The sequence below is a fragment of the Barbus barbus genome (assembly GCF_936440315.1).
Source record: "Barbus barbus genome assembly, chromosome: 4".
Classification (NCBI taxonomy): Eukaryota; Metazoa; Chordata; class Actinopteri; order Cypriniformes; family Cyprinidae; genus Barbus; species Barbus barbus.
The window spans coordinates 30,682,857-30,827,035 of NC_136732.1; the positions used below are offsets into that span (position 1 = coordinate 30,682,857).

The 144,179-nt window shown below is 38.1% G+C and overlaps 3 protein-coding genes across 4 annotated transcripts; 2 read left to right on the forward strand and 1 right to left on the reverse strand.

Moving 5' to 3' along the window:
- The first annotated feature begins 1,726 nt into the window (after window positions 1–1,726).
- LOC306861041 (F-box/LRR-repeat protein 16-like) lies at window positions 1,727–12,810 on the forward strand. The gene is made up of 5 exons (XM_079403105.1): window positions 1,727–2,384; window positions 6,891–7,399; window positions 7,555–7,639; window positions 7,807–7,870; window positions 9,315–12,810. Exons 1-5 carry the CDS (start codon window positions 1,728–1,730, stop codon window positions 9,461–9,463), a joined length of 1,464 nt encoding a protein of 487 aa, XP_079259231.1. The 5' UTR covers window position 1,727; the 3' UTR covers window positions 9,464–12,810.
- Window positions 12,811–15,155: 2,345 nt separating this feature from the next.
- Window positions 15,156–83,943, reverse strand: LOC306867908 (uncharacterized protein). The gene is made up of 11 exons (XM_079413864.1): window positions 83,519–83,943; window positions 74,930–76,228; window positions 38,855–39,097; window positions 33,048–33,176; window positions 23,232–23,313; window positions 22,516–22,653; window positions 21,483–21,600; window positions 20,403–20,498; window positions 18,550–18,646; window positions 18,204–18,255; window positions 15,156–16,567 (listed from the first exon to the last, which is right to left on the reverse strand). The coding sequence occupies exons 1-11, from the start codon at window positions 83,571–83,573 to the stop codon at window positions 16,408–16,410; spliced, it is 2,469 nt and encodes an 822-aa protein (XP_079269990.1). The 5' UTR covers window positions 83,574–83,943; the 3' UTR covers window positions 15,156–16,407.
- Window positions 83,944–85,013: 1,070 nt separating this feature from the next.
- LOC306862479 (uncharacterized protein) lies at window positions 85,014–88,500 on the forward strand. Of its 2 annotated transcripts, XM_079405296.1 has the most exons (7): window positions 85,032–85,143; window positions 85,411–85,508; window positions 86,127–86,215; window positions 86,318–86,434; window positions 86,660–86,815; window positions 87,220–87,312; window positions 87,463–88,500. In XM_079405296.1, the coding sequence occupies exons 4-7, from the start codon at window positions 86,333–86,335 to the stop codon at window positions 87,769–87,771; spliced, it is 660 nt and encodes a 219-aa protein (XP_079261422.1). In that variant the 5' UTR covers window positions 85,032–85,143; window positions 85,411–85,508; window positions 86,127–86,215; window positions 86,318–86,332; the 3' UTR covers window positions 87,772–88,500. The 2 variants fall into 2 exon arrangements, with proteins under 2 accessions (XP_079261421.1, XP_079261422.1); XM_079405295.1 differs by having other exon boundaries at window positions 85,014–85,143; window positions 86,127–86,434.
- The last annotated feature ends 55,679 nt before the right edge of the window (window positions 88,501–144,179 follow it).

Below are 144,179 nucleotides of genomic sequence, written 5' to 3' on the forward strand. Positions count from 1 at the left end.
GCCTAACCCCAACCTTAAACTAATTACAACCTTGTCCCTGAACAGCCCTCAAACAGGAGTGCCAGAAAATGCGGACCAGCCAAAATGTTGCTTAAGTACCCCTAGTTGGGAATCACTATTTTAATAAATTATAGTTTTCATTGTTTTCTGCAGGTTCTAGCACTAGCACTACTGTTCTTCTCTATTCATCAGATGTAATCTTAGAAAGTTCCACCTCTAGAGTGTGGGTGGGGTTTGTGGTCTGCTCTTTAGTGTTTGATTTCCCAGGGAAACAAATTAGATGTGCTTTTCCCCCACCGGTTTTCAAAAGCTGTGAAATGAGTTGTGCATTTGCATATTTTTTACCTAGATTGTGTTTCTCCTGTGAAGGTTTAGTGGTCATTCAGTCAAAACACTCTCATGCAAAATCTAAATTTTTGCTTTACTTCATGTAAATCCATCTCATTTGTTTTTCTGTCACTATAGGGTGTTTATGGTAAGTGTTTGAGCTGCGGAGATAGTCACGACAGGGCTTATTGAGAAAATTGTCTGAAAGCAAGCAACACTCATTGATATTTTACACTTGAAGCATTAGTGCACAGAGCACGCACACCTGCATGGAGGTTTTAAGGTGGACCAGAGTGTTGAAAAGTCGGCTCTGTTTCAGAGTAGATTCTTCAGTTAACTTCCTTTCTCAGAACAATTTTCAGTCCTGTTTAGTTATTTTATTACTGTTTCTATTTCACTGAATGTGCAATCTTTTTCTTTGTTCATTGTTTGCGCTGCAATATCTCTATTCTGCAGTGTAGTTTACTAATTTTCACTCACTCTTAATGCATACAGTAAACTATCTGATTATATTGTGAATAATAAATGAGCCTGAGAGTGCGTGAGCACTGCATTGATGTGTGCAATACAGTAAAGCAGCTGACGCTCATGTTATGTCATGCACCTCTTGAGGTCTCTATCAAGGGGTACATCAAAGATCAGATTTTTAGGTTTTTGTTCATTCTTTCCATCCAGAAATGTATCAGTGACTGCAGACAAAAACAGCTAATGTCATTGTTCTTACTATGGCAATCGATATAGATATATCAGATATTGAACAAACAGATCCAATTACTTGCTAAATAACAGCGAGTAGCCAGTCAGTCTTAAAGATCGGATTTGAAACACAAATCTAATCTGTTCAGTGTTAACCAAGCCTCTGAATCTACATCTATACTGTTACAAATATTAGGCTGCAGTGGGGCTAAAAACCCCTCTTAAGCCTTTACAAAATGTGTGGAAAATGGTAGAAGTTGTTTTCATAAAACATTATGTACATATAAATGCAGCTAAAGTCCTTTTTACCAAAAGTGTAAAAAAGCTGAGGACTGAAACGATTATCAAAATACCAGTGTTTTTGTCTTTTCTTTGTTGTTTTTTTACTTTTAGCCCCCAAAATGAAAAAAAAACCTTAAGAAAATGTAACATCTACTGAAAGAGAGAAACACATAATAATATTGCTAAAATTGCTAACAAATATTTATCTATGAAAGGTTGGCAGAGCAAGTATAAATCTGTCATTGAAAAAAAAAACTGTTATTGTTAAGCCCTGCCATAGAAATGAACACTTTCTTAAAAGCTGTGATCACATTTATGCATAGTGTGATTTTTTTTTTTTTTAATCGTTATAATATATTTTTAAATATCACTGTCAAGATGTTATTACAATGATTCAACTCTGGTCTATTCACAGGGTTCCAATGCTGAATATGTCCACTCCCAGTGACCTCAAGTCTCCCTGCGTGACCCGAAACGGCATGGTCAAGCTGCCCCCCCAGCCCAACGGCCTCGGTTCGGCCAGCATCACTAAAGGCACTCCAGCTGCCAAGAATCGCCTGTGCCAGTCGTCCTCTGTGCCCACCATCTTGCCTCCCCCTAGCCTGCCCTATCACCTGGAGCCCCTGCCCACAGCGGCCTCACTGCTGGGCCCCGACCTGGACACGAGCCCTGTGACTGCCATCAAACCTCCCCTCCGGCAATTTCCCATGCCCCTGCTGGAGAGACAACTGGTGCTGGACGAGAAGGTGCTGAACCGGCTCTTATGGTACTTCACCACGGCAGAAAAGTGCATTCTAGCCCAGGTGTGCAAGACGTGGCGGAAAGTGCTCTACCAGCCCAAGTTCTGGGAAGGTGTGACGCCCATTCTACATGCCAAGGAACTCTACACTATCCTGCCCAATGGGGAGAAAGAGTTTGTTAGCCTGCAGGCTTTTGCTCTCAGAGGCTTCCAGTTCTTCTGTCTGGTGGGGGTCTCGGATTTGGACATTTGTGAGTTCATCGACAACTATCCGCTGTCGAAGAAGGGAGTCAAGTCTGTCAGTCTAAAGAGGTCAACTATAACGGATGCGGGACTTGAGGTAATTATAGATTCCAGGATGTCATGCTGTCTTTTATTTGACTATAAAGAAATTCAGATTTGTATGCAAACAACTACAGTTATGGCCAAAAATATCAGCACCCTTGGTAAATGTGATCAAAGAAGGCTGTGAAAATTAATCTGCATTGTTAATTCTTTTGATCTTTTATTAAAATAATTAACAAAAATCTAACCTTTCATTGGATTATAAGAATTTAAAATGGGGGGGGGGGGGGGTATCATTATGAAATTAATGTTTTTCTCTAATACACATTGGCCACAATTAATGGCACCCTCTTATTCAATACTTTTTGAAACCTCCATTTGCCAGTTTAACAGCTCTAAATTTTCTCCTATAATACCTGATGAAGTTAGAGAACACCTCACAAGAGATCAGAGACCATTCCTTCATCCAGAATCACTCCAGACCCTTTAGATTCACAGCTCCATGACGGTGCTTCTTCTCTTCAGTTCACACCACTAATTTTCTACAGGGTTCAGGTCAGAGGACTGGAATGGCCATAGCAGAAGCTTGGTTTTGTGCTCAGTGACCCATTTTTGAGGTTTGTGTTTGGATTATTGTACGATTGGAAGATCCAAACATGGCCCATTATATGATTTCTAATAGAGTCAGTCACTTATTGATTTTTTATCTGTTGGTATTTGACCTCCAGCAGAAATATAGGCCCATAACATCAAAAATAATACAGCAGTTTATTTCGTTGTACACATGGTGTACTTTTTATCCCTGTGTTCACCAAACCCATCTTGAGTGTTTGTTGCTAAAAAGCTATTTTTTTTTGTTTCATCTGACCTTAGAAGCCAGTCCCATTTGAAGTTCCAGTTGTGTCTGACAACTGAATATGCTGGAGTTTGTTTTTGTGCTAGGATAATTTTTCTTGAAACCCTCCCAAACAACTTGTGGTGATGTAGGTGCTGTTTGAAATTTTTTTTAAAGGTTTTCTGACACCGAGACTCAACTATTTTCTACAGTTCTCCTGCTGTGGTCCTTGGAGAGTCTTTAGCCACGCAAAGTCTCCTTCTCACCGTGCATTAGGACGATATAGACACACATACTCTTCCAAGCAGTTTTGTAACATTTTATGTTGATTGGAAATTCTTAATTATTGCCCTGATGGTGGAAATGGGAATTTTCTTAAAGCCACTTCACTAATTTGTGAAGCTCAATTATCTTTTGCTGCACATCAGAAATATATTCTTTGGTTTTTCTCATTGTGATGGATGATTAAGGGAATTTGGGCTTTGTTTTCCCTCCTATTTATATTTCTGTGAAACAGGAAGCCATGCCTGGATAATTTCATGTTCATAATCACCCTGGAGTGCTCAAAATTATGAATATGAATGGGAATATACTTCAGAAATATTTTACTCATAAGAATGGTGCCAAAAATTGTGCCCAACGTGTATTTGAGAAAAACATTTATTTCATAATGATATTTCCCCCCATTTTAAATTCTTATTATCCAATGAAAGGTTAGATTTTTGTGAATTTTTTTAATAAAAGATCAAAAGGATTAACAATGCAGATTAATTTTCACAGCCTTAGATCATATTTACCAAAGGTGCCGATATTTTTGGCCATGACTTTATATGTATAATGTGTAATGGTAAAAATATATCAACTGGTAGAGATTTATACCAAAAGTATAAGAAAAAAAAAAATTTTTGCTTTGCTTTTTTAAGCTATAAAATAAATTACATTTAATGTACTCTTTTTACATTTCTGGGGTTCAGAAGTCCTCATAGTTGGGAAAATACTATAGACCAATCTGGAGTAGACGTCACAGTTTTCTGCCACCAGATAGGCTCCGCCCACAAAAAAATGTCATCACTGTTTGAATACTGAATTGGTCTATGGGCCCTAGTGGTTTATGGAAACTACAGCAATTTGTTTTTGTGTATGTGTGTGTGTGTGTGTGTATTTGTGTGTGTTTTCCGATTTACTCCAATAGCAAAAAGAAAAAAAAATCAACAGTATTTTTACAAAATTTTATAAAAGAGGAAAAAAAAAAAAACAGATTGATTATGCTGGTCACGTCAACACAGTCTGTGCAAGGGGTCAATTTGTAAAATATTTACTTCTAAAATATTGAGTAATTATGAAAAGTTCATGCAGTATTTTAAACATGAGTTGAACTGTGATTACTCCTAAAAATAAATCTTTCAAAATTTAAGATCTCCATCATTTACCACCCACCCCTATTAAGTATGATTAAACAATTAGCTGGATGGGAATGCTGTCGAAACATCCAACATACATGGTTAGAAACAACTGTGTTTTTCAAGAACATGCAGCAATGATCACACTCATCACACTTGTCTCTATGCTGTTGCTATTCTAGGACTGGGCTTTTGTTGCCATGGTGAACTCTCAAATTGTTCGTGACGGCATCCAAGCTTTTTTCCCCTCAGATATGCAAACCAGCATGTGCAATGATATAGGCTGTGGAGCTTCTTCTGTCTGAGAGAGGACTGTGCACCTCAGGCTTGTTTTTGAATTATATAGGGCAGGGCAGATATCACAGCACAAGGCTTGGGTCGTGGCCAAGTACTCAATAAGAGAGCAGAGTCCTCCCTTCAAGAGTTGTTTTTCTTGCCTGAAATTAGCTCTTTCATTTGCATTTTTTCTTAGCCATTGGTCCCTTCATTATAAATAAGATGTCCCTGAAACATTTAAGTGATTAAAAACAGAAAATGTGCACATTGTTTCCTTTCTTCTTTGGCTCAGTAACTAGGTCAGTGGGGTCACACATTAGTTGTGGACCACCTAAACGCAGACATTTGCTGTTAATCCCAAGAATTAGTTTAAATACTCAGGTGTTCGTTATTTGGGCCATACACTGGATATATATTTTGGACCATCTCATTTCCCAAAAGCATCATTAGCCAACTATGGTCGCAAGTTCAGTTAAACTCTACTGGTAACAACAGAATTTGCGACCATAGTTGCTTTTGGGAAACGCACCCCAGGTTAGGAATTAGCCCAGTATTAGAATAGGTAAAGTAATCCTTCGTTTCTATAAGACAAATGATTGGAAGTGACCATTGTTATTTTTATTAGTATTATTTAGTCTTGTTTTATAAATTAAAGAATGTGGCACTGAAGGAATGTTAAAGGCTCTAGTCTATTGACAGCATTTGCAGCATAATGTAGATTACCACAAGAAATAAATTTGACATTTTATTTTGTAGACTACCTTATTCATTTAAAAAGAAGCAATGCAAAATATAGTAACTACACATCTGGCCAAACATATGGGGTCTCTTGAATTAAATTCGTTCCGTGACATAACATAAGGATTTGGCTCAACTAACAGTAACACATGTGCTGTCTATCACTGACTGATGATATTGTACAGTCGGCCTAATGTTGGTAGTCCATACATCAGGTTATTTCCATCCTTTCCCACGACGCCATTGGGGTGCACATCTAGCGAATTGAAACCCATGGTGGCCATAATGTTTCTTGTTTATTCCAAACTTTGTGAAAGTTTGTTTATTTGCTTTTTTGTCTGCAACTGGCAACTAGCAGGTGTCATGCATCTGCAATGCACAGCCGCAATTTCAAAATTACATTCGGAATCGATTCTGAACTTTGGTTTGACTCGTTGAATCGTTAAAGAAAGAATCGTGATGCAGAAGAACAGTTCCGTTCTGCTACAGTATGTTCTGAGCATTAAGCAGAAATGATTGCTGAAATCACAAATATAAATATTTAATCTCATATGTATATAAGTAACTATTTAATAAAGACATTGATAAATGAGTGTGTCGGTGAGCAGGAAAAGTGAAATGACTGTTCATTTTTAATGTATGCGAGCGCACGGCTTTCTGTGCAGAATAGTAGAACGTAAAAGCATGACTTCAGATTTATGATTTCTATGCTTCTCCTTTACGCTTAACCACGGTTTATTATTTTCAGTGATAAATTTGGATTTATAACATACATCTGATAAATATAACACGTTGACATTTTCTAGATTTAAATGAAGACAGTAACAGTATACTCATTTGATGTTCTATGAACAAATTTTACCAATGAGAAATGTTTTGTATTTGTTTTATTAGGTTGTCAGAGGATTAGAGAATGCTTAGAGTAGAAAATGTTTAGCCATTAGTGAATAAGTTCAAAGGAATCCCTGCAACATTCCGGCAATGTTAAGAATTGGTTTATAAAATAATAACTAAGTGGTAACCATAAGCTAACATTATGGGAACGTTCTGGGTTTTCAAACTGAAGCCTCTCAAGCACTGCACATTTTAGATGTCCCTTATTTAACACAGTTGAATTAACTCAGCTGTTTAGTAGAGTACTCCATTACCTGAGCTAGGTCTGTTTAATAAGGGAGACTGTTTGAAAACCCCTGCTCCAGGATAATGCTCTGAATGTTTATTAAGCTTTGGACAACTTGCACTGCACTAGAAGCACATTTCCAGTTGTGTGCATGCTTGACATAACATTGCTTCTCCATCCTGAACTCTTCAGGTGATGCTGGAACAGATGCAGGGTCTGATGCACCTTGAACTCTCCGGCTGCAATGATTTCACAGAAGCCGGCTTGTGGTCCAGCCTGAATGCACGGCTTACCTCTCTCAGCGTCAGCGACTGCATCAACGTGGCAGACGACGCCATCGCCGCCATTTCTCAGCTCCTTCCCAACCTATCGGAGCTCAGCCTGCAGGCCTATCACGTGACCGACACAGCCATGGCCTACTTCACCGCCAAGCAAGGCTACACCACCCACACGCTGCGCCTGAACTCCTGCTGGGAGATCACCAACCATGGCGTAGTTAACATGGTGCACAGCCTGCCAAACCTCACCTCCCTCAGCTTGTCAGGCTGCTCGAAGATCACAGACGATGGTGTGGAATTGGTTGCAGAGAATCTGAGGAAGCTCCGGAGTCTGGATCTGTCCTGGTGCCCCCGTATTACTGACATGGCCCTTGAGTATATCGCCTGTGACCTACACAAGCTGGAGGAGCTGGTTCTGGACCGGTGAGTGTGCTGAGTTTGCAGTATGGAGTGTAAAATAAATCTTGCTTATATTTCCTCTTACAGAGCCTCACTGGGAGTAAATTTGGTACATGGAAAGTATGATTACTATAATCATGTTGTGTGCTTATGACTCTCCTTTATATGGCTGTATTCAGGTGTGTGCGGATCACAGATACAGGCCTGGGTTACCTATCTACCATGTCAACATTGAGAAGTCTCTACCTGCGCTGGTGCTGTCAGGTAAGTGTTTGTGCAACTGGTTGAGTCAGCTTAATGGGAATAAAGTTATTGGTAGTTGACATATACATTATCCATTAACCTTTTTATTAATCACAATTAGGATAAAATGTATATATTTGATAATTTATAGTATGTCACATGACCAACATATTTCCCTGTACTTTTAGGTGCAAGACTTTGGGTTGCAGCATCTATATGGCATGAGGAGTCTTCGTCTTCTCTCTCTAGCAGGTAAAAACACTCTGGAAGTGCTGATAATGCAGGATGCAATGATAAATCCCTGATAAAGTTCTATAATGGAATGACACTGTATGTTTGGAAGTAGATTGTTTCTGTGAATATTTGAGCTTAATCATGTTATGGAAGAAAGCTCAGCTAATCCCTCAAAAACAGATAATGCTGTCAGAGTAAAAATATATTGCTTTGGAACAGAAAGATAAACTTTCCTTTTAGTTAATGAACACATAATCATGGTGTGATATACAAGTCTAATTCTAAATTACATTTGCAGATTAGAAATATCTGCCTGTTCTAAAAGTAGCTGTGCATAAGGATTTTCTATTCCACAGTTTTTTCCCCCACATAGCTTCATACAAAGGGCTCAAGTACCCCTTCATCCAGACCAAGCAAGTTCCTTTTACATAATTATAGTCAATGTCAATAACATGATATACTTCACTTTTAAACAACAAACTTTAAATTTCTGTGGTTGAAAACACTTCCTCTCAAACTGAAACATATCTGTTAGTTGAACTGCATTTAGCTTGATTAGAGACATTTGATGGAATGAAAACAGGAAAGAGCGGTTTGTCGTCATTGAGACGTGTTTGTAAGTGTGTGCAAGTAAAGTGCTTTCTTGTATGTGTATATATATATATATAGTACACTAAACATGTCATTAATTCCCTACAAATTAACTAAATGTTTTAAGCCATTAATTAAAAAACAATTATAAATTACTCTTAATTACTTCATATAAAATTTATATAATAAGAAAAATGTATCCTTATAATTTCTTATAATATATAATCCATTGCGCTTTGGTGAAGGATTTGGTTCAGAACTACAAACACTAATAAAAAGTGTTAAAAATGTGTGCGACAGACAATTAAGTAGAGAGGTTTAGATAAAGGGTTTGAACTATTAACATTTAACCTGGTAAAAAAATAAATAATAATATTTACAGTTACCTGTGTAATATTTCATCTGCAACAACAATGTGAACTTTTATAAACATCCGTTTGGATATTAATATTTAAAGGCATTATTATGCCAAAAAATATGAGCAGAGTTCTCCGACTAAAGACCCACAGCTGGCAGATCAACGTGCTACTTCTTTTCTCTCCAATACGGTAGAAAGTTAAATTAAATAAAATATTGAGGACGTTAACCTTGACAAAATGATTGACAGGCCAGACGGGTGTGTGTAACTATGCGTCAGATCGGTCCGTTAAAGACGCAATGACGTGATAGTATATCCCAAAGCTTGCCAACTCTTCTACTACACACTCAAAAGTGTGTACCTTTTCTTCACCAAAAGAGTACGTACTTTAAGGCCGTAGTATACGTAGGCACATTGGGATGCAGCATTGTTGTCACACACAGCATTATAAACAGGAAGTGGAGGTGGCTGTTTGCGTTTGTATTTGACCAGCTCTCATTTACTCTGTCTCAGGGTGCCCTCTGCTGACCACTACTGGCCTATCAGGCCTGATCCAACTGCAGGAGCTAGAGGAGCTGGAACTGACCAACTGCCCGGGCGCCACAGCCGAACTCTTCAAATACTACTCCCAGCATCTGCCACGCTGCATGGTCATCGAGTAGAGCAAAGAGTTTCATGGGCACCAGCACCCACCACATCACCAAAACCTCCTCCTACAGACTGATGATAAACCCAACTTCATCCTGGACCCACAGGAAGAATCAACGAGAGAAATTGAATGGAAGTTTTTTTCTGGAGGGGTGAAAATGGATCATTGGCATGGAAGATAAAAAGGGAAATCTGAAAGAAAAGGTCGGAACGGGCCTGGACTGACGAGCGAGAGGGAAAATGTATAAAACGCAGTGGGTCAGAGGCTAGATCTTTCATTAAATAACATGACACATAGGAATCAGCCCCCACACATACATGAAACATGTTCCTCCACTGAACTGTGAGACTAGCTTCCATGTCTCATCCAAAACTGTTTATCTTGAAGTGACAAAGGTGTGCGCTGCCTGTTTGAGCTGTTTCTCATATCCTGGGAAAGGTAGAGAGGACCCGAAACGTTTAAGGGAAAGAACGAGGTTAAGGAGCCACTGCAACAGGGTCTCTTCGCTTTTGTCCAGCGCCATCCAGGTCTCTCGCTCCCCTCAGTGGTGCTGCCGCTCCATCTCTGTGTCTTATCAAGGGAAAAAAATCGAGAACTTTAGAGATGAACAGCTACGTAGATTTTCACATCAATGCTACTTGCTTTTTGTCATGCAGTTCTCTTTTTGTCTTTTTTTTTTTAAATATTATTTTTTTAAGTATTATTTTTGATGATAAGGATTACTGTGAAACATTTATGGTATGAGTTCGAGGTTTCGGACACTTTGAATAAGATGGAAATCCAGGTATGGTGAAGGTACAGTATTGAGAGGTACTGTCCTTTGAAAGGAACCAGCATAATCAGAAGTCAGGAGGTTATTTTTCCTAGCAGATTGCTCTTTTAAAGACATTTCCAGATATTTTGAGTCGGGGAGAGCGGGGCGGATCGGAACTGCTCATACATTTTAATATAGTTCAAAGGGACTGTGGTTTGTACAAAAGATAGCTTGGCTTTTTCCATCTGCCTGTTTTATTTTAATTCCATTTTGATGTTTATTGATATTAGTGGCTTGTGTGCAGGTTTCCATATTAATCCTGATTCAATTGAAGATGAGATTTCTGAGTGATCCCATAATGCACCTGGGCCACGTGACAGCCTTTCATAGACTGAAACTGCACGTCATTGCTTACTTGTCACCAGGCCAAACCATTACCACAGCGGACAGCATGGCAGTTCTACCATAGTTTCTTACAGTACGGGCGCAGTGTCTCTTTCAGCCCGAGTGCTTTTAATACATCTGATGAATACGGTTTACAGTGATTTGCATCAAATGCAGAGGCAGGCCAGTGTAATTAAAGTGATCACAAACATCCCACACAATCTTATTACAGTAGTCTCTCTTCATCTAGCAGTTTTGCTTTCCCATTAAGCAATACCCACATGTCTGCTTTTAGATTAGCAGTGCCTCTTTTGATTTGCAGAGGTGCCGGGTTCTTCGCCCTCACAATTGTGCTCATCTGTGGTGCCTACCTCATTTTATCATGAGGAATACAGGTCCGCAGGGGAATTTGCAAAATTCTGGAATTTGAAACCAGTCATTTTTTTGTTTTCCAACCCACTCCATACCCCATACCGATCCCTGCATTTGTCCTCTCAGGAGATTAACGTGCTGCTCAGATCATCTCAGATGGGTTTGCTGGGATGTTGATGACCTTAATGTTCACCTACTCAAACTTAAAACATGCAAAGTGGCAGAAAAAATGGCGTGGTGAACAATCTTAGACTGGCAAATAATTTATTTAAAAGCGACCCCTAACTAGTGAAATATGTTTACCTCTGAAGATTCTAATCATCTGTGGACAGATATGGTAGTGGTGCATGCAATTTGGCACTTTTTTCTTTAGGAAAGTGTACAGGAATGTACTAGTCATCTTTGAGATTTTAGGCATGCTGTCCCACTCAAACCACGGCTGGTTAGCGTCCCTGCTGGTTCATGCCCGAACTACATCATCTGGATGCAAGAAGCAGCAATCCAAAATTAGCAACATATTTTGACTTAACTATCTTTTAAAAAGAAAGGTTCCTAGAGTGATGGCATTGAAGAACCATATTCAGTTTTCCAAAGAATCTTGCAGTGAACAGTACATTTAGCCAGTAAGGAACCTTTATTTTGTGTACAGTTGAGAATTTGAGATTAATGGCAATTCTAAAGCTTTCTCCAGCTATTATAAACCTCTTAGATTCAAACATTAAATTAATCTTACTCCAAAAAGTGTAGAACAAAACAGATGGAAACTATGTCAGGATAATTCCAACATCACAAGTGGACACTACACTATCCCACTCTAAATTGACTAGGCTTGAAAGATAACAGATTACATCTTCTAAAAGACACATTAGCATAAACATTAGCACTCACCTCAGACAGTCGATCTCTCTTCTTGTATATAGTGACCTGTTTAATGGGGGGTCACAGCTAATCAGGGTCAGCAGCTGCTGTTTATCCAGGCGAGATACCCTGACACTTTTAATCTCACTACCTTGTGTGACTTTATCTTTTGAATTATTGAAGTTGTTACATATTTATTTGCTTTTACTTATCATTGGTAGTGGGTTAATTTATTGACACGATGCACATATTTATTTATTTATTACATTTCCGAGGATTGTACAAGGTTTATTTAGAAGTTTTTTGATGGGGTCTAGTATGGAAATTGGAGTTGAGCTTTATTCAGATGAATTGACCCTTTTTTTTTAAACCACGGTTAGAATAACTGCGGTCTCCGAGGCACATGTTTTTTTTTGGTGGGCAGACTGTTGACACACAGCTGACAGAAGAATGAAAGGGCAATAACTTGTTGACAGAGGCCTGGTTGACCTACCTTTTCTAAGGAGGCCTACCCTACCACTGCCCATTTTCTCGTGTTTAATGACTAATCTAGTTCACCTCTTTTGTTTTTGGTTGTAAAATGGATGTAAGTTGAGAGACGCTGTAGCCTAATAGTGAATCGGCATTGTGTCCAGGATTGGATGTTAAATATTCTGCACCAGTTCATATGCCTGCGCTCAAATTGTAGCTCCGTTTGGTTGCTTTGAGGTATCCTGACAACTATTAGAAGACATGTTGCAGTATTTACACTCATTTGATAGTCTTACAAATAATGCAACAGGTTTTATTCACTAGCAAAGATCTGAAGGAAATCCCATCAAAGTGCTTTTCATTTTGTATGTCTCCATAATAGAAACAACCATTTGAGATGAATGAAATAAAGAGAGATTATTAATATATCGCTAATGCATTGCATAGTATTTGAGGACAACTGTATGAAACTGTCGGAGATATTGTATTAATCTTGTATAAATCGTTTTCACTTCCAAACCGAGCCTGTTCCCTCTTTGTATAGAATGAGAGTTTATGTGTGTGGGAACTTTTTCACCTAATAGAACCCTAAATATAAATATAATAACTCATGCACTAACCCCACTGTAATCTGTAAATATCGATCAATATTTCAAGGCCATCTGTCAGAAGGTTTTAGCTGTTTTTGAGGTCGCCTGGCTCAAAGCGCACACGTCCATACCGCTTTAAATGAGCCTACGGAGAAACCTGGTCAAGAAAGAGGCAATATATTGCAAAAAGGTTGATGACTTTTAGCGATGAGTAACATCAGCAATGGATAGTATAAAAGACTTAAGCTTGTTTCACATTGTACATTGAGCTAATATCAAAGACATGTTAATACGGGCTAAATGCAAGAACATTAACAGATGTTTATTGTGTGTCTACAATGACGTTACGCCTGCTGCCTTCCTCATACGATCCAGGCAGGGTTACTTTTCCGAGTCAATGAAATAACGGTACTACTGTGTGAATTTCGCTTTCTTACCAGACAAATCTGGCTGGCAGATATAGAGTGGTTCTGTCTGATTTACACTGTAAATTTAAACCATTTTCAAGGCCAGTTTCCATGAATAGTGCTCCTCTGTTCTTGCTCTCTGAAGGGGTTTTACTAGCTTACCACATCCAGAGTGTTTTGGCAGTTTCTGTTCACCCTCCAGCTTGCTTTTAACTCTAAATGTCCGGCGCTTCTAATTGTTAAGCGAATAGAATAAATCATCTGTTCCTCTAACTCTTCCCAACTAACATATGTCAGGATTGTTTCTTTTATAAAATTTGAGAACGACATGATTCAACAACAGAAAACAGCTCTTTTGTTGGCTCTTTGTATGTAATTGTACATGTAATACTAAACCAATATTAGTAATGCTTTTGACATTCATACAGGGTCCGTAACAATGACTTTTATTCTGGTGCAAACACTTGGTTTGGGTGACTGTGGTTCAACAGCCTAATGAGCAATGTTAAATATCTGCCTCACACTGATTATCTAAAATGTTTCTCTCATTTATTTGGTATTTTATTTCTCTGGTGTGACATGGGCATGTCACAGTTCTCAGTTCTTTAGGATACATTTATTTCTGTAAATACTGTTGTAGTGGTTAATTTCAAATGAAAGAGAAAAAAAGACTAAATTTTATGAACTCCATCTCATGGCTGCAGTGCCTTGTCAGACAAGCGTTGTTGTTTTCAGTTGGTTGGTTCCAGTCTGCACCGTTTTAGTAAAAGTTGTACGAAATAAGCACCATATTTGCGTCATTAATTTTCTCTGACATTAAATTATTAGAGGTGTAGTTCACCCCAAAATGTATTTAATGATCAAACTGTACAGCTTGCTTCTGTGGAACAACATGTAAGGGTGATAAGGTGAATAAATGACTGATTTTTCATTTTTGGGTGAACTATTCTTTTAAGACATGTTGTTAGCTGATACTGTATGTTTGAATGTTGCTTCCTGAATGTGCATGCACACACACAAACACAAAGACAAACACATCTACCTATTCTGAGACACACCGTTTATATTAAGTGTTTTGACCCCAGAGACCTTTTTACTTTTTTTTTTTTTTAAAGAAGAAGGCTCTAAAAAGGAAGAAAAGCTTAGTTGTGCTTTGCAGGTCAACAAAAACCTATCCCCCAGAGCTTGATAAAAGATGTTTCAATCAGGCAGTGAGGCTCTGCTTTATAAGCATGTGTTATATAAGTAAGCTTAAGTAAGCTATTTTGGCAAATTTAGCCTGATGATAAAAATCCTGAAGCAAGTCACAAAGAAAACGTCTTCACTTGGCACCCAGTAGCTTTCACAAATAATAAGAACACAAACAAGGACATCAGAAGAAGAAAACGGATCAAAGGTGAAGCGACTGTTGAGGTATGATTAAGGTTTTGAACACAGAAAGACACCAGTCTAACTGTCAGTCTTCAGTAAAGAGTTTAGGCCATTCTAAAATAAAATGAGATTCCATTTTTAAGTCATTGTACATACAACTATCACATAAACATATGAACAACAGTTCAGAACTTTGGAGTCGGTAAGTTATTGTTTTTTAAGAAATTAATTTTAGTCAGTAAGGATTCATTAAAGTGACCCAATGTGACAGTAAAGATATTTACAATGTCAAAAGATGTATTTTCTTGCCTTTTTTTAGATTAAAGAGTAAAAAAAAACAAAAAACTTCCGGACTTCATGAAGCAGCACAGCCATTTCCAACTAATAATAAAACAAATAAAATAATAATAATGATAATAATAATATAAAAATGTATCATAAGTACCAAATCAGCATATTGGAAAGATTTCTGAATGATAATATGACACATGACAAATTATATTTGAAATTTTAATTCGTTTTTGGCTGTTTTTGTACAAATTAATGCATCTAAGACACTTATCATTCATCAAAAAAAAAAAAAAAAAAAATTACTGACCCCAAAATTTAGAACAGCGGTGTATAATATTACAGCAATTTCCAATAAAACTAATAGCATTGATCAGTGGCTCCACATAAATTTTGAACGGTGGCAATTTTTTAATCATAAATCAATGGTGTTTACATGTATAGTAATATTAGTAACAAGGAAATGATGATGATGCCGCTAATACATCGAGTAAAAAATGTGATGCTGTGATAGAAAATAAGAACACATTATGGATATGTACATTAGCTTTGATAAGCAACAGGGTAAGATAGACTCCTGACGTCCAGTGGAGAGAAGTAAACAGCACAACGTGTACCTTTAAACAGCAACTTAACTAGGTTAGTGAAAGAAAAACATCCCTACATACAACTGTAAGCTTGACCTGTTACTGAATGGCAAACATCAGTAAGGATTCACTTTCTCTTGTTCCTTTATCCATCTCTGCATTAGAAATGATCAATAGTATTAAATTTCACACCAGACCTTTAAGGTCAAAGGTTATATTTGAAATATTTCCCGTTATATCAACACACTGGCTATCATCACAGCAGTCATTTATAGATAGCAGAAAGAGACTCTTTAAGGATCGGTTAAGAAAATACCTTCAGCTTCAAAGCAGCTATGGTAACAAAAATATTTGTCTAAAGTTTTTTTTTTAATCTCTTCTTTTACAAAAGTACAGGGAAAGATCATATTTTTTGGTAAAAAAAAAACTAAAATAATTACTTATGAAAATAAAAGATCAAAAGGAGCATGTCAGATTGCTGGTTCAGTGTAAATGTATAGGTGCAGTAACACAGATAGGGATTATGGGAGTTTCTCATCCGGTGAGGTGTCAGGTGTGCAGGAACACACACACATTTTCCAACATGCCAAACCTCCATGCCATTCATTTGGCAAAAAATGGATCAAAGACATCAAGAGAGAGAAAAAAATAAAGGGAAACTTTCTCTTAACCAAAACCTGGTTCAATTCTACCCATAATTCATCCCAGATCCCTACCGACAATATAGATTCATTTCAAAAATAGACTCATATATGAAGTTTACATGCCTAAGCGGAAATGTCTTTAGTCAAATGTGTTGATTTTCCATCAATGGCAGTCTAGAAGTGAAATGTTCATCTCTCCCATTCTGACTGGGGGCACACGCTCCATCCCTTTCAAAGGTGACTCTCTGCATCGCTCTTCTCTAGGGTACCGTTCTCCAGGGTCAAAGGTGAAAGCGCCAGTCCATTGGCATTGCTCTCGTTAAGTCTTTTCACCCTGTAGGTCTCATAGTGGATGTTGTGAGTGACGTCCTTCAAATCTTGCAGGTGGGACCTTGAAAGTAGAGAACAGTAGAGCATAATATCAATTTTGATCCCACAATAACATTCCCTAAGGGAAATATGCACAGTGTAAAATAAAAGTCATTCTCTTATGTGGAATTGAATTGTTTTCTGACTACATCAGCTTTTTATGATCCCTTTGTGTGATTCGGTTGGTGTTTTCCTGGTGTAATTTGTTCTCGGCTTCAGCAGAAGGCCGATCAAAAAGTGTGAAAGGCGATTCAAAAGTGTGGAGAGTTATAACGGTCATCCTTTGTTTCCCATTTCAGCATGGAATCACTCTCATACCATCTGTCAACGGGCCACCATCCAAGAGTTACGGCGAGAGGGCTTTGTGACCTGGCCTCACCCGATCAGACTCTGTAATTAACCTGTCCTTTGCTGAGCTCAAGGAAAGGATGTATTCTTGCCTTTCTCAGCTCTCGCTTTCCTGAGCTGTTCAGCACCATCACTCATATATACACTTTAGAAAGCTTATAACCATTTCAGCTGGTTAAATCTCTAAAAGTAAAGGTTTGAAAAAAAGTAACATAATCTGGTCTCAAATTATAACTACTATGTACTTACATTTAAATGAATCATTTGGTACAATGCACTTATTGTTTACATACATGTATTTACAGTGTACTTATATTTTAAAATACCTGCATGTAATTACATCTGTAATTATATATAAATTACACTGTTGACCCAACCCTTACACCTTAACCCACCATTAAACCTACCCATACCACCAAACCTGTCCCTAACCTTCTCCGTATCCCACCTCAATAGCAGCAAAAGTGTTTTGCAATACAATATGACAACAAGTACATTGCACTTATTTTTTATGTAAGCACATAGTAGTTGAGGCCATTAATAGTGGGACCGTTAGTTTTGACTGCATGAAACTCTGATGAATCCGTTGTTTAAAAATTCTAAAGGAATGCTAATGGAATTTCTTTCATAACTTGGACCATAAAAATAATCAAATAAAAATCAACTAAAATTGTACAGGATACAATCAAATGAAATAAATGAAAAATAAATGAATAAAAAGGATATTTTAGAATTTAATGAAAAAATAAATAAATAAAAAAATAACAGAAAAAGAAAGACAATAAAACAAAATTGAAATAAAATTTCAGTTTTTCCAGTATGCTCTTAATATAACTATACCAGGTAGGATTGGTTCTAAATTATGATTTGAAATCCTTATATTATTATTATGATATTATATAAATTCAGTTAGCATTCCTTTGGGATTTGTTGTTTATTAATTTATAATAATTTTTTTATGGGATGAGATGAGAATGTCTAAAAACATTAGTAGAGCCAGAAATTGACATGTTGGGCAATACCACCAGTTTTGTACTCTAGAGGAAGTCAGCCCTCTTTACCTCTGGTTGTCCACCTATAGTTGAATATTTGATTCTAAACTAGTATGGGATGCCATTAATCTTGTGGTTTGGACCATATTTTAAAAACAGAAAGTTTGAGAGGGGTATGTTCTACATGATCCAATCCTGTCAACCACAATGTAAGGTTTATTAATGGCAGCTCCCATTTATCACAATAGCAAGATTACGTATACTAATGCCATTCTGTCATGATATTTGAAGACTTGCAAGTGAATAAATATGACTTACCTGATAAGAAGATCTCTCAAGTGTGCAAACTCGCAATGCGCAACATTTTCAACTGAAATAAACAAAATACAAAGGCATGTTCAAGAATTCATCCAGGGATTTTGCTTCAACTGAACTTTCGACACAAACCACTTGATGGCAGTGTTGAACAACCTAAATCACAGACAATCTTGCTCATTTAGATTTGACAATTGTTACAGTTACCCTGCAGAAAAGACCTGCTTGGGTTTCCATGTAGGTCAACCAACAATCTTTCTGGTGAAACTAGTTAAGAAGCCTGGCGGAGACACCAGCATCCAAAACACCAAAATATTCATAGCAGACTCTTCTTTCTTCAGACTCTTACCTTCGATGATCCCCCACTTTGTTTTTCTTCCCAAGACTTTGTTCCCATTCACCTGGTGTTCCTTATCTGTTCCCACCACAGCAAAGGGGATGTTTTCCTGAAAGAAACATTCGTACCTCAAAATTTCATACATCCACTTAAAGCAACTAAAGAAATTGTTCACATAAAAATTAAAATTTGCTAACAATGTATTCACCCTCAGGCCATCCAAGACGTGAATAACTTTGTGTCTTCATCAAAACATATTTTGAGATATTGAGCATTACAATATTTGCTCACCAATGGATCCTCTGCAAGTGAATGGGTGCCGTCAGAATGAGAGTCCAAACAACTGATAAATACATCACAATAATCCACAAGCAATCCACACATCTCCAGTACATTAGTTTTTGTAAGAAACAAATCCATCAAGACTAGGGATGTTCATTTTAACCGGTTAACCGACCGATAAGAATTTTGACCGATTAATACAATCAGTTAAATGCTTTGTCACTTTTTTTTCTGTAATTTTTCAAAATATTTTAAAAGGTTTGCTGCATGGTTAAAATAAGCTACGCGTATTAAAAAAAAACATATTTTTTATAGAGAGAAAAAAAACCCATATAAGTAGCATTTTAATGTTTCGTTAAGAAATAGGCCGACACGAATTACAAACATTATAATAAACACTGTAAACATAGTTAGGCTATTTTAGTTCCCCTCAATCCACAGCAAATCCTTTCAACAAACAGTAGGCTATTTAGAAAAGAACAAGAATTAAAAATGTAAGAAGCTATAGGATATAAACGACAAACCAAAAATAATTCATTTAGGCTAAAACAAAACTGAAACCAATGCTGGGTCTCTGGTTCGGCACAAAATCAAATGTTTCCGATTCGCGATGTATTTGAATGCCAAAATGTACTTCACTCGCGCTCCAATATCATGTAAAACAAAATGTTTTGCATAACTTCACGCCGGTACGGTGATATAGCGCCTAGCTTTATTATGTTTTTCTCTGCTCGCAGAAGCGCTGCAGGTGCGTGATGTGATAGCTATGATGACCATGTGAATCCTCATGTTCTGTTGTTTGCTGCTTTTTGCGCATGTAAAATTAATGCCCGGAAAACAAATGTTAGTATTTTTACTCATAGACACTTATTCTTTCTAATTTAAAATAATCTTGTCGGTTAACGGTTAATAATCGGTTAACGAGCGTCGGTTGTCGGTTACGAAAAATAACCGAAATTAATTACATCCCTAATCGAGACATGTTTTACTTAAAACCACTGCTTCCAGCTAGAGTCCTCTATCAATAATATTTCTTTCTCCAGTGACAACATCATCTTGTCTGAATCAGGAGCGAAACATGCATAGATCAATCTCTGTTTACAAGCAAAAACTGATAAAAAAAAAAAACAGTTTTAAACAAATAAGTAAGTTTTGATGAGAGACGACAACAGGGGATGGACTTTTTCAAGGCTTAGTGATGGATTTGTTACTTCTGAACAGCTTTTCGCTTCAGAAGACATTAATTGATGGACTGGAGGTGTGTGGATTATTGTGATTATTATTGTGATTTTATTAGCAGTTTGGACTCTCATTCTGTTGGCACCCATTCGCTGCAGAGGATCCATTGGTGAGCAAATTATGTAATGCTAATTTTCTCCAAATCTGTTCAGATGAGGAGATAAACTTATCTACATCTTGGATGGCCTGAAGATGAGCACATAAAAAAAAAAAAAAAAAAAAACTAAAAACGATACCTCTGTCATAATTTATAAACCCATCAACAGGAATGATCATTTTAGGGTGAACTAACCATTTAGATCAGCATAGCACAGCAATAAATTCTTTAAGCAGTGTCATCATACCCTAATCTTATCGTTGAGTATCCGGTCTTCAATGTCCTCATCAAATTCTTTCTGTGGATACACTCTGATCCCGTTGGCCTGGAGGTCCTGTCTTATCTGCAGAGAGAAGCTTCCAGTAAGATGGATTTACACTGATTTTTACAACCTACCGCACACACACATATACACAAAAACCACACGATCGCCCTGGGGGTGAAATATGACAGCAGCTTCTCTCCCTCCAGCTCTTCCAACTGTATTTTACTAGTCTCTATCTCAACACTCATGCATTCTTGCACTCAGAGGCCACAGTAAAGTTCACCAGGAAATTCTGTTTTTTTCCCTCCCTCACAGCCAGAATTTCGGGCCCGAGGTGCAAAGCATTAGACATTAATGCCTTTGCTGTCATGTGTTCATGTGGGGGAGGATTTTGGAGTGTGGCTGTTGTACATGGATATGATATCAGCAATTGATATCTTGAGCACAGTGTGACGTCCGCCCCCGCACGGCGCTCTGCTCGGGCTATTGAGCAGTGAGAGACAGCTCTGGATAATGGGCTGAAATGACAGAGTACATCATTAGGAGTGTTGTTTGGTGTATATTGATAGGAGACACACTGCGTGCGGGGGCTGTTCTGGCCCTGTGGTCCATGCCGTCAGAGCTGTCCAAAAGCGCTCCGTGGGGAGAACTGATGGCAAGTGGCCCGGGCCCAAGTAGTAGCTATACATCAGTCAGAGGAGAGACCGTCTCCGCAGACACTGCTCAAAACCTTAGCGTGGCCTATTCATTTTTCCAACCCAGAGCGAGCGGCCACATGCCAAGAGACCGTTGGTTATTCGAATGCGATAATTCTCTCTCGCTCCATTCAGCCCAGGTTTTTCAATCCATCTCACTTTTTTTTTAATCCACACAGCTGAAGTGTGAATTTAGAAAATTCCAGCATTTACAGCAGCAGGTCATCCATATTCATGACCTCAATTATGCAAAGGGATGAATATTTACGTGTGGGTGGGAAATATATTGGGGTGAATCCGATTGTGCCTGCATATCATAAAATGTGAGTGAAGTTCTGTGCGCAGGTGTTGATGACGGACAGCTCACCCTCTGTTTGAACTCTAGCCGCTCCTCTAGAGTAAGCGTGTCTGCTTTGGCGATCACAGGGACGATGCTCACTATCTTCCCCAGTCTCCTCATGAACTCCACATCTATAGGGCGTAACCTGTAGAAGAGCAGGATGGATCATTACTAAGGGCCATTTTACACCGTTTACACATTTAACACCTTTTTTGACTTCTGTATTCTCTAAATACATAATTTGCTTTTGATAAATTAATTTCATTAATAAATGAAAATAAATAAATCTAGATCATGTGAAGCTAAAATATTAGATGAAGTAACAAAATAATGTTACATACACCTTCATTCAAAAGTTTTTTTTTTTAATAATAATTTTATTTAGCAAGGATACATTAAATTGATCAAAATGTTACTGTAAAGAGATTTATAATGTTACTAAAAATTTCTTTTGAACTTTCTATCCATCAAATAATCCTGATAAAATGTATCATGCTTTCTCCAAAAATATTAAGCAGCACAACTATTTTTGACATTGATGATAATAATAATAATAATAATAATAATAATAAGAAACATTAAAATATAAAATAGTATACAATTTTAAATTGTAATAATATTACTGTTTAAAATAAATGCAACCTTGATGAGCATAAGAGACTTCTTCAAATACATGATTACTTGACAAAAAATCTTACCGACCCAAATTTTTGAACAATAGTGCATATTTTCCAAGATAAGATGCATTGCAAGCATTACATATCAAAATTTTAAGATGATTTACAAATTATGTCTGTATGTTAAGGTCCAATGCATTCAAAAGACAGCAATTTCCTCACAGCTGTCAGACTGTTTTGCAGTTTTGCTGTTTTGCAGTTTTGCTGCCAAAAGAATAATTTTTCACAAACTCTTACTAGGTTAGTGGGATAAAATCTCCAAACTAAGACCCCTGAGATTGTGTAGTGAAGCCATGTCATATTAAATGTGACAGACACAACAGTATTTTAACACATGTGGCTAGTTGTGAACCACATGATGCGTGCAGGAAGTTGACACACACCAGTGTCCAGTGGCTGGCAGGAAGTAGACACAGCAATGAACGCGGGTGTCAGGGATTTTTCTCTTCCTGTTGACATTCAGCTCCTCCTTCAGGTATTTTTCATACTGTTCATTGACATACTTTACAATGGGCTCCCAGCTGAGAAAAAAGACACAGGGAAAGATTATCATCACAATTAACAGCATATGCTTATACTTAATGTAGCAGTCAGGCAAAGTCAAAGCATGATTTTAGTGTAAAGCCTATGCCAAAATACTCTCTAATTACTAAAGAATTTATCTCACACAGTTGTAGAGCTATCTGAACAGCTACAGTGGAGTCCAAAAGCCTGAGCATGATCTAGTGAAAATGATATTATCAACATAAATTAAATAAACAGTTGAATCAACATGAATAACAGGATGTCTTTTGAATTTGGTTCTGTGTAAAACCTGATAATCATGTTCTCCAGCATGATTTTATAATGACCCAAAGAGCATTTCGTGCTTCAGCAGAACATCTAACCTTCTGTACAAAGGTCACAAATGTCAGCCACAAATATCCTTTATACTTTATATAATTTTGAAAGTTTATTTTAAAATGATTCATAATTCTAAAACTGTTTATCTTCCAGATTAAATTAGATTTTGAATACCATATTTTAAATCTACTCTTAAACTTTCAGACTCTACTGCATTTTTAAATAGTATGAATTAATCTGATAATGTTGTTCCCACCAGTTCTCATTGTTGATTTGGTCTCCAAATCCAGGGGTGTCAATTACCGTAAGCTTCATCTTCACCCCTTTCTCCTCGATGACTAGAAAATAACAAGACAAAAGAGTTAGAGAGTAAAAGAGTGGATGGAAAAATCAAGACGGATCAAGACAAGACAAGGATTTAATTTTCATTTTCCAGAAACATCAATTCTTAAGTACTATCAGTTAAAATTGCACACTGAAGACCATACGCTTTTCATTTATTCTCCATATCTGATATAATGCTGCAAGAATGCATTGTACAATATGAAAATCAGCCTGTAAGAAGGGTCTAATAAGCTGTCTGTGCAAACCCTACAGTATCCCTGGCATTGGTTGATTGACATTTGCTGTTAACTCATCACGTTAATCCTTCTGGATGAGGCAATCAAGGAAAATATGACGAGACTGTAACAAGGAAAAATTAAACTGTCAGTCAACACTCCAGTTTCAAAGTGCTATAACCCTATCTGACGATGATCAATTTTCCATTCACAGTGGGCCATTAGCAAAAGAGAGTGCCAGTTTTTGGATTGGTGGGCCAATGATTGAAAACCCCCTCATGATCAGCTAATGGAAACACATATGCTTCTCTTGGCATGACTCAGCAACAAAGCAGGGCTTAGTTCTTCCCGTATTCACCCACATGGAGGAAGCAGAGCTGAATGGTGGCATTGAATGGCGGCCCGCCACTTCATTTTCTGCACTGAGTAGTCTTTGAGAGAAGGGGGGGATTGTGTAACACTCATCTCCCCTGGCGGGCAGTCTACAGGCCAGCTTTTTTTTCACGGGCTGTGAAGGCCAGTGGGCAGCTTTGTAGTGTGTGGAGGTGTCAGGCACCCTGAGACTTTGGTACTCTTTGTTTTCCACAGGCCTGTACTTTAGAAAGACAAAACTGCTGGGGAAACAAGGGGCGGCAAGACATCTGCTAGACAGAATGTCTCAAAATGGAGACTGCAGAGGCAATTTAGTAGTTTAGCAGTAACACAAGGAGTAGTTTTGTCATTGGATAGAGAATACCAGAACAGGTCTATTGTTCCAGACTTTTTAGAGTATTTTCAGAAGGTTAAATTTACACTGATGAATACTGGAATGATCTCTAATGAAGAAGAAAAATGTTGCTAGGAAACAAAAAGGCACCATTAATTAGAATCTAGACAGAAGGTTCTACAAATTATCTTGTCTAAAAAAGAAAATGTATTGCTGGGAGGACTGGAGTTATCACTTATGTTTCAGCTCAAAATTTTGTGAGATGAGACAATCGTTACATATGCATACACAGTCAGCCATTCATTCAGTTTGGGTGCTGTCTTCTTTTCAAAGAAATAATAGTTTTAATCAACAAGGATGCATTAAATTGATCAAAAATGATTGATCAAAAAAATTGCATTGTTTCAAACAAATGCTGCTCTAAAAGAATCCTTAAAATGCATCACAGTTTCCATGTAAACAAACAAGCAAACAAACATTGAATAATTATAATAATTTCTGAATGATCATGTGACACTGAAAACTGGAGTAATCGTTGCTGAAAATTCAGCTTTGAATTCAAATTATAATTCAAAATATATTAAAATAGAAAACAGTTATTTTAAATTTTAATCCCAAAACTTTGAATGGCAATGTATATAATTAATGTAAATTAAAAGATTTTAATGGAAGGAGTTCAATGGTATTGAACATTTTTCCCATCAGTAATTGTATAGATAGTAATAAATTCTCACATGAGGACTTATGCAATCGAAACAGTAAAACAAAGTAAATATTTACATCGTGTGTCAAGCTCTACAGACTCGCTTTTCTGAAGGCTAACATAAAAAAACGAAGAGGAACAGGACCCTCTCATTCACTGTAATGTTTACGTTGTGCTACGCTGAGAAGTCAGTGAGGGCTGTCTCCTGAACCACAGGGATATCTCAAGAAGTCACAAGCTGAACCGACTTATCATCAATCTTCTTTTGTTAAGAAACAGCACACCAAGCTTCTCCCATTCTTTTCTTCTCATCCACCCTCTCTCCCATTCTGCACGTCAAACATTTATAAACTATTGGGCCATAAGTTTTGAGAGGTCTGTGAGAAATGAGGTTTGGATATGGCAGGACAGAGATGCAACAGATGCTGCTACAACTGGATAGAAACCTCTTTCCAGTTGCAATGACACAGATATTCTAAAAACACGTTCTTGATCTTACACAGAAAACATCCAAAAGGTTCTAAGATTTTCCACAAAAAGAAATACACTGAAACTGCAACTGTGAAAATTTTGATGCACAGAATTACAAGAAATTACAGTTTCGAATCTAAAAACAGATTTCTACAATTTGACCTCTAGCTAACTGAAGTGAAAGCTGCAAAGACGCAAAGCTGTTGCAAGAGTGCGACTCAGGCTAACATTTACATATCTAAAACCTGTCAAGGGGAAGTCAGAAACGGAAGAGAGATCAACAAGCAGATCTAGGTCTAAAACTTTATCTGAAAGCAAAATCGAATTACTCATTTTAAAACCAGTAGGCAGCAAACTAAAGGAATAAGGAGATAGCTTTAGCATAGCAGCTACGAAACCTGCACATGGCTGTAGTAACAATTAACACCATAGCTTTGGTGCTAATTCTCCGTAGGGTTTTGTAATTGGATATTTCTACACCCATATCCAGACTAGGGTTAAAGTTCACTGGTCTTCTTACATTTCTGCTGTCAAGTAGGAACCATGGCAATTAACATAGCAGGCTACGCTAATGACCCAGCCCAGCAAAGGCCTTTGCACAGCAATTGACTGACACTTAAAACTACAAGCGGAGGCATGCTTATGCGGCGTCTCGTAACATCCTGTGACAGACTCATTAGATTATTTTCTCTCTACATCTGAGATGTTAACTTGTCGGTGATTCTATTTAAGGGCAGATTTGTGGTTAAACTAGACAAACATGGGTAACTCCAAAAACTTCTGACCCAGATAAAAATAGCAGGGGTAATTAGATAACAGTGCAATAGCATATACATTTTATTAGATAGTCTACAGTTTGCAGTCCTACTGGCCTTTGCAACCCAGTGAAAGGAAGCACAATTTCTTTACTTGTCCTACCGAGCTATTTCTGAAAACAAGAGACAGAGGACCACTATCAAATTTTGTGTTTGTTAGACCCTTGTCAGACAGTCTTAAATGAGAAATGAAGATGGATAGCTGGGTACGACTACACTAACTACTGAGGGCAAGCAAACACACACACACACACACACTCTAACAATACATTCATTTAAAGGACTAGTGAAGTTGGATACGGCATCTGCTTCTCACGCCTCTATCCAACGAAGCATGGTGGCGCCGCCAAAAGCAAAATGGAGATTCATTGCTTTCTCATTGCCATATGCGGGATGTTTGAAAGTATGTGCATCTCTCTGCATGATATAGAGTTCAGCTTCCTCTGCTCAGTACAAAATGGAGTAGCAGGACCCTTGCTTAACTGCTAACATGGTCTTGGAGATGGTCTATACTGAACTGTTTGTATTGTACATGATCATTTCCCATATTTTTACATTGTTCGCACATACAATCAAATGGAGTATATTTCAAAAGGCTATGCTGTATGCTTATCATTCATGTCAAAACAACTTTGGGCTTAATGCTCACTCATAGTTCATCTTTAAAAACACACACAAAAAAAAATAAAGTTGCAATGAAACTGATGGAACGTCTGATCTTTTCTTCTTTATTGTGATGTATTTTCTAGTGTGTATTGCACTCAAAAGGCAGATGAACATGAGCTTGCAGGGCTGGAGAGAGATGTCTGTTATTTCCACCGGATCATCCAATTATGACGTTTCCATGTTTACTTAAATAACAGTGTTAATGTAGCTAAATCATTAGCGAATCTCAAAATTAAAATCCAGTTCATCCAAATCCAAATCATACTGTACATAACAACGTTATGATACCTAAAAGCGCTATTTAAATTTCAAATGTAAATAATTAATTTAAATTTGAGAGTTTTATTTTTTATGTTGACCAAATAGTATTGAGAAGAAACCACAAAATGAAAACAATTACCAGATTATCAATGCCAGTGCCAAAATGTATTGCCAATTTTATCATGACATTTTTCTCTGAAGAAAATCAAGTATCGTATCCTCAAGTAGAGTCAAGAAAATCAGTAAAACAATTGATAGTTTACATCAAAAGCAAAGTAACAGAAGTTATCCCTCAGAAACCTTTGAAACAAGCTTTGCTTCATTGCCAAAACGAGCCTAAATGACACTTAATTCTACACATCTACACAAAAACACACCTTCCGGTTTGGGTAGAAGAACCCAAGCCTCTATCGATTGTTACTCTGGAGGAAGTATGTGAGACAGAGACAGCACATTGCTCAATCAGCCAATCCATTCACTCAGCTGAGCCAGACGCCGTGTATAAGTGGTGGCTTCCATTAAAGCAGCAGTCATCTCCTGACCAGTGGGATAAAATTCATCCCCTGCGCATTCTTCCTCTTTGAAAGAGTGCTCATAATGACAGCTGTGGCCCGATCTCAACAGTTCAAGTTGTGTGATTGATCTCTCTTAATCCGTCCCCTTTGTAGGCTTTTAATTTATTTTTCCTTTCAGAGCACTTGCTCCGATCACTCTGGCCCTTTTCCAAGTCAAACCCAACAAAACACTGAGCTGCCTCCAGTTTGTCCTGTCTAAATGTCATTCTTTTTTAATCCTTCCTTTCAGAAATCACTCAGGCCAACACTGTAACACGTCATCTTATTGAGATGAAACACCATGTGTGTTGTACCAATACCATAAATAGTGAGAGAAGTGTGTCCAAAAACAACAACAACAAGAATAGTGAGGAATAGTGCACTAAGAGTATACTTCCTCAACTACACAATAAGTGTGGGCATTTTATGCACTCATCAGCTGCATATTTCCCTATGTAGCAGAAGAGGAAGGTCTAAACGGTAACACATCAGATTGGTTTGAAGCATCATATCCTTCAAATTGATAAAAAAAAGGTAGCAGCTATTTGCACTAAGTGTAAATAGCAATTAGATGCTATTTACACTAAGTGCAAATAGCATATTTTTTTAGCAATAGATACTATTTACACTAAGTGCAAATAGCAATGGATTGTATTTACACCAAGTGAAAATAGCAGCATTTTTTTACGATATGCTATTTACACTAAGTGCAAATAGCTATAGATTCTATTTGCACTATGTTAAAATAGCAAGATTTTCTGCTATTTATACTACTTATTGCAAATAGTGGCAATTATCTGCACCTCAGTATTGTAGTACATTATAAAACTATGCAATAATAACATATTAAGTGTAAATTATAGTTTTAATTCCAATTATTAAATGGATGCCACATTACTGGGACAATAAATCCATCCCTACACCTACCCTAACCCTACCCGATATTTTTATTTTCAACTTTTTTATTATTTCCTTCATTTTTATTGAAAATAAATGCCTTTCTGATGCGATATGAGATTTTAAAAGGGAGGGAGAAAAAAAGTTTGGCTAAAACGCGGGCTCAAACTCTGTTAGCATTTAGATTCTCTTCACATGGTGCATATACAGTGCCCTCCATAAGTATTGGAATAGTAAAGACAAAATTGCTCTGTTGGCTGTGGAGTCAAAACATTTGCAAATATGATTAAAAGACAAATATGAGACAAAACTACAGACTGTCACATTTTATTATTAGCATATCAACAGATGAGGCTGTATGCTCGGGATCATTGCAGTTCCCTTTTTTTCTCCACATTTTTGCTTTCCCATCACTTAGATAAAGGTTCATCTTTGTCTCATCGGTCAATAAACACAGTTCCAGAACTCTTCTGGCTCACCTTTGTGCTTTTTTGCAAACTCTAATCTTGCCTTTCTATTTTTGGTGCTGGTCAGAGCTTTGCATCTTGCTGTGTAGTATCTGTAATTCTATGTCAAAGTCTCCTGAGGACAGTAAATTGTCAGAGCATCACCCCAGCTTTCTGGAAGTTGTTGGTGATTTTACAGACACGTCTTTTAGGATTCATTTTCACAGCTTTTATGAATTGTCTGTCATCAACTACTGTTGTTTTCTCAGCCGATCAGGTCGTTGTTGGTTGCTTGTGGTTTCCAAATGTTACGAGGCGTGAACTAGGGAAGGCAGGCAACGGGGAGTTCGTGAAAATAGGTTTTAATAATCCAAAAGTTTTCCACAACAACATAACGTTAAAGGTGCCATAGAATGCATTGATACAGTATTTTTAAATTGTTCTCTGATATCTACACAGAAGGTATGTGGCTTAGGTAAGGGCAAAAAATCTCCAGAAACGATTTTACATGTCCATTTACAACCCTAGGATTTCTCCCTAGAATGAAACGGTCTGTTATTGGCTTATTTGGCAGGGTCATGAATAATAATCAGCTCTGCTCTGATTGGCTGTTTCACAGTATGGCTCATCAGCAAGAAGGAAGCACAGGGAGGAAAATATATATTTAAATACTTTCTCTCGCAGTTATATCGTCGGGTAATTATACTGTATATAAAACGCGGGCATCAGGGAGCCGTTATTAATATGCGAGGCATTGAAACTGCTTTTGAACGATCCATCGATTGTGTTATAGTTTCACTTCCAAGAGACCCGATCACACAAACTATGTTTACATTATGGAGCAACAGTACTTACCACACATTTCACAAGATCAGATGCTTGTCAGTGGTGCTCAGGATCTGTAAGTCATTCGCCATCACCCTCATCTCTCCTTACTGCGAGTGAAATCGTATGTACTGTAACAGGCTACCGCTAGCCAGGAGCTAATCATGTCCCTTTAGTGGCTCGCGTTATTTGCTTTCTGTGCCTTTCTGAATACAGACACCAACCCATCCCTGCACTTCACACCCCCTGCACGGCCTGGAACATAAAATTTATTTAGTTATTTTCGCTGTTGTCCGCGCTTGTTTATTTACAATACCTGCAGAGCTTCTGATGGTTCGGCCGGATTAGAACAAGGGCGGGTTTATGCAAATGTTGGGGGCGTAGTGATCCCGACTGTTGCGTCACAGTCGGTGTTATGTTCTGATTCGCCTGTTTTTCAGTGGTCTTTTTTAATCACGAGATTTACATATGAAGGAGAAAACTATGGTGTTTGAGGCTCACTGTATGTCATTTCCATGTACAGAACTGTTATTATTTAAATATGCCAGGGTAAAGACAGTTTTTCATTCTATGGCACCTTTAAGACTCGACAACACAAGACATCAAACTGAATGCTTATAAAGCAAACGGAAACAAAGGAGTGAACGAGATGATGACAAGACACAGGTGAACGGACTTAGGCTACGTCCACACGAAGACGGATTTCTCCCTATCCGATCTTTTTTTTTTGCCTCAAATTCCGTAAACACGGAGTCGTCTCAGGAAATATCTGCGTCCACACGGAATCACTAAAACCGACTGAAAACGATGTAGTACACATGCCAGACCAATATGTGGCGCTGTAATTCTGCCACAGAGATACACAAAAAAACAGAGAAGAAGACTTGGACCATGTGCGTAAACCTTGCGCGCTGAATATAAACTAACACACAAAGCAGAAGATTTTGCTTTAATAAAACTAATGAGCTCAGTAGGTTCTGCAGCACGAACACAGGCACGTAGTCTGACATTGTTGTTGTTGTTGTTGCTGCTGTTATGTGACGTAGCGGTGTCTGATTAGGGGCGAGACGTGGTCTGATGACGTCATCGTTTCAGAAAATATACGGATTCGCCGTCCACACGAAATCAAGAAAACGGCGTTTTCAAATTTATCCACCCTGTGACCCGGTTTCAAAAATGATCGGTTTCACTCTTCGAAAACGCCGGTTTCGTGTGGACGAAACGCCTATACGGTAAAAAATGTATGCGTATACAGAGAAACCCGTCTTCGTGTGGACGGGGCCTTAGCCTTAATCAACTAATAAGGAACTAATGAGGAAAACCAGAACAAAACCAAATAAGGTAAAACAGGAACCGATAGATAAACCAGAAAGAGACGAAACTGAGAAAGACCTGTGAGGCAACTGTTCCAATAATTATGCTCACATCACATAGAGGGATGAAACTCTAAAAGTGCTGAACTTCTTAGCTGGTAAAACATCTGTGTTGAATCACCCAATAATAAAATGTGACATTCTGTAGTTTTGTCTCATATTCATTTTTTAATCATATATGTAAATGTCTTGACTCCACAGCCAACAGAGCAATTTTGTCTGTTCCAATATTGTCTGTGAGTTTATTGAGGCAAAAGTCATAGTTAACACAGTTAATAGTCATTTATTAGTGATAATTGGACCTTAAAGGTGCCATATAATGGAAAACTGTATTTACCTTGGCATAGTTGAATAATAACAATTCTTTACATGGAAATGACATACAGTGAGCCTCAAACACCTCCTCTTCCTTATGTAAATCTTGTGAATAAAAAAAGACCACTGAAAAATAGGCGAATCAGAACATAACACCTACTGTGATGTAACAGTCGGGATCACTAATAGTTACACCCCCAACATTTGCATATACCCGCCCATGTTCTAGGCCAGCCGAATCATCAGAAGTTCTGCAGGTATTGTGAAGAAACAAGTGAGGACAACAGCGAAAATTGGTAGATCATGGAAATAAATGTTATGTTCCAGGCTGTGCAGGGGATGTGAAGTGCAGGGATGGCTTGGTGTCTGTATTCAGAAAGGCACGGAAAGCAAATAACGCGTTCTAATAAAATAACACAAGCCACTAAAGGGACATGGTTAGCTCCTTGCTAGCGGTAGCCTGTTACACTGCAGTACATAAGATTTCCCTTACCACATAAACAGAGTAAGGAGAGATGACTGAGAATGATGGCGAATGATTTACAGATCCTGACCACCACTGACCAGCATTTGATCTTGTAAAATGTGTGGTAAGTAGCTACTGCCGCTCCATAGTATAAACAGAGTACATGCGATCGCGAATCTCGAAAGTGAAAGTAAAATGTGATTGTGCATTTGAAAACAGTTTCAATGCCCAGCATATTAATAGCAGCTCCCTGATGTCCGCATTTTATTTACATTTTAATTACCCAACGATATAACTGTGAGAGAAAGTATTGAAATATATATTTTCCCTGTGTTTCCTTCCTGTGAGCTACTGAAATGAGCTGCACTGTGAAACAGCCAATCAGAGCAGAGCTCGACATTATTATTCATGACCCTTCCACATAAGCCAATAACAGACCATTTAATTCTGGGGAGAAATCCTAAGGTTGTAAATGGACATATAAAACTGTTTCTGGAGAATTTTTACACGTACCTAAGCCACATACCTTCTATGTAGATATCAGAGAACAATTTAAAATATTGTATCAATGCATTCTATGGCACCTTTAAAATAAAGTGTGACCAAAAACATACAGCAAAAAAAGAGTGTTTTTCTGTATCTTTTACTTGCGATCTTGCTTCGAGCAAAGTAATCCGAATGCAAATGATGTAATAATTACGACTTCCCAACTCATAAACAGGAACTTCACAGGAGGACTTGAACATACCATGAAATGAATACACTAGATAGCACTGTAGTGGACATACATAATTTGGGACACATCTATTGACAAAATTCCCTTTCATAGCTGTTCAGGACAAAAGCACAATTTTGAAAGACATCAATGTTCAAAGACGTTTAATGGGTCCAAATGCTGCAGTTATGATTTTACCAGCGGGGGCAAACAGGGCTGTGTAAACGAGCAAAACCTTGACCTCTTAGGTGTGACGGGTGTGTGATGTGGCTGTGAAGAAAGTAGCGTTCAATACTCACTGTGGCTGACTGATTGCAGGTGGACAGTTTTCGAGATCTTCTCCTCATAATTAGGAGTACAGGACTTCCTGCTGACCTTGGACTTGAAGAGTGTGTTTACGAGAGTTGACTTCCCCAGACCGCTCTGACCTGTGAGAACGAGAACAGACTTAATGACTTTTGTTTGTAAACTGCAGTAAAGTACAATTAACTGCATATGTAGCAGACCCCGGGCACGTTTATTTGCAGGACGACCTTTGCTTAGCATTAGCAGTGGGGATAAAACTTTTATTACTGCACACAGATAAGATGGCACACATAAAATTGAGGTCATAAAGTATCACATGACCAGGCAGTGCAGGCCTCCAGGGTTTACATAAGCCCTTGATACTGCAAATCATCGGTGATGTAATAGGACCAGGTCAAGCCAAGGCAAAGTGCTTTAGCGTCTTATCTGGTGGGTGGCCAAACACACTGACAACACCACGCCGCCGGGAGCTTCGGGGAGCTTTTCCACTTAATGACTCTTTCACACTAGTCCTCACGGAGATCAGATCAGAGGGAGGAAGCTATTACCAGAGAGGGAGCCTTATCAAGGCCATCTCAATTCACACAAATAAGGGTAAATCTATGGGGCCACCTTCATTGCCTCAAAGGACATGTGCTCTGTTAATGTGAGCTGCTTAGTATTGAGTGCTGATGATGGGCTGTGTGTTCGGCCTTGCTTAGAGGGCCCCTCGGGCCCACCGGTCAGCTTCCCGTTCACAGGCCAGGGGTGGGGAATGTGCTAAACGCTCTCGCCGCTCCGTTTCTACCTGTTGAGAGGCCTGGCCACCTCGGGAAGCTGTCAGTGGATGAAACAATTTGACAGAGATAGATGACGGAGCCGGGGAGATCTGGTCCCTTCATCATTGCCCACCTCAACAGAGGCTTTGATGGATTTACGCCATGGCCTCTTACCATGGGAGGCAGTTGACATCAAATTTATGAGGAACAGCCCACGTTGTGTGTCCTCCTGGGCCTATTTGATTTACCAGTTCAGACGATGCCTGAGCAAAGCGGGGCTTCCTGAAGATTTCAGTGTAGTCATACATACCGTACCTGTTCTATTGGGATGGGAACAAGAGGTTTTGATTTCCATAAACGATTCTTATTCTATACCATTTGGGAAGAAATATTTGGAAAAGGAAATGCAAATCAATTGCCAATTTTTTATTACATTTTTGCACCATATTTTCACTGAATTGTCTTTGTTGAACAACTAGTCTGCAACTACACTGATTTAGGCTGCAAGTGTTTGAAACCAAACAAAACCAGTTCATATGAGTCATATGCGTTTGGGAATCAGACTACGCTGATTGCGCTGCATATTTTTGATTCACTAACAAGAACCGACTCATTCATTCATGATTCAGACTTCACCTGGCATGCTGTATATTTTTGTTTTGCTAAAAAGATCCAGCTTATAAGACTATTTTATTTTGCAAAAGGACCGCTTTGGTTGTTCTTTGTTGCAAGCTGAATATTCAGTAGTGACACTATTTAGAGTATTTTAGTACAGTGTTACATCTGCATCAGTGGAAGTATAATGTACGGGCGAGAGCCATTAACGCAACCGAACATCAACTGATGATCTCATAAAGAACCCCGTGCTGAGATAATGTGAAAAGAATAAAGGCTAGACCCAGCCAATGCTTGTCTGAGTCATGCATTGACACACTCGCCTAGAAACGCTGCGTTGTAACAGCTTGTCATTTTCCACAACCACATGAAACTCCAACAAATGCAGGTTGTAATTTCACCAATGTCATATCTGTTTAACTCTAGTTGATTTCTCAAAAGCATTTCAAATGGTGAAAACACATCTCCTCTGAGACACTTTGAAGAACAGTTTGCAAAACACTATATCTACAAAGCCCCCTTGACTTGAGGGCGACAGCAAAGCTGAATGTATTGACTGCATTAAAAATGTCACAATATGCTAAACTCGTATTTGGGAGCAGACTGCTACTTGACTTATGGGAAACTGGGAGACTCGCAGTAGTTTAAGTCCTCAGGCTTCAAAAAGGTCCTGACCTTTACAACCGAGGACAAACTACACAGACTGACAGACTCCAAGTGCTACAATATGTGTGTGCGACTCTCGGATAAGAGCACCCTAGGGCAGGAAAATGTGGACAAGCGAGCATAGCACACCAAACTCATCCTGTAGAGTTTCCTCCATTCCTGCAGTTTCATCCTGTTGTGTATATCTTGCTTTCACACAATTCCTCCTCTTCCTGTATCTTGTCAAGTTTGCATTCACATGTCATGCTAGCTAATACATGCTAACGTTCCCAAACACACCCTAGTCAGAACCCATGCCCTTGTGCTCTACAACGTGCAACCAAGGAAACAGCAAAATGCATAAACAGAAGATACACAATTTTTTTTTTAAATTCAAACATTTCATGTTCAAAATAAAAGTCCTTTGAGAGGGAGAAAACAAATGATCTGTCAATAGCTATACGGTGTATCAAGAGTGAGTCAAACAAATCTTTCTTGCTCCCTTTTTTCTACCAGCAATTCCATACCTGTCTCTACCAGGAAAGGGAGAGAGCAGTTCACCTTTGATGCATGTCCAGAGTAGCAGGCATGGAGTGCACCACCATACCTACTACAATAGAAACGCTGTAACCTCCACAGTTCACTGAGGCAAGGAAGAACCTTGCACAGGCCAAATGTTACAGAGCCAGCTTTTGGGGGAGTGAGTACTGGAGCAGAGCCGTTTTCGCTCTGCAAAATTCATCACAATACTGATCTGCTTTAACATGCCTTTGATCTGCTCCCTATCAAACAGGTTTCAAGCTGCTCAGGATAGAGAGAAAGAATCCAAACGGCCAAAATGAGAACAGGTGAAGACTGTTATTGTCATATCTTCTCCTAATATCATTCCCATACACTTTTAGTGGATCATATTTAAAGCTGAATTGCTTTTATTGAGTGTTTCAGTCAGTGTTTCTTCAACCGTGGCTATTTTTATCAGGGGGTTTATTTGGAAAAAAAAAAGAGAAAGATTTTTATCCTTTTCTTTTTGTTAAATAAACATCACATTAAAACTGTTGTTTCGCTAGACTTTCAGTCTTTACATATGAAAATTCATTACATTTGTTTTCATGTTTAAGACATGATTTAAGTCATAATTCATAAAGCTGTTTTCACCGCGCTCTTTTGTCACTTAATATTTTATTTTGGTGTTTCAATCTATTACTTATGAAACCATGATCCGCACTCACAAAAAAACAAAAACATTTACATTAATCACCAATAGGACAGAAGAAAAAGGCCTTGAACCGAAACGTTTGTGTTTTGTCCTACTGGTGATTAATGTAAAATAAAATAGAATCTGCGGATCATGGTTTCATATACTACGCCATGATTCATAAGTCATAAGTGTAAAGAAACAATCAAACAAACAAATGCATTATTTATGGTGTGAACATGATATTGCTTTTAAAATATTTTTTAAGTATTTTTATTGTGCATCATTTCTAATCAAGCTGTTATTTTGGCAAATGTGTGAAAATACTGTTTAATCTTGTAGGACATCTAAAATGAGAAATTTGCCTTAGAAAAGAAAAGAATCAGCAATTTTATTAAAAAGTTAAAAATGGCTTCAATCAAATTCAATAAAAACAGGCTTTTAATAAAACTCTGTCTATGTCTAAAAAGCTGTCTATGCAGAAGGAAGGCAAAAAAAAAAAAAAAGTGCTACATGAATACAAAAAAAAGGGATGTGGTGTTCCCTTTTGCCAAAAAAGATATAGGGAAACTTCAACAACTATAATGCTCTGGGCTCGATCCAACTGTCTGTGTGTGGGAATACAGAAATGCAGAAGTACGATCGAGAGATTTAACACTATCAGATACTGTGTTTTGCTGAAAAAACAGGTGGCACAGGGAAAGAGTACACATATTTACATGAACTCCTGACATTGTAACAGTACAGAGCTGGTTAAAAATCACCCAACTTGTCCTTTCAGATGGAAATGAGACTGTTGTGGGAATTTTCATTACTTAAAGAAGGCCAAATGCTCCTGGGCTGGGTCTACCTGAGTGTCCAAACAATAACAGATGGGAACGGGGTTGCAAGACTGTTTTGGAAGAACAGTTTGGAAAGCTAGTGGTGAAGTCAGTGGTGCAGAAACTACACACTTCAGCTTTAATTTGTTTTGCTGACATCGCCGTGGAACAGCGGCTGATACTGTGTTTCTCTGTAAGACTCGCAGCCTTTGAAGGATTTGGCAAAATCTCCTTTCTATTACCACTATGGAGGAGCCACCAAGGGGAAAGAAAGCACAAGCAAGGGAGTGAGGAAAACCTGGCAGCTCTGTTTAAAAAACAGAGGAATGAAAAAGAAGAATGGCTCTCACTGGAGAGCTGGATGGCCTTGAATTTGTGATGCTGCGACCATCATAAATCCCCTTGGCTGGCCCAGTTGGGGAACACTCTGAGCCACATTCGGCTCCAGCCTGGCCCTGCCTCCCAGCCCACAAACAAAACAATAGCCCTTGCCATTTAATTAGGTAAGGCCCACACTCAGCCAACACAACCCTCCTGTTCCTCCTCCTCCCTGCATGCTTACTCTCTCTCTTGCTAGATGCACAGGGGGGTTTGGGAGGTTCCAGCGCTCTGATTGGTCAGGGTTGAATAAGGTGGCCAGTTTGAATCAGGCAGATGTCCAGTAACTGCCCAGGACAGTTAATACGAGCAAGCTCTACTGAGCTGGCAGAGAACAGCCCTAGCAGGTAACCTGGCATAAAATCTGTGACTTTTAAGATGTATTATAAAATACAGCCTTCTCATGAAATGCATTCAAATAAACCTCTTTTCTATTTTAATAGATTTTAAAATGTAATTTATTGACAGAGCTGAATTTTCAGCTTTCATTACTCCTGTCTTCAGTGTCACATGATCCTTCAGAAATCAATGTGCTGATTTAAGAAACAATACATATATCATTATCTTATTCAACATTTCATGACATTTTAAGATTTCTATATATCAGTATTATTTTTGTGGAAATCGTGATTTTTTTTCATGAATAAAAAAACAGCTTTTGTTAGAAATAGAAATCTTTGTAACAATATAAGCATTTACTGTCAGTTTAATCAATTTAATGCATACATATCATGTATTGTGATTTTGTTGCTTAGAAAAAAAACTATTTGGTTAAATGATGGTCTCATGTCAGAGCCAACACATAAATATTGAAAAATATTGCAATATAATTTGACTATATCACCCATCCTATTTATTACCTATGTAATGTTTGTTTATAACAAGCTCTTTCTTGACAGACAGAAGACACCTTCAACAAATAAACTATTTTACCTACTGTATAACAGTCTCTGAAAAGAGCTGAATTTTAAACATTTGCCTTACCAGGAAATGGCACCATTTCCTCTTCACCTGTCTGTGTTTCCTGTTAGAGGCTGAACAGTCTTCCTGCCCCCTTCACAGACAACCATACTCAACTACTGATGTTTGTGACTTTTTACCTGATTTGACACCTCAAGTCTGTCCTATTTTCATCTCTGCAGTCTTGGCTAAATCGTCCCCATCTCATGAGACAAAACGAGTTAAAGTTCACACTTTGAGCATACAGAAAACCAGAGGTGTGAAGTCATTTAGACCGAGCCGTTAGGCATGTCGTTTGAAATTCAAAGTTTCAATGTACTATTCTGAACCAGATTTGAGGGCTTTGTATTTTGTATTGGACATATCCTGCTTAAAAAAAAAAAAAACTGTTCACAATCCAATTTAAGTCAGAGCAATGTTCCACTTACCAACCACCATGATGTTAAATTCAAAACCAGCCTTCATGGTTTTGCGTCTCATCTGGTCCAACACTGCCTCAATGCCGACATATCCGAATAGATCTCTGCCCTTGATAATGCCTTGTGTGTCAGATTCACTGAGGCATGGCAGAGGATGTTCTATCTCCACCACTCTCTCCTCCACCTCCCTCTCCTCCATCACCTCCATCCGGACAGGTGGCTCCAGATCCAGGCCCTGTTCCTGTGCTGTGTCTGCCGAGAGAGAGAAAGAGAGACCCATAAGTTAACATGCAGAATCCTCTCAGGAAGCGCTTAAACAAATATTATACTACATATAGAGGTTTTTCTTTAGAAAAATCTCTGTCCCAAATGAGTCCTTGCAGTTTGTATCTGAAAGGCTTTGGCAATATAATTCCGCATATCAAGAGGACCCTTCTGAAACCTAAAAATTACAAACAAAACACTATGGAACTTTGGCAATGTGTAAGGCATTAAATTTAAAAAATGTGTGTAATTTTTTTTTATAATAATAATAATAATAATAATAACAACAACAATAAATTATTATTATTAATCATAATAACAACAACAGCAGCAACAATAAATCATTATTATTATTAAATCATAATTTAAATTAAATAGTATTATTATGAGCTATTTCATATTATTTATATACTATTCGATTATTTATTCAATTTATTTCAGATAATTAATTTTAGTTACAATTTTAGTACTTTTATTATTGCTTTTGCCATTTTTGTTGTGTTTTATATTTTTATTTTAGATTTGAGTTTCAGTTTTCATCCAACATTTACATTTTATTTTAACAAAATAAATGTAATAGTTTTAATGATAACAAAACTGTTTAAATTATTATTGTTATTATTATTATTATTATTATTATTGGATGGGGAAGCAGAAAAAAAGCCCTGGACCTGGTAAGGTTAGTTTCCTTCAAGCATTTTTACATTGTGTGACGAGTCGGCTGCCTACCCCCTTTATTATCATCACCACCCCGTCCCGTATTTGCCGCCCTTCACCAGGCTCCCGACGGGAGTGGGTGTGTGAGAGGAGGGGCGCTGAAACAGCCAGGGCTGGCGGCGTGTGATGAGGCGCACCTGATGTGAATAGAGCCTCATCACCGCCGCTGTTTAAATGCCGAGCGCGCCTCTCCTCGGGAGACCGGTCTCTTCCCCGTGCATGCACGCTGGTGTCCTCGTGGGTCCAGGAAGGGTGCGTCGAGAAGGGAGACTGCCGCACCCGTTACGGCTGACAGGCCAGGATGCCGGGCCGTTTAATCCCCCAGAAGCTCCGGGGGCCAAGGAGTAGGACGAAGCCGCTCGAGAGAAGCCACCGCCACTCGCTCCCGGACCCGAGAGGGGAGCACGTGCGGCCACCAGACTCCGCCCCTTCCCTGGACCCTTCCTTTCTGAACACTGCCCTCCTTCACGTACCCCGCAGCACGACGAGGACACCAGATCCCCGGTTTATTTTGGACACTATTTCCCCCTTTTTGGACACTATTTTGATTATTATTGTTTAATAAAAACTTCTCCGAGGCCTGACGCCACGCCCACTGTGTCTGTCATATGCTCCTCCCGCCACAATTGACATTGTATTTCGCAGACATTTATCTAGTGCCCACATTTCCTGACATGTTATGTGCGAGCATAATGCACAATTCACCGCTGCAATTAATTTGAGGAAAAGATGTTCATTTTTTTCAGGCTTGTTTATGAGCCAGAGAGCTGTGCACTGTGAGCATGCTCAGAGCATGCAGGAGGAGATTAATACACATTATGATGACTGACAGGAGGCAAATGTAGGTGAGGCACAGATCGATTCAGATGGGGAATTGAAATAATGAGGACGAAGAATTGAGAATTGTCCATAATTACGCTTCCATCCTAGGCAGAAATGAGGCATTAGATTCATTTGTTAACACTTGATATGCGGGTCAGGAAGAGGTTGATTTTATCTTAAGGTTTACTCTGCATTCATAAAATGGAAATGGATATGTAAAGTACCCGCAATGTGCATTGAACTTCATGCAGTATAGTGTCAGAAGCGAAAAAAACAGCAACCCAGAGCAGAAATGGGTTTGCTGCCAGAGCGTCAGTTTGTTCAGCTCAATTGAGTTCACTCGCGAGAGCGGCCAACACAGAGACAGCAGTTCACACAGCACTGGTTAACTACTGAGGCACGGACACCTGTCAGCTGGCTCGGCTGGAGGATGCCCCATCTGACTTAGTGAGCAAAGCAGCAGCAGGGGGTGGATAGTGCTACTGGGCTAATGTTTTTTTCTTATCCCTGTACTGTAGTTTGTACCATTACCATCTTGAGACAGCTCTGTTTTATAAGAGGATTGGTAACAACCCCCCCGATAACCCCTGAAGTTGTCCTGGTGGAGACAATACTCCAGTCCCATTGTTTAAAACAAAGTCAAAGTCACATTATGTCCACAAATACACAAGATAGCTACTTAGCGTTGGGCAAAATTCTGAATTTAAGAAACAACTTGCTCTTAAATTATTAATGTGAATATGAACAGAATTAGCCACACCCAAAGGATGCTGAATTAACACACACACACACACAATTTTACTGTATCTACCATGCTTTGCAATGTCAATTTCCTACATAAAAGATAGATTTAAATAAAAAATTTAAATTCTTAAATTCTGGAAATAATACATAAAATGCACTAAAGCTTGTGAGAATGAAGAGTATCACATGTTATCACATGAGATAGGGCTGCACAATTAATTGAATTTCTAATCGTGATTACAATTACGGATGCCACAATTATGTAATCGTTCAAAGGTACAATTACAAAAAAAGTCCACTTGCATTATTCTGCATGCTTAAAAGGATAGTTCACCCAAAAATGAAAATTTGATGTTTATCTCCTCATCCCCAGGGCATCCAAGATGTAGGTGACTTTGTTTCTTCAGTAGAACACAAACAAAGATTTTTAACTCAAACTTTTGCAGTCTGTCTGTCATGTCCTGTGTGCATTCACAACAGCCGGTGCATGCGTCTGCTATGCCAGAGCACGTTGATGCTTCACGCGCCGGTTATTGTGAACGCGTTCAGGACAGTTAGACATTGTGGTGGTAAAAAAATGATATAAATACTGTTCACGCTTCAGTTTCAGACCGATTGTTTCGTGTCTTAAGACCTCAATGTGTCGACACGAGCCGCAGGGTTTAATTTGGTTTTGTCTGTGTATGTTTTTTTTTTACTCTCAAAGCCATGGGTCCCATTGACTGACATTATATGACTGACAGACTGCAACGGTTTGAGTTAAAAATCTTCGTTTGTGTTCTACTGAAGAAACAAAGTCACCTACATCTTGGATGCCCAGGGGTTAAGCAGATAAACATAACATTTTCATTTTTGGGTGAACTATGCCTTTAAAATGTGTTTTTTTTTTTTTTCTACAGGTTATCTTAAGGGATTTTCCCATTGTTTTAATTTTAGTTTTATTATAACATTATAATACCATGCATATTTTTACTTTTTTATTTAAAGAAGAAACCAAACCAATACATTTGAGGCTTAATGCTATAGAAAAGCTATAGAATGCTATAGAAAGTGAAAGTGTGTTTTTAGCTTGTTTATTTTCATATAAAATATGACATTCAGTTGCTTCAAACAATTGTATAAAACTATGTAAAACATCATTCAATGTAAATCGCAATTAATAATTTAAAGGAAATAATCGACAATCATGATTTTTGTCATATTTGTGCAGCCCTAATATGAGAAGATCTAGAATATAACTCTGCTGACACCACAGCTGCTTTCACACCCACATTCAAAGTGTGCATGTGTGTGTTAAAATCAGCTCATTTGTATATGAAAACATGGGACATTAAAATGATCCTCAGGAAATGCCAAGTCTACTATCCTTTATTATGCATTGTTAATGGCAGTGCCTGTGAGCCTCACCCAACATGACACTCTGATGGCTTCATATACATGAGTGTGTCCCATTAACAGGTCAACTAAATGTCATTAACGCAAGTATGCAAAGTACACCATAACAATAGAATTTATCTTCAAGGGACAGTTCACCCCCAAATGTTGTCAAATCACCTTCATGTTGCTTCAAATTTGTATAACTTTTTTTTTTTTTTGAGGAACACAATAATAGGTCATTTCCAGAATGTTTCAACTGTTTTTGGCCAAAATGACTTGGTTTCACAGTATATACAAAAAAATAATGACAGAATTTCCATTTTTGGGTTGAACTATCCTTTCAAGACAAGCTACACCATGAGTTGTTTACAATTAATATGATTTTATGATCGTCCACCTCAGGCACAAATTTATGCCTTCTTAAGTTTCTTGGTTTTAGGATTTCTTAGAAGAAGAACATTGTGAAAGTGATGATGTGGTTTTGATAGAAGCTGCAAAGATGTTATTCACCTCAATATGGTTTTCTCACAACTTCTAAAGACTTTCTCATGCTGTGACTTCGACCTGGCCACAACCCTGAGTCTTGCTGAGTCACACTGTCCAATTATATCAGCTTTAGAATTGAAACATTGCATGACACATGCAGAAGCTGATTAATGTTCATTTTAGTGAGTAAAGAACTATGTGTAGGAAATCAGCATGCAGCCTGTGCTGCGTTTTATCAGCTGAGACAACCTTCGTGAACTGAGGATCCAGTCTGCTGGTCCAGATGACTTAATCAGCTATAAATATACCCTACGTCCGCCATCCACCAAAATGGAACTAATCCTGGGCTTCTTATTCCCTAACTGGCATTACATTCAAGCAATCCATCCAGCACCTGAGGATCTACACAAGACTGCATTGACTTGAGGTGATTGGAAAAGTATGTGTTGTCACTGTTGAATGCACAAAGTTTGAAGTAAGAAAGAAAAACTTATGCAAAAGGGAGAGAAGACAGCCAGACTGTGGATTGGCAGATTTATTTATTTGATGCTGTCTGAAAACTGCCTGCACTCTAATAGAAGCTGACAAATAAAGCCATGCTTGGAGATAGAGAGGGGAGACACAATGTTGTCCAAAGGCTTGAGAAAAGCAAACAGAGTGAGAGAAAAGGGCTCGAAAGTAGGAAAGAAGTTGGAACTTTTTAATAAAAAACCTTGCATATTGTGTTTAAATAAAAGCAGATCTGTCCCCAGGTTTGCTCAGTGTCTGTTCTTGCTCTTTAATAAAAATGTTCACAGATGTGGCCCATCTTCCTTTGACACGGCCAAGAAACACAGCAGCACACAGTGAGAAAACACAAATCACTCTTACTTAGTACAACTTACTTACTTAACACCTCAGAGAGATATATATATATATATATTTTCTCATAACCCCACCAGTAATGCTCAAGTATTAATTTATATGCACCAAACCATAAATGTGTTTATTTAAACTCATACTTCACTGAAATAATAAAAATCTGTTCGATATTGGTTTGATCGAGTCAGAGACCTGGACAAGTACAGCTAGATTTGTCAAACTAAACTTAAAAATGTTACAAACTGCACTAAAAGCAATTTTGACCTATATATAAAGCAAGAACAAAATGGTAAATGTCAAGATCTACAACTATATCTGTGGTGTAATCACACCAATGCCCAATGTGGCCGTGAACAGACCTATCACAGGAATCTGGGAAATAGACACACAAAAACACATCTACTTTTATAATGCCACATACATTTCCCCTGAGAATCACAAAGACCCACAGAGCCATAGAAGTAAGAATGTAGCTAAATGATCACCTATTTTACACTTAAAGATGTTCAGATCTGTTGTGCTAACTACTAAATTCCAACATCTGATCTACAGCTCAAAATAATGAATGTTACATGCCATTGTTTTGTCTCATAACCTCTTCCCATATGGGAAATATCATCATAATATAAATTTGAATGGCTTTTAACTACAGCAATATTTCTGAAAATATACTGCATTTGGCAGATAATGAAAGAGAGAGAAAAAGAGAACTATCAATAGTGCATGTTAATATAAAGCATTCATAATTGCTGTAAAAGTTTCCAAGGCCTGTGTTGTGTTTTATGAGGCCCTGCACAGATTTTGCTCAAGTTAGCCACAACTTTCTGTAGCTAGCAATGAAGAACACCATTTACTGCCATATACTAGCTGATAGCTAATTTCACGCTAATTACAAAGTTACTCAGCAGTAATCTTGTTAAAATGTTTCAACACAAAATGCTAAAACTAATCAGTCCCAGGACCATGTACAACACATTTTATCCATGCTAGTCAACAATACCACAAAAAATACCTTCCATCTGAACCTCATCATGCCACCATTTTGCACTCTTAGGCTCTCTTTGTCAACTTCCTGTTAATTTTCATCACAAATTTGTAAAACTTCAAAAGTATACTTCTAAGATGTTGCAGCACACAAGAGGAAATGACTCAAACGGTTTCATATGAGAGAGTGAGCATTTCATTATACTTGCTGCAAATGGCAAACATGCCTGTTGCATCTTGAAAAGGGGTAACCAATAACCATAACCGAGCTTTAAACATCAGAGCGTGGCAACCCTCAATTCCTTCCTGTCTGAATATGTCTCAAATGACAAAAATAGAGCAAAACAAGCCAACTTTTTGAAGACATTCATCGATTTTTAGAAAAAAAGTGTCTTCTCGGGCAGCCATGAGACTCTCCCTTCCCCCTTTTGGCACTGTTGAAGTGCTCCATTGCTCTTGGTTCCATTGTTATCAGAGGGGCAGTGAAGCTGAGACACACGTAAAGCCCATGGGATAAAAAAAGAGATTCTTACCTTCTCTCATTCACAAAGCTCTGTCCACACCGCTCTCCCCACTGAAGACCCGGCGGCCCACACCAGACAGTCCGCAACTGTGATGTACCTCAAGACTCGTCCCTAAACTTCTGCTTTGTGCTCTGTGTAACTGCCCATGCACGTCTCCCCCTCTCCCAGTGTCTCTCTCCCTCACTATGGAGAAAGAGCGCAGGGGTAACGGCTAAAGCTGCTCATGCTCATTCACATGCAGATCGCAAAGAAGCTTCCACTAATCCAAAAGAGGACTTCTCCCATCCACCCCTCCTCCTCCTCCCCTGCATCTCTCTACTGCCTCTCTCAAACTCATTTGCACACGAGTGGGGCTGCTGTCAGTCGGCCGGCCCAGGCTCCCCTGCTGACCACACAATGAGGAAAAAACGTAATTGACCCATAAAATCAATTAGGAGAAATTTTAGTGCTTCTTTGAATAGTCGGCATCCACAGACTCGCTCATCTGAGAGAAAAAGAGAAGCAAATCGCAGTTACTCGTTCAGTGCCCATTTCTGTGCTGGTAATAATAAGTGCCGTCTGTGCTGTCATGCTGGGCTGTTTGGGCTGTGGATTGCCGTTAAAAGACATGGTAATGGTCAATCAGACGTGAGTGGTTTTTATACAAAGAGCTAGTAGTTAACCATTTACAGAAAAGCAGCACTGGAGTTTAAGTGCATGGATACATATTATTATTGCACAGCAAGCCTGATATCACTGGATAAAAACATTGGTATGTTTTCATTTGAACAGTCATTCAAATGTCAAGTTTCATTGAACTGCTCATCAAATCTAGACAGGTTTTAATAAAATGGATGTAATGGAAAAACCTGTGTGAATTTAAAGGGAAAGTTCACTCAAAACAATGAAAATTCTGTCATTTACTAACCCTTAGTTTATTTCAAAACGATACGATTTTTTCATCAATCATAAAAGTAGTCTATATGATCCTTGCAGTATATTCAAGTCCTCTAAAGCCATATTTAATGACCAGATTGAAATTTAAGCAGTCATTTATTTATAATCAAGTTGGTTGTTAAACACTGCGACCTGATCGTTGAGTCAGTGGGATGGATTTGAGAAGAAAATTATGCAGTAAATGAATCATTTAGGACAAATGGGATCTGAAGCAAATGATTCACTGAAAAGATGACTCAAAATAATGATTTGTTTATCCCTACTTCTCAAATCTAGGGCATATGGCAAGATTTTCAGTGAATGACTAAAATTCTGGTCTTTTCCCTCACATTTCATAAACAATGTAGTGTTTAGAAAACTTTTAAGATACTTTTATGGTGCTTTTTGTCTTTTTTCAGCTTGGCAGCCTAAATCTCCATTCACTATTATTGTACTGAAAAAAGCAGCCAAAAAATAAAAAATAATCTTCACGTTTTAAAGAAGAAAGAGTCACACAGGTTTGAAACGACATGAGCAAATAATGACAGAATTGACAATTTGGGGTGAACTATCTCTTTAAGGACTCCCCTCCAGATCTGTTTAAACATGAGGAGGTGAAGTATCTCTGCACAGTTTCACTGAAGAAGTGTGGTTTTCTCACTCTCGAACTGAGTCTGACTTCTCACACAATCTAAGTGTTTAGTCTTTATGCTCTCCATAAAATGAAGTCCACCTCATATAAATTAAAGTCGAGGAGATCGCTGAATACATCCATGTAAGGATGGGCCTTTTTCAAAACAGCCAGCCATGAGAGAGTGTGAAAATGCCTGTTGAGAGAGAGAGCGAGTGTGTGTGTGTGTGTGTGCAGGTCAAGCCCATGCTGAGACGCTGTAAGGATGGTTTTATGTTTGAATCACAATAATGTTCCTTTGTTTGACATTCAATAGATGGCTGATGTATCATAGTGAGGCCCCAAAACAACACATTCATACTTCCACTCCAAACAAACCAGCCAACGATTAAGCCACAACATGTTTCTACAGCTCAATAAAACAGATCAATATTGCAAACCACAACCCATTGCATTCATATGACAGCTAGTTAGCAGATTACACGAACCAGAAACATACCAGCAGAGACATTGGTATAGTAAAATATTAACAGAAATCAGTCTTTTACCTTAGCAGATAAATGGGATCCTGGAGCAGTTGCCAGGCCCCATGTGCCGTCAGAGAGTGAATTGTGAACTGTTCAGGATGTCAGGTACGAGAATGTGTGAGTCTAATGGGCGTGTGTGTGTGTGTGTATGTGAGGGTGTGTCGTAGCCTAACCACAGACAGCACTCCGAGGGTGATGCATTTCCTTGCCTTTGGGCCTCTCTCTACCTGGTTGTATGTTAACTAGTTTTATGCCACACAAAAGAAAAGCAGTTCTTCCAGCTCTGTTATTGCCATGGTTACCTAAATAAGAGTGTTTCTCAAGAGTGGGATGGATGTTTATCCATTTTCCTTATGTCATCAGCGCAAGGCTCTGTTAAAATCCCACCCTTGAGATAAGAGGAAATGCCTTTCCCAATCCCAGACAGGTAAAGTAGAAAAATGGAAATGCAATCTTTGTGAATAGAATACAATCTGCTGGGATGCGTGAATGGAAATCCAATACGAAATGAACTAAGAGAAGCCGTGGAAGCTTCCAGAAAGAGCAAATTCCCGTCCTACAGTGTCTAACCTCACACACACATATACACTTGTGCCTGCAGCATATCACCACACAGCGCATCTCTGCTGTTTTGGGAATTCTCTCTTCTCTGCTGACAGGAAAAAGCATTTTGATTAATGTGGCAATCGGAAAATGACCTTTGCATGCGGCGAGAGCTGTCTATTTTACATTCAATATTTAATCATTTGATAAAGTATAGAACAAGCCCAATGACAGCAATTCATCACTTTCATCTAAAAGCCTTTCGCAAAGCTCCGAGCCACATGCAGGGTCTGTATGCTCCGCTGCGTCTACAGCTAATTAACTGACTGAGGTTTGTTAATGGAGTTTCCTACAAAGTGCTCTCCACTGCCACATCTCTCTGGTCATTCCGGGTCATTATCTGATGACTAATGCATCTTCTCCTCTTCGAATCCACACACTCTGGAAATCTATGCATGATAAGATACACTTACAATAATTCTGGGTCACTGCATGACAAGGATTGATATGAACATACAACATTTTTAGCAATCCAAAATTATTTACTCAGCCTTGTGTCGTTCCAAACCTGTATGACTTTCATTCTTCTGAGCTTTTTTGAAGATATTTTGAAAACTGTTTTTGACCATATAATGTCAATGGGGTCCAAAACAACACTGTGTGGACAAGGTACAGGTTTTATAACAACATGAGGATGAGTATTTAATAACAAATTTCATTGTCGGGTGAACTATTCCTTTCATTTCATAAACCATTTGGTGGTACAAACATAGAGGTTATCTAAACAGAGGCGCTGATTTCTACGGATGTTGATATGGTTGAGTAAAAAGGCGAGAGAGGAAGAGGAAGAGGGGGGGGGGGGTGCGTTTGCTGTGCCACAAGGGACAGTGAATTGCCACTAAATGTCTCTATTATCGCTCCTCTTTAATTAAAAGCACATTTATGCACAGACGCTGTCAGTTCATTCATACTGTTGCCAGGGTAACCTCCCCAAAGAGACTGGTAGTATTGGGTTACTACGAAGATCTGCCGCCACACACCGTGAGAAAGCTGATGGTTCTTTACTCCAGCTTTGCTTGTGTGGGATTCGAGGGGTTAATTCAATTAAAGCATCTTAACCTCATCCTAATCCAAGCATATTTAAAAGGACGTGGCAGACAGAAGAGAAGGATTCCTGAAGTCTGACCCCATCCTCTGGTGCGCTCTCAGTGTCTTCCACACATGGTGGGAGGGACAGGTGAGGACAGAACGGGAGAACAGTGGCAAAATGCCGGACATCTGTTAGAGCGTCTTCTAAACTGAGCTGATGCACAGCTGGAGTTTCTGCTGAGAATTACCAGAACAGAAGAGTATTACAGAACAACAAGATTCTACCGAATGTGAACTAGGCCCTTAAAACGTTTCTATAATTTGCATCTATATAATGCAATTAAATTTAATTTCTGCATTAGATGCTTTCCTTGATACTACAAATATATAGTGCATATTCACTGTAATGTTACATCTTATATATAGATACTGCATATGTTAGCTGAGTCAGGTTAACTACTTTCCTAAATCTAAACGACAAACCAACCTTGGGTTACAAGTTGGACTTGTAACCCAAAGGTCGTAGGTTCGAGTCTGAGGTGAGACCCTTGAGCAAGGCACCGAACCCCCAACTGCTCCCCGGGCGCCGCTGCAATGGCTGCCCAGTGCTCCGGGTGTATGTTCACTACTGTTTGTACACTTGGATGGGTTAAATGCAGAGCACAAATTCTGAGTATGGGTCACCATACTTGGCCACAAACCACTTCCCCCTTTCCCTTAATAATCTGCAATGTATTACTTGTTAACCACAAATCAACTGACGAGGACTAACAAAACATTAAACTGACTTACAAAACTGACTTACCACTAAAAACTAAACTGCTCAGTACAAACCAACTGACTAATTATACATCAAACTGACAAACTAAACTAACTAGCGCACAAACCCAACAACTAAATATAAACGAACTAACTAAACATCAAACTGATTAACCAACTAAACTAAGCTACACTAAGCAACAAATCAACCAAATAAAACAACTCACTAACCAACTAATTTAAACTAAACAATAAACAAAGCAACTACCTAACTAAATACTACCTACCAGCCTGCTTACATACCAATCATCTATCAGTCTACAGTAAGTAATTTTCAATGAAATAAAGTAAGTAAAAAAGTTCAACATCAGTTGTTACCGTGGTCCGAATAGAGGCTGTCATGGCTTGACAGTCACCTGTTAATCTGAAGCGGTCAATATACAGTCTACACCTCCACATCATACCGGTTTGAGGTAAAAAAAATGCTTCCATGTAACAGCCGGTGATTAAGCTTAATAAGGATGACAAAGTCAACTTACCATCAACAGTGCCCAAAGAGCCGAGTCGTGTCCTGATAGCTGCTGCTCCTGATAGGACACAATTTCCAAAAGTAGCAAAAACGACTGCATACAGAACAAGCACACCGACACACACAACCACCCTCACATACTTCTCTTTTTTTACTTTCTATTTTGCTTTCTCTGCATTAACCAATCACTCATGGATTCTTGCCAAGAGGATGTATTTAGGAGAAAAACACACACATGATCAGCAATCACTTCCATGTTCTCTCCCTCTGTATTTGTGTTTGTATCATTGCCTATAATAGTATTAGTTGTGCTATCATCCTTCAGTCATTATAACATACCCAATAACATTCAGAAGACCATCAATAAACACAAGGTATCTTTATAATTATTACTGCCTGCTCCCTTGAGTAACTTAATCACTATGATAGTATAATACCTGCGTCTTTAGCACTTGTTCAAATGGCACACCATGTTGGTATCACAAGGCCTGAGCGTGTTTTCACAACATATGTGACTCTACAGAGCCTCGTTTCAATTTCAGGGCAGGATGCAGTTGTTCTTAGGGAGGGACGACTCTTCCAGGAAGCCCTGTCATGCTGTCCAAGAGGAAATTACCTTTCCCCTCTCCCCCTCATCCGGGCTGGGGAAAATGTGGGTCCAAAAGGCTTCGAACTTTGACCTTCTACACTAGATCTCCAACACAATGTTTTAGGCTTCATGGATGAAACATTTGTGGTGTAATTTTGGGCTTTTGAATTATTTAAGGTGATTTTTTTGTAACACATCAAGCAATTTAATAGGAAAAATATGAGCCAATCACTAGCCTAATAAAGGTAGCTTTATTTTACACAGAGCAGGTTGCATCATAGGGGTGGACATGTTGAAATCACACAACCAAAACCTACTCCTTGTGTCAGATTATTCGCTGAGCTATTGGACACTTAACGCTTGTTGAATTAATGACTACCAAATGCAAAAAGAAAAAAAAAACACATTTAATAATTCTACCTACAAATAAGTGTTATTTTATATAAATATCTAGAAAATCTACAAATGTGGAAGTGGTCTGAAAAGGGGAAATGTCACAGACGTCCTATTTTTACTAAAGTCTTCATAAGAGATCTGAAATGGAGTGTATTTATCAGTGCTGTTATTGTCAACTTAACTATTGTTAAAATTCAGTAATTGAAATAACGCTGATAAAAATATTAATATAAAAGTAATATATATATAGCTATATAATATTATCACCACAGTATCACTTCTGTCACTTTGGTCTAGTGTTATTCATGGTTTTGTGACAGAGCCCTGACACTCCCGTCATGTCCTGTTTTCATCTCGTCTGCATGCCTTGTTTTGTGTTGGAGCGTGGTGTTCGAATCCCAGCACTCATGTCTTGAGTTTCTGTTTGTGTCAGGGTTCGGACACTCGCGCTCCATGTTCTGTCTTGCTGTGAGCGTGTGGTCTCGAGTTCGCTCGGCCATTCACTCTTCTGTCCACGTGTTTTGTGTTGTTGCACGCAGTTTGTGTTTTTATCGGCTGCGTGCATTCATGTTATGTCTTGTGCTGTGTGGCACGCAGCCTGTGTTTTTCATTGGCTGCGTGCTTTCATGTTGTCATGTCTTGTGTGAACACGCGGCTTATGACTTTTCGTGTCCTGTTTTGCACATGGCTGGTGATTTGTTTTGCTGGCCATGTGCTTGTGTTTTAGTTTTTTGTGAGCACATGGCTTTTGTCTTAGTTTTCTGTGTGCCATGTGCTCTCATGTCAATTGTCTTGACCCTACCCATCTTGTTACCTGATTATTGGTTCATTTGCCCCACCTGTGTTTCCTTCATTACCCTCCTCATTTGCTCCCTATTTATTCTCCTTGTGTTTGCACTCCTGTGCCAGTATGTATCTTGCCCTGCCTTGTTCTGTCCTGTCCTGCCAAGCCTTGCTGCCGGCTGTCCTGTTTTTCCCCCAAGCAGTGGTGGTGGTTTTTTTTATTAATAAAAAGCCCATTATCCTGCACTATTGAGTCCTCGCTCCATCCCTTCACTCCACAACTCTGACACTTGCCAATGCAATTTTTTAAAGCAATAAAATAAAAAATACATAAAATAAAAATAAATAAATTCACACATGCACACACATCCTGCCATCTGAAATCTTTTCAAAACCTAGGCTTTTCTTTACTTTTTTTCTGAAGAACAGCTAAAACTCTCCATTGGAATCTATGCCAATATAGACCTCAGAGTATTCCAGTTGTGTGTTGAATTGTCTCACAAGCTAACTTGATGTCAAATAGTGTTTTCCTAACATGCCAACTCCAAGAAGGCCTCTGCCAGGAATGTGGAGTCCCATCGTAGCGAGTGTCAACACGTAAACACCCAACAGGTCGGGGCGAGAAACTCAGCATGTCGTTTAGAGCTGAAGGAAAACACTCAGATTGAGATTGCAGCACCACCCCTGCCCAGAGCAAAGGATGGTTATATAGAAATCACAGTAACAACTAGTAATGTTTTTCCCAATTGGGCCATACTTCCAGTTGCTTCTGAAAGATACTGGAAGATATAACCTCATGGAATATACTTATACAATTGTGAGATGTCTAACTGCAACTTGAATATGACCTGGAATCCTGACACAATTTTTTTTCCAGTTTATATATATATATATATATAAATATATATATATATATGTATTTAATCAACCGATAATATAATAAACAACAATAATAATAAACAAATTCATTATTAATTATTATATATAATTATTATAAAAAAGAAAAAATGCAAATACACATGTTCTAAATATACCTTAATTCATGATTTAAATATATATTTAAATATAAAATATAATATAACAATATAATATAATATACATTTAGTGTATAGTATTATTACACAAACCCATGTACACATTCTAGCCCATCACATCAGAGATAGTAAGTGAAATAAGCATATGCAAGAAGCAAAATGTGCCCAGATAATCTGCAAACAAAAGAACTACAGTTCCCTAGTCCCCTAAAGTGTTCACCCTTTCCTTTCCACCCTTATCCCCTCTTTTGACCCCCATTAGTGACACAAGGTCTCATTTGTACCCTTAATCTGTGCTAATGTGTAAATTAACCCACTCATTTGCAGGGGGACAAAGATGAAGGGAACAGCATTCCAGATGAGCTGCCTTGCCAGATCAGCATTTCACAAACCCACCCTTATCCCATGATGTGGAGTGGGGTTTGCTTAGGGGTCACTAGAGATCGGGCATCCATTAGGGATCAAAGGAAATTTGGCCAACATGGTGCTCAACACCAATGAGAATGAGAACTCCTGTTCGTTTCAACCCAGACTCAGTGAGTATGTAGAGTATACGCTCATGGCCTGATAAAAATCACGCTCTCTCTCTTTTTTGCTCCAGGCACTCTGGAATAATTGACTCTTAATTATTGTTTTTATGTGATAAGAGGCTTGTTTAAAGTGAAATAAGAACAAATCAGCATCTTTCAGTATGCCGTATAAATTCCTGCAAAAAAAGAGCGCGCTCTCAAAGCAGTGTGCGTGAAGAGCTGATTACAGCTTTTTGAAAACGTATTAGCATCACTCTAAAAGAATGTGAGAAAGCATGTTTTCACTCCAGTGAGTAAATGAATCTTTTAGAATAAAGGATTTCAATCAGTTGGGCTAATCTGACATGAGAACATTGCTACCCCCTCGTGGTTGATCTGATAACTGCTAGATCAAACAAAGGCAGGCGCTGAAGTTTCGTGGATGGAAGACCCGTATGCCAGAATGAAAAAAATGGAGTGGATGAAAAGGAAAAATTTGAATCCATCCATCAAACTACCAATCTTCTCTTTAAAGCTGCAGTTATTATCCAAAGTGATGTAGGTCAATCTCAATGAGTCTATCATAAGAGAATGTGATTGTTGCTGTTGTAAAGGACAGGAAGAGCATGACTGGAATGAGAAAGAGAGAGTGTTTCACAGACTTTTCAGCTGTATGTCATATGCATACATTAACTTTGTTCTATCATTTCTCTCTCCTGTGGCACTCCTTCACATTAAAACAAACACTTGCAAGCTGTCAATTTTGCTCATTTTTAGAGATATTTAAAACTACTGCTAAAATGCAACTCTTGCAGAAAAATTACTTTTGAGGAGCTTAAAGATAAATAGCCAATGCAACTTCAGATTATATAAAAAAATAAACCGTTTCAATGAAAATCTAAAGTATGTGACCCTTGACCACAAAACCAGTTATAAGTGTCACAATTTTTCGAAATTGAGAATTCTACATCTTCTGAAAGCTGAATAAATAAACTTTCCATTGATGTATGGTTTGTTAGGATCGGACAATATTTGGCCGAGATACAACTATTTTAAAATCTGGAAAAATCAAAATATTGACAAAATCGCCTTTAAAGTTGTCCAAATGAAGTTCTTAGCAATGCATATTACTAATCAAAAATGAAGTTTTGATATATTTACGGTAGGAAATTTACAAAATATCTTCATGGAACATGATCTTTACTTAATATCCTAATGATTTTTGGCATAAAAGAAAAAACAATAATTTTGACCCATACAATGTATTTTTGGCTATTGTTACAAATATACCCCAGCGACTGAAGACTGGTTTTGTGGTCCAGGGTCACATATAATCACAGTATGATTTTTATTTTGGGGGCCATACATGAAAACAGTTATTCAGCAAGGACACATTAAATTGATCAAAAGAAGCATTTATGTTATTGCATTTTATAATGATACTAAATGCAACTAATTTTCTATTATTTGTATTGTTTTTTTGTGCTGCTGTTTTGAACTTTCTATTCATCAAAGAATGCAGAAAAATGTCACAGTTGCCACAAAAATATTAAGCAGCACAACCACTTTCAAAATTGACAATTATAAGAAATATTTCTTGAGCAAATCGGAATATTACAATGATTTCTGAAGCATTATGTGACACTGAAGACTGAAGTAATGGCTGCTGAAAATCCAGCTTTGCCATCACAGGAATAAATTACATTTTAAAATGTATAAAAATAGAAATAAGAATCGACGATTATAAGAAAATACGATTTAAAAAATCGTACCGTCCCCAAACTTTTGAATGGCCGTGTATAAGAAAGACTATTATTTCATGCTGTGCATGACTGAAAAATATTTTTTTACTTTTCAAATCCATTTTTGACAGTAATAATTATGTTTTAAGATACAAAGAAAAGATTTCTTTCATTTTTACATAATGAGTGCTCAACTTGACCCTTCTAGCATTTGTAGAAAATTGCATAAATTAACACAAAGATACATTTTTTTATAAAGATTTCTCCCAGACATATTTATTCGTCACTGAGTATATATATATATATATATATATATATATATATATATATATATACTTGTATATATACACAAATCCCCAAACATTTACATGCAAGCTCACTCACGTACATTTCTACAAACACGTACACGCCGGACCCCACAAATGCACCAGCATGGAGAACAGCGGTATCTGTTTCCCACTTTTCCTCTCCTCTAGTAAGGTTAGAGACATTTAGAAAGCAGAATTTTGGCACCCCCGGCTACACTGTTTGATCCTGACACGTTGAAAGGAGGGTGTGATTTGTCCTGTAGTCGAGAGCACATCTGCTGTCTGACCTATATTTCCTGTGCTTTACGCAACTGATTGGAAAGACCACAGGGAAACGTGATGAGCAGGCAGCATCATGTTCTCACAGCCAACATATCAGCGAGTCTGTGTGTGTGTGTGTGTGTGTGTGGTGGAACGGGGTGTTCATGTATGTTAATGCGTGTTTGAGCACAAACGCCTGACTTTCCTTCCAGGTCAGTCAGAAAAGTCATTACATAAAGCCGCTGTCTTTCCACAAGCCATAACTCTGGGTCTTTTGTATCTGCCTTGCCACTATTACAAGTCCAGCCTTGCACTGTTTCCCCTGGGTTTGTTTGTTGGTGGAGCTGAGACAAATTGCCATGCCTACAGGCGCTAAACTGTACTGTGGGAATACTGATGGTCCTGGCCTTTACACAGAGTACTGCTTCCAGATCAGACACCGTATCAGGTATCCTGCAGGAAAATCTTATCCAAACTCTGCTTCTAATAACCTGTCTGCTGCACACGGTTAATTACTCCATCACAGTTGAACGCTACAGCACTGAGTCAACATGACAGGCAGAAAAATGGCTGAAATTCTCCCAGGATCACAGTCCAGCTATTGAAGCTAGGTGCTAGGTGTGGCAAGGACCTGGATGGGGGGAAAGCTCTTTCTAGCTTTTCCAGGAGGTCTGGGTCTGAACGGATGTCTTCCAAAATTCATGTCGCCCCAGGAACTGGGAAATTGTTTTCACCATTGATGTGCAAATATAAGCCTGCTTTCTCAGGATCTCAGCAATGGAACGGTGACGTTTCATTAGCATGTAATCAGGTATATGTCTCACATGCCCACCGTGTTTGCCTAAGGCGGCGATCTGTTGTATAAGGTCAGACTGGTGGAAAGGGTTGGTGTGAAGCAGTGGTGTGCATACATACATACTGTCAAGATCAATATAGCCTTTAAAAGTTGTAAAAACATTTTTTTAAAAACTGCAAAGTTGGAAAGTTTATACGCTGCCGTTCAAAAGTGTGGGGTTGCTAAGATAATTTATAATGTTTTGAAAGTAGTATCTTCTCTTATGCATTTATTTGAACAAAAATACAGTAATATTGTGAATAATTCTTACAATTTAAAATAACTTTTATATTTGATTATGTTTTCAAATGTAATTTATTCCTGTGATGGCAAAGCTGAATTTCCAGCATCATTATTTCAGTCTTCAGTGTCACATGATCCTTCAGAAATCATTCTAATATGCTGAAAAATTGGTAGAAGAACACTTAATTTACTTAATTTCCCATAACGCATTCTGAATTCCTCTTCCTGACTTTCCAAGGAATATTCCAAACTCACTTACTGTGGTGTTTGAGCTCATTTTTTGCAATGTTTGTTGTAATTTATTTTTGCACTGTCAATTATTTTCCCATCAGATAATATTTTATAGGCACTGGTTCATTTAAAAAAAGAAAACACTGAAATTTTAATAAACAATTTGAGGTTGTGTGATTATGCTAATAATGACTGACATTTATAATACATCGGAGGATATCAACCCCATTGTAACAGTTTCCTGCTTGGAGTCGATTTGTCCCCCCAAAGAGCTCAAAACAGCCTCATCCTTATTCCGTTTCCATTCTGCTGGTTATGGAGAGTAACTGGTCAAGGACCTCTGAAGCTGGGGCTTTCCTTTGCACTAACAATAACAGGATCTCACCACCAGATGCTCTGTGTCTATCTCTCTCTTTCTCAGTAAAGATATCCACTACACTCTCCCAACTTTTCCCCGGTCTCATCACTTTCTGTCCACAGAACAGAAGAGAACAACACCTGAGTCCCGACCATCAACAAGGGCTCCATTCATATCTTATCAAACAAGCCTGGACTCAAAAGACTCAAGGAACCTCTTTCTTTGTGGTGCCCATCCCCCATTTTCCATGTCCTCCTGGTTTCAGCAGGGTGTCTGTGGTCCTTATCTCCAGACAGAAGGGTGAAGACTCTGTGCAGCCTCAATTAATCTCCCTGTGAAATGAGCATTAGCCTCATCCATTTGCTTAACTTACTTTGAGAGAGCAATCGCTGTAATTGAGTGCTCATCTAATTAGAAATCATTTACACCCACAAAACACGTTTAACATGTCGGGTTCAGTCCCTTTCAATAAAGCCGTCTTAGATGATTGGAACTCGTCTGGTCCAGGGTCAGGGATGATCACACGGGTGTGAATGATTTTTACTGGAGGTGGCAAACACAGCTTGTAACATTTACTGTTCAAATTGATTTTAAAGTTGGACTAATCGTAAGATGAGAGACTAGCTCCCAAAAAAAAAAAAAGATTTTTATGACGTTTGGTTCCATTAGCATACTTTAAAGGGCTACTCCACCCCAAAATGAAAATTTTGTCATTAATCACTACCCCCATGTCGTTCCAAACTTGTAAAAGCTTCGTTCATCTTCGGAACACAATTTAAGATATTTTGGATGAAAACCAGGAGGCTTGTGACTATCCCATTGACTGCCAAGTAAACAACACTGTCAAAGCCCAAAAGTATGAAAAACATTGCCAAAATATTCCATCTCCCATCAGTGGTTCAATCTGACTGTTATGAAGTGACGAGAATAGTTTTTGTACGCAAAGAAAACAAAAATAACGACAATATTCGATATTCGACAATTCGTTCCCTCCGTGTCAACGTAGCGCCATTTTGGGGAGTATCCGCTGGACGCCAACTGCGACACTTTCTTTGCATGGGGATGGGGATTATTAGGAGGCCATGCTGATCAGAGGCCAGTGGCGGCAATTTGGCCAGGACACCAGGGTTACACCCCTACACTTTGACGAGAAGTGCCATGGGATTTTTAATGACCACAGAATTTCAAGACCTCGGTTTATCGTCTCATCCGAAAGACGGTGCTGTTTTGACAGTATAGAGTTTCCGTCACTACACTGGGGCGTTAGGACCCACACATATCACAGGGTGAGCACCCCCTGCTGGTCTCACTAACACCTCTTCCAACAGCATCCAAGTTTTCCCGGGAAGTCTCCCATCCTGACCAGGATCAACCCTGTTTTGCTTCAGTGGGCAACCAGTCTTGGGCTGTAGGGTGATATGGCTGTGGCTATTGTGATTCACAAACATACAACTTAATCAGTTATGTCCATTCTTTTGAGCTAGTTCTTTTTTTTAAGTGAATCACAAAAATAGAGCACGGCCAGTGAAGTGTGATTCTCAAGCAAATGATTCTTGAGACAGTTCCTTTTAGTGAATCACAATCATACAGTGCAACCAGTCTCATTCTTAAGTAAACAATTCTTATAAGCTGATTCTTTTTAGTGAATCACAAACAGCACGACCAGCGAAATCCAGTTTTCAGGCAAATGGTTTCTTTGAGTCGGTTCTTGATTGGTTTACAATATTGATTATCACAAAATTAAGAAATCTGCATTTTTAGTACTCAGAACAAATTCAAATATAATTTTATATCAGTAAGTCTTGAGCGATATGTCAGTAAATATTTGATTTTACAATGAACTGCACTTAAATAAACAAATAAATGTGATACTTTACCACATTTTTTAATTTTGGTTGTTTGATTTTTAAAAAAGCGTATTCCTGTTTTCAAAATTATTCTTCTTCAGCATCAACCAGAATCAGATTTGGAACGATTCCTGATTGATTCCCATTCCTAGGGACAGCACACAGTCACACATTTAAAGTATGGCTGATTTCTCATCATCAAAGACAAGAAAAAACACATTATGAGGCATGGTTTTAAAGATTAATGATTGAACTTTACTTAGGAGCTTATCGGTTTGCTCAGCGGACAGGCCCGAGGAATGTGAATGCCAGCAGTGGGTCAGTGGGTTGTTCTGTCAATTGTAGACTACAGGCTGTTTGTAAGCCTCACTGTCGCAGGCGGAGGAACGCAGGCTAAAGTTGGCTCACAACTAACTTTTTATGGTAACTGGCTGGATTTCAAAAGCAAGCATAAGTATATCTTGCAAGGGCTTATCTTTCATGTTTACACACTTGGGTGAGTTTATTATGGCTTTCAAACGAGGGAAATGCACAAGTTTAGTTCAGCGCACAGATCTGGCATTTCCTTCCTCGTGAGTAGTTCCCCGTCCTGTCGAAAAGTATAAACACAAAAACAAGCAGCCTCCCATTATGCACAGCTGATGCTGCTCTCCTCCCCAAAACACTATCATCCTTTCAAAGAGAGGAAAACAGATGCTTGGAATTAATAAGATTAGTTCTGCAGCTTTCCTGCCCATCTACACCACAGCTAAGATAAGAAACTCTCTATGTTTATCTATGAACTAAGTTTGCTGGTTATGAATGACAGTACTGTCCATCTACAGATTCCAAATATAAGCATTATCATCTGGCACTTACAGGCATATCAGGTGCTGGGGAAGTATCGGCTTCAAACAAACTGAGGGTCATTTGGACAAAGAGACAGTTGTTTACCACAAAAGGCATATAAAACCTCCTCTGTGATGTGGCTTCAGATTCCTGTTGCCCCCAGGAAATCTTTTTCAATTCAGCACAATAAGATTGTATGTATTGAGACAGCTGGAGCTATGTGGGAATTGGTGAAATATGTCTTAAAGCTTTCCTGTAATGTGATATAACGGCTTGAAATGATGGAAAGCTCCCGCTCCCTCACTGAAAAAGGGGAATTTGCTAAGAATGCAGATAGTGATGTTTATCTGTGTTTCAGATTCAAGATTCACTACAGAAATCATGTTAGTCGGTTAACAGCATCGAAGGTTTGTGGATGAGGCACAATATAATGAGCCTAATTAATATGCAAATTTCACACATTTCAATGCTTGCATTTTTATGCTAACTTGGAGCTTTCAAAACATTGATGGATGCACAGTGTTATAAAGACATAATATTTTTATTCAGCAAGAATGCATTAAATTGATCCAAAGTGACATTAATAATATGACGCGACAGTGACATTTATAATATTTCTGTAACACTTTAGAATAGGGAACACTTATTCATTATTAACTACAACTTTTCCCTCAATAAATTCCTAATTTGCTGCTTATTAATAGTTAGGGTATTGGGTAGGATTAGGGATGTAGAATAAGGCATTAATTTGTGCTTAATTACTACTAATAAATGGTTAATATTCTAGTAATATGCATGCAAATAAGCAACTAGTTAAGAGACCCTAAAAACAAGTATCTAAATTAAGCAGTGCAACTGCTTCAATATTGATAATCAAAAACGTTTCTTGAGCACCAAATCAGCATAATTATTTCTGAAGGATCATGTGACACTGAAGACCGGAATCACAGGAATAGATTACATTCTGATATTCAGATAGAAATGTTATTTTAAATTGTAATAATATTTCACATTATTACTGTTCACCGTTATTAAAAAATATGAATGGTACACCAAGATGGAAATGACCAAAAAGTCATGTGACCACATAATTTGCTCATCTGATTGGCTAAAATATTACCGGAACCGAACATATCTAATGATGTGTCATCTCACGTCTGGTCAGATAGTGTTGCTGGTGGTTGTTGAATAATATGTAAAAGTGGCACAACCGTTTAATGAATTTGTCCCCAAGGCTTTTATAACTGAGTGTCTATTTCCCACATTTTTAAAGAGCTATTATTATCAGTTCATTCTTCAGGCAAAGTGATATATAATGTTTAGAGCTGTTTTTGCACATCGGGGCATATATTTAGGGGAGAGACTCGCTGCTGCAACTGTCAGAAAGAGCTCATAACACCCCTCATTACCCATGAGTCACTGTAAAGAATTAGTGAGAAAGAGCACTTCAGAGTTTACTGTTTCCTGTTTATTAAGATATGGTGCCCTGAAGGCTGATACAAACCCTGAGAGAATGTCAAACATCTTAAAAGATAACAGCTAAAAAAAAAAAATAATAATAATCAAGCCTTTCATTTCAGATCAGGAGAATAAACAGTCTCTACAGACTCTAGCCCTCGGTCTGTGACTGCCATTTGTTTAGACTTTTACACTAACAGAAATAATTGGCTCTAGGCTTCATCTATCAACTCAAAACCTGACTTTCTTTTCGCAATTGTCAAGATAACCTTCTTCACAAAGGGTATGGAAATGATGAAAAACACCAGACTGTTGAATGCACCAATCTGAAGTCCTTTAGTATAAAAAGGGGGCTTGGGAATCAACGTGAATAAAGAGCGGGATTTTTCTCTCTTTTGAAACCAGAGTACCTGCAGGTCTGTTGTTTGACCCATCTATTTCCCACAGCTCTGTAAGAGAAATGGAAACTCAGGCCCAAGAGAAAGATCAATCAATAGCACATGTGAATGGCCTTTTCAGATCAAAGTCGGCCAAATGTGGGCAGAGAAGCTGTCAAAACAATGGACTCCCTGAATAACAAAGTCAGATCAGTCCCTCCAAAAGCACATATTTCACAGATTAAATATAGAAGGATAACAAACTGTTATCGAAGGCACGAGCGAGGACCGGTGAGTCACATCTGTAGAATGAAGGTGCAACATGTTATGGCGCGGTGGAGCAGTTACCGTAACAGTAAAGACACTCCAGCCACACTCTGATTACAGTCCCGGGTCTGTGATTATATCCTTGACACCCCACATGTCCGACAGTGAAGCCCTAAACCTCTATTTCCGCTCGTGCCAGCGTGACTGATGCAAACGGCCCCCTTTCGTACCTCTGGAGGTACTGTATCAGTCACCCCCGCGGAGCAAGGGCTCTGATGTTCAGACTTGGATAATCAACAAAGAAATGTTTGGAATGGAGCAACATCTTGGTCTAACAAACACGGGGATTAAGTTGCACTTTCGGTTGACACACTGATTCAATGAACCTTTAATCCCATGGCTTGATTAAAGAATTCCATATTTCTAAAAAAATAAATGTGTTGAGAATTTTTCATTACAGTAAGATGATATCGTTCTGGCTAAAGTTTTTCAAAAGCATCCATTGTTAAGATTCTGCTGGATAACATGCTGTGACTGGCCCATAATTGGGCCTTAAATGTACAATGTTACATTTATTTACATAAAGCTGGTGTGGCTTAAAGGGACAGTTCAGCCAGAAATAAAGCCATCACTTACTCATGCTCATAATTGTGCATGAAAAAAAGAGAAAGGGCATTTTATTATATTTGACCCAAAAATAATTTTTCACCCTCATGTTGTTCTACACCTGTAATGACTTACTAATTAAAATATTTTGAAGAATGGTGGTATCCAAACAGTTTTGGATACCATTGACTTCTATTGCATAAAAAAAATAAATACATATAAAAAATAATACCACCTTCTGCCAGAAACATTTTGAATGACAAGACGAATTAATGCAGTGCACATAGTTTCAAAATGTTTTATGTTCAAAATACTTTTTTTTTAAAAACAATATATATATATATATTTAAGTTTCCAAGGGTTTAAGTAGATCAGCATATAAGTAGTGAAATATAAAGGATTTTGCAATCGAGAAACTGGCTGAAAAATGCATCATTATCTCTCCAGTGAGTTTTTAAACTCTGACTGGTGTTAGAATCACACAGAGAATTATCTATTTAGGGTGAACTTTTACTCTAAGTCTGGCCCAATTATACAGTCTTATGCAGCAACACTATTAAGTTGTGCAGCCTCTCATAAATGAAATCCTTTTAATACAATTACAATTTATGTACATATCCCAGGAAAATATATTGGACACGGGCCGTCAGATTGTTGATATTGCTTGACTAATTATATCTTTGTCTGTAGAAAGACCTAGGAAGTCTCCAAAGTAAATTCTCAGCAGAAACAGGTTTTTCCCTCGTGTTAAATCATAAACTCCAAGCTGATCCCCCCTCCTCGCACTCCACCACCGTGCCTGTTCGCCAGAAGAAAAATACAGATAGATCGAAAACGCCCCAAACCAGCTGCCATGCATTACTGCTGGCACTTTCTAAATCAGCAATTCTGTCCAAGAACCTGAATGATGTGCTCATGTTTGGAATGAGCTGTGAGCACAACTCATTAGCAGATTAGCTGTTTGAGACAATATACCACTCGTTATTAATGGACAACATATATCATATCATATGCAAACAGATATCAAGTTATCAGCTGCTTTAAATGTTGCCTCAAACTGTCAAAAAGAAAGTAAAAAAGCAAACTTTAGTACAAAAGCTGGATTATCCACATAAACTACATGAAACATGTTTGTTTCTGCTCCACTGAGACCTCATTCAATTTTGTCATGAATACTGCAACCGCAATTCTATACAGCTGAACAACAATGTCAGTATAACTGATGTTACACTTAAGCGCTTGTGGCATTATTTGTTTAGGAAGCGGGCCAGATTTAACAAAGATTTCCTTGTCCAAAGTGTATAAAACCCTCCCAGAGAACCTTTGCATCCACAATATCAGGTTAATAAAACCTGTCCTGTGCTGTTATCGGCGTATTGTGTTAAACTCAATAAGGCTAGCTCCCCGCACAGACTGTCAACACAACTGGACATCTGAACTCATGATGTGTGCATACTTCCCTCAGGCTGGAAATATTTTTCCACTAAGAATTAATTAATCCCATCCAATTATCAATTTTTTTCCCAAACCTCCTCTTTTCTCTGATCAGCTAAGCCCCTAAATAGCTGTTCTGAACTCATTCACATTAAGACTGTCAAGCCTCGATAATCAACACTGAACTTACAAAAATTTATGCCAACATATTGTTTACAAGCTGTTGTTTTAGGTCTTTCCTTGGTTGAAACACTGACTGAGCGATTACATGAGACATGAGATGTTCATTCATGTTTATTTTGCATTAAAACTAGTAGTAAAGAGTAAGCTCCACGCTGCCATTGAATAAAGTGGACATAATTTGAAAGATGAAATGGGAAGGGGAAAGGGAAGTGGTGTGTGGCCAAGTATAGTGACCCATACTCGGAATTTACGCTTTGCATTTAACCCATCCAAGTGTACACACAGTAGTGAGCATACACCCGGAGCAGTGGGCAGCCAATTATGCTGCGGCGCCCAGGGAGCAGTTGGGGGTTCGGTGCCTTGCTCAAGGGTCTCACCTCAGTCGTGGTATTGAAGGTGGAGAGAGTGTTGGTTATTCTCTCTATTAGGCCACAACTGCCCCTAAATGTTGTTTCTTGTCAAAATAACAACATATAAAACTGGAAGATATACATATACAGTATATATATATATATATATATATATATATATATAAAGAGAGAGAGAGCCTATGTGTGTATATTAGGGGTGACACGGTACACAGATGTCACAGTTCGGTATGTACCTCAGTTCGGGGGTCACGGTACGATATGAATTTGGTACAACAGAAAAAAAAAAAAAAAAAGAAATCTACTATGCTTAGTTTCTTTTCATTTATTTTGAACAGACAGTAGTGCAAATTTTTCCATCTAGATGTGAAAATACTAAATATTATTACATGTTACATATATATATATATATATATATATATATATATATATATATATAAAATCTGTTTTGTTTTCATTGTGAGTGTACACAAATAAAAGCAGACCTTTATACAGTGATTATTAATAAGACAATAAGTGTTTAAAGTTGATTCTGCTGGTATAAGGAAACAGTTGAAGTGATCACGCCGGAGCGCGGGTCAAGCACACACACACAAACAAAAAACACACACATCCGTTCCAGCATTGCTAACTTGACAGCGCAGTTGGTACTTTATCAAAATAAAATACAGTGAACCAAACATCAGCGCACCCGCCTCTGTGTCACCTTTGGAACGCGACTGAAGTACAAAGCCTATAATAAATAATAGTTTAGCATTCAGATATGTTGCATCACAAATATGTAAATGGACGAATGAGAGAGGTAGGATACATGAGCACAAAGCCCCATTTCACAAACAGTTGAGTGCACAAGGCTTTAAACTATACTACTTTGTCAGTCTATGTGAGAGACGCGTTCAGAATCAGCAAATGGTCACTGTCTGGGGGCTTTGTTTTCAAGTGCGAAACTCTAAGGCTAGAAGTGATATGTATGGAGCTACATGGCATTCGCTGTTCTTCTGCTGGCGGTTATCAAACAGCGTTGCATTGCTGCGGGCGCCCCCTTCTGGACTGGGGCTAAATTGCCTGTATCAGTTGTAAGGCCTCATGCACCGATCCGAGATGTCCGTACTATGACAGTTCGGTACGAATACATGTACCGTGTCACCCCTAGTGTATATGTATATATGTACGTGTGTGTGTGTGTGTGTGTTTGTTTTTGTGAATTGTGGGGACATTCCATAGGCGTAATGGGTTTTATACTGTACAAACCATATTTCACCCTACTACACCAACCCTACACCTAAACCTACCCCTTACAGGAATCTTTGTGAATTTTTACTTTCTCAACAAAAAACTAAAAAACTCATTCTGTATAATTTATAAGCCTTTTGAAATATGGGGAAATGTCCTCATAAGTCACCTTCTCCTTGTAATACCTATGCCATACCCATGTCATTATACAAATTTGTGTCTTCATCTGTCAAAAAAACACGCACACACATACGCAATATAAATATAAATATATATATATAGCCTATGTGTGTATATGTATTTAATGTATACATATACAGTGCTATTCCATGTTTATTCCGTGGTCTGTCTGAATACTTGATTCTGATTGGCTGGCAGGTATGCAGCCAATAGGTAGTTCATAGTCACGGAGAGAGAGAGAGAGAGAGAGAGAGAGAGGTCAGAGATAGCAGATTGCGCTGCACACACACATAAACTTCTTGTCAACGCTTTCCCATGATTTTTATTAATACAATAAAAGATAGATACTAGATCGCTACATTATATTCTCCAGCAACGAGGTGAGAAAATCGCTGCTTTTGAAGTCTAGTTGTTTGTAGAGAGAGACGTGCAGGTAGGCTACACACAACTGTCATCCCTATCTCTCTCTCTCTCTCGATCGATCGATAATTCATTGAAATACATGCTATAATTCATTCAAATAAATGTGGTCTCACCGCACTATTTCATCTCTGTGTTATCTCTCCGCTTCGTGTCGGGCGGTTCTTTGCCCGGCACGGCAAGCCGTTGATTACCCCTTACACACACACACACACACATATATATATATATATACATATATATATATATATATATATATATATATATATATATATATATATATATATATATATATATATATATATGTGTGTGTGTGTGTGTGTATATATATATATATATATATATATATATGAAGAGTTTACTTGCAAAAACAGATAACAAATAGATTAAAAAAAAAAAAAAAAAAGTTTTATTATGTCATCATGTTTTTGTGTTTTATTGTGTTATTAAACTGTTTTTTAGTTATTTTTTTAACCTAGTCAAAATAACCCAACTGCAGTTGAATTGAGATTAATTGGAATGCACAATGAAAAAAACATGATTTCTGAGAATGGTTGTTCCGACCGTGCAATAATCCAAACACAAACCTAAAAAACAACACAAAAATGGGTCACTGATCACAAAACTAAGCTTCTGCTATGGCCATTCCAGTCCTCTGACCTGAACCCTGTAGAAAATGAGTGAGGTGAACTGAAGAGAAGAAGCACCGTCATGGAGCTGTGAATCTGAAGGGTCTGGAGTGATTCTGAATGAAGGAATGGTCTCTGATCTCTTGTGAGGTGTTCTCTAACCTCATCAGGTATTATAGGAGAAAAGTTAGAGCTGTTAAACTGACAAATGGAGGTTTCAAAAAGTATTGAATAAAAGGGTGCCATTAATTGTGGCCAATGTGTATTAGAGAAAAACATTTATTTCATAATGATATTTCCCCCCATTTTAAATTCTTATTATCCAATGAGAGGTTAGATTTTTGTGAATGTTTTTAATAAAAGATCAAAAGGATTAGCAATGCAGATTCATTTTCACAGCCTTCTTTGGCCATATTTACCAAGGGCGCCAATATTTTTGGCCATGACTGTATTTACATACACACACACAAAATGAGGGTAGCTCCACTTTTTGTTGTGCGATATATTGCCCCAGAAATAATTGCGATAAGCGATATTGTTGTCATTTTAAAGACCATTTTATGCTAATGAATATATAAAAAGTCATAATCATAATGTAACATCATAATAATGCTAGAAGGCCTACACTCTTCCAAATGACAACAAACTTTTAATTTTTAAGAATATTTAGATCATGGAAATGAAGTATCAAAATATTAGATACCTTAAAAAAACTTGAATAAATAGTAAATAAACATTTTCTAACAAAAAGTGCAAAGTAACAAGCAAAAATGCACAAAGAACTTGTATGGAGATTTTTCCATCTACAGATTTTTCCCTGACCTTCTTTCCTCTGTAAATTAAGGTTGCACACTATTGCTGAAAAACACAATCACTACTTAGCAGTCAGATGTCCGTATGCACAAAGGCACAGATCCCTAAACAAGACCATATCTGCAGATTCAACTTTTTTTGTAGAAGCATTTTTTACATTTGAACTAGCAACTCATGACTACACCACGTTATGTATGAGAAGCTGCAAAAGACACAGGCGCAAGTGGAATGTACAAAACATGGTGACATTAATTTTTAAGTAAATATAATGGGTGATATATTGCGTCACCAAAAATAATTGAGGTCATGTACATATATTGTGCGATAAGTCGATATATTGATTATTGCGACAGGCCTACTCAAAGCATTATGAAATTAGCCCAAATATTTCATAAGCACCCCTGTAAGGGACAAGGGGTGTGTAGAACTTTGTGAATGATGTGCATGTGAATTCTGTGGAGCTTTGTGTGAAATTCTCTGGCAGCAGATTCCATGCAGGTACTCCTGACTTATTCTGTAAAGAATGTCGATCACGCCTGAGTTTAATCTTCATGCCTTGAACAGGAAGACCTGATATCTAAAGCAATTTCTCCTTAAAATAAGGATTTTCCTTCATCTGTATCCTTTTTTTAAATGTAGCTGATGAATGTGAGGCCAAACACTAGATTTACAAGCTTGTCCTTCAGTTATCACCATTGACATTGCAGGCTCAGAGGATTAGATGAGGTCAAATGTGACCCAGAGATGCATATTTTCCTCTTATGGAAATGAGTGCTATCATGTGTAACTCTACTCACAGGCAATACCTTTAGACATCAACATTACAGAGCACCTGAAGGTTGCTATGGTAATTTGTAAAAGCTCCACTAGACTTAATACTGGGTTGTTGTGGAATGGCAACACACACAATGCGGCTCAAACACATAAACACTGCTCATCTTCTCCAATGCCTCAGACAGCATGCGCAGGTAATAAATCATCAACGACAGCAAGCTAAATTATGCTAAATGGGGAGAAGACATATCCAAATCTTTCTCAGAAGAGAGCACCAGGTTCAAGCGTGGATAAATGTCCTGGTAACAGGCAAGTTGATCCCATTACTGACCCACCTCTACGGGCCTAAGATAAGAATACTGCTGCTTGTTAATATTGTCTTATCTGCTAAGGAAACACATTTCCTTCTCAATACAAAAGAAGCTGTGATATGACTGTAAATGGCACCAAACATGAACTATAAACAGCTTAAAAAAAGAAAAGAAAAACACTATATAGAAATAATTTTCTGGATTCAAAAAATATATATATTTTGTCCTCTGAACTCCCTGTATATTTAGAAACACAGAAACGTATGAAATAACTAAACTGTTTAACTCAAAGAAAGGCGATAAACTTTTTCTACAAAGCAGAGCACTCTCTTGTTCTCTGAAGCTGAAGCTGAAGGGGATAATGGGAGGGTGGCCTAAAACATCTGCTTGTGAAGAATTTATTCCCTAAATCATTGTCATTAGATCGAGAATAAATTGTGCTGTAAAAGGGAGCAAAGAGCTTTCAGCCTTCATCAGACAAGTGGAGACATGAAGCCAAGACCTAGGAGATGGGGGAAGCAAGGAGAGAGACGTATATGGCAAAAAATCTTTTTCATTTTGACTGGATTTCAATACTGTAACAATGCAGAAAGCAGTACTTTGACTGATATGAAGAAATAGCGAACTTAATGGAATTTTACACCCCGGATATGTGAGGAACTTCTAAGGTCATCGTGATGAAAAGAAACGCAACTCATCAGCAGACTCCAGACATGCTTTATTTTACCACATAAGTAGCTGAGGCAGTTTCAGAAGAGAAACCGTCATCTGTTCTGGAGGTCTTGCTGTATTTATGAGCAGCTTCAAAGATGATTTCACTCTCTCTCTCTCTCTCTCTCTATGTTAGAGGAAGAGAGCGGAAGAAGACCCTTTGGCTGTTTTTGTTGTCAAGTATTTTTTACTAGAAAAACATCTTGGAGCAGAGGGGAGTGATAGCAAAACAATCATTTAAGCAGCTAACATACATTAGCAGAACATTTTTCATTTTTACAGCCAGTTGTAGCACGATGGCTGATTTTACCAGACTTACTTTATATGTCTACATCAGTATTAGCCTTCAATAAATGTGAGAAACAAGAAGCGTAGAGCATGAGTCAATCTACCTCATCGAGAACTGTACAACTTGTAAAATGGTTTTCAGTCATAAGTTGCCTACTACAAAAAAAAAGAAAGACCCCCCTCTCACCCTTTTTTTATAAACACAAGCCAAAGTGTAAAAACTGTTTCTCTGTGCTGCTAAAACATTACATTTCATTTACATTTATTCATTTAGCTGACGCTTTTATCCAAAGCGACTTACAATTGCTATATATGTCAGAGGTCGCACGCCTCTGGAGCAACTAGGGGGTTAAGTGTCTTGCTCAGGGACACATTGGTGTGTCACAGTGGATTCGAACCCGGGTCTCTCACACCAACGGCATGTGTCTTATCCACTGCGCCATCACCACCCACATTGCCCAGTTTGTTTGAGAATTCCGACCAACCCAGCATAGCAACACTGGCTCAACCAATGATGTGAGTTTGGGTGCAAGGCTATCTATTTGGTTAGCCAATAGAAGATGGGAGGAACGTTCATTAAAACCAATAATAATTTTTTGCAGTTCTTTTTGGTGCTGTGCTATCAAAACACTACTCTGTTTGTTTGTGAATTCCAACCATACCAGCATAGTAACACCGGTTCAACCAATGATGCGAGTTTGGGACAGGTCTATCTGTTTAGATGGCCAATAGAAGATAAGAGGAATGTTCGTTAAAAACATTATTTTTGCAATTCTTTTTGGTGATACTAGTGATGCAAAACACTTCACCTTTAAACAATTGTTAAGAAATTATTCTAGAGCATCTGTATCTGTATCACGGATAAAAAACAGGATTGAAAAATGAATTTGGAATGGCATACTAGTACCTATACCTCTTCCTTTACTATCCCATAATACTGTAGTATGTAGTATATTAGGATAGTATTCATACTAGACTTTCATCATTTTTTCACCACTATGGCATCCACAATGTTCAAACAGACTAAACTGCTGATTGGTGTTACTGGGGTAATTTGTGCCTACACAGTGATTATTTGGTTTTAAGCTTTGAATTTAATTTGGTAACACTTTAGTATAGTGACCAATTATCAATGTTAACTAGTTGCTTATTAGCATATTAACATGTTGGCTGTTTATTAATATATATACATATGAAGAACATACCCTGCATGACCATTTTTTACATCCCTGATCCTACCCAATACCTAAACTTAACAACTACCTACTAACTACTAATAAGCAGTAAACAGTAACAGTAACAGCTTTGTTAATAGTGAAAATTGTACCTTAAAGTGTGACCTTTAATTTATTATTATTAAGTTAATACTAGAACAAAACAATTAATTGTGTGTTTTTCACCAAAACTCAACCATTTTCTATGTACATCTATGTGCATATATGGTATATGCATCACCATATACCGTGGCAAACCAACATACCACACATGCATACTTACAGAGCATACTTTATTTTATAATGGTTAAGAACCAAGTTCTTTCTCAAATGTAGGTTAGTATATCCTTTTATAGTATGCACAATTAGTAAATACGCTAAAAATCTTAAAATGTACTTCAAATTATAATGATAATATTATGTGATTGCTTACAGGTTTGCCATTAGAGATTTTGCTGACAGCATAAATGAGCTGGGAAGCCCTGTTGTCCCAGGACAGCTATAAACACAGTTGGGAGCGTGTCGTATGTTTGGCCTGAACAGTGAATGATCTTTTCCCTTGTTATCACAGGAAACTGTGCAAAGGGCCTACATATAGCTCAATGATGGGCGGATGACGTAAAGCCTAAATATACTACCATTTCAAAAAATAAAACGAGTCATAATGCACATGGAACATGATGAAAACATGGGCGGGCATTTCCCATTGGCTTTGTGAAAGGGATACATCCGTATACACTGCGCCCAGATATTTTGAGGGAAAAAATTAAAAGAAAACAAGACACCATAGAACCACTGAAACACTGCCTGAAGCAGATAGCATGACATAAACAGCACCCACATCCCAGACTTCCACTGATGCAACTACTGAGAAGTCGGTTTCATCCGAACCCATCAGCGCAGTCTTTACAGCTCAACCATCTGACAAACAGCAAAGAGCACATCTCAACCTGAGGTACAAGCCTGGGGCGGCACCTATTTTGCCACACATCCTAACACTGGAAATTATAAATCACTGAGTAAATGAAGTCGTGTTTATGTTTCAGAGATGTTTCAGCATGGGGGCTGGCTGCCTGGGATCAACACAGATGTCAAGACGCCCACCCTGATGTTAGCTTACTCATGAGACGCACAACCAACACTGCCATAAAGTTATACAAGAAGGATATATGTGTCTAAACATAGTTTTAGGCACCCACTGATTCCCTCCAGTTCAACGCTCTTTGTTTTCTCAGGTCAGGAAATGCACCCCTCTCCCCTCTGCAACATGACCCCAGGAAGTGAAGACAGAGGGAAAAACACAACAGAATGAGGCAAATATACAACATGTGGAGCTGAAAATTCCCCAACTCATTTCTGGTCAGACAAAATCAAACCCACAGCTTTACCAACATGTATTTTTGTCTGAAATACGTCAAAATTCATTACGGTTTGTGGTACACCACTGTAATATCAAACATATTGCCATTTATGTGGATCCACCATTTTAGGGCTTTACCATAGTTCCACAGAGGTGTAGCACACCATAATTATGTCATTAATGTTAGCAACCAACATTTATAGAAACCTAACCCCATCCTCATCATTACTATTATTGATTCAAGATTTAGGACTATTACATTTTCTGTTTGTTTATATTGTTTCTTTCAACAGTCTTATCTCTTTCTGTTGTCTTACAATGTCTCACATACATGTTTTTCAAAAAGACAAATGCTGAAGTTGGAAAGCATACTACTCTTATTTTTGCCTTGCAAATATATAGAAGAAATAGTAAGAACAATATGGTAGTATCCTATTTCCAATTCAGTCATGTTTTATTATTTTCTAATGAAAGTATATGGAAAACCTGTGTGTTTGCCAATTTTATTAAAATGATCCAAAATCATGGTAAATAGTTGTTGTGGGGTCAAATGTTAGTGTTGCAAAAATAACAAAATGGACCAAAATGTATCGAGTGTAATTGCTTTGAAATGTGGCTTTTTTATTTCAGATGACTGTAAGAAGCATTTGGAGAAATTCTGATCAACAGTCTTTATAATTTTCAATCATGTTATTGCAAAAATACAGTTTTCAGAAAAAAACAAACAAAGGCAAATTAAATTAATTTATGGTTAATTTATTTTATTGTACAAGTACATTTTACTGGAAACCATGCTGTTCATGGAAATTTACAGTTTACTTCTATGGAATGTTCTGTAAATATTAGTTAGCCTCAGTAACCAAAGAGGGTAGGGCTTAATGTCAACCTTATGATGAAGTCTCGTTGGATCTGCTAAATGAATAAATGTAAAAGTAAATGTAGTTCAAAGATGAATGTCCTGACTCAAAAGATATTTGACACCAGAGCGTGACAATACTGGATGACCATGGTGCTATGAACTTTCCACCCTATACTGTATATGCTTTCCACACTGATGCCTTTGATATCACTAAGCTTAATTTCTGAATTCATTATAGTCAATTGCTATGTAAAGCCATACATAAGAACATAATTATGGTGCCAAGAGTCCAAACCCTGTTTGGATTGTACTAATCCCAATGGTAAGTAAATTAGGCGTCTCTGGGTTGGGTGAGATCATGGTAGATTGACACACCTGAGAAATTTAACTGTATAAGGGGCTGATTCTGTTGCCTCTGGCAGCGTTCAACTCAACTATGTCTGCCATGGATCACTTTACTGGGTAGGCAGTGATGACAGGCTCCCCTGAACTGTTATCACTGTTTGCACTCAGCTATTTGTTGATATGCCAGGAATTCCTCTTTTTTGTGTCTTTTTTTTCTCTCCCATCACCCTTTTTTCTACAGTATGTCAGTAAGGTGCAGAAAGACAGCTGTGATGACAGCAGCACTTCAAATAAAGTGCTGCCTTTAGACCCACACAGTTCTGTTTACTCAACTAATTGTATTTATTGCAAAGGGCATACTTCCCATTTTAAGTGCATGCTCAATAGAACATCGTTTTCCGACATGAGGCGTAACCATCGGTGGCATTGACCCAGTTCTTCTGGTTAACTTTAACAACCCAAATTATTAGCTATTAAGACTCTGAAACTGGAATATTATATATAACACTACATCTTACCTTCTGATCTCTTGAGCTCCTTACGTTGTATTGCTGGTGAGTCTTTTTTGATGCCATTACTCAGGGGGATGACCAGACTTGGCTCAAACACTGGGACATTAGTCTCCACTTTGGAGAAAGAGGCGATCCGCTGTAATATGGAACTCACGCTCTCTTTGGCATGAATATCCTCCTGATCGATATCATTGCTGATCTCCATCTGTCCTGACAGTGAAGGTGAGACAGGGGCCACCTGGACCACTTGGGGCTTAGAGACCATGTTGAACTGTGGAGTCTGGGCAGGAGACAGAGGCACTGGAGATTCGCTGATGTTGGGTACTGGGATAGCTCCAGGAGAAGTGATGGGCTCTTTCTTTTCAATGATGTTGTTGTTGTGGGCCATGGGTAGGTCGGTGCTGTCCAGGCTGCTGATGGATGCAGAGGGACTTGCTGAGACAGTGGGACTGTTGGATAGCGTGTGGAATCTTGGAGGTGGTTTAGGTGCTCCCGAGGATTCCGTTTGAGACTTGAAAACCAAGTTGTCAAGGTCAAGAGGGAACTTGTTGAGACGAACAGGATCTTTAGGTCTAGGTGACTGGCTGTTGATAGAGGAGTCCCTTGCAAAGGTAATGCTGTTCTGGTTGTTATGGGGACTCCACTGTGGACCTGTATTGGCGAATCGCGATCCAGGCGAAATCACTCGTCTCATTACTGCAGACTCCATCTGGAAGTCCAAAGAAGGCATGGACCCATGGCTAATACCCATGGGTTCAGTTGGGATGACCAAAGGACCCTCCAGCTCTGAATGGAACATGTTTCCATGTGAGGAGAACTTCTTCAGGGCAGGGCTGTCTAAACTTTGGGCTTTGAATTCCCCAACACCGACAGAACTCTGGGGAGGGCTTGTGTAGGAGCAAAGTTTTGAAGAGGCCTGGTACTCCAGACTGGAAGAGGAGCTATGGAGACTGTCGTTGTCACTTCCTGGCCCAGAAGACGAAGTGAAGCCATTGGGGTTGAATTTGTTTTGAAAAGAGGCAGCTCGGTTGATCCCAGTATTGGCATTGATAGTGGGCTTTCCCATTGTCCCTCGGTTGAAGGAGAGACTGGAAACCATCCTATTTCTCATAACGGGGCTCTGGGCAGGACTGCAGCTGATACTAATCCTGGAGCGATAAGGAGGAGACACTTGGTTCCCTGGACTCCTCACATCATTTGTCTTGTTGAGGATAGCACTCGGGCTGATGGGAGATGTGACAGAAGACGTAGGGGAGAATGTGGGGATCTCATTCGCATCATCAATATCAAAGGACCTCTTCAGAGCTGTATAAAGAAAGAATAAAGACACAAACTTGATTAATTTTCAATGTCAGAAGACACTCTTGAAGGCTTAGTGAATAATAAAAGACATATCCTAAAATGAGGTCGGTTAAATTGTACTTAATAACCAAAGGGCAAATTTCAGTTCCAGAAACACTAGGCTATAATTTTTCAGGTAATACATTTCTAAATTGGTGATAATACTGATAATACATCAAAGATTTAGACTTCCTTCATGATAGAAATCATACATCAGCTAAGACTCATTTCCTGTTTTTGATTTAAAGAGGCACTAAACCTTAAAAGGATACACTTCATGGTGAGGGCAGCCTGGAGCCCTCTCTGAATGGACGCCTGTCAGACAGATTTTGAAGGGCCAAGCCATAATTACAATGGTGTCTGAGCAATCTTGCTTTGAGGGTGATATAACCTCTGTGAACAGATATGCTTTATTCAAGCACCCAGGTTATGTTTTGTAAGTCTTTAAGAGATTAGGACTAAGGTAGATGCAAATTTTTGCACATAGTATAAACAGCAGTTAATGATCTTTCCTACAAAAGAGCCTATAATTCAGCAGTATTGAGATAATTATGAATATAGTGGGACTAGATAAATTAACAAACAAAAGCATTATATAGTTCATTCAATATGTGATCTTTGAAAATACTTTTGCATTATTTTTGTTCCTCATGTATTTTTTTTTAACCAGAAAACAAGACAAAGCACACTTATTATAAATTATGAAAGCAGACAATTTAAAATACCAGATGCATCAAAATCCACACAGACTGAGAAGTAAAAATTGTCCATGTCACCCCTACATCAACTTTAAAAGCATAATAACTTTTGCTGTAAATTAAAAACATGTGCTAAGGAAATGTACAATAAGACAGTGGAAACAGTCTCTCGTGGGGCTGAACGGTAAGTCTACACCTGGAGCATGTAAATTGTGGTGACACTGTATAATCCCCTCATTCTCAAAAGCAGCAACACAAAGCCGAAGGCAAACAGTGCTTTCCGACCTTTTCCCTTTGTGAGAGGCAGTGGCTTTTCCTTCAGCACAAAGGACCAATTCAAAGACACAGTGTCAGGGGCTGAAGGCTTGGATTACAACAGCCCTTCACCCTGACTGAGAATTCCAGTGGTGAACAGTACAAATGTCCTAACAGTTCTGTGGCAGACCCAATTAGAAGTGGCAGCTTGAGCTTTTCACGTAGACACACACCATTGCCCCATGTGATGACAATTGGATCAGTCTAGGGTGTGATGCCATGAGGTGCTTGCAGTTGCAGACTACCACGGCTCACGTGCCATCTTTGGCATATCACACACCTAGGCACCATGACAGAACGTCAATGGTTTTCAACCCTCTTCAGGTGCTGCCTTGTGTAAACAAGCAGATATCAGTGTGAAGTTATCATAGCATCTCGCCCAGCAGCCCTGATTTTATCTTCGCCTGGCAGGGGGCAGGGCTGGAGCCAGAGCCGTCTGTCTTCCCATAGGGTATACTACCAATTAGAGTCACGAAGACTACAGGCACTAAATGAAATCACATTTCACACAGGAACAGCCCCTTCTTTTACAGTGAGGAGACCACAGACCCTTTGTTTCAGCTTGCCCAACATCATCCGCACAGCTGTGAAAGTTTAGACCTAATCGAATTCCAGCAGCAAGGCTGTCCGTGCATCGCGCTACAAGCAATGTCATTCTCTTGAGCGCCCCAGAAGGCATTTAATATGAGAAGAAAACCATTAGGGTGCCATTTGATTCAATGGAGGAGAGGTTAAAGTTGCCGTGTGTACTCTCAAACTGGCACTCAAAGTGATGGAGAAGTGCACTTTGGCAAAGAAGTACGCACCACTTTAGCTGACTGCAGTTTCGGAAAGCGAAAGAAAAGACACGAAGCGAGGCAGGGACAGCAAACCAAGTGGCAAAGTCTAAAAGATTTTTTACGGTGCAGCACATGCAAGTGTAAACTTGTACTCCCCTTTGACTGAGATAAAAAGGGGCCGGTATCAGGTAATTACTGGCACCCTGTCAAACGCTCAGGAAATAATTATGCTGGCAGCGGAGCGCACCATCTCTGTGCTGTTTAATTTTCTTTCACACAGCTTTGCTGCAGTTTATTCCTCTCTGTTAACACATGGAGCAGCACAATGCCTGCACAATCTGATAAAAGAGAGAAACTTGAGAAGCTCCTTCTTCGCCCTGCTCTCTTTTTCTTCACGACTGAGTCTCGAGACTGTTTGCAGCGTGTTATGGTTCTTTGGGAAATGACTCCTGTGATGATTATAGGCTTCCTGTCAAATACTTTGTTCACATTCTTTCATTAAGGACATTTTGGGTTCTTTTGTAATTTCCTGTAAATAACCAGGTTCAATGCAGCTTGGCACTCTTTGACCCTTGGAGAAAAAGTTGATGCATTCATGGGCTACATACAGTAAATACAGATTCCCATTGGTTTCTGAAATAAGATATACAGAAATAGTTCAACCAAAAGTTATCGTTCCAAACTTGTATTTCTTTCTTTTGTGAAACACAAAATAACATTTCAACAGTTTTTGTCCATAGAATAAGTCAATAAGGTTCAAATCACCATTGCACCCCACTGACAGACAGTGGAACACTAAGACATTTTGGTCGTTTTCTACAGAAGAAATGTCAGGTTTGGAACGACGAGGCTGAATAAATGATGACAGAACTTTCATTTTTGGGTGAACGATCCCCTTTTAAATGTTTCCAGCCACAAATAACCAAAATACCTTGCACATGCAGAAGAATAAAAGATACATTTTTCTCTGTACGTTCACATAGATTCAGGATCAAGAGTTCATGGTTTTACTACACTAGCTGCAATGTTACTTTGGACCTAAGGTTTATGATGAGGGGCTGCAAGGCAAACAGAGAAAGGCCTGGGGATGATTGCAGAGGGGGTCGTCAAAGAGACAGTTGGGGGAGGTCAAGGGGACGCCATACAATCAATTGATGGATGCATGTTACCAAACCATGACATTTCTGTTAAACACATACAGATCATATGCTCAAAATCAGCAACATTCCCAGTGCAAATGTAGCTCCTCTCCTTATCTGACAGTCCTGAGAGGGAAAGTTTTAGAGATGCATCTATAGGGAGAGTGAATCGTTGGCCAGGCGGATGGAGGGGATTTTGGGGAGGCAAGTTTGGGCCTGTTGTGATTTTCCATCCCCCACCATCGCATTCCTCACAGGTATTCCCAGACGACCCCTTGAAACACCACCCTAAGCACATATCTCAGACGTTGCTTGGACCACCTCTGCTAAGGCACATCTGGAAGCTGAATTCCGAGCTGCCATTTTCAGCATTGCAGCGATGCAAATAGGGCGCTGCATTTACACCCCCCAGGGGCAATGAACAACTTTCACACAGTTACAGATACTCTCTATTACACCTTTTTAGCCTTTTGAGTTGAATTTAGCTCCTCTGTCATCGTTATCCAGTATAACTGCATGCGCTATTCAACACCAGTGTGCTTTCATTACCATTTCAGATTTAGCATCTAATGGTCCAAATGGGAATGAAGATTAAAACAAGCATGAAAAAAAGCAACTCATGGCTGATAATGGCATTTGATGGGCTTCAGTCCACATATACTCAGTATGTGGTATCAACTGTCAGGCAATTACATAGAAACATGCCTGAGCCACTTTGTGTTCTCAGGATTCCTGTGTTTTTCTAAATGTAACTTGGCAGCTTTTTGTAGAATCTGATCTTAGAGAAACATTTTAGAACCTATTTTTTGTAAATACTGATCAAAGGTTAAACAAAGGTTGAATAAAGCTAGACCATCACGAAACTTAGTTTCAGGTGGACCTGTTTTTAGGAATGATAACCGAACTGAGGCTGAGATGAGATAAACTTACTATTGAATACTAACCTTCGCTTGCCTCCATCTATAAACTACAATTACACCCCAATACTTTACAAAGATGAAGTTATAATTAGTGCATGGCACATGGCAGATTTGGAAGGTATGAATATTTGAGATGGAGCCAAGGAAAAAGAGGCAAGTTACTATAATTGCCCCCAATCTAGATAAACCATAAATTAAATATCTGTGATTGACATGAGAAAATGCAACATCGGAAAGCTGTGCTACTATCTACAAGCAAAATAAATAAATAATTTTTTTTTTTCAATAAATACATTTTTAAAAAGTACAATGAAAATACAAAAAAATACCATACAAAATAGGCTATATCCACACTATGAATTCTGTATATTAAAGATACAATAAATACAAAATAAATAAATTAACAAAAAATTAACAAAAATTAAATAGTATAAAATAAAGTATGCATTATTTACCAACGTATTTTGTCTAATAACTGGGTAACACATGTTATGACACTAACCCCCGGTTTCACAAACAAGGCTTAATCCTAGTCCTGGACTAAAATGTAAGTCTGAGCTGTTTCAACTGAAAGAAACTTGCACTGACTGATCTTAAAATATATCAATGCCTTTGTTTTGTCTTTAGATGCACACCGGTGATGTTTTTTTCTAAGGCACGTTTGTAAAAATGACTTAAATGTCCTACATGAACAATGGCCTAATCCTGACTTAGTCTAAGCCTTGTTTGTGAAACCGGGCCTAAATAGTGTGAGTTTGAACAACCACAAATTGGACAACTATTTTGTGAAACATTATTTGCTGAAACAGAAAAAAACATAACATCTCTGAATGACATCAGATGCTTAAGTGATGAGTATTTCCTTAAAAGGCACATTCTAGAGTTCAAGGTCTAAAGTTCCTAAAGTTAAAGGTCAATTTGTGTGTCATGTTGAGTAACAAAAATTCATAACTTAAATTGGCAGTCTAATCTTTTTTTCTTCCCAGTGGTGTTCATACACACAAACATAGACACAGTACATAGATATTTCATACAGACCTTCAAGCTTTGCCTCCCTTATCCCACAAGGCTTTACCAGGGGCCCTATATCTACTCAATCTTTATTCTACGACTCCCATAATGCTGTGAGGAATGCACTGTATTGGCTGAAAAAGCAATGAAAACCATCATCCTTTGTTTTAATGTAGACTTTAGTAAATCAGTACCACGAATCAAGAGCATATAGAGCCTGGATCTGCTTGATCAAAAATGTAGCCTCAAGATATACCATATGCCGTCTCTAATGGGCCAGTCTCAAATTACACAACAGGAAGGTTGAGGCTGGTTCTTTTGAACATATTTTGCCTTTCCCTCATTTCCACACATTCACATTAACAGGAAATGCATCCGTTGTCACCCACTGAACAGCCATCTCCGTGCATCACAAAAGTTCATGCTTACAATTAAACTTCTACTTATAAGACACGGATGACTGCTTTTCACAGTCACTCGACCACAAACGGCTATACAAAAAGAACCAAGTATCTCACTATACGTCCCACAACATTCCAAGAGGGGTTTTTCCTCAGAATGAACAGCATTCTGTCTATCTTCACTCAAGCACATGGAGGCACACTGATCTCTTGTTCGGAAATGACCTTATTGGCTGGTCTGAGGTGAAGCTGAAAGAATTTAATGTCTCTCTTGTGGCATCTTCTACTAGAAATCACATGGCCTGTATGAATCTGAGAAAACTGTAGTGGCCAATACTAAGAACACTACGTCTTTCAACACATAAACACTCAAAGTGACATGGACGGAGATGATCCCATCTTCTAGTTAAATCCAATTTTGCCTTGACTCAAGTCATAATACTTTTTAAGAGCTTAATAAAAGTTAGCTGTAACTGACAGAAATCAAGGCAGGTCGAGTAATTTTGTTTAACGCATTGGCAAAATGTTGAGCACTGTAGTGCTGTTTCAGCTCTAGAAGGAACACACCCGGTAAACATGTTTGTTTACTGCTTAGCAAAAGACACCTCAATCTTCCCTGAAGCATCTACCAGACAAACCGCTCCACAACATTACCAAGGCAGCAAAAGTGCTTCCTCAGACAGTATTTAGCCGACAACTGTTTCCACGTAGCACGCAAATATAATAATAGATGGCGCTTTATTCTGAGTGCTTGAACTAATTTGTTTTTCCTCTTCACATCAGCACCTGTCTAAACACTGAGAGAAACTATTGTTCTCCAGTCCCCGCTGTGTCCGCCCATGACAGAACTATTGGAAAGGGTGCCTCTCTTCCTCAGAAATGTGTGTCAGATTCAATAGTGGACACGGCTGTGGTGAGTTTTGAGGTTGTGAACATGGTTATTGACGCTCTGTGTAAAGAAACGAAGGTTTGGGAGCATGCTAAGATAATTACAGCAGCACACCAGTGGAACTTTCACTACATTAACTTTGTACAACTTTGGAAGTTCTTCAGGATAGATAGATAGATAGATAGATAGATAGATAGATAGATAGATAGATAGATAGATAGATAGATAGATAGTCTATATACCCTCCTAAAAAAAATAATAGAAGCCCAATAGAAACCATCACAGAAATTCCAATGGTTTCCATTAAAGCACCATTATAATCCTTTAGCTTTTTCCTATAAAACCATTTCAAAATTCCTTTTTGTAGTGCGTTTTGGGCATTTGTCCAATAGGATTTAACATCCCACCAATAGAATCCATCACATACCAGATACCATTATAGTTTCCATTTAAACCAATACAATTCCCATTATAACCATTAATCCATAAAATTTTCTATTGTGTTTTGGGCAGGGTTCTATTGTTTTTTTCAGCAGGGGTACTGTACACTAGAGACTTCTCCTTTCATAGTACCAAAAGTACACTTAAATTAGGCCATGTTGTTTTATGAAAATAGATTTTGCATACATAAATTATACACTTAATTGGATCACTTAAGCATGCCCTATGACCTAACAATGAAGACTAACCAACCCAGTCAAATCAGTCTTGCCTCTAGTCATCCATGTGCTTATAGGGGTCTGTATGGACAATGGATGTCTGCACTTTACAAGTCTTCACAAAGTACATTACAATAACGCATCAAACAAATAGACGCCCATGATCAAAAACCGCATGTCAAAATAGACTAAAAGAGATTTTTTTTTAAGTTTTTAAAAGAGAACAAAATCTACATCCTAATTATTATAAATTTTTCGCCGTACATATATCTGCATTTTTGTTATTCTACTTACACATGGCGAAAAGTTTAAAAGTTTAAAGTTTGAAATAGTTTTTCAAGTTGTTAAACACTTAATCTGTAAAGAATTATGCTTGCAAGGTTTCTCATAGCTCCAAAAAAAAATCACTTAGCCTATTAAAATGAATGAACGCGCGCACTTACCCTCAAAATCAGACAATATCCCCTCCAGATGGTCATTGACTGAGATATCTGACATCCTGACTTCAGTCCAGGGAAAACTTCCAGCCTCAGTGGCACGCAAGCACAAGAAATCAACTTTGCGAAAACAGCACAAACCTTTTAAAATATTTTCAAGTTTATCCGACGATTTTTGGGCTTGTGATGCAACAAAAAAAGTTGCGATTTTGATAGGAGTCGTTTCTCATCTGAGAGCGCAGAGCAGAACGTCAGATTCAATAGAGACCCAAAGGCAGCAACCATCTGATAAACCTCCTCCTCCCTGTGAGTCCTGCCCCCTCACGAACAGAGTGGTGGGTAAAGTGACTCCCCACCCTTCACCCCACCCTGCGGCTACACCTGGAAAAGGCAACTCTGCCCCCCTTCTTTTGCTATGTCTGTTTGTTTGTGTGTAGGGAACATGCGTACCCAAATAAGTGTCTCTTTGTCCTTATCTCATGAGAGATGAAGGAGGGATTGCGTCTAAGTGGATTTCTTGAGAAGCCGATTATTTATCAATGAAACACATTGTATACGGAGCAGCAGGGCTTTAAGGTTTGTAATTGATTCATGCGGTCTGAACGCCATAGATCAGCGCCATATAGAATTCACCAAGGCTTGTTGTTGCACGGTTTTCTAAAGTAAAGTAAATAAGAAAATAAGTTTGGATTTGACCAACTGCGGGGCATATTGCCACAGTGGCACAAAAAAAAAAAATCAGCAGCAGAAATTTAGCATAATTACGTTGATAAAACAGCAAAAGTGAAAAGATAACAAAATAACATATCAAACCAGTGCTTGGCCAGCCAATACTGCATTAAATTGTAAATTTAACATTTAATAAAACTTCTGACATATGACGGCCTGCCCCCAACACATCCATGTCCTGAGAACATAGTTCAGCTTCTTAGGTAACATCTACGATTATAATATTAATTCTATTTAACTCTATTCTATTTAATTATGTTTCTTACATCTATATTTTTACTTCCAGAGAAAACGCATGCAATTGGACTTTTTATTGAGCCGTTTAATTTATTTGATCAAAAATACAGTAAAAATAGCTTATATATATTTGAGGTTTTAAAAAAAACCCTGCACTTATTTGGGTAACACTTTACAATAAGGTGTCATTTGTTAACATAAGTTAATGTATTAACAAACAATGAACAATACATTTATTACACTATTTAGTAATCTTTGTTAATGTTAGTTAATAAAATACAGTAATTTATTCACTCAAAAAAATGAAACACGGCATTTGTTGGTCCAAAGAATGTAATTATGTTTAAATTAATTAATTCAATTTCGTTTGTGCATTAAAATTAAAAGAGTTGTGTTGAGAGAATTAAAAGAAGTAATTCTTCAAATTTACACAGCTCAGTTAATTAAAATGAATGCAACAGAGTTGTGTTGCTTCTGCAGTGCCGCATATCGGTCAGTAGGTGGAGTAAAATCTGCACATGCGCAGTTGGAAAACACCACAAGAAGGAACGAAGCACATAACGATCACTTTTCAGCTCATTTAGATCGGCGCCATTTTATGAGAATGAAACATGGAGAATTACACTGCAAAACGTCAACGTGTTTTCCTCTATGTGAACAGACAGGTGAGATTTTCACTTTTTATGCATTTATATTGAGACTATGACAACATTTGAATCATTACTCACTTGCAATACCGTGTTGTGTATAGTATTGTCACGGAAGTTGCCATATGCCTCGTGTTTTCTTTCACATTATAGTCTTAAAAGGTGGTGTTGGCACATTGTTATTTAATATCTCGCATAACACATTTTAACTTAAGTTTAGTAGTTTGCAGCTGTTCATATTTTGTTATATTCTTTGGTGACTCCCATTCTTTTTCTCCCTTACAGAGTTTTGAAACTTGAAGGCCTGTAGAGTCCTGTATGTGGCTGTGCAGAGATTGTGGATCGTCTCAGGCCTCCAGATCAAAGCTTTTAAAGCACTTCAGGTTGGTACATGGACATTATGGCCGTAAACACAAATATCCATGTGCATATTCTAACTGTCCATGCACTTTTAAAACCTGGAATGCACTGCGGTCCCACTTATCCAGATCACATGGCAGTGAGCAGCTACCTCAAAATTCTAGTCAAACTACACTGATAAATTGTCATGTTTGTGCTGTTACTGACATTCCTTCAGTAAATGATTATTTTCTCCATATAAATAATCACTTGCGCAGTCATGAGACAGTTAGTTGTATGTTTAAGGGCTGCTCATTTAAAACAAACGTGTATGGTACATTCAAATCACACAAGAGCCGAAAGCATTATCAGTTTTCAGTAACAGATTTTAAAGAAGGAATCGTGAAAACACAAGAGGTTAGTGAAACATCTAATGACCCTACTTCAAATGAAGAAACTGAAACATCTTTGTTAGAAGACGATTCCTCTTCTACTGATACAGAAGAGATTTCAGAGAACCTGCCAAAGTTGGTAGAGCTTAAATTTGCTTCCTTGCTGTTAAAACTGGAAAATCACTACCATGTTCCAGGCTCAGCTGTAGATGAGTTGTGTGGGGACTTGCATTATTTGCTGAGTGATGCTTCTCTCCCTTTGTCTCACAGAATCATGTTCTGAGCTAAACATCAATTCCCATAAGCGAAAAGGATCCATTGGAAGTCCTAACCAAGTGAAGAAACCGAGAAAAGCTGAGGTAAATTACTGTCCAGATTACCCAATGGGTGAAACAAAAGAAACTCTTGAAAATCAAAGGATTACACTACTATCGGAGGTGACTAAAAGAAACAACGAGCAGGTTATCAAGGGGCTGATGGACAGAACATTTGCTCTACGGAGGCACGAGGTGGTAGAACACTCCCCTTTCATTGCTGAATTCAAGAACAGATGGCCAGCACTCTTTACTGAGCGAGAGGTATGTCTTTAATGTCATGTCAGCTGATTAATTGCTTGGATGTTGTTATAATTCTAAACTATGATTTGAAGTACTTTAGATGTAATTCAGGTTTGTTCATTTATAGTAAATGTATATTATCTGTGAGTGCTGGTAAAGGAAGTGTATGATGATGTCCTGTCAAAAATTTATCAGCGCCCTGATTTGTCTCTCTCTCTCTTTTGTTTTGTTTGAAAATTGTACCAGGTATCTGTGGAATTCAGCAGGATTACAACAATTCCCTTGGTGTCCAAATTCATGGGTCAGCTTGATCATTTCTCCTCTCAGCTCCTCAAAAATTTCAAAAAGAAAGGAGGAGTAGCTGCACAGAAGATCACAGACATCCTGTCAGTTTTGGAACAGGTACGTTCTATAAATTCATCATCAATTCTCCTAATTCATAATAGGCCAAACTAATATTTTATCCAAATATAATTATTTTGTTATTTTTAACTCATCATTCAATCTTTTTTATACTAAAATTATGGATTAAAAGTTAAAGGTGAATTTTCATTCCTGAAGCTCCAAATATCATGATTTTTTTCCTTTTGAAGCATCACTTTCTGCCTCTGTTATACATTAATAGTTATTTTTGCAACTACAATTAGAACAGCTCAGATGTTCAAGATAATTGTGTATCCCATGCAGTGCTTCTGATTTGGGACCACTTGACTTTCGTAAAATAAAACAGTGGGATAATTTGTGTAGTGCAACTTAAATTTAAGATGTACAGCAAAAAGTACTAATTCTCATTTCATTTTGATTAGAGGATCACCATTGAAAAAAAGCGTGAATGCATCCTGAAAGCCTTAGTGGTCTACCTAAATGAAGATCCTTCAAACCTAGTGAAGGAGTACATGGTAAGCTATTTACAGTTTTTTTTTTTTTTTTTTTTTTTTAAAGAAACTTTTCATATTTTTCTCTAAAACCAGTTCCTATTTTTACCTATTTTTATTGGTAATTGTTTTATTTTGTACTTAATATTTGCACTTGTCTTTTGTTATTTTTAGGACACTGAACATGATGAAGCCCAAATTTTGATGAGCAAAACCACTCTCGGAATCTATGCCATCAAACATGAAGGGGCAGATGTTGCAGACCCATACGAAGATGTTGGTGTCATCATCCAAGTACTTGAAAACTTGGACAATGTAGCTAATGCTTGTTCCATGATGGTTGGTCTAATCTATGCATTAAACTTGGCTTACCCCCAGGATCTGAGATATACTTTTGAAATGTTTCAAAAGATTTTCATGGAACTCGATGCCACCAAGCTGTCAAACAAAGTCCAGGTCTTAAAAAATGAACTCCTTTCATAGGCACTGTAACTTGAAACGAGAGTTAAGAGGCAGGACCTGTTTTGTCCATAATGTTGCACTGGCTGTTGTAGCACTTTTTTTTCACTGCTAACCAGGTGATATCTTTATTTCACTTTTGAAATATACTTTTGATTTCAGATGTTAATCTTCAATTGATTAACTGCAATGTTGTTTACTGCTTTTTTTTCCAAGTTTCAATAAGGTATAGTTTACTAAAGAAGACTATTTTTTTCCCCAAGTATATTTTTGAAAATCATTTAATTTAAAGACAGTATTCTTGTATTTGACTTTTTATTGTTAATATTATTTTTGTTACATCTTGTAATGAGTAAATAATTTTTTTTTTTGAAAAGTGAAGACAGTATTTAGATTTTGTAAACGTTCTTGTCTGAAAAAATGTAAAACATTGTAAAAATATTATTTTGCTTTCAAATGTCAATCATCCTTTGAATAACAGGTGTTTTTAGCTGATTTGTCAAGAAGGTGTACTTTATACCATTAAAGGCGGCTGATAATTTTTTCCAAGTATAAAAAGCATTTTTGTCAATCCTTTTGTTTAAAGGCTGCATGCTTTTATTTTACTTTATACTTTTATTAGTATTATAATAGTATTTTGTTAAGACAGCATGTAGATTTTGAAAAACATTTTATTGTTGGAAAAACAATAGAAAGTGTTAATTGTAAAACATTGTAAAAATGTTATTTAATAAACAATGAATCTGAAACCTTATTCCTATCTCATTTTTAACATAACAATATAAATTTTAGAGTAATTGAACTTAATTAACTAAACAGATTAATACAAAATAACAAATGTTACATTGATTGAACTAAACAAAATTACATTAACTTTATGTAATTAACTTAAGTTCACTGAAATAAATATTCTTTCTTAAAGGCAACTTAACTCAGTTACGTGGAACCTGTTGACATAAAAAAGTTAAGTAATGCCAATGTATAATTTTTTTGAGTGTTGTTTGTTCATGTTAGTTCACAATGCATTAACTAATGTTAACAAACACAGCTTGTGAATTTAATAATGCATTAGTAAATGCTGAAATGAACATTAATATTAATAAATGTAGAAGTATAGTTCATTCTTAGTTCATGCTAACTAATGTAGTTAACTGATGTTAACTAATGAACCTTACTGTAAAGTGTTACCCTTATTTGAAATTGTTTTTTTAACCTGTTAACTGTCACCCGTCCCCTCACCGGGACACCTAAATTTACTTCACTATTTTACAATTAAATCCTAATCTAATCAAACTATACAAACGATATATCATTGGAAAGGTCTAAGACTCCTAAATAGATATTTTTCCTTTTTTCCTCACCTTTTTTGTTAAAAAATTATGTAGGAAAATTAATAGATTCATTTATGACAAGAGTGCACCTGAAAAATCTACATCATAACAGCAGTTCTGACATTTTTCCTAGTTGCCTTTTTCCCTATCACGCTTTAGAAATCATAAGAAATGATATAGTTGAAAACTTAAAATCTCAAAATTCATCCTTTGAAACCCATTTTAAAATCAGACATTGCATTACCATGGAAATGGTACATAAAAATCATGTTACAAAATGTTTTCGTTCATGAATTATAAACATTTAAGTTTGAATAGTGCTCTATAATCTCTATGTTCAAAACTGTGAGTGACAGTTAAAGTAGTCAAAGTCTTTACTGTCACTTTTAATCAATTTCATTCGTCTAAATGAACAAGTATTAATTTCATAAAAAAACAAAACAAAAACTTACTGACACCAACATTTTGAATGTTATTGCAATCTTAATGCAACAAACTATTTTTTAAATTAATTTTTCATTTATTTATTTTATGTGTTTACAAAATTAATGATTAATGATTAAAGTCACAACTTGCAATCACAGAAGCAGATAGATAGATAGATAGATAGATAGATAATTTTTTTTCTATGTAGTTTTTTTTTTAAAGAAATGAATACTTTTTAAAATGTATTTATTTATTTATTCATCTGTCTTTCTATTTGATTTTGTTATTGCAAGTTGTGACTGGTCAAGGTACTTTGAAAGGGTGAGTTAGGGACTTACCTGTCCTGGATTAACTCATGAATTGACCCCTTTCAAACAAGCTCATTGCTGTGTGGTTAATTGGTAAGTCCAGAGACATCATGTTCATGTCAGTGTAGTGAAGAGCAAGTGAAATGCTTGGTTTGTTCTTATTAGGTACATATTTGCTGCACTGTATGCTTATTGTGCATGTTGAGAATCTCATATAATATCGTGTTTGTCAGCCTGAATAAAATAAAAAAAAAAGATTTCTAGCCATGCAATTACACTCAACTGTAGCAGTATAACAATAAGTCTTGGATCAGGAAACAGTTTCAGAGGGTTTAATCTATTGTGGAGCTGAGGGATAGCAGGGAGTTCCTTTCATCTTTCATGGCCTACTTTGATTTTGGTGCTTATTTTCAAGAGATAGGGGTATTTATTTACATCAGAAACAGGAAATGTGGCAATTAAAAGTGGAAGGAGACTAAGAGTGGCAATGTGACTGAGTTCCCAGACTCCACATTTGAGCGTCCATGCAGAGGAGCCAGACAAGGATCCTCGGTGGCCCTCATTAGCCATATGAGTGTAGTGCGCTAGGGATTAATGTCACATAGCCTTTAATACTCAGTCAGACAGGTTCTGAATGTAGACGAAGAGTTTCAGCGCTTTGGAAGAAAAGTGAGCCCTTGACCACGCCGCTAACCACCTCTGTCAAGTTACATGGGTGTCCGAGGAACAACAATTTCTGGAAGTTGAAAAGTGCAATTCTATGTATTTGTGAGCTGAGCAGAAATGAAAGGAAGGGAAAGGATTAGATTGTGTGATGTTTGTATTGTCAGCTATTCTCCAACATGTCTAAAGAGCACTGAAGTGGTAACGGATTTGTGAGGGTAAAAATAGTTTTGGTTTTTGTCAGAGATATCCATTCTGCCATAGTAAAAACTTGATTTCAAGCATGATTATTGAGCTCTCTGAACTAGGGCCTGATGTCAAAATATATATATATTTTTCCATGCTGCTTTTTTGTTCCATACAAATGTGACGATTTCCCAAAAAGTTTGATGGAGTTCCCAGAATTTAAACAAAAGATCTTTGCATATTTTAAACAAATTACCATTAATGGGATATGTGTTTATGCAATATATATTAGACCATTTAAAACAGCCTTTTTTGCATACATCCGAGGTAAACAGTAAATGTCAGAGAACTAGCAAACACAGCTGCTGCAGCAGAAAATTACTCATAAACTCTCTCAATTTCCTGCACGCTGCAATTGACTGAAATGCTTCTCAAAACATTTGGGGAGCATTTAATCCTAGCTCAGAGTTACTTTCCCACACCAAATAAATAAACTGGAGGTTCTCAAGCATTGTTTCAAAGGTCATGACCAACGTTTTATAATATTATGCATGCCATTGTTAATCCTCATGATTTATCTATACTTAAAAAATCATTAAAGCAGATTTTTGTAGGATATGTGACCAATAGCTGAAATAAAAATCTATATGTTTTGTTTTACATGCACTACTGTTTTTTTATGCTCACCAAGATTGCATTTATTTGACCAAAAAGATAGTAAAAACAGTACTATTGTGAAATACAATTTTTTTTGATATATTTCAAAATGTAATTTATTCTTGTGATGGCAAAGCTGAATTTTCAGGAGCCATTTATTCAGTCTTCAGTGTCACATGATCCTTCATTCTAGAAATCATTCTAATATGCTGATTTGGTGCTCAAAAAATTACTTATAAATGTTGTGCTATCACGAATCTGGTTCGTGGCCTTCCGTCCGACTGCCACAAGAGGTCGCCTCTCCATCATATTGACTCTCACACCACACATCACACTGGACTGCATTTCCCATCATCCATTGCACTGATGACACACACACAGCTGAATGCACTGATCACACAGCCATTTCACTATCACATGTTCACACCTGAGAATTATCACACAATCACACACCCTACTTAAACCATGGACTTCCTTTCACAGATTGCCGTGTATTGTCTAGCATTTAGCACTCTCCTAGTGTTACTTACCAAGCCTTACTGTGTTTGTTTTTGTGTTCAGTCTCCTGTATTGTTCTGTGTTTATCACTCTCTGAGTGTTAGATGCTTTACAGAGCCATTCCTAGTTTCCGTTTCTTATTTTAGTTTAAGTCTAGTCTTTTTGTTGCCTTGTTGTCTGGTTCCTGATCTTCTGCCTTGTATCTAGGATTAACCCTTTGCCTTCCATTTGGACTCTGTTTGCCCCTGCCTGGACCATTGCTCGTGTACCTGGATTACCTCTCTTGTCAAGCCCTCTGGATATTGTTCGCCGATCAAAGACCATGCCCATTTACTTGAGTACTCATCTGTCTTGCCCTCGATATACCTGTTTGCCATTTGTTCGACCCTGCCTGTGTTTTTGACCATGTCTATAATAAAAGCTTGCACATGGATCCGCACGCCTCACATCTCGTTCGCCATGTTACAGAAGCGCAGTTCTGCTTAATATATTTTTTTGTGAAAACTGATACGTTTTTCAGGATTCTTTGAGTAGAAAGTAGCAGCATTGATTTGAAATAGAAACGATTGATAACTTACATTTATTTGCTTTTTTATTTTCTGTCATCTTTTATCAATTTAATGTATCCTTACTGAATAAAAGTTAATTTTATTAAAAGTGAATAATGTATTTAAAAAAAAAAAAAACTTACTGACCCCACATTTTTAGCCCACATAAGCAGCATGGTGCTGAGCATATTTTTGCCATGCATAACATGCTGAAATCAGCAAAAAAGTGAAAAATGCTCTGAAAGATTTCTGTCAATATGATCTTTTGCAGTATAGGCTTTTATAAAAGTAGCATAGATTATTGGAATGATTAATTGATTTTGGAGTAGCTCGATGCAATGACAGCCACACAAACTCTGTTAATTCATTAAATATAACTGAATGCAGAAATATAGCTCCAGTTTGGTTTTATAATTTGTATATGAATTTATGGCAGTTGTTTACACAAAATGGTCAATATAGAATATCAGATGTAATTTAATTTTCTGTATAAAGCCACAACAACAAACACACCGTCATTTTGAAAGCTCAACACGAATCTGTTGCTGCCTTTACGCTATTGCTTCTTCCATAAATTTTTTATCAGGTTTTTATCATATTTGCAAGGCGGGTATACACTGACAAACTCCTGGCAGTATCAAAACCCAGAAGTGTCATGGTTTTTAATCTTCCAGCTGCTACTTTGAGCACAGACCGAGATGAATGATTTCAGACCGGCGCATATCAACGAGCAGCATATCTTCTGTAGCAGAAGCCCAAGTCTGTTGAACTGTTCCGATGCACAGACATCCACTGAAGCAGGCAATTATGTGAAGGGCTGTGCAGGTTAAGTCAGGCTCATTGGCTGGACCATGGTTGACCTTTGACCTCACCCGCCTCGGGTCACAGATAAGGTGCTGTCACCAAGGTATGTACTCTTCAGAAGCCAGTGTTAACATTGTGTCCGTAATCTGCTTTTAAAGAGGTGAAAAGGAGACTTTTCAACCCGGCGAGCCAATCATCTTGAAATCAGCACTGGCACCTGTGGCTGCAGGGCGTGCATACCTGTGAGCATGTTGTCACTACGGCTGACAGCGCCGTACGGTAAAATATATTTTTTCAGATTTCCTCGGTGATCAACAACATCAGCCCCCTCGCTCCTATTTTTCAGTTACCGACTTCGCATTGTCGCTGTTGAATTATTCAAGGGCGCGATGGGAGCGCCGCTCTGACAGGAACAGGAGATTAATATTTGTCATGCTCTCTGATATGGTGCAACTGACCAGAACAGCAAATGGAATCTGATCAAGGAGCGCAGAGCAGTGTATGAGAGCTTTCCCGCTGTGCACTCCCTCTACCCATCATACTATTCCTCACAGCTGCCTCCAGCCAATACAGATAGAGGTGAGGTGCAGCACAAATCACTGGAGTTTCTCCCCAGTATCCAATTATATCCTCTGCAGAGATGGAGCACTGTCTCGTCGTGAAAAACCGGAGCAAACCGAACGTGTTGCAGGCGTTTTCTTGTTTTATTGTGTGCGCCTGTTTGCTTTCTCAGGGTGTAAATCACAGTTGCAGAGGCTAATATCTGTGTTGACACTGCTAATTGATTGATCCCTTTGGGAGCTGCACCTAAAGCAAAAGGGTGATGGGCTGGCTGTCATCTAACCCCATCCAGAAATCAACTGGCTGACAGGCAGGAGAAATCTGGCCCCTGGCCTCTTAGTTCCCATCATTCCTGTGACCTCCTAATCATTATCGCCATCTACCGCATTGCGCCGACACAGTCAAGCATGACAAAGCTGCTGGGGGTAGAGGATCGTGAGCTTTAAAGACATAAGAGCCGTAAGTGGGGTCATTTGTGTTACGTAAGGACACATTCAGAACCTGTTGCCCAGGTGCAACCAAGTCAGCCGGAGACCTGCTTTCATTCGGCTTGGATAAACGTGGGATTGTTTGGAAGAATAGTTTGCCACCTGGTACAATGATTTTAAATAATAATATGTATGGCAAGCCGTTTTGACTTTTATTCCTTCACATGATATGAATTCTTGATATCAACAATTCAATTTTTACTAGTTAAAATGCTAATTCTTGATATCAGGAATTACATTTCCATTAGTAACAATGTTAATTCTTGATATCAACAATTTAATTTTCACTAGTTAAAATGCTAATTCTTGATATCAACAATTTAATTGTTGATATCAAGAATTAATTTGTTGATATCTGTAATTGTATTTTCACTAGTTAAATGTCACCATAGGCTGCCATTCAAAATCAGTTGTTGATATCAAGAATTAATTTCATACTAGTTGAAATTGCAATTTCACATATCAGAAATACAATTCTTACTAGTAAAAATGTCTATTATTGATATCAACAATTAAATTGTCACTAGTGACAATGTTCATTTCTGATATCTGAAAATGTATTTCTGATATCAACAATTGGGAGGGTAATTTCTGATATCAACAATTTAATTATTGATATCAAGAATATACATTTTTAGAAGAATAGACACCTCTAGAAATTCTTATGAGTAAAATATCTCTGAAGTATATTCCCATTCATATTCACAATTTTTGAGCACTCCAGGGTGATTATGAACATGAAATTCTCCAGCCATGGCTTCCTGTTTCCCAGAAATATCAATAGGAGGGAAAACAAAGCCCACATTCCCTTAATCATCCATCACAATGAGAAAAAACAAAGAATTTATTTCTGATGTACAGCAAAAGATCATTGAGCTTCACAAATTAGTGAATTGGCTATAAGAAAAGTGAAAATTCCAATTTCCACCATCTGGGCAATAATTAAGAATTTCCAATCAATATAAAATGTTACGAAACTGCCTGGAAGAGGACATGTGTCTATATCGTCTTAATGCACGGCGAGAAGGAGAGTTAGAGTGGCTAAAGACTCTCCAAGGACTACAGCTGGAGAATTGCAGAAAATAGTTGAGTCTATCCAAAAACAAACTCCAGCATATTCAGTTATCAGACACGACTGGAGCTTCAAATGGGACTGGCTTCTATGAGCTTTTTAGCAGCAAACACTCAAGATGGGTTTGTTGAACACAGGGATAAAAATACCCCATGTGTACAATGAAATATACTGCTGTATTTTAGATGTTGTGGGCCTATATTTCTGCTGGAGGTCGTGGACATCTTGTTTAGACACACGGCATCATGGATTCTATCAAATACCAACAGATAAAAAATCAATAAGTGACTGACTCTGTTAGAAATCTTATAATGGGCCATGTTTGGATCTTCCAACCGGACAATAATCCAAACACAAACCTCAAAAACGACACACAAATGGGTCACTGAGCACAAAACCAAGCTTCTGCTATGGTCATTCCAGTCCTCTGAAAAAAATACTTTCAAAACAATTAGATTTAGCTGAATTTACAGTAGGTGTTAGTCTTTCGATTTCAGTACTGTTTATATACAAAAATGGACATCTTAGGAATTACTTTGTACTATATATGTACCATTGAATACTAAACAGTAGACAGCTCTTGTTTTGTAAAGAAATGAAAATAAAATATTGTTGCTATCATCAGTTGTTAGTGGTTATCAGTGTTGGGGGTAACGCATTACAAGTAACGCGAGTTACGTAATAATATTACTTTTTTCAAGTAACTAGTAAAGTAACGCATTACTTTTTCATTTACAAGAAAATATCAGAGTTACTTTTTGACAGCGGCTATTTGCACCAAGTGCAAATAGCATATTTTTTTAGTGACAGATGCTATTTACACTAAGTGCAAATAGCTATAGATTCTATTTACACTATGTTAAAATAGCAAGATTTTCTGCTATTTATACTACTTATTGCAAATAGTGGCAATTATCTGCACCTCAACATTATAAAACAGTACGCAATAATAACGTACTGAGTGTAAATTATAATTTTAATTCAATTTTATTAAATGGATGCCACCTTATTGGGACAATAAAGCCCTCCCTAACCCTACCCGATACTTTATTTTCAACTTTTTGATTATTTCCTTCATTTTTATTGAAAATAAATGCCTTTCTGATGCGATATGAGATTTGAAAAGGGAGAAAAAAATGTTTGGCAAAAGGTGGGCTCGAACTCGGGTCGCTCGCGTCAAAAAGCATACGCCTTACCATCTACGTATTAAGTGTTTTATTGTTGACTAACCCAATCACACGTTAGTGGGCGGAGTTAGTGTAAATAGCCTTTGCCAACAAGATGGGCTATTTGCACTTAGTGTAAATAGACACTCCGTTACTTTTTCCCCATTTATTGACTGACAGTGCGCTGTGTGAGCATGCTGTTACTATAGATTTAAATGTGAATGTGCATGAATTCATCCTACTCGCAAAAAACAGATTTAGTATTCATCAAAATGAATTAAAACAGTGAAATGCAAACTCAGAATATGATGCAAACTACAATAATTAAATGTTAAACAACAACACAAATGTATCTAATCCCATTTTATTAACCACTGTCTTTGCTGCTGACCTTTGATGATCCAGTTCAACCATACTAATAAGCAAAAATGACTTTAGATAAACTAACAATTGTACTTCATTGTTTTTTTATTGCCGAAGAGTGTTAAACCTTCTTATCCTGAGTTTTACTTTACAGACGTGAATTTACTTTTCCTTCACAAGATACAGGGCTTTTACATTTGTATTAATGTAATTTCTTGTATTAAAAACAATCAAGCCCTGCTCATATTTAAAAAGTAACGCAAAAGTAACGCAAAAGTAACGTAACGCATTACTTTCCATAAAAAGTAGCTAAGTAACGTAACTAGTTACTTTTTTAGGGAGAGTAACGCAATATTGTAATGCATTACTTTTAAAAGTAACTTTCCCCAACACTGGTGGTTATGCTCATTGTTTTATGAGTGCCAAAGTGTGTTTGTTTAGTGACAAGCTTTGCTAGTCTTATGAAAGAATGACTTGATTTCAGATTTGTATGAAGTGTTTTGGTCATTGTTGTGCATTTGTTGTGAAATTTATTGCTGGGCTGTTTACGCTTAAAATTGGTAAGGAGAACTGTGGGAAGAAAATTTGAACTATTATTGAAATGTGTCCTAGTGATACAAAAAATTGAGTTGTGTGTATATATATATATATATATATATATATATATATATAAAAAGTTGTATTCACCTGTTTACATGATCTCAACATGGCCGCCCCCATGAGGTGACCCACTCCGTGTAAAATAAAACTGCTTTTAGTAGATATGTGTGCTTTCTTGCATTTGACTGTATATGATTTTTAAATATTTATTAAAAATACATTTCATTTATTTGTAAAACTAGTTTGAACACTTTTACATTTGCAGTTGATCTCTGTTTTTATTATTTTCTGACTTGTTCATTAGATGCAATTTATTCAATGCATTCTAAATAATCATCTCTGCTATTTCTACCGCAATATCATGAACTCAAGGCCAATTGGGCGTGTGATGTCCTCTTCACAGAATTAAACATGATGCAATGTAACCTGTGGAGGGGTAACTGGATAACTTACAATGGCTGAATTCCAGTTCTTACTGTGGGCTCCAAACCAAAGCATGCATGACAGATGTTCAACGTCATGTCACTGTCAGACAAAATAACAAGAATTTTGTCAGCCACCCAGACAGTTTTGCAATAGCTTTGCTGTGAGGGCATGTTGTTCTCTGAGAAAACCACACTTTTTAATGTATTGATATAACATGCTACGGATGATAACATAATGCCTATTGTAATAATACATATTTATAATTAGTATATTGTATATTTAGAATATGGACCAATGAGAGTATGCTGTGTAACGTGGATTTCAAGGATTTCTATCTTAAATAAATGGTGTTCTTTCGAACTTTCTATTCATTAAAGAATCCTGAAAAAAAATATATAGGCCTATACTGTTTACACAAAATATTAAGCGGCACATCTGTTTTCAACATTGATAATAGAAATGTTTCTTGAGCTGCAAATCAGCATGTTAGAAGGATCATATGACACTGAAGACTGGAGTAATGGCTGCTGAAAAGCTAGCTTTGCCATCACAGAAATAAATTATTTTTTAAAAAATATATTCAAATAGAAAACAGGTGTTTTAAATTTTGATAATGTTTCACAATTTTACTGTTTTTACTACAAATTTTTTAAATCAAATAAATGCAGCCTTGAGCATAAGATGCTTCTTTCAAAAACATTTTAAAAATCTTACAAACCTCAAAGTTTTTGAATATTATATAGTGTTTGTAACTGTGTATCATTTCAGACAAACAACAAAACAATGTGCACCTGTGTGTTCTTTTGATGCTTATTTGACTTGCATTCTAAATGAGCAAAATAAAGCTACATACAATTCCAAAAATAGATGAAATACTGAACAACCAGCCAAGTAAAATAATCAAATTCAATTTCAAAAGAGGATCCTATTTTAATCAAGGATTATTTCTCCAAATCACTTGATCATTTAAAACACAAAAATCTAGATGGTTCCATCTAATCTTTTCACTTGGTAAAAAGCTCCTTGCTGCCATCTGCTGGTGAAAGGAGTAGTGCTGTGCATTGCATAGTACATTTAATCCATGACTGCCACCTGATTTGTATTAAACAGGATTGAATATGGCGTTATTGATGAATTGTTTGATAATGCATATGCAGAGTCTACCGCATCTTGTGATGCAGAGGGGGCAATCTGGGGGCAATCTGATAACAAAGTCGTATACTGATTTGTTTGTGCTGTATACATAAATATCATGCTCATAATAAATGTAATTCGAATATCAAAGCCACTCTAAAGCTCTAAAATTATGCATGCATTACAGCACATCTTACCATAAAGGAACAGCACCCTGTGTAGAGAAGGAAGGAAACGGAAGGAGGGGGTATAGTGTGTGCAAAGAATTTTGCTTTAACTGGATCCACTACACAGTCAGACAGGTTGATAGATGAGCAGGTAGCTAGGCTTAGTGTAGAGCACAGAGGGCATCTCTTCAGAGATGTGGGGGTAGGTAAGACCTAGTTGAGGTGTGTGCCAGGAGCCTGAAAGCATAAATGATTTGTTGTGTTAGGAAACAAAATGCATTTTTGATAAGCAAAGCTAAAGGAACGCGGCACCTGCCACAACCTCAACAAACACCTTCATTCACTCCAGAAGAAGAATAGCTTGCATTCAATCTTTCAGCCTCCATTTGAAATAGCCATTTGTAGAGAAGAACTAAAATCATGCATTGTAAAAGTTTTTATTGTAATCAGGATTTTTGTCCTATTTTCCAGTAAAAAAAAAAAAATATTTTTTTTGATTTTGTATATGAAAATATTAAGATTTTGCATAGAAATTGTTTTGTATATAAAATAAAAACATATGGACGAAGGAAAAAAAAAATCAAGATAATATTTTGAAAACAAATCTTATTTTAAACAAATTAAATTCTCCAGTAAATGTTGTTTTAAAGGTTATTTAGATATTTTTAAATAGGAAAACTCCATACAATAAAGTTACTTTAGTTAAAATTAGTTAATGAATTAAAATTAAAGCCATACATTTGTTACAGTATTCGTTAATCTTTGTTAATGTTAGCAAATAAAAAATACAAATGTTCATTATTATCATGTTAGCTCAGGTCCATTAGATAATATTAGCAGATACAACCATTTTTAACTTAACCCTAACTAAAATACATGCTCTACAAGTACTTTTCATTGTTAGTTCATGTCAACCAATGCAGTTAACAAATGGAACCTTATTGTAAAGTGTTTCCAAATAATCCTTTTTTTTTTCTTTTCAGTATGCCAGTGATATTTGCATCAATGGAACACAAAATGTGTGAATATGAAACATAAGGGCCTGAACATGAGACAGTAGTATCACATTCCCACTGTGATATGTAATATTGACGTCCTTTTCTTGTATGATTACCTGCAGACTGATGTGACAGCGACAATGACAGCGCAGCAGAAGCTGAGAGGCAATCACCATGCCAAAGGTAACATCCATTCACCCGCTCTAATTAAATGCCATTGTCATGTCAGCAGGGATCCAATCTGCAACATACACACGACATGTCCACCTCTCACTGTGAAAGACTGCAAAAAATAAAACAAACTTCACCTGCATCATCTGCATTATGCTTAAAATAGGCTGTCTGTGGTATAATTGATGATCAGCCATCAGAGTACATTTTTTCCTTAAAGAATGATATTTTTCATGAAGACAGAGACAAAATGTTTGACATTTGTGGCTCCGCTGCATGGCTACACTAAATAACAGGCTTATTTTTCTTCTCAGTTCCAGGTTTTGCAGTTGTCAGTGTTTAAACAACATTACAAAACCGTTTTCCGTGCAACACCATAGACAATTCTACTGCTACATATTGACAAAACACAGTTCGTTTATGCTAAGCATTACGTAAAATACAAATCACAGAAGATGCTGGTAAAATATTAGTTTTTTAGCTTTTTTCCCCCAGTAGGTTTCTAGGCGATTGGAGAACTTTAACAAAAGGAGGAAGTTAACTAAGTGGGATCAGTCAGCGGAAAGCGTTTCTTTCTCATGAATTTCTGAACACTTTTGACGAGTGTGGGCGTTATGCTCCTGAAGGAGTATCGCATATGCATGCCTCTAACGGCGGAGGAGGTAAGGTCTCGACCTTTATTTGAAGAGAAAGCGAAAACTGTCGTGCTGCAATTAAGTTCTCAACAGGCTGTTGCTTCCCCTCCTAAATGTCAATTAACCAAAGTTCAGAGGAAATCAAAGAATGCAGTGAATTTCAAGAAGGTGATAGTTGAGGGTCATACATCTTTACTGAATAGAGCTAACCTATCCATGCAGTCTTGGTAGGTTGTTTTTTCTTAGATTCAAAGGTTTTTTAATAGGAGGTCATAGATCATATTTGAGCTGTGGAAGATTTCTCAACAATCATAACCTTCCCAAGGTCTGCAAACCTCAGGAAAGCTATATTTTTTAAAGGTCATGAAGCAGCAACAAAATATATGCATTACTGTAAAATGAGGAGCTGTGTTTTGGTGTCCTTGGTTTAGGGCATGTGAGCAATAAACAATCTATAAACACAGCCATCAGGAAAAGGACACTGAGAAGATTGAGGAGGTCTTGCGGAATGAGACCCATGTTGACCCTAAACATTGACTGCTGACAAAAATACTGTCGGATATTTTCAACTATTATATATATCTATATCTATCTATCAATCTATCTATATGTGTGTTTTTTTTTTACTTTCTATTCCTAAAAGAATCCTGAAAAAAACATGTATCACAGTTTCTGGAAACATATTAAGCAGCACTGTTTTCAACATGACATAACATGAAAATATAAAATAAATATAACATGTTAATAAGAAGAAGTGTGTCTTGATCACCAAATATTATGTGACACTGAAGACTGGAGTAAAATTGCCATCACACTTTTTAAATATAAATATATTCACATTTAAATATATTCAAATTGAAAACCGTTATTTGAAATTGTGATAATGTTTGGCAATATAACGGTTTTTATAACTGTATTTTTGACTAAATAAATATATAATCAATCTTTGAAATAACACTTTAGATATTAGCACGTTTATAAAGTCATAGCAGGTGTTATTGTAACAAAGCAGCTCGGTTTCTAGTGAACCTCAGTTGTCATGGTAAAATCTTTCTCTGGAGTGAGATAAGGGCACAATTACATGTCTCCATGAGTGATGGTGCTTCCAAGTGTTTGGTTAACATGTGAGCGATCACAAGTTCAATCCACAATGGGGTCAAGCCCCGTTATGCTAGAAAATATGATGCGTTCCGATAACAGGTCCCCAGTTTACTCGTCTGTTGGAGTAAAATATAGAATGGAAGAAAAACTATCTGTTTTCACCTGCCACCAGACTCTTAAATCCATTTACTCCTATAACTGCCATAATTAGAGCTCTTATCAGGATTATAGCCATTAGCCTTTGACAAGGAGGGCTTTAACAGCAATTAACTTGGAAATAATTGACCATACTATAATTGGTTTCATTTTCACAAAGAAGAGGGGAAGTCCCCAGACAATGTTTTGCCATCAATGCTTTTAAGATTGCGAGCGAAAATGTCGATTTGCATGTGTCTGCTCCACACCGACGTCAACTTAAACCATTTCCTTGGGCTGATTCTGCGCCACCTACTCAACTGTTTCATTAAGTAGAAACATTTTGAATCGAGCTGCCTTTGTTGCCAGGCAACCTCCTCGGACATTTTGTTTTAGTTATGTGCATGAGCTATTAAAGCATACGAACCAAATCTCAAAGCATGCTATTTTTAACCTGCCTTTCCACTTGAGCGTATGCGGCGTGTAATGAAGTGTATTGTTAATAAGCCGGCTACGGCCAAGCTCTCTATCCTACGTTGTGAAGGACTCGGGAGCGAGGGCTGTGATTAGGCCAGATGTTATTTAAATCTCACAATCCCTGAATTAAAATGCAGAAAAACGTGCCGTGGAGATAGCGTCAAAGGCGGAGAAGAAAAAAGCCAATGTCACATGCGTCCCATGTTTACTTTAAATATAGATTCAGTGCTGCGGTCTGCATTTTTAAGGTCAATGGGAAATAAGCATTCAATAGCGTTCCTCTGTTGCTGTTTCATTACAGCTGGAACAAGCTCTGTGTGAGCGAGGCAGTGCTGCAATACCTGAACTGACTCTCTGAAGCTGTGAAATAAACAAAAGCCGATACAGGCTGAATATTGGAAGGCCTTTACACCGCAATCGGTAACCCTGTGCGCGTTAGACGTCTTTGTTAATCGCAATTCCCCAGACAAGCGGTGTGTGAAGAGGCATGAGGTATTAAGAGGGAGTGAGATTGAATAACAGCCTCTGCATTTCTAAACAATTTTGAGACGCAGGTCTGTGTTGAAAGTGCCCTCAAGCATCTGCCATCCAGCACTAATTGGCAACACGTTCAAGGGACCCCGGAGAGGGATTTACCTTGCTGTTAATTGGAGAGAAGTTGGATCGATCGCTAGTTCTTCTGTATAAAGACTCTCCCATGTTGCTGTCATTCCTTATCATGAAGCAGATTGGGCAGGAAGGGATGAGCTGGGCAGCGGTGGGAATGTAATTGGGTTTCTTCTGTGGCACTGCAGAAGTTTTGCTGCTGACAGGGAATCCTTTGTCTTTGGCCTGCAGCTATGGTGTCAGAATCTTGAGTTTCACAAGGTGGACATTGCTCGCTGTCCAGGCCTCCTCTGGAACTTTCTCACACGCTTTGCTCTGTAAATGTATACCGACCCTTCCATGAGATTCGAATGCTATATTCAGAGTGCCAAGGACATGCTGGGATGTCACTATCTGGGCTTACTCTTCTGACGTTATTGCTGTGGAGTAATGAATAGATTCCAGCTGAGTATGCTCATGCTTCGTATGTGCTACATCCTAGAAAAGGCTGGAAATGTCTTAATAAATCACTGTAACATTGACGTTGAGTGTCACTGTTTGTTTGTACCTTTTTTTAATCCAGCACAAATATGCATGTAGATGTACATCACCCTTTTGCCACCTCTGGTTTCTTTCTGTATTATGAATGCAGAATGTGATTATAGTATGATTATAGTATGATATATAAAGTTTCTTTTCTTCTTATTAGTAAGAACAAAATTTTAGGAAAGGGTCATATTTTTTTTTTTTAAAGAAGTATATTTTTAAAAAGTCTCTTCAAGGCTTCTCGTTTTAGTTGATCAAAAATACAGTAAAACAATAATATTGTGAAATATTATTAACATTTTAAATAACTGTTTTCTATTTTCATATACTTTACACTCTGGTGGCAAATCTGAATTTTCAACAGTCATTACTCATTTAACAAAATGCACTACTGTTCCAAAGTTTGGGGTTTTCTTTTCTTTTTATTCATCAAGGATATGTTGGAAAAAAAAAAGAGAAAAAATTATAGTTGAGACTTACATTGTTACTTTTTTCACATTATAGATTATCATGTTTGAATTATACATTACATATATGCATTTTAGTACCTATATATGTTTTATAAATATATTAACATATACCTTTGTAAATGTATTCATACATATTCATATACAATAATACATACTCTAGTAAAAAGAAATATATTTAAAATACACTTATTTCATACTAAATATAGTTTACTCTATTAACATATTTACTGACAGATAACTCAAGACTTACTGATATAAAAATTATAACTCAACTTTGGCGTATTTACTTGTGCACAATGCAAATTTTTTAATATTAAGTCTAAAATGTGTTTTAATTTCACTTTTGATGAGGATTGTATGATCTTTGAATAATATCGGTCTTTAAATGCAAAATATTTAAAGTGTACCAGAAGTATACATGCTATAGTTCCACTTTAGCACAATAAACTATATTAAGTATATCTTTATTTGCACTTCAGCACTACTTCCGCACAATCAAAGTGCATTAAGTACAAAATTAGTTGTTTCAATTTAGCAGATTTGAATTATACCAGTTTAGTATACTAAAAGTACAATTGCAGGGCATTTTATTGAGTATATATATATCAAATTGTATTTGTAGTATACTTATGTATTTCAAATACATTTAAGTGTATTTATTTTTCAATAGGGTATGAAGACTTCAGATGCAAAAACCTTTAAGTCTGTCTGAGAATTTTTCTTTTAAATGAGCGTTTTTTTTTTTGTCAGGCTCCTATGAAAATAACTCTGGATATTTTAGAAGATAAGCATTATGATGACTAATAACCTTCTATTTGCAATTAAAGTGAAATTACTGAACCTAAACAGAGTAGCCTGATAAAAATGCTCATTTAAGAAAAACAAAAATCTCAGAAATATCTCAGACATGTTTTTGTATCCGAAATCGTCATATGTAAAATTTCATTTACAATTCAAAAATAACAAATGATGCTTGTTGTTGTTATTCAAAGTATTTAAATATTATTAGTAAAAGAAAAAAATCATTAAACAATATTATCCATAATTACTATGTTTTTTGTAAACTGTAATGCTTAAAATAAAAACGTAACAATAGGGAGCAATATGAATGTATTTATAGACCTAGTTTATGAAGACCCAATAAGGATATATGTGTCACGGTGCACACAGCAGGGAGGAACGAGGAAAACAGAGAAGAGGAATAAACTTAAATAAACATTCTTTAATCCATATCCAACAGGGTAAAACTAGGCAGGGCTGAGACACACAGGAACACGGAACATAACAAGTAGACCAGACAAAAAAGAACTAAACAGGCAGGAACTAAATACACAGGATGAAACCAGATAATTAATAAAACACAGCTTAAGACTATGAACTAATAAGGACCAAACGAGAACAGCAACAGGAAAAAACAAATATGGGCATACATGAGGGAAAATTAAGTCAAGGGGAGCAGAGACAGAAAACCACAAGACAAGACAGGACACGGGTATGACAATATGTAGTCCTTTAAATGCCTCATATGCTGAATGAAAAAAAACTAATAAATAAAAAGATAAATTGTGGGTGATTATCATGGTTTAGCTGATTCCAATCGGTGCCACATACATCTAATGTAAAAAAATGGTTAATATTAGTGTATTATTTTGAGCTGTATGCAATACGTAATTGCTAATTCTTTAGCCATAGTCAGACCAAAATACATAGTCTCTTTTGATCCCTCAGTGAACAAAAGTTTTCAATGCACGTTTAAACCACAATTGTGTGTAAGTGATCAGTAACCCTGTGTCTGACACATAGATCATCCATGTTTGTTTTGTTTCAAAATGTCAAAAAGTCAAATCACATGTGACATGATAACATGTCAGCGGTGCCCCACAGATCTCAGTTGAATAAAAAGCTAAATATGACATAGCTGTGGACTTCAGAAGCATTCTGTAGGTTGGGATCCCACAGAGGCACTGTTAAATTTCAGAGCTGCTGCCCAGAAATCCAGACTTGTTAGCAGTAGCTTTGCTTGGTTGATTCATATAAAAAAGCCTGAGGCCTTATATCAGAGATATGCTGTTTTGATCAAGATATCTTCAAGAAAGAGTAATTTTCCCTCAGCTCCCTCCTTCCACCTCAGACTTTCTGAAGTGTATCGCGATACACTGAGCCCACTAGACATGAGAGACGGTACTTAATTCATTGCGCATTCAATATTCACCGAGTAATTTACTGATATGTTTCATTTTTTCAAATGTCAAGACAAGATAAGCCTTTCTCGGGTGAAAACAAATTTGGATATGGATTGACTCTGTATCTCAGACAATAGGTTCTTATGCCAATAGACAGGAAAAACAATTAATATCACTGGCTCAGTTTGAAACCTCCTGTGTTAAATCTGGTAAGAAAAGGCTGTTTATTTCTGATACACATGACTTCAGTTAGGGTTTGATTTGTGCTTTCAAATCTCTTCTGTATTATTGCTCTAAGCATAAAACAAATGCTGCAGTTATTGCAGTAGTAAAAAAATCATTAATTCTTTGTGTAATTATAATACACCAGTTCTAAAGGACTGAATGAAGACCAGCCAATCATGTTCATACCCTTGTGGAAGAAAAGTACACTTAAGTGTACAGAATATTTATTATCAACATAATATACTTTCAGAGTATATTTCACTAACGTGTGTATTTAATTTATTATTTTGGATCAACTTATTGCAACTTCATTTTATTTAAATAAGTTCAATTCAGCATTAAGTTTGACTTTTGAGTCCATTTCTCAGTCTACATTTGTAATACTTTGTTACATATGTAATTTTATAACAGCTTCTAATGCGCTTGAAATATATCCAAAGTATAATGTTGCATATACTGACAAACACATCTTTGGTGCAGTTTAATGTCAGTTGTACTGCAACTAAAATGCCCTATACTTTAACGAAATACTGTGTGCTGAAACTTAATCTGCTATACACTTTATTATAGTCTTGAATGCACTTAAGCAATTTACTTATGCAGTTTAGTTCAAAGTACATTCTGAAGTACCTTTAACAGTGTATCTTTTATGATATTAGACATAGTTAATCCTCCTTCAAAGTATACAGTACCTTCTGAAATGTAGTCAATTAAATTGAACTTTTACTTAAAATAAATTCCTAATTTTCCATTAACTTAAAGTTATACGTTAAGACAGATTGATGAAAGTTTATTTTCTTAGAGTGCAGTGCAATTCACCAATATTTAATAAGCTTTGTATTGTTACAGTGCCAGTAGTGTAGGTATCAACAATGCGTTGCAGTTTACCAAAGGCAATTTCCAATGAATAATTTGGTGATTATGGTTTTTAGAAGACAATTTAAACATACCCCATACCTGATTGGAAAATAAAACATGCACATCCTCATTAAGATCCTTAGCCCAAACAGTTGTAATAGATAAAAGTTTGTATGAATGCTCAAGAAGAAAGAGACAGATGACTGAAGCAGAGGAGAGAGATTCCTCAGAAGGAAGGATTAGTTTGCGCAAAGGGTGAACAGGCAGTTGAGAGTTCCAAGGCACCCCATATGCCCGTAGGGCCGATCTAATGTGCAAATACATAAAAAAGGAGGTGCTTGGCAGATTATATTGAGTTTTAAGATTCTGGAAGGATTTTAAACCTCTATCATCATAGATATCTCCCAGAGTGTTTACTTTACTATTGAGACCATTGAGAAATGGAGTCCACAATGAAATGGAGTACTGCCTGACAAAAGGTTATTATTGTGGAAAATAGGTGAATGCCTATGCCATTTTGTAACTAGTTGTGAACGTCTTTCAACATCCCTCCATGTGGAGAGGAGGAGGGTTACAATGGGACCAAACCGAGATTTACACTGCCTAAGCGGAACTCCCGAAAAAACAAGATGCTTCAATTTATACGGATAAACAATAGATTCCTCAATTGCTCTCCAAGACACAGAAGCGTCAGGATCAAACCAAACTGCTAAAGGGCGGAGGGAAAAGGCTTGAGCATACAATCTAAAATTAGGGAAAGACAGACCTCCATGTAATCTACATCGTTGTAAGGTAGTCAGTTTAATACGTTTCCCATCCCATATATACCGTGAAACACATGCATCTAGTTTATTCCAGTAGCCAACTGGTGGAGCGAGACAGCCTAGCTGTCATGAATCAGACCTCTGTGGCTCTCTCCGATGGCCACCGGAGGGCACCCTCACCTGAGTATTGACTTTCTCGGACTCCATTTCCCACGCACCCCGTATTGAGACTAATCACCTGCACAGGTCTTTCCCATCTACTGCTCTACTTAAACAGCGTTCACACTCATTGCGAAGTCTTGTTTTGCAGAACTGCTCGCGCTCCGTCAAGGGAAAGACATGGCAGCTGACTACTCTCTCACTTTCCGCACTCTTGCAGCCCAGACCGGCTGGGGTAACGGTCCCTTGAAGCTGCTATATTGTAAGGGCTTATCGACTGAACTTCAAACTGAACTGGCCTGACGCGATGAAGGAAAGACACTGGAACAGTTTATCGATCTCGCCATCCGCCTCGACAATCTACTGCGCTCACGACATCCTTCACGACACACTCCCATTGAAACGTCCGCCTTTGCTATTGCTCCAGAGTCTGAACCCATGCAAGTAGGAGTCACTCGTTTGTCATCGGAGGAGAGGGAACGCAGAGTGCGAAACCACCTCTGCCTGTACTGCGGGTTATCTGGTCACCTGAGAGCCAACGGTCTCACTCGACCGTCCATCAAGGATACTACGGTGGTGAGTGCTCCTCCCAATATTTTAAATGTACTCATTTCTCTAACTAATACTAATGTTACGGCTGAGACGATGGCGTTAATCGACTCTGGGGCAGCGGAAAACTTATTAATTGATATTAATTTAGCTAATTCTCACAAACTTACTCTTCTTCCATGTGAATCCCGGTTGGCAGTGGCGGCGATGGACGGACGCCCATTGGGCACAGGACTAATAAAATTTACCACCCAAGACTTCACTCTAAAAGTCGTCTCTTTCCACACCGAACTCATACGTTTCTTCGCCATTGATTCACCACAGAACCCGGTAATTCTCAGCTTACCCTGGTTGGAGAGACACAACCCTCGTATCTCCTGGACCACTAAACAGATTCAACAATGGTCAGATTCAGCAAGTCGAGGGCCTCTCAACTTCCACCAGACCGATTGCTCCATTGACCTGCTTCCTGGAGCCATGCTGATGAGAGGCAGAGTATTTCCCCTATCACAACCTGAGTCTGAGGCTATGAAAGCATACATCGAGGAGGAACTGGCTAAGGGCTTCATTAGATCATCCACCTCCCCTGCATCAGCCGGGTTCTTCTTTGTCAAGAAGAAGGACAGGAGTCTACGACCATGCATAGATTACAGAAGTCTCAACGTTATCACAGTTAAGTTCCGTTACCCACTGCCTCTGGTCCCAGCCACCCTAGAACAACTTCGTACTGCCAAGTACTTCACCAAGCTCGACCTCCGTAGCGCCTATAATCTAATCCGCATCAGGGACGGAAATGAGTGGAAGACTGCTTTCTCAACGACCACTGGGCACTATGAATACCTCGTTATGCCATTCACACTCTCCAATAGTCCATCCGTCTTCCAAGCCTACATCAATGATGTGTTCCGGGACATGCTCAATCGCTGGGTTATAGTCTACATTGATAACATACTAATTTACTCAGACTCTCTGGAAACGCACGTTCAACACGTTCGGGCAGTTCTAAATCGTCTAATCGAGCATCAGCTGTATGCTAAGAAGTGTGAGTTCCATCAAACACGAGTGTCCTTCCTGGGTTACATCATCAGCGCCGACGGGGTCGCTATGGACAATAACAAGGTACAATCAGTGCTGAACTGGCCTCAACCCACGACCTTGAAAGAGCTGCAACGATTCCTGGGCTTTGCCAATTTCTACAGGCGATTCATACGCAACTTCAGCACCATAGCGGCTCCGCTCACTTCGCTGCTCAAGGGAGGGAGATAAAACAGCTGAAGATAAAGAAGTAGAAATGAAAATGTAGTCAATTCGCAAATAGGATTTATGAGTAGCAGAAAAGAAAGTAAAAGACTTAGCAGAAGGGTTTAATAAATGCTAACTATCCACCAACAAGGATGAGGTTGCACATTGCCGCAGTTTGTCAGAACACAAAGCTTGAGAATGTGATTCCTTTGGTCCAGATCTGTCTAGGATATGCGACATTACAGAATTCGTATCTGCACCCAAAACAGTTTCAAAATCTGAAAACTTCAAGAGATAGGTTGACAAAATCAAGATACATTCTCTTAAGAAGCAAAATGACATAAGATATTACGTCTTGTTTTCTGAAAAATGTTTCAAAATTAAGTGAGTTTTAAGCTTAAAACAAGAAGAAGAGAAAAACATCTGCCATTGGGCTTATTGAAATAAATTGGAGTTTTAAGCTAAATCGAAATTTTTATAATTTTTAAGAAGACGAGGCTTCATAGCCTATCTTATGTCCTTTAGCTTGTATCTTGATTTAAGAATGTTTAAACATTTGTACTGGAAACCAATACAAAAGCGCCAAATAAGAAATCAGTGTACACTTAGGTATACTTCTTTTTTTACAAAGGTAATCTTAATTTGGACTCATAATGTCTTTTGAAATTGTCAGTTTTAGCTCTTATGATAAAGACAAGCTAATGGACTGAGAGTTGAGCACAGTTTTGTTGTTGAAGCTGTGGTGGTGAGGGTGGTTTGATTGTGTGGTTCTCCTCTGCTATTGAGCTGCTCCGGGGGACCGTCTCTGCAATTGTCCTTCTATAAATCACTTTGGATAAAAGTGTCAGCTAAATGACAGATTTCACAAATGCATACTTATCATCTCAGAACAACCTTACCTAACAAGATCCCATATTTAACACTCCATTTAAAATGTTACTGCATATTACAGCTGCGATTTGGAGGTGTGATGAGTTTAACGACACACCGTCTCAATATTGGAAGGCACATAAAAAGGCCGCTTTCTAATCTCTGTATACTCGTGGGCTCGGTTAGCACACTAAATGTCTCCCCAGGGCCCGTCGCTTTTCAGGTCCCCACTTGCAGGTTGGCAGAGCTTATTTATGAGAACCAGTGTGTCCAAACATAATCACTGCTGGGCCACCCCGCTATTGGATGACAGGAGTAAAGAAGCCATTCCCATGCAAGCTCTTGAGCATCTCTACAGCCTTCTGATTGATGACTATAGATTTAATTTTCCTCACCGGATGCATCTTGAGCATTTGAATTCGGTCTGAAACTGCCAGAGAGTTCCTAAATTTGAAGTCGATACCGAGAGGAGAGTTTGCCTTTTGGTCAGCTCTTTAAAGTCAACGTGAACAGCTCAACCTCAAGCAGTCTGAATGTTTTGTCCTGACAGCTGGTTGATAGAATCTAGTAGATGAAAAGAACAAGGTTGTCGATAACTCATAAACTGGTCTAGAGAGAGCTTTAGAGTCGAGTGGCCATAAAATGAACACGTGGTGGCATCGTTTGAGCTGATTTTCATTGTTTTAATGCTTTAATGCATTTTAATGAGCAGACTCTTTATACATGTAACAACTGGATAGTTCTCCCATTCACCCTATTTTATTTTTTCACATCTATTTCTTTTTATCTTCATTCACGGGTAAATAAGAATTTGGACATTTGCAAGCCCTTGTGTGAGTGGTAATAAAAGAGTTCATTACAAGTACAGTAAATTATAATACATTATAAGGTTATGATAACAGTTAATGGAATACATAATATTCAATGCGTTAGCATTTAATGTTATATATTATTGATTTAGTATCATTGATTATCAACATTTTGAATTTGCTTAATGTTTCACTTAATCTTAATGTTTTATTTATATAGTTTTTATGAATTAATTTTTTTCCAGTTTTAGTTATTTTTAGTACATCATGTTAAACTAAATAAAAATGATAAAGGTTGCCTTGGCAAATAGCTGAAATTAAAAATGTTTAATATATATATCTCGATTTCAGTGGACAATAAACTAATTTCAATATTAATATTACTGTGATATTGCTGCAGTATTCATCTTATTGCTAGGCCAATTGCTTTATATGTTGTAATAGACTATTATTTCCTAATGGAAGCTTTAAGAAAGTATACAGGTAAAGTCATGTCCACATAAACAATGAACAATATATAACTAAGCATCCATAAATAATGTAAAATACATTTTCTGTTCAGTTTCAGTTTATGCATTAACTAATGTTAATGAAATGTAAACCTTATTGTAACAAGTTGTCTGAATCATCATATTTTTGTTTTGTTGTATTCGTGTTAAAATCATTTTATTATTAATTTAGATTGTTGTATGTTCTACGTGAGCGCATGCAGTATGTTTCAATTAGGCGACAGTCTTGTGGATTAGTCGGATGGTTCTGCTGTTTTCCCTGGTTTTGGAATAAGCTTTTCATCCTTGTGTAACTTCAAATTGGTTGGAGATTAGAAATATGCATATACTGTATGTAAAAACAAGATTCTGCTTATTTTTCTGTCCGTTACGGCACAGGATTTCAAGTTGTCTAACCATGTTTCCATAGTGCTTTGTTCAAACCCGACTACCTCTGTTGTGTTGTGTTATCTAGTGCTTGGCTTCTAAGAGAAGCCCTCTCATTCTGCAGAAACTGCTGCCATTTCTCTGTTTGGTTCTCATTGCAGCCTGCCGTATGGAGTGCACACTGGCTGTGTCTGGGCAGGAGTAAAGCAGAATGATGCAAAGGCTTTTTGGAGATTTATTCCAGAAACACCACTGCTAAGTCAAGAGGGTCTCCCTGAGTTCTGACACACACATGCTGGTCATCCATTAACAGAGTAATGTCTCCTGGCTTTCTCATTCACTGGTTTTGGAACCTTCATATTTAAAGATGAAGTATGTAATTTATGTGCCATTATAAGTTCACTAAAAGTAAAAGCAAAAAATAAAGCACCTCATTCAGTAATAATTCAGTTAGATTTGTGTATTTATGTGCGCTAGAAAAGTTCACACATTCAAAATTTCTGCAGGAAAAACATACATTTGTATTTACCCTCATTCTAATGATTATTTTATATAAGAAAACATCACTGCAGGTAGTTTTTTCATTATTATTTTATTTATCGGAAATTAATAGTTTTTTTACAGTCTAATTTCCAATGATACTAAAAAAAAAATGAAACGGGCACAACAATTTTTATTTCTTCACTAGAGGAAATGTGGTTGCAGCTTGTTCTAAACTTATCATAAATTTTACTGCTAACATATTCATATGATTTCTACATAAAAACGGTTTTACACACACATTTTATACACAATTACATGTGTATGCAATTGGCCAGACAAACATATAGTCCTGCCCCCAAACCCACGCCATTGGTGGCAACAGTGTTGCTATGTAGGTCTGGTCAGGTGGATTCTACAAACAAAGCAATGTTTTGAAAACACCACAGATTGACTTTGTTCATGGTTTGTGGGAAGGCAATCTACGAATGGCCTTCTTAAGTCTCTAAATTTAGCTTGGATAGAAGAAAGTATTTTAGCATTAAAAAAATTACACACTTCACCTTTAAGTGGAAAGGTTTCTGTCCAGAGAGGACTGGATAATCTTGCTTTGAAATGTGAGGTTAAGGCTTCATCATTTTGGGTGAATGGTTTTATTCTTTGGAGACCCATGATTACACAGTTGGGCTCAAGTCAGGCTAAAAGGTGCAGTGATTTAAAGTAACTGTGTGTGTGCACATACGTGCTACCATATAATCAGAAGAAGATTAGAGTATTTAATGTGCCTCGCCAAGTACCCATGCTCAGCAAGGACATGAGCTATGGGGAAGTAAAGGATGTTTCTCTCGTGTCAACAGATATTTACGAGCGAAAAACAGTGCGACTGCTTGGCCCAGAGTTGGCCTTATGTCAGGCAAAGGTCTACTGCCGGCTGCCGACAAGATGTAGGTCAGGCCGGTTCAAAATAGCTGCAAGGCCAGAGCCAGGGGAATGGCAGTGACCTCATAAATGGTAACTCTATGTGGCAGCGTACCTCTTCTTGTTTTTCCTCTCTCTGATCCTCCTTTAACCTCTCACTGGGCTCCAGACAACTCCGTCCAGGTCTTTTCGTCATGATCCCGGTCCCTAATGGGATTCCTTTTGACACTCTTACAAGATGTGGCACAGAACTGTGTGTGTGTTGAGGGGAATCAGGGAATGGCTCCCATTTTGTACGAATTCCCAAGGCAAGGCACCAATGGGATGCCTTGTCACATGTTGTGTTTTGTAATGCCACACAGATGGACTTTTAGGCAAGTCAAAAGTTCCGCAAGACACGTCAATAAGCAGATGAATTGATTTAGCATCTTGTTAAGCTCGAACACCTGGGAAAAGATGATGCCAACCCCTCAGAGGACTTCGGAGGATGCCAATGCTTTTTTTTTGCCATAAGTCAAACATATTAAAGTTCTGCAATATATAAATATATTGTGGAAACTTAAATTCCTGTAGAGCTGCTTTTCAACGATTTGTATCGTAAAAAGCGATATACAAATAAACTTGAATTGAATTGTAGCTATTCTGTTTGTCGTAGGAGGGAATGTGTGTGCGCTGGATATTTTTGACTAGTTGCAAAAGCAGAATAGTTCAGCATTGGACTTTAGCACAGTGGTAAATTTATTAGGTATTGAGGAATCTGTGGAAAAGATTGTCAATTATTGATTGGTCGCTTAACATTGCCATGTTCTGCATAGCAATATCTACTTGAATTTGAATTTAGAATAAATTAGCAAGGGCACTTGTACAGAATCCTGGCTGTTGCTTTCCATTTGCATCTGAAATGCAAACCTGTCTGTGTTATGCAGACAATCTTTGCAATCTACATAATGGGTGGTTAACTGAGTCCTGAAGGGGTTGGGTTTTTTTTTTTGGACAGTCATTGAAGGACCATATAAAAGAAACATATTTTCTATGTGCATCTTTTGTCATAAGAAGATGCACTCTTTTGAGATATGAGCTGGAATACAAGTGAGTCAGATGCCTTTGGTCACAAACCGGAAATTTGGATGCCGAAAGACATATGCAGTCACCTAACCAGTGACCTGATCAGTGTGTGATACTATTATGGGTAGTTATGCTTAGTAGATTGAACCACGCAGCAGTCAAGTAGCATGTTATATTTCCTGCACAAAAGAAATTAGGTTATATTAAGTGCTGCATTAAGTCAAAATTGAATGTAGAACCATCCATTTGCCTTTCATTGAACTCATACTGCCATCCAGTGGAAACGGGCTGAATTCGGGCTTTGATATTGTCTTGTAATGTATATTTTAATTCAGAAAAAACTCAGACCCTTCATCCTAAAAAATATAGGCCCGGTTTCACAGACAGGGCTTAGTCTAAGCCAGGATTAGGCTATAGTTCAATTAGGACATTTAAGTAATTTTTATTAATGTACTTAGAAAAAAACATTTCTGGTGTGCATCTTGAGACAAAACAAAGGCACTGATATGTTTTAAGATCAGTCAGTGCAAGTCTCTTTCAGTTGAAACAGCTCAGACTTCAATTTTAATCTAGGACTAGGCTTAAGCCTTGTCTGTGAGCCCTAAGTGGTTGGAATTGATGAAAATACTTCAGGTTTCACATAGATATTCTAGCATTCTCACAATTTTCAGCAGATTCATTTTAAAGTGCTTCTATTTGTCCACCACATTCACATCAGACCAAGAGAAATTAGACTGAGAGGCAATTAATACTTTTATTCAGCAACAGTGACAGTAAAGATATTCATATTACAAAAGATTTCGGTTTTAAATAATAATAATAAGTTTAATTTATATAGAGCCTTTCCCAAGCTCAAGGACGCTGTACAAAAGCAGAAACAGAAAAGACAGTCGATTCACATATATGATCACATGATAACAGTCCTTTCACAATCAATTAGTCAGTTAAATAGACAGTAGACAGTTGCCCAGTCCGGGGATAGACATGATTGACGTTGCATATCATGTTACAATTATGTACAGAAAATAGAGATACAAACATGAAAACATAAAACATATATACCACAGCTGATAGTACAGGATGAGCAGAGTGTCTAAAGAACATGATATGACTAAAAATATTGGGTAAACAAGTAGGTTTTGAGTTGTGATTTAAATACAGAGAGCAAATAAGCGCTGTTTATTTCAACAAATAATACTAAGCAGCACAACTGGTTTCAACATGGATAGTAATAAGAAATGTTTCATGAAATCAGCATATTAGAATGATTTCTGAAGGATCCCTTTTTTTTACAAGTCTATATATAAATCATTACTTTTTCACTTAAACTCAAGCATTTTCACTAGTGGTCAACTTTTCGGATCCTTCTGTACATATTGTTTATATGAAATTTTATAGACATAAAACATTGATTTATTAAAGCACTCTCGCTTTGTTGTCTCCAGGGCAAGACACGTTGGCGTTGTCACGAGGGGACAATGGATAGGTTTGTACCGCGGGGTCAGATATGAAATCTAGCGATATTACTTTGTTTACGAGCGCCGAAGTAATTGCATATTAGGGGGTGGAAATGCACAAACAAATTCTGGAATAATGTGGCCTTGCTAGGGTCATTAAGACGGCAGCATTGTTAGCTTTTACTGTGAAATATAGCTGTCTAGCAGAGCGCCTGGGGCGGGGAGGAAGCAGAGGATCTAGAGAAACACATTTCCCCTTTGCCTGCTGCTTTGAATGCTATTAATTTCATGCCTTGGATGAGTGAGCCGGGGCCCTTTTCTGGTGGACAAAAAATAAATCTAATATTCATGTTTTGATTGGCTTTTCTTCATCTTTGGTATGGTTAAAATGTCATGATCTGCTTTTTCCTTCCTTTTTTTGTCTGAATGTCACATTCGGATACTCGTACGTGATTGTTACAGAGAGTTTGTTTTCTTTGGTATGTAAATAGGGCTTTGAAATTATGCAGTGTTCATGTGTTTCCCATACTGTGATGTTATTAGGTATAATCTGTAGCAGATTGGGATTTCCTCGCTTGTTTTTGTGCTCGCAAAGCTGCTAAACGGCCTCTTTTACAGTTGTGTTCTCAGCCATTAGTGGATGTCGATGCGACAAAAGGAACCTCCGGAGATTTTGTTGACTCCAGTTCAGATGGTTTGTGCAGTGTGAGAGGTGAGCAGCAGGAGACTGTCTGAGCCAGAAGGCAGAGCTGGCATCAGGTTCCTGCTGTCATTTCCAGCTGCCTGCAATAGCCTCATCAGTGACATCACTTCTCCATCGCTAGGGCACCAGCTCAATCACGCTCTCATCAGTATTCCACCCGTAAGAGGATTTCTCCCTCTCCTTTCTTTTCTCTCACAACAAAGATCCATCGCCTGCTCGTGCCACCTAAACACTCAACCCCTTCGACTCGCGTTTGCCTTTGATGCCAGTAATTTGCTTGATATGGTCAAACGGTGGCACGTTTGGGGAATATTGACAGAGGATGAGGGAAAGCACACGATAAAGGCTTGTTCTGAGGATGAATGGAATGTTCCTCCACTGTGCCCCTGCCAGACTTCATTGGTCTTATCAGGGTCCCACAGGCGCACCTCATAACTCTGAAGGGCAGAGGGATCTTTTGGGGATCACTAGCTGGACCTCTGTGCTTAATTGTGTCCAGTGAGGACCGATGTCCAATCTGTCCGTTGCAATTTAAGTATTTATGGAGGCAGAGTCACTGAGGCAATTTGGTTTCTCACCACAGTTGTATTGGCCATGGTAGTCAGGTCATTGTGCATCAGTCCGGATTCGGATCGAGGGAAGGGGTTTTGTGGCGACAGCTCGGTAATGCAGAATAAATAGAGGAGAGTGACCTTGATCATCGTGAATAAGAGCATGTTGACTGGTGGAGAAAGCAACAAATAAACATGCCGGTGTAAACGTCTTGTGACAAAAGGGATCACTCACCTAATTGATTTTGCTCTTGGAAGCTGTTTTTGTAGGGTCAGTGCATTTTGGGAAGTTTCTAATGGCAAAACGCTGCACTGTATTTTTTACACTCGCAGGAAAAGTGGACGTGATGTGGGCTAAATATATCCCTGCTGGAAACTTGGAGCAGGTTGAGATTCATTGATTAGAGGTGTCTTTGAGTAAACAGCATTTTGCGTTATGATCATATTTATTATCCTGTGCATATAGAGGGACAACAAACCGGGAAATAAGAAATAAGACTCAATCATGTCACATCTCTTACTTGGTGCAATTTTCCTCTATTACTGTCATCTTTAAGGACAAGAGTATGATAATATACGCTTTTTTCAAGCAGCTAATGCGAGAACCTATCTCATACGAAATGTGTATTGCATTTATGTCACTTTGTCTTCCAGCTCCTTGGTACGCATCTTGTTCAATGGCCAATCAAGAGCAGCTGTCTGTCATCTTGGCTGGAGAGAAAAGCTGATCCCCCGCTCGTGGAATTGTTCTGTCACTGGATGGATTGATTCATTCTTCGGTGTGCAGGGACCACTAACAACTACTTGTCTCTCTCTGATTATATCTTAGCCATACCGATTATTGAGTTGCAGACTCCAGGTACTGACCTTGGCCAAGTAATGTTTCTCATTGCTGTACCTGCTTTCTGTAAACCGAGGGTTTGGTATTCTAAGATATTTCTAAGATAGTTCTAAGCAATCCTCAACTGGTCACCTAAAAATGGTGGCAGGTGTGGTTTGATAGTGGACATCTTTGGGGAAAAAGCTAAATAAATGCAACTGAAAATATCAATCATGCATGGGTAGTGGGATTGCACGATATATATTCATACCATCAGCCATTTTTAAATTTAACATTATTGAATATATAGTTTTGCATGTTAATTTTCCCTGTTTTTAGACAATGATGTCAAAACTAAAGTTAATGCCGTTACATGTAATATTTAGCAAATCCCAAAATGAATATCTATTATTCATCTCATACATTTTTAATGTTGTGATGCCTAAATTGACTTGTTACATTTGAAATTATTGATTTTTTTTTACATTTTCATTATTATTATTATTATTTTAGACAAAATTGTATGAAATAAAAATTAATTTGTCAAGGAATTTTTATTTTATTTTTTGTAATTGAATTATTCATCATACTTTTTCCTGAAATATTATAATAATATTACACATTATATTATATTTGTTTATTTTTTACATCAGTGCATCACTAAAATTCTGCTTAAATTCTGCACAACAGGTGTGTTCACTTGAGTGCAATGGAATGCTAGTCAGTAGTTATATACATATGAAGAAAATGGCCATTTTCCTCAATAATAGTCAAACAAGGACACAAAAGGCATGTTTACCACATTCCAGTGTTATGTTGTTTGACAGAATTTCATTTTGAGTTTTCTTCATTTACATTCTTGCACTGAAACCCTCCATTCCGGCATTAGTCACTCGTCTTGCAGATTGCCGCAAACTGACTGGCAGATGGTAGCTTTGTGACGGGGGTATTGTCTCTGACATTATGTTAAGAGGGTTGCTCTTGATCGAGTAAACCATTCGAAGGCTCATAGAGGAGCTCAGCTGCATTTTGTCTGGTTGAAAAATCAGAGTTTATCTCTTTTTCTTTGGTCAGCATATATTGGCACCATCCAGTGGCACTGTGCTTGTCACATGACATACACAGTGTGACAGCCCTGAGCTAGGTGAAGGCAAGCTATTTCTTCTCTGAATTCATACTGGCATTCTCCATTTTCTCAGCATAAAAGCCAGACAATGCTGGTGGATATTCATTTGCTGTATCCCCGGTGGACAAAAAAAGAGATGCACTCTTGTGTGTGAATGTCTCATGCTCTCACTGTGCTGGGGGAGAAGTAAAATGGGTTTCGAGTAGTTCACGGTGATGGGAAATGTACAGTACTGCATCGGGGTTGCATCTTCCCTGCTTTGGAATTGCATCAGTTAAGTCTGAACTCTTGAGCGCGGAACGAATGTGCTCAGGTCATGCTCTCGGCCGTATTCTTCACATGTAAATGTGTCCGAGCGTGCCCACGTGACTGCCTCTTGTCTGAAATTACCTTCACCCGCTACACTTTCCAAATGAGAAATCCGTTACATAGGAAGAAATATGTTTGCAAAACACCAGAGGCTACATGACTAAAAATATAGCTAGTCTCCTAGGTGACTAAGCAAAGTTTTCACCGTCTCAAAGACATAAGCCTTTGACTTTGATATTCAAAGGACTTCCTTTTCAATATCATGGTGTCAAAATAAATATTGAGATTATATATTTTGTAGCGTCTTCGCCCCGGCCTTATTTTGGCTGAGCGATTCGGATGATAATATTTTTAGTTTGTTTTGTTGTTGTTTTTGTTGTTTATTGTCCCCCCCCCCCCAAGTATGACAGTAACCATGGAAACGTGCAATTAAATGAGGGTAGGAAACAGCAGCCAGGCCTGTATATGCTCTGAGCCAGTGTAGCCTGCATGTGTGTTCACTGGATAGAATCCTTTCACGCTCCATCTCACCCAGTAATGCGCTTTATGAATTTTGAAGCAAACATTTAGCACCGCATTTTTTCCCTTTCCTATTTTCCCTTCTTTTCTGCGGCGAACGCACAGCGCAGCATGTTTTCCGATGACAAAGGTTATTATGTGGCTGCTGCCGCACTATTAAAGAGGAAAGTCATATCAATGGAGAGAATGAGAGAGGATCGGAGGGGAGCCAGTTAAATATTTCATGAAGGTTGTTTATCATGGTGTGTGTATTACAGACTATACATAATTTAAGAAAGTAATATTGTGTCCCCCTACTTTGCTATTACTAACTCTCGTATTTTAATGGTGTGGAGGGGGAGAGGGGCTGTGTGTCAAATTATTGAGTGCTGTATTGTGGCATCCTAAATTTCCCACTTCTCTCTTCCTATCTCTCCAAAGCGCAGCTCACAGTTTCAATCGACTTACCTTCCCAATACAAGTTATCAGAGCGGGGCCAAGCCATTCTATTAAACGTAATAAACTCTGTAGAAGATAATGAGAGCTCTGCGTGGGTGCAATGGAATCAGGGATTGATCAGGGTGATGTGGCGAGTGTGGCTTTGGTGCAGCAGCACGCTGTTGTTTGGCTGGTTAGCATGCACCCTTAGCAGCTGCTGGTAGATGATGTTGCTGTGCAAAATCTTATCTGCACAATCCTATCTATTGTTCCATTTCACTGGCGGAGTGAATCTCTTATTTATGTGTACACTATTTAATGCTTGACTGGAAAATTGTATTGTGGTGTTCTTAATCATAAAAATATGTCTTTTGAATGATACATTACATTAAACATTTCCCTTCCTTACACATTTCTTCAGTTAACCTTTGATTAACTAGCATAGTGCCAACAGTTTTAGAAAGAAGCTCTTGATTAGCAAGACATCATAATAGCACCCTATGTTTTTTTATCTGTAGCCTGATCAGTAGCTTAGCATAGTGCTACCTGCTATCACGTTAATGTCCCGTTAGTAAAAATACATTACGGAGACATTTATTTAATGTATGCATTTTCACCAGGAAGATGTATTCTTTAAGCCATTGGTAATGCTGTACATCAACTTCAATACATCTGCTAAAACGTTTCCTGTCAGAGGTTTTGTTTTTTGAGGGATTCGTTTGATTCATTGCTTTCTTACATGTGACAATTTGGGGGTGCTTATTACTTATGGTTTCTCGAACCCATAGTTATTTTTTTCACACATGCATTTTTCCAAAAATTTGGTAAATTCAGTTAATAATTTTTTCAGTGTGGGGATGTCCCGATCAGGTTTTTTGTCCTGCCGACACATTCTCTTTTTCCTTCTTTCTTTTTCTTTTTCTCCTTCTCTCATTTTCTGTGCCCTTGCTTATTGAGACCTCAAGACAGTCATTTGCTCGCATTGAAGACACAAAAGCCCATTCTCTTCATCAGTCTTCATTCTCATATTGCAGGAGATTTCTTCAGCGAGCTCTAACGAGCCCTCAGCACCCACAACATGGTGGAATAGAGGTCAATGACTCTTGCATCCATCGATATTATGTTCAACATTCCGTCCTGATGCCCAAGCCATTTTATACACAAATGGAAGAAATATGAATGCTGCTCGAGATAATCACTGTGCAACTCAGGAGTGTGAAGGGGATGGCTGGAATTGTTTTATTGATTTGGCTGTAAAGGTATGAGCAGTGCTGCACCATGTGTTGCCATGTTGATGGATGAGGCTCCGTGGCCCCACTCCAGAATAAAGAACATATCCCTGTTTTAGGTAAAGGTGGTGGAAGGGAGGATGAAATCGAAATGGCAGCTCTAAACATGCCTAACATCATGCTGCCTTTGTCTTACAAAGACAGGCCACCGATCGGTATACCCATCAACAGGCCACCCAGCGCGCAGAGGAAAGCCCCGCTTGCATTTCAATCACACTGACAGCGGTTACGCCGTGATCCCAAAGGTATTCCTGAGTTTTGGTATCGGCAATCTGCGTATTAACAAAATTACATGGCTGCGAACGAAGCGGCTACAAAGCAACAATGCCACGCTTCTGTCACGCTGCCTCTCACCTCATTAATTTAAATCATAAAGTATCAGTTCAATTAGATAAGCATTCATCTGCTGTAGATTGTGATCTTAATTCTTGCTGGGGTTCTGCCGGTGAGTCACACGGTTTTGAACTTGAGAGTTTGTCGTGGATTAGTAGCGAGATGGAATTTTCTCTCTCACAAGGCAGAGGAGTCACTTCCATTACCCATCTCCCTCAATTAGGCTCTGAGGTAAGGCGCAGCTCCGGGCGTCGAGGCCCTGACCGGCTCTTCTGGGGAAAGCAACTGTTAAGTGCTTCAAAGTTGTTCTAAGTAAATAAGATGATGAAACAGCCCAGGCTGAATCGGGGAGCACAGCAGAGTAATAAATGAAAGCAATAAACAGAATCTGATGAGATTATCCTAAGATAATAGTCTAGAAGGCTAACTCTGAATTGCATTGCTGTTCATATTTGAATATATATTGAGTTTCTCAGTGCACGCTAATCTCTCTATTGACTTCTTTTTTTTCATTGTGCAATGGAAAGCCACAGCCCCTGAACTTTTCTGACAAATACGAGTTATTGTCACCATCAGGCAATTTGATGATCAAGCGGTGTCTCTTATTTAAAGAGGGAGGAGGTAATTACGGGAATGGCAGATAAATAATTTGCGCAGATTTAAACAGCCACGCAGACAATGAAGAGATGAGGCAGGCCCTCTGCCAGGAGCTACGGAAAGCGAGAGAAATCCTCTTAGCTTATTCCTGGATATACTGTACGTGACCAACGATCTCCTCGACCGCTTTGCCTTGTCATCGTTCAACGTGTCAATGTTACAATTATTACTTAACCGATTCAGAGGCCCGAGCTCAAAGGTAAAGCTGTTATGCGTAATAGGAACAAATTAAACAGATGAAAATGAAATCGAAATGTCTCCTTTCAGTTCTCCTCAGCATTGTGCACCCCTCTCATTTAATGCACTCTTATCACACGGGCATGAAGAACAGCATATTCAGTAATGGCAATTTATAGAGACTGCCGCTGCCTCTGCTACCTACGGCCCAGATTCTATCAGCTTATCGTAAGAAACGTCCTTGACGCGCTACAGTATATGTGCAGCTAACTCGCCTGCGTGTCTTCCGTGAAATACTATGACCTGTGATAACCGTGTACCGGCATCTGTCAATCACATCACAGGACAAATCAGTCAGAAATTAAATCAAATAAGCAGAAATAAGGAGGCGAATCTACGCCACGCAGATGTCTCCAACACTGTTTGTGCTCATAAGAACGAGAACTGAATAATCCCATTAGTGACCTGGTTGGAAGCAAGAGGCGCTGTGGAAACAAATGGCATGTTGCCAATTTTAATTTGTGTAAACGTATAGGGGTGCGCCCGAGGAGACCTGGATGAACGGTAACCCATTACTGATATTGTGTTGGAGGCTCATAAATAACCATAAATGTTGCCAAGGAGGAATCTCTAATCCACTGTACGGAACTGTCCATCTTTCTAGCCTCTGTCCTCCTCCTGTCCCCTTGCTCTCATTTGCACCTAAAGTGGGATGCTGTGTGTTAACACACAGGGCCCTACAAGGTGGCCTATTTTGTAATGTGTTGGGTATTTAATGCATGAGGGAATAGCGTCATGGCTTGAGGAACGGCACCGAAAGAAAAAAATAAAGAAAAAAAGTGGGGCTCTATGGTGTCTCTTAGATGAAAAGGATTAAAGTCTGCTGTTACATTTCATTTCAGTCGAGTGCCATTTCACTGGAGGTCTAAAAAGCGATTTAAAAAAATTCAAATGCTAGTCTCCCCAAACATGATGTGTTTTGCTTGAAGGACGGCTGTCAGCTAATAAACATCCCAGGGCTATTAGTTCATAATTTTGGCACTTACATTGGGGGGAAAAATGTTCGGATGACACTGCTGATGATGAAATGATAAAAAGGCTGCATGCATAAAAATGCCCTAATAAACATTGCGAGGCGCTAAGAAATTGGAATGTCAGGGCAGGATGGAATACATATTAAACATCATGTCTCACGGCACTTCAAAGCAGCAGGGATGTAGTTACACAGAGGTCACCTATGACAAGTCCTTTAGTCTCCCTGCCTGATGCAGCTCTGTGGGGGCTGCTGCTAACCCAATTTATGTAGACTGTCACCGGGATTTTGCAGCGGTGACTGCTATCACACTGATCTACACTAGCCTCCTGCTGCTCACCAGGAAAAAAAGGAGATATTTTCTTGTCATAGGGTTGTCAGATGTCACAGTTGCCAAGGACCTTGCAGTCGACTAATGCCTTTCAAGTTCTCGACCTCATGCCGGGGATGGGGTAAGTCCGGGAGAGGCCTCATGCTAAACTTATCAGCAGTGACTGCTAAGAGGCATGAGACTGACTACTGTGATTGCATTTCATATCAAAGGCAGGGCACTGTTAGAGTGGACTACTTAATACAATGGGGTTAACGACAGGGAATTCATGTGCTATCCGACGGCAATGTATATCTGTCAGATATGTTAGAGGATAAAGAAGATGTCTAAGGAAATAATGACACAGATATGGATGCAGGAGTGGGTTTATTGTTTTAGCTTGAAATAAAGTGGAGACAGAGGAGCGCTGCAACACAGAGAACGTAAAAAAGATGCGTACAAATTTGGTGGCTGCATCTAAAATCACATAATTGATTACTATATAGCAGGCGAAAAACATAGAAATTAGTAGGCAAAAAGTCCACAGATAAAGTACTGTTTCTCATCTGATGGACACTTTACTATCCCATGAGGCCACGGGGAAAGGATTTGTGAATGACAGTGAAGTGACACAATTAATGCTGGTAGGTCACAAAATAATGACAACATGACAAATGTTGAATGTCTGGATTTATTCATACTACACACATTCGTGCTTTATAGATAATATCTTTATTTCAATATTTTTAATCTAATTTATTTATATCAGTGAGTTAAAGTTTATAAATTCACAAAGGTCCATGGACTGTCTAAATTAATGTAAAATACAAAGAGTGCGGTTGTTAAAACCCACTTTCTGGGTTGTAACTGTAATTGGGCATTTTAAATTATATGCATTCACTTTGATAATCAAATTGAACTATTATTTTAATATAAATGTATACAGTAATTTATTTTATAAATTGATTAAAAAAAAATCAGTAAGAACTATAAATTATTAATAAAATAATTGTTAATCTTATATGTGACCCTGGACCACAAAACCAGTCTTAAGTCGCTGGGATATATTTGTAGCAATAGCCAAAAATACACTGTATTGGTCAAAATTAAAGTAAAGTAAAGATCATGTTCCATGAAGATATTTAGTAAATTTACTACTGTAAATATATAAAAACTTAATTTTTGATTAGTAATATGCATTGCTAAGAACTTAATTTGGACAACTTTAAAGGCGATTTTGATTTTTTTTTTTTGCACCCTCAGATTCCAGGTTTTCAAATAGCTGTATCTCGGCCAGATATTGCCTGTAAATTTCCTCCACAAAGAGGGTAAGTCACAGAGGGTCATTACTGAAAGGTGTGGCTGTTTACAGAGTGCTGTATCAAAGCATATTAAATGCAAAGTTGACTGGAAGGAAAAATTTGGGTAGGAAAAGGTGCACAATCAACAGGGATGACCGCAAGCTTGATAATACTGTCAAGCAAAGCTGATTCAAACACTTGGGAAAGCTTCACAAGGAGTGGACTGAAGCTGGAGTCAGTGCATCAAGAGTCACCACGCTCAGACATCTTCAGGAAAAGGGCTACCAAGCCACTTCTGAACCAGACAACAACGTCAGAAGCGTCTTACCTGGGCTGTGGAGAAAAAGAACTGGACTGTTGCTCAGTGGTCCAAAGTCCTCTTTTCAGATGAAAGTAAGTTTTGCATTTCATTTGGAAATCAAGGTCCCAGAGTCTGGAGGAAGAGTGGAGAGGCACAGAATCCATGTTGCTTGAAGTCCAGTGTGAAGTTTCCACAGTCAGTGATTATTTGGGCTTCCATGTCATCTGCTGGTGTTGGTCTACTGTGTTTTCTGAAGTCCACAGTCAACGTAGCCATCTACCAGGACATTTTAGAGCACTTCATGCTTCCTTCTACTGACAAGCTTTATGGAGATGCTGATGTCATTTTCCAGCAGGACTTGGCACCTGCCCACACTGCCAAAGGTACCAAAAGCTGGTTCAGTGACCATAGTGTTACTGTGCTTGATTGGCCAGCAAACTCGCCTGACCTGAACCCCATAGAGAATCTTATTTCATTGAAATATTTCAGTCTATGTGTAATGAATCTATATAATATATGGGTTTCACTTTCTGAAATGAGTGACAACAAATATTGACCTTTTTCATGATATAATTTTTTTTTAGATGTACCTGTACATCAATGGAAAGCTTATTTATTCAGCTTTCAGATGACGTATAAATCTCAAATTTGAAAAATTTACACTTATGACTGGTTTTGTGGTCCAGGGTCACATATATATACATACATTTATTACCATATTATTTTCTTAAATTTTTTATTTAAATTGCTAAATAAATATAATCACGCTCACAGTTGTGGCAAATAAGCCTATATAATATAAATACTTATCTTTTAGCTTTTTAATGTAAATGCTTATTATTTTTACAGCCTCTGCTGTCATCTCAGAGGGTGGTGTTCATGTTTGACAGCTGTTTCACCTCTGTAGTTCATTTGTAATTGATTAAACTGATGACGTTGCAACAATCCTTGGTCTATATTACATAATATAACATATTATAAATACAGTGTGGATCTTATTTAAGATGATCAGAATGCATTAATATATGTATACTGTAAAAGAAACAAGTGACTCTACAGAACAGAACTTTCAGACGGAATGCATAGCTCAACATTTGCCACTTAACTAGATCGACTTGTGGTGCAGAAAAGCTGTAGGATTTTGTGCATCACTTTCGAGTTGTTTACACTAAACCCCTGAGCCAAAGTCAGGCTCAATGGTGTGAACTTGAGAAGGATCACAAGGATGACTGTGGCACAGGCGCGAGGAGTGACAGATGCAGTCATTTACATGGCACCACGTGGATACGGTCCACTGACTACCACACGCGCGCTCTCCGTTGCCCGTTCTGCCTCTCTCAGCGCGCAATCGGTTTACCTCCACTGAGAAAACAGGAGGCACTTTTCCTTTGCGTTTTCGCTGCCCGACCACAATGAAATCTTGGCAGCTAATTGCAGTCGTGGGAGATGCCCTTCAGGTAAGACACATGAGCGGTGGGGAGAAAGGAAAATGAGCGCGTTGGTTAGAGGAGGAATTTGAAAGCGAAATCGTGGGATGTTTTCAGTGCGCCGCCGTTAAATCTTCAGCCGACACGTTTTTCTTCTCTTTCGACTCTCGCTTGAGCCTTATTGCAACATCAAAGGTTAGTGGTGACATCTCAACAGCTTGACTTGTATTCTTGCATCTTGATGCACGCCTGAGGTTTGTGGCGTTGAGGGATATTTCTCAGGGACTTGAGAGAGACAGGTGCTTTCTGCATGGCATGTGTTTGGGTACAGGCATGCTCCGAGATCTCCCGAGTTAAGGAATGGTCCATATCTCATGCTTAATGGTCTTTAATGGTCGATGCCAGTACACTCATACCATTTCTAAAGGACTTTGCGAGCTACATGAACCAGATCTTAACGATCGCAAAGTTATGCGTGCACCAGTTTACCCGCTTGAGATCAATAGGATTTAAATGTTACAGCGTTATTTCCAAGGACTTTGCTGGTTCACCTGCGACTGGAAAGTTCAGATTATTATAGTGCATCTTCTCACACTGAGATCAATAAATGCATCAGTGCTTGATAGTAGGAGTCAGATTGGAAGGAAGGAGGCTGTGCATTGCAAGCATACACTACCTAACGTTGAAACATGAAATAGGTTACAAAGAAGATGACACAATAGCAACACCTTTCAGCTTGTCACTTGGAGACGGACTGATGACTGCTTTCTCACTACCTTATGACGTGGGAGAAGTCGCCTAGTCACAAACTGACTGTTTTGAGCACCAAACTTCTCACACGTAGACCTCGTTTCATATTGAGACTAAACATCATTAGAAATTTACCTTTCATATACAATATCTAGTAATATGTTAGTGTAGTAGGCATGTGTGGACCGTTTGCAGTGTGTTCTATTGTTTTTAACATTTGAAATGATTTTTTTTATAGATTTGACCGGTAAAGACATTCTGTGAATTATTTTTTTCCTTCAGATTATCATAATAGTTATTTCATTTGAGTTATGATGACAGGTGTGATTCACACAGGTATTTGTAGACACACAGACCCTGGGTTCTGTTTTACGAGAGCGATTGTAACTTCCAGTTTAATCAAGCTCTGGTTTATTTGAAGCAGCCTGGAGAAGAGGTCTTAACCTTTCCTAGGTTAACAACAGAGACACTTGTAATACTTCGCTTGAGTGGTTTAGCCTGACAATTTCCACTGTCACCAATGCATGGTCAGAGAGCTGTCACATTTAAAACCTTTAAAACATATTAGATGTCGTTTTGTTTCCAAAATAGTGCATTATCTTGCACCACGTCTGAGTTGTACAGTGTCAGTAGAATGCAGTAGAAAGCCACTCTTGAACTGTGTTTATGTCCTGCATTTGCTTAACACAGCCACGTCTGACTGTTAAAACAAAGCCCTGTTGTATATACGATAGTTAAACGGTCTTAAATCACCTGAAACCAGATTTTTTTTTGCTCAGTACACAGCAGTTCATCGTGACAGAGGGGGCATTTTGTGTTTAACTAACACTAATTGTGTAATAAGGTAATTAAGAATCTGCTATTTTCGTTTTGTTAGCCATATAGGCACAAGAGCACATGAACCTACAATTTTGACTCGTAATTATAATGCTTAATGGCCAGCTGCAATAAAGGAGTGCTCCCTGCACCCTGCTTAGTATATGGCAAAAGACCAATTTTCATTCTGGAGTCAATGGTTAAAATCATGGTTTCCCACAGAGGAATATTATGCCGAAAAAACAACAGCTGAGCTCGTAGATGGTCCTACACAATGCCGATGTTTTTTTTTTAACAACAAATGGAGACTGAATCACTATGGCTATGACACGGTGCCAACAAATGGAAGAAAATGTGCCAAGATCCATGGCACAACAATATGTCAAAACGCTCTGTATGGTTTCTCCATGCCTCAGATGATTTATGGTGTTATTTTCCACACCAAATGAATTTGGCACTAATAGATGAACTTTTAAACGCTTTTCTGAGAAATTCTGAAGCTATAACACTCTCAGTGTTTTGTGTGATTTTTCAATTTATTTTCTACATTTATATGCCATGAAGCAATAACTGTATGCCCACTGCATAGCATATAGGAACAACCTTTGTGACAGTCTGGTGAAGGAATTTGGTCACTGAATAAAACAGACATACCAGAAAGACGAGATCAAATTTCAAGATCCATTTCCTTCAAATATAGTCTACTTTGACTTGCAATGCCAGACGGTTTTCAGGCAGCTACCAGAGGAACATGCTTAAAGGAAGGACATTACAGAGCAGTGCAAATTATAAGGCGTGATTAAATGCTGTCAGTCATATTCTTAACTGGCCAGTCAGGGAACTTGGCTCTTTTTGACCAGTCAGTATTGAAATAATGATAACGCTCCTAACTACTGTGAAGGAAACTCTATGATTTTGTCTCGTCTTGCTTTCTGAACCTCTTGCTTTATCTGCCAGTTCCTCTTGATAATTACAAATCCAATTTTTCTTTGACTTTTTTTTCTCCCCCACCAGGCTATGATATCATAATAAAGTATTAGTTTTTAAGTTAAAAGCTCCTGAAGAAGCTAGAGCAATATTTTAGGTGGCAAATGCTTTGTTTGGACAAAGAACCATTTTTTTCCATTCATTCAACCAATTCGGTACCAGTCATTTGAGCTTGTAGCCTGTTTCACTATGCTAAATTTTATATGGGCCGCGGAGAAATATGGAAGATTATATGAAACAATTCCATGTTATGAGGAGAAAAGACATGGGTTAATCCTGCAAAGGGGGAAGCTCATACATAAAATATGATTAATTGACCTTTTAATTTTGATACTTTTGTCACATTTTTATTCTTTTTGCTCACATTAATTTCCAGAGAGAACATAACAGATAAGTTTTACATTGACAGTGACGGTTGTCATTGGCTTGCGCACAATACTGTCTGTTTCAGAATGCAGTCTAGACAGCATTCGTCGAACCTGGTCTTTTTTAGCAGTGCATGATGGAGATTTAAAAGCACAGACGTGATGAATCTCATTAATGTGATGTACCAACCAAGAAACCTAGTGCTGGGCGATAAGCAAGTGATTTATTGTGTAATCCCAGAGGACGAACTGTAACTGCAGTTTCAAGAAGAAAGTATCCATGTTGGTTGTTTGTTGTCCTGGGTTATTAAGGGTTTCCAGTGCAATCGATACTGCTGCTTGTAGATGGTCTGTGAATGAAGAAGACTAGCAGAATAGCCGGTTAATAGCCTCAGGGAGAGAGATGCTGATTGGCCAGGAGTAGAAACCAGTTTATTGGAATGTAATGGAGTATGTTGGCCCTCATGGCAATGGATTTCAGGATAATCTGTTTTTAATCCTGACTCTGTTTGCATTGATAAACACGCGTTCGTAAATCTTAATTGGCCGTGGATTGTAGCACTCAAAACCATTAGCGTTCAGCACCTGCATCATACACTTAAGACAGAACACCCAGCACATAGTATCTCAGTTGTAGATCTCATGCTGGCACAGTTATTTGTGTTGACATTTTTAATGTAATTGAAATTACGTTCATGGCGGGCAGAGCAATGCTGCATCTCTATATTGATAAACCATTATGAGTGGATAAAGCAATGAATATGTGGTGACACCTTTCAGAGGTGCTTGTTTTAATCAGTGTTAAGCGAAATCATAGATGGCCAAACAAAACAGTCATTTAATTAGACCTAAGTGGAATTTGGCCGGTGTTGTGCAAGATTATATCTCCCCTGCAGAATCCTATCCCCTTTGGACCATTTGTAATGCCTGTTAAAAAAAAGTATCAAGTACAAGTATCAAATTATCACTGTCTCTTCTTCTAGATAATTAAAATAGCCCTTCTGGTTATCCTTTGGTAGCACTGGTGGCTACAAAAGGTACAAATAAATAGCAGCAATGTAATGTTTGCAGGTTAATCGGTTATTATATACCAAATTAGCAGAGTAGGATATTCATCTGGTTTTGAGAGAAATTATAATAAATAATAATAAAAAACTAATAACTAGAGCCTGACCGATATGGTTTTTTTTTAGCCGATACCAATATTAGGGAGTAAAAAAAAGGCAGATATTGATATATCGGCCGATATTCTTTGTGTATATTATAGGACAGTACTAGTCAAAAGTTTGGACACACTTCCCATTCGTGTGTCCAAACTTTTGACTGGTACTGTATATAGAATACAGTGTATACATAAACAGAATATATAGGCTACATAAACACATTTTTAGCAATGATAACTCAAATGTGGTGATCAAGCACTTATAATGATGTGACAAAAATATGTTATGGAGACAGGGTATTTAACAATTTAACAATAAACTTAATTATCCAAAATAAGCTTGACATCAGTGCACTTAACAGTACACTTCACATCACTTATTATAAATTACTTTAAAACACAACACAACAAGCTACTGCCAATCCAACAGGGGCAGGTTTGTGCAGGAAGCACAGCTTTTCCAAATGTAAACATCTAAAATTAATAATAATAATAATGAATAATATATTTTTTTTCCACAAATTCTGTGTTGCGTATTTTCTGGTAATCAAATGAACATGCAGAATATGAGGATTCGTATTTAAATAGCCTAGTATTGTTTGCAGTTTAATATTCACAGACACTATATCGCATTTTGATTTAAGTGTACTGACCTGTTCTTTATTTATTCATCACAAATATGACCCATTGCGTGAAATTCCACGTTTTACAGTAAATTCTGCTTTTATGACTGGATCCGTGCTTTCGTCCAGGTTTTCTGCATCGAGGTTGAGGAAATCATATACCCTACTAATGAGCAGACGAGTATGATAAGCTCATTGTGAGAGTAAAAGAGGGGGTCAATACTTATTTACTTTATAGCATTGCATCTCACCAACTAGGTGACAACGTAGCGTTAAATCACCATTCAACAGACTCAAGCCACCGCACTGCCGTTTATTGGACTGCAGAAAGATACTAACTTTTCAATCTGCTACGTTACTGGCAAACTATGCTGTTTAAGCATGAGTGATATCACGATGTGATAAGCATGAATTCTGGGACAAGGCGCGGCTAATATAAACACAAGCACTGACTGCTGTTATCAGCTCCGGTGGCCACAGACGCGTGCAGTGATGCGCAGATCAGCTCTAACGTCTGCTGTTAAAAATTAACCATCCGTTCATCATATAATCATGCTAAACTAAGAATTACAATCATTGTAATGTGAGGATCAACTATAGGTGCGGGTGGGTGGCAGGCGGATAATTTGAAGCAGCGGACTCACGTGAAGTTTGAGCTCATCCGCGCATCTCTACACTACAGTGACCTGGGTCGCCAGTAGCAAACAATGGAGCGCGCTCGGCTGGACAAAGAAGCATTTCATCTGCTTAATGCCGGTGCTCATCGTTTACTCAAGAAAAAGGTCTATATGTTCTGTGAAAAAAAGTTAATATCGGCGTCATATTCGCCGATAACGATATATCTGCGACAGGCTCATATCGGCTGATAAAATCGGCAAATCGATATATAGGTCGGGCTCTACTAATAACTGAATGTCATTACAGTGTTCTTTTAATAACTGAAATATTTGAACATTTTACACTTTTTAATTGTATTTCAAATTAAATTTAGTCATGTAATACCATTGAAGATTGCTGTGGTTTACAATGTAAGGTACATTAAGTCCCTTGCAAAAATTAACCATGGTTTTATTGTAGTAAAAATGTGGTAACCATGGTGTATTGATTAACATTTTTCTAAATACCATGGTTAAACTATGGTTACTGTTGAAAAACCATGGTTTATTTGTGGTTACCATGATTTAACCATGTTTTTTTTGTTTAATCTGTGGTAAAACCATGGATAATTTTCGTAAGGGGTCATGCTAATTTGGTATCTGTATGCTATGCTAGTATGCAAACTAAGACAACACACAGACATTAAGGGCCATAACTGTTCAAACAACATATTTTATAATGTTATTTTAAGATACAATTATAACTTTTAACTTATATTCTGCTAGTATATCTAGTAATCTGCTAAATGTGACTGCAAAGCATTATAAATATTAACACATGATTTACTGTAAAGCTGCTTTGAAACAATGTGTTTTGGGAAAAGCGCTATACAAATAAAACTGACTTGTATTGACTTGATGCCACGTGATTCTGTAGTATTTTCAGACACCAGATGGAGTTCCCAGTAGGGGTGTTATTGAGAAAAAAAGGATATCTTGATATTTCTTTTAATTTTTTTGATAACGATAATTAGACGATATTTTGCAGAGTGTGTTATTGTGCTGATCTCTGACTACCGTGGACAGCTGCTTTTTTTGATAGTATTCATATTCTGTGTGGTCAGTTCACATCAGTGATTAATTAATCTTTTCATTTCAGTTTAAATAGATTTTTACCTTTTAATAAAGCATTTTTTTTGTAAAAGTGTACATCTTTTGAGTCAAATTGTTACATTTAATCAGCCAATTAAGATAATACACATTTAGACTGTTACCAAACAAATGAAACCAGTATCATCAAAAATTTATTTTTGTAGAAGTTGCATCTGAAGTGGCATTTAGATGTGTTTACACACTATTTAATGCAGCTCAGAGGGACATGGAGTGCTTTAACCAGTTAGAAATGCATATTTGTTTGACATTTTAAACATAAAACATTGAATACTGCTATTTAAAATTATTTTAAAAATGAAAATAGACTTTAAATGTGAAATTAAACCACCAGTAGGTGGCAGAAAGTCACTGTTAATAAGTGAGTCATTGCGACTGAACCGAATCATTTAAACGGTTGATTCATTCAGGAACAAAGCACTGTCATGTTGCTCAGAGACGCAAATTAGTGCTGTAGTGAGCTGTTACTCTGTGTAAAATCCTGAGACAGTCATTAACAAAAAGTTGCGGTAGTTGCCGACCACTACCGCAGGTGTTTTGTTTGGTTTTTGCAAAATACTCGATATTGTCAAATTGCACATAGTTAAAACAACAATTACGTTATTATCGCAGACGATATATATCGCACACCCCTAGTTCCCAGTAAACATTTTTTCAGCTTTAAGATCCCGCGGGTGACCAAATCTTGCCTGACTCCGGAATGAGTCATTGATAAAAGCTTTCATCACTGGTAATATTTGTAAATATGTTTGACGTGTTACAATGTACAGATTAGAAATGTGGCTTTACAGGTCAATAGCTCGAGAGCAGTTAAGTGAAAAAAACATGCCGCCTCAATGGCCTTCAGTCTCCGCGTATGTGACATTTGCTGACGGGCATTAGTGGCACGCTTAACATCTCCTTTAATTTGTGTTTGTTTTGTATATGATTTAATTGGCTCTGTGTATCCGTCTACGCTTTTGTATTTGAAGAAGCGTTACTAGTCACGTCAGTCTTCATGGACATCAAGAGCTCATAGCTTTATGTTGGGGTGTTTTGTCCTTAGGTGCTCTGAGGCTGGGGCCTGCTGCTGATGATAACAGTGATAATTCAAAGTGATTTCGCACAGCATGGTTTTGTCAGACCAGTCACCAACACCCCGTGACACGGCTACATGCTCATGTGTCTTAAATATGCCAGAGGCTTTATCGTGGTGTGGTACACCAAGCCTTACTCATAGGTCAGATGAGTCATTGTTTTACTTTTACTTTTTCCTTTACACCACAACGTAATTTGAATGCTTTTTTGGGAAGCATGATAATGGATTGAGGCTACTCTACTTATTATTTTAGATGTGAGGCCAATCGCACGAGGGGCTCTCGAGCTTTGTATTCAGTGGAAGTACAGTGCAATACGTCAGGCTAACTCTGGGCATAGTGCTGAGGCATGCTTTTTTACAGTTTTTTGCATAATTAGTTCAGACTCCACTTATTCAACACAGAAGACTGCTCAAATTGTGAAATCACCCTGAGCCGTAGCGAATCATCTCTGAACTCTAGAATCAGCACTCCCTCGGTTCTCATCTACCTGGAAATGTTTTTTTTCTCTTTCTTTTTTATTATTTCCTTATTTCTACCCCCTCTCTTTTTTAAATGCTGACTTTTCACATGCAGCGTGCCAATTATTTCACGCTGTCTACCCGGCCTCGCATTCTCTCCTTATCGCAAATGGAAGAAGAATCTTCAGCCGGTTATCAAAATGCTAATGCGCTTGAAAGGAAACATTAGTCTTCCCCAGTAAAATGTTATTAAATGTGGTCTATTTAATCTTGTAAAAGTGGCGCTATCTCTTCAGGATTTCCAGATGTTTGCGTTTTGCCTGTACCGTCCGTCTTTATTCCGATGCAGGGGGTGGTGGCTGGAGATGCCGGAGTGAAAATTGCCTGTTGTCCTCAATTAGTTTAAGCAAAAGCTCTAAAACAGAAGAATCTTTATGTTAAGCAGTTATTGTGAATGTGAGGAAAACCAGTTTAGGGGTTAGACTGAAAAGGAGGGGGGGCGGCTTTGTGTAGACTGACTAGCGCAAGCAATAAGTAAAGTTTATTTTGTAATATGCAGTCAGTGTAAAGCTGCATTTTTCCGAGTGCAAAACAAACACTCCATCTGTCTGTCATCAGTATTGCTATGACAGCCTGAATATATAGTTCACCCGTGAAGGCAAATTATGTTTTCCCTCCGTTTGCAGAGGTATAAATGGTCATAACCCGTTGACGTGCCTTTGTTTGTTGTGTCAAAACAGAGATGAAAATGTTCTTGCCCGTTAAAAGTGCACTGAACAATTGCTTTCGCATATTCTCTTAATGACATTAGTTTCTCATCAGCATGCACTGTAAAATAAGTCTTTCTCAATCACATTTCCCCTTGGAGTTGGGATTTGGCGCCCCACCAAATGAGGGATTGGGCCTGTGCTGGTAAACGGTGTTAAGATTCTGTCCTGACCTTTGATTAAACCTCTCCTGCGGGCTCTGCCTATGTTGCTGTCAGACAGACGTTTGCAGGATTCACAGGATTATGAGGTATTATGCAGATGGCATTCCTTAAGACAACATACATTTTCTGTTTAAAAAGCACCAGCGAGGCCGTAATCGCTTGACATTTTTGCAGCTGTGATTGACATTGGGGTGAGAGCCGTGTCTTCAAGGGTTCAGGCTGTTGTTGCGTGTTGTGATTGGCTCTTCAAAGAGCCTCACGGGCGGCTACAGTAGTTTGTATGTCTGCAAACGCTTTGACGACTAGATGTTGGCGTTATCTGTCACATTGGAGCTTTTCAGCTGGTACTTGGAGATCACAGATGATATCAGGTGGATATTAACTCTAATGTGCTCAGCCATTTCTCCATGAAGCCTTACATTTCAGGTCCCACTAGACATCATCCCATCTGTTGAAATTGTGCTGTGTGGATTATTATCCAGCAGTTTGACATGAATCAGGTTTTCCTCTAGTGCTCCTGGTCACATGTTCAGAGTTATTTTTATCATGCTTTTTTCACAATATATATATATTTTTTGGTGACTGAAACACAACGTGCTCCTCCAACCCCTGTGTGGACAGCTGGTAAACCCTTTGAGATGAGATTCTTTTTCATCAGAGGCTTTGTGATGTATTCTAAATCTGCTTCTTTGGCTTCATCCTCATCCACGCTGAGCCGTGCAGGTCGGTCTCGAATCTCTTTGGGTTTGGCGTGCATGGTGAGGTTTTGATGTTTATTTTGCCATGGGCGACGGGAGCTTGTGCCAGAACAGAATTGGCAGTGTATCAGCCAGAATGAATGTTATGCAACCTGTGACAACTCAGAGGACTGTGTTGGTGTGAAATATCAATATGCACAATACAACAGCACATAAAACGCCACATGGCAGTGTAAACAGAAACAAACTGTGTCATGGAGATAGTGTAGATAATCCCGACATCTATGGATGAAAATGGGATTCGCAAAGGTGACCGATTAAGAGGTGCAACGCTAGAACTCTCGGTTGTGGTGCAGGCTGTTCCTTTGGCATCGACGTGGCTGTATTTTAGGTTTTATGGTATATTTGTTGTGCTTTATCATTTTATGCTGCCTGGTCTTCTCTGCGAGGGGGAAAAATGCTCAGAAAAGCCATTGATGTGGATTATAATTTTAATGCCCCACAGATTTCATTTGTTTATTTTATTATGTTAATGAATATCATAACAAGGGATTTCTAATCCTCATGGCGAGCGTTCCTGCCTTTTCGGAGAGAATTTCTGATGAACCTTTTTATCTCTAATACACAGCACATGGGGCTTCATAACAGCCCGCCGAGACACCGGCACTCATTTTCTCTCAGGTGAGCCTTTAATTGCATCTTCCTTACTCTGTGACATCTTTCCCATCATGGTGGGCTGCTCTCCTATGCGACTAGGCTCACACTTACTCAATAAGTGGAACGGTGGCAGCTGTCATTGCATTGCCTTATTATTACTGAAAAAGACTTTCTAGTCCTTGAAGAACTGACGACTATCGGCCTTGCTTCGATTTAGTGAACATTGCAGCTGCTAGACATCCTCCTACAGCCATTTTGGCAGACCACTGGCCCTACCTAGCATAGGGAATCCACTTCCAGTGGAGGAAAACAGCTCTTAATTGCCATCCATAAACTGCCTAGCTGCTGCAAAACAAAAATCATTTTTTTTGCTCCAGGATGATTTTGGGGTGTAATGGCGAGCATCTGACAGCCAACTTTTGGCTATCTGTATGAAAGGTCACCGTCGACGGACTCCTGTCACGTTGATGCGTCGCGGGTGACGTGCAGGCTATATGTACTCTAATCTGGGAACACCCCGCTGGGAGGAGCTCTGCTACTGTATCGCTTCCTCTGGTTGCAGCTCAATGCGCATTCACAGAGTTCCTAAATTGAGATTAATAATGTCATCTATGGCTGGAGTTTACGGACAGCGATTTCCGCCCCTCCTCTCCCCACCTTCAAAGTTCAGCAGACTCCCATTTCAACAGATATAGTATGGGCACAGGGAATATTAATATTCTTTGCAGACCACACGCATACACAAGCATCATCAATTTTCCAGACTTGTTTGTATACATTGACTCTTTGACATTCAAACCTGAGGTATCCTCCCCCACCAGCACGGAATGAGCGGACAGCATGTGTGCGAGAGAATGCGTGGGCAAAGTGTCATGGCTGTGCAGTGCCAAGAACAGTTCCCCACATTGTTAACTGTGTTCACTGTCTGCAGACGTCTTCCTGGCTGTGGAGCTCATGAAGCTGAGGACACTGTCGTGAAGGATGAGCACAACTTCCATGAAGCACAAAGCCACTTTTCCTTTCACGTCTTTTCTTCATTCATTGTAAAGCGGGGTTGTGCAGTAAAATAACTGTTTTCTGTTAGAGTAGGCCTATATTATAAATGCCATTTATTCATGTAATGACAAAGCAGTCATTACTCCAGTATTCAGTGTCATATGATCTTTCAGAACTCACATTTATGGTCCCACTTTATATTAAGTGGGCTTAACTACTATGTACTTACATCAAAAATAATTACAATGCACTTATTGTGTTCATATTGTATTGCAAAACACCTCTTGAGGTGGGATACGTGTAAGGTTATGGACAGGTTTAGTGGTATGGGTAGGTTTAAGGTGTAAGAGATGGGTTAACAGTGTCATAAATGTACATCATAAATGTAATTACAGAAATTAATTACAGATGTAATTACATTCAGGTATTTAAAAAAAATATAAGTACAATGTAAAAACATGTATGCACACATAAGTGCATTGTATCAAATGATTAATTTAAATGAAAGTACATACTGTTAAGGCCACCTAATATAAAATGGGACTATTGTTATTATTATCAGTGTTGAAAACAGTCGTGCTGATCTATCTGTTCGTCTGTCCGTCTGTCTGTCTGTCTGTCTGTCTGTCTGTCTGTCTGTCTGTCTGTCTGTCTGTCTGTCTGTCTGTCTATCTATCTATCTATCTATCTATCTATCTATCTATCTATCTATCTTACAATCAAATTCAAATAGCAGTTTTGCATTCTGTGTGCTACATTAATGAGAATCCGAGACATTTGAAAAGCAAACAAAAAAAAAACATTCATTCTTAGATTTTTTCAGTGCTCTTTTTTTGTAGTGATTTTTATTTTTTTTGTAGTGATTTTTATTTTTTTTGTAGTGATTTTTTTTTTTCACATCTACACATTTAAAATATCAACACAATTCTCACAGGCTTTCATAGTCACGTTCATTAACGTGGCATTTAACTGTGGAAGTCAAATCACCTTCAGAGACTGAAAAATCCTTGAAATTCTTGGAACATGAGAAACAATGAAATCTTGAGATTTGTGGAGAATAAAAGCTTCCCTCAACACTGCATCAGTGACTTGGCTTATTTAATCCGCGCCTCATTCTCTCCCACTATTTCATTTGTTTCACTTCCAAGGACTTTTGAAATAACATTGCCAATTTGTGGAGCACGGTTTTTCCGGATAATTATAATCCAAATTAGCCTCCACATGATGTGTCAGTGTTTTCTTGAAATTTGGTGGCTATGCTTAAATGTAGTTTGCAGCAGTTAAATATAAAAATTCAGGCATTAATGAATATTTTAAGCTTCCCTGTTCTGGTGACTTATTTAATTGTTTTGTTAAATAATTTGGCACACTTTTGGAAGGGTAAGCCAATAGTGATCAGAAGCACAACAAGCCCACAGGTGCTTGTATGTTGCTGGTATGATTCATTCAAGCTTGTATGTATTCAATTAAATCCCAACTCTCTGTATGTGACGACAGCAAAGTTTTAAAAGAAAACCATTTGCTGCCGACTGGCTCGCTGATGGCGATAGCAGCAGTGGTGTATCAGTTGACTAATTGGAGAGGCTGTCCTCGCAGTGTTCTCTGCAGAGCCTGTTGTTTTGCTCATTTGGTGTGACAAATAGCAAGCCTGTGGAGGATGCAAGGCCTGGGTGCTGTTCTGACCTATGACATCTCATTTGTTTCTGATAAATGGCCATTTTCTGGAGATGCATGGTTCACTTGAGAGGCAATTGCCAGGTATGAGTCGCCTTCTTCGGTGACATCAGAAAAAGCCATGGCCTTCCAAGACTTGGCCAGAAATGGTTGCTTTACTGGTTGCTCTTGCAACACTATGTTGAGCAGCTTCTGGTGAAATAATTGGATGTGATCGTTATGGCAGCTGTATTCATATTCTTTGAGCATTTACTTTAAAAACATGTAAAAATTTGCCAATTTAGATTGGCTTCTGCACATGTTTCATCATTAGCTTTGGGTAGTTACAGGCAGTGTTTTTCAAGCTTTTTTGTCTTCTGTTCATCACCATCATGCCAGAAATGTGAAGGTTTTTGTTCAAAAAGTTTGTAAAGCGATTGTGTTCCATGAAAGAGGCCCAATATCTTTTCTTACAAAGGAACTGAAGAAAATGATGACGTTAGTCATGATTATCTATTTTTATCTACTGACAGCTCTGATATTTTTAGTTCTCATTTGTTTTTTGTAGGTTTAACAAAGCAAAATCTGAAAATTCTGTCGTCATTTACTCACATTTATATTGTTCCACATCTGTATGGCTTTCACAAAAGAAGAATATTTGAATAATGTACTGGTCACTGTTTTTCATGAAGTTACAATAATTGTATACTGAAGTATTCAACAGCACAATAAAATTATTGCAAAAGTGTCTATATTACATTCAATATTTTCCAAGTCTTCGGAAACTTTATGTGTGTATTTTTAGGGAAAAAAAAAAAGTATTACCACCCACAAAGGTCGTTTTTGGCATGTGAGAAGAAATTATGTCCAGTATATGAATAAAAAAAGTTCTGAAATTAATTAATGACATTGACAATCCATGACACTGTGCCCCGTTTACAAAACAAACTACTCTGATCAATCCTCTGACACGATACAAAATAGAAACCCAGTGTGTTTTTTTTTTATATCACTGTATTTCTGATGGAAACCAACTATTTTCTGAAAATTTGGGATGTCATTTTCATTTAATCTTGCATATAATGTCTGATAAAGCAGCGTTTCTGAGCGGGGCTCTACTATGTGCACAGCGTTAGCGGGGAAACCTCGAGCTCTCCTGCTCCAACAGCACCTCCCGCTGGCAGATAATTAATTTGCACATATATATATATAGTGCAAATCTGTGGGATTATGGTATAAATAAATTCAACTGTTTCAGTGCAATTCATGTTATAATGTTAGAATTAAAGAACAATAAACATAATACATATTACCGTTGCACTTATCTTTACATAGTCAATGCAGTTATTTTTAAACTCTTGTTGACATCCTATCTAAAGCCCGGTACACACTAAGCCGACGCAGACGAACTAGTGGCGACGAAAGCAGACTGCGGGGTCGGCTCACGTCGGTAGCGTCTGGGTCCAAAGTTGCCCTAACACACCAAGCCGACGCTGACACACGATGGCCAAGTAGCGCGTCCGTTCTGAGCTTTTTTCGTGCACTCGTTCACCAGCTGAACAGCCAATCAGAATGATCAGATGGCCCGACTGACCGACGAGCTCCAAAAAAAAGCAGACGAGGACCAACTTCAGCCGACGCCACGGAACACACTGAGAAAACTTAGTCGGCCGACGAACAAAAACTGCCTGACAGCTGACCGTCGGCTTGGTGTGTACCGGGCTTAAAACGTGATTTAGCCACAACAACAATAACATTACCACTTTAATATGTCTTGCAATATCCGTGCATGCAAAGGTTCTGCACGATCCTCTTGTTTAATATTCTCGGGGTCTGAATTGATATGGCAATATTGACGAGCTTGCTGTTCTGGCATACTGAATACTGAAACGCCATCTAAGCTGTTTACCAATCACAATGCACAGGGACAGCTAACCAATCACAGCACATTTAGTTTTTCGGAAGGCGGGCCTTCATCAAACCCAGAACTAATCGAGTCGTTTGTGTCAGTGTCACGAACTCAGCCTCTGTGGCTCCCTCCGATCACCACCAGAGGTAACCCTCACCTGAGCATTAACTGTCATTCGGACTTCATTTCCCATCACACCCCGTACCTGAGACTGATTACCTGCACAGGTGTTCCCCATTGACTGGTCTATTTAATCTGCTCCACCCTTGCTCTCATTGCGAAGTCTTGTTCTTGCCATGCAGACATTTCTGAGCGTTTATCCCATGTTTGAGTTCCTGTTGCCGACCTGGACTGTTTACCCGTTTATGAAAGAACTCTGCCTGCCTAATCTGACTCTGCCTGCCTTGCTGATCTGTTTTGTTATCTGTCTGCCGCCTGCCCAGACCTCTAGCCCGAGCTCTGTTTATGATTCTGCCCTGCCTACGTGGTACCTGACGCCTATGATTGACTTACGCTTGTATGACCATTCTTGTGTGATAATAAAGCTGCACATGGATCTTAAAGACACTGCCTCCTCCAAGCATGAGAGCATGTTCTAGTACACCTCCAAAACAAAATCAAGACTTTGTAAAAGAGCATAATAGGATACCTTTAAAACGGTACAGTTGCCTAAACAGTGCCTGAACCAATACTTAAAAAAAATGTGAAAACAGCACACTTGCGTTACTACTTGTATTATTAGAGCTTTCCGACTTGAGTTCACGTGCATTTTCTCAGTCTGGAAATTATTTTTCACATGCGGTGCCGGTGATGATGCTTCTTGTGTTCAGACAAAAAGGACAAATATTTTGATCGATCGCTCAAGCATGGCACCAAAATGAGGCACTGAAATCAGTGTTCTGAGTCGGTTCTAGTACATACTGGTTACATAGGTATCGGTGCCAATTTTATAAAAAAAAATATCATTTTATTTATCATTGTCACATATACATACATGACATTAATGTTTTCTCACAAGTATTTTCAATGTTTTTATCAATCCAGGAAAATATTTCAGAAAAATTTATAAAAAATAGATATCACAGTATTTATTTTTTCTGAGGGTTATTACTAGTGTTGTTTTTGGCGGCCTGTTTTAATTTTAGTTTTAGTCTAGTCTTTGTGTGAAGCTGTCATTTTAGTTTTTATTAGTTTTAGTCACATACTCTTTTTAGTCTAGTCAAGTTTCAGTCAACTAAAAGTCTGAGCATTTTAGTCTTATTTTAGTCAGATTTATCCATGACTATTTTCATCTAGTTTTAGTCGACGAAAACTGATGACATTTAGTCTAGTTTTAGTC

What these genes read in the sequence shown, in the direction of transcription:
- LOC306861041 (XM_079403105.1), top strand. Translation starts at nt 1,728, where the DNA reads ATGCTGAATATGTCCACTCCCAGTGACCTCAAGTCTCCCTGCGTGACC. An exon ending in TAACGGATGCGGGACTTGAG is followed by an intron (nt 2,385 to 6,890) that starts GTAATTATAGAT and finishes TGAACTCTTCAG; the next exon opens with GTGATGCTGGAACAGATGCA. An exon ending in ACCTGCGCTGGTGCTGTCAG is followed by an intron (nt 7,640 to 7,806) that starts GTAAGTGTTTGT and finishes CTGTACTTTTAG; the next exon opens with GTGCAAGACTTTGGGTTGCA.
- LOC306867908 (XM_079413864.1), bottom strand. Translation starts at nt 83,573, where the DNA reads ATGTCAGATATCTCAGTCAATGACCATCTGGAGGGGATATTGTCTGAT. An exon ending in CAAATCAACAATGAGAACTG is followed by an intron (nt 22,654 to 23,231) that starts GTGGGAACAACA and finishes CTTTTTTCTCAG; the next exon opens with CTGGGAGCCCATTGTAAAGT. An exon ending in CTGCCAGCCACTGGACACTG is followed by an intron (nt 21,601 to 22,515) that starts GTGTGTGTCAAC and finishes GCTCTTCTACAG; the next exon opens with GTTACGCCCTATAGATGTGG.
- LOC306862479 (XM_079405295.1), top strand. Translation starts at nt 86,240, where the DNA reads ATGGGTGAAACAAAAGAAACTCTTGAAAATCAAAGGATTACACTACTA. An exon ending in CACTCTTTACTGAGCGAGAG is followed by an intron (nt 86,435 to 86,659) that starts GTATGTCTTTAA and finishes AAATTGTACCAG; the next exon opens with GTATCTGTGGAATTCAGCAG. An exon ending in TCCTGTCAGTTTTGGAACAG is followed by an intron (nt 86,816 to 87,219) that starts GTACGTTCTATA and finishes CATTTTGATTAG; the next exon opens with AGGATCACCATTGAAAAAAA.